The 144,179-nt window shown below is 37.7% G+C and overlaps 3 protein-coding genes across 4 annotated transcripts in view; 2 read left to right on the top strand and 1 right to left on the bottom strand.

Annotated features, from left to right (window-relative positions):
* The first annotated feature begins 19,172 nt into the window (after positions 1–19,172).
* Positions 19,173–94,343, top strand: SLC30A9 (solute carrier family 30 member 9). Its single transcript, XM_061191341.1, has 18 exons — positions 19,173–19,422; positions 29,355–29,507; positions 43,585–43,647; positions 45,651–45,750; positions 47,384–47,476; positions 47,847–47,929; positions 54,292–54,350; positions 57,650–57,717; positions 60,058–60,160; positions 68,702–68,757; positions 71,092–71,227; positions 72,875–72,914; positions 74,077–74,148; positions 74,747–74,854; positions 77,135–77,300; positions 81,801–81,930; positions 83,825–83,938; positions 91,048–94,343. The coding sequence occupies exons 1-18, from the start codon at positions 19,311–19,313 to the stop codon at positions 91,090–91,092; spliced, it is 1,701 nt and encodes a 566-aa protein (XP_061047324.1). The 5' UTR covers positions 19,173–19,310; the 3' UTR covers positions 91,093–94,343.
* On the top strand, positions 39,043–39,422 carry LOC133092114 (transcription initiation factor TFIID subunit 13-like). Its single transcript, XM_061191340.1, has one exon. The coding sequence runs from the start codon at positions 39,048–39,050 to the stop codon at positions 39,420–39,422; it is 375 nt and encodes a 124-aa protein (XP_061047323.1). The 5' UTR covers positions 39,043–39,047.
* A 27,110-nt stretch (positions 94,344–121,453) lies between the features above and the next one.
* BEND4 (BEN domain containing 4) overlaps positions 121,454–144,179 on the bottom strand; it is a 26,341-nt gene continuing 3,615 nt past the window's right edge. The window contains exons 2-5 of one of the 2 annotated variants that reach the window (XM_061191342.1): positions 139,557–140,120; positions 130,101–130,192; positions 125,265–125,505; positions 121,454–121,671 (exon numbers count right to left, since the gene is read on the bottom strand). In XM_061191342.1, coding sequence (XP_061047325.1) covers positions 121,454–121,671; positions 125,265–125,505; positions 130,101–130,192; positions 139,557–140,120 — 1,115 coding nt within the window. The remainder of the gene's footprint in view (positions 121,672–125,264; positions 125,506–130,100; positions 130,193–139,556; positions 140,121–144,179) is intronic. The other variant, XM_061191343.1, reaches the window with a different exon arrangement.

Consider the following 144,179-nt stretch of genomic DNA (forward strand, 5'->3'; position numbering starts at 1 on the left):
TACCCCTTTGTCTGAAAGGCTAAACTTCCCTTTAGGGCTTACTGTATTATTAGACTTATTTTGAACTGAAGTTTTTAATATGAACTTTATATTTTCCTTTCCTGAGGATGATCCTCAATTTCAAAATAAAAGCAGAACATTTCTTACAAAAATATTGGAACAGTTTTTAGAAAAATAATTTGGGCCCTGATATTTTTAGTTATATGGATATATTGCTGGGAATAAAATATTCTTTCAAAGTGAGTAATTAAACATTTACCCTTATAATTAGAATCTACCAGAGGACTTTTTCTCTTTCTTTTTTTTTCTTAACAGAAAGAATATTAACTTACTGTGGTAAAAATCAAAGAATCTATAAGTTTTATTACAACTCCATTTGAGCTTTTATGTTCATTATACTTGCTCTAAAGTGGTTTTGTGCAGCTATAATTAACTATACATATTTATATAGTACTGATATGCTTTTTTAAATATTTATTTATTTGTTTATTTATTTATTTGGCTGCACTGGGTCTTAATTGCAGCATGCAAGATCTTTGTTGCGGCATGCAAGATCTTCGCTGCCGCATACAGGCTGTTAGCTGCGGTATGCAGGATCTAGTTCCCTGACCAGGGATCGAACCCTGGCCCCCTGCGTTGGGAGTACGGAGGCTTAACCACTGTACCACCAGGGAAGTCCCTGAAATGCTTTTGATAACATCCATATCTTTTAACCTTTCTATAATAAAATGCACAAGCAACTTTGAAGTTAGTTTATAAAATCATTCCTACTCTATTTTCTATATACTGGTAGTTATCAGATTCTCAAATTTTAAAACGTTAGAATCTTATTTTAATTACAGTACAAGCAAAGTGCCCCTTGGTGGCAAGTTTTTGGAAAAATAATTCTATTGGCTCTCATTTTGCCTGTAATAAAAAGCCATGGGGAAGGGGTGGAGGGAGAGAAACATTGCTTGATTCTTGATTTTATTTCCAGTGGTTTTTACATTAAACACCCAATCAAGGATATAAAGGCCTTCTTACTAATGATTTCTACCTTTTAATGTTAAAAAAAAGTTTTTAGACCATTTTCATTGGTTAATAATCACTATTAGTTTCCAAGGTGCCTAAGTGAGCTAATGAATTTTTCCATTATATTTATGAAACAAGTAGACTTTTTATCTCTGTTTTATGACTGAGAAACCGAATTTCCACAGACAGGTCAGCGGGAATTCCTGACTGATAATTTGTGAAGGAAATCATTAGAGCCCTCATTCAGCCCACGTTCACTGAGTGAGTGCGCATTTTTATAGTCTAAATAAACAGTCTTATGACAGCTTATGGATGTTCTTTGGGATACCATCATAATTTGGGTATCATAAGATTAGTTCTTTCTTTTTAAAAATTTTGTAGAATAGGGACTTCCCTGGTGGTCCAGTGGGTAAGATTCTGCGCTCCCAATGCAGGGGGCCCAGGTTCGATCCCTGGTCAGGGAACTAGATCCCGCAGGCATGCTGCAACTAAAAGGAGTCCACATGCCACAATTAAGAAGTCAGCATGCTGCAACTAAAGATCCTGCATGCCGCAACTAAACCCAGCGCAGCCAAAGTAAATAAATATATATTTTTAAATAAAACAAAAATTTATAGAATAAATGATTCGATAATTAGGAGATGCCTCCATACATGTGCTGTTTGTCTAACCTTAAGGAGGTCATCTTGGACGCTCTTACGTGTCTTCAAAGTTTTAAGCAAGGATAAGAGGAGGTAGATGCTCTTCTCCTATAAGTGAACTGTTTTTGGTTGTCATAGGATTCTCTTATAAATGGATCTCCTAACTACCATGCCAAGAAAAAAGTATTGCATATTAATTACACCAAATACCCATTTTTTTTTAACCTTGAAATAATACGTATCACTCACAGACATCAGTAGAACTTAACACTGGTTAGTTATTTTAGTGTCATTTCCGTATAATCTTTTAGTTAAGACTGTGTAGCCCATCCCCTATATTTTCACTGTTTATTCTTACCATTAAGTGGAATATAAAAAAGCCCTTTGAAAAATGCAAAATTAATTTGGGTTGTAATGAACCACTTAGTAAATCTGGTTGTAAATCACAGTGCAAAGTCACATAGAGTCTTTTGAGGATTTTTTGTTTGGTTTTGGTTTTTATTGTTGCTATTGATGTTGATCAAGGCTCTTAAAAAGAAACAGATGGCCAGGATCCCAGGTTTTCAACTCAGTATTTACTGTTACCCAAGGAAAATAAACTGAAGGGATAATGCCACAAACACCAGTGTATTTAGGTTTCCTAACGAGAATAGGCATTGGCCTGTGACAGGACTGTCAGGAACAGTGGGAAGACTGAACTGAGACAGAAAGTTCCCCTAAAGACATTCAAGTTCAAGGTAAGAAAATGTTCTAAGCACTGCCAGTCTCACACTGTGGACCCAATCTAGCTATGGGCCACCAGCTTGTGGTCTCTTCCTGGGCCAGTTCACACTGTTAATAGTAACGGGTTCTGTACCAGACCCTTTTGACTTCCGAGCCTGGTGAGTTGGGCTGGATTACGTTAACCCCAAGAACTCATTCCTTTTGCTGACGAAAACAGGCTTAAAGATCTTCTCTATCTCTTTCCTTTGTGCTCCATCCTTGTCACAGGCCTTGTCCCAACTCAGATGCCTTTTGTGAGAGAAAATACCTAGGTTTGAACCCTATAATGCTTCAATCTTCTTCATACTCTTTTGCCAATAATTCTCAATTTTGACCAGAGAGGGGAGGGGAAGGGAAAGGAGAGTAGGCACCTCTTAAGTAAGGAGAGATCCTCAGGCCCCTGTGGCCTAAGGCTTAGTTGAGTGACTCCATGACACCTTTCCTCTCTATACTCTGAGGTAGAGAAAGACAAATCCAGAAGAAAGAACTTCTCTCTAAGCCTAGAGCTCAGCTTAGGTGAAAAGCCCACCAGCACACTTGGAAGGCCAATGGGCGAAACATCATTCCACAGGCAGTCCTACTTTCTCCCTCTTCCTCACCGTATCCTTGTCTTTATTTCCTTTTTCTCCAAGCACCTTGACATCATTTGAACCTTTCTTTTGGCAGTGTCCTCAACACTTGCCCCATGGTCCTGCTGCATCCACCTGGCAAAACCTTAACCTCTAATCTAAAATAATACCTAATACCTCCCCAGCTTCTCTTTCACAGCACACTATTTTTCCTTTACACTTTTTATTAGTGTTGTTCAAATCTCGTATATTCTTTCTTATTTCTCATCTGCTTTTACTATTATTCAGAAAGGTATGTCAGAGTCTCTCACTATGATAACAGATTTGTCAGTTTCTCCTGGTAATCCTCTCAATTTTTGCCTTGTATATTTTAAGGCTATATTATTAGGTGTAGGCAACTTTAGAATTTTATCTTCCAGTTGAACATTTTATATCATGGCCCTCTAACTCTAGAAAACAACTTTTGCTGTAAAATCTGTTTTGTTTGATTTTAATCAAGTACACCAGGTTTCTTTTGCTTAGTTTTTGCCTGATGTGTCTTTTCCCACTCCTGTTCTTTATGCTTTAGATGTGTCTCTTATAAACAGTTATTCTGGATTGTTCTATTGTCAGCTCAGTCAAGCTGGGAACTACATTTTCCCAGAATTTCCTTTTCTGGGTTAGACTTGGCTCCCAAAAGGAATTTGTGTGCGAATTGACAGGTAGATGTGAAGGAGTGGCCTTTGCTTTGAAGGTTTGTAGACAGGGTGATGAGTAACTGCAACAGATGCCCAGCAGGGTCCAGTGTGTTTTTCTCTTTGTGCGTCTTACAGCTCTTCCTCCTGAAGGCTGCTTCAGGTCGGCCTCCACTGCTTGGCTGCGGACCGAGAGAAGGTAGACTCACAGGGGCAATAACTTCCCATTGAACTCTCCACAAATTCCTATTCGATATCCACTTCGCGATAGATGGGATATACTAGTCAGTATCTTTGATTATCTATCTCCCCTTTCTGGATATTGAGGTCTCCACCTCCTCCCACAATTGTATAAAATCTACTTTCAATATAAATTCCTTGTCTCATAACACAAAGTTCTGCTTCCCTGACTGAAACTTGACTAGCAATAATATGTAGCTAAACTTTTATAAATGGTTCGATAACTTTGTTTTTTAACTGCATAGTTTAGTCCACTTATAATTACTGTTATTACTGACATATGTGGGTTTATTTCTAGAGTCTTATTTTGTGCTATTTGTTCTGCCTTTTCTGTTTCTTTTTGCCTCCTTTCTTGCTTGTGTCTTTGTTTGTGTGGTTTTTTCCCTTAGATTTTTTTTTTTCAACCTATTTTTCCCACTCTACCATTTTGGAATTTATACACACTTGCTGCCTTTTTTTTTTCCCCATTAAACTTTAGAAATTCGAGCATGCAACAGCGTTTTGGGTTAAAAGGATTTAAATTTGCTTCTGCCAGGTGCCTTGGGGCATAACACACTGGGACCACTTTAAACTCAATTCTTAGCTCTAGATTTTTTTTCCCCACACAGGAAGTGTAAATTTAGGGCACAAATGTTATGAATACTGGCTTGTGGTTATGAATTCTTAGGGAAAATTTTTCTTCCTTCCACCTGGCACCAAGGTAGAAAAAGGCAACTTTCCTAGCTGTCTCTAGACTTCAAATGCAGTTGTTTGGTATGCAAACTTCTGTTAGATTCCCCTCCTTGGGTGGGGCCTCTTCTTTACCTCCTGCCTTCAGTGTCCTGTTCTGGATCCCACCCCTTACCCTAAGTTTACCAGGAGCTGGAATAGATTACCTGTGTGTATTCACTCATTCTGAAAATTCTTTACATTTTGCCATTTTGGGGTTGCTAAATTTTAAGGGGTGTGGGGGGGGAATTTTTTTTTCCTGTTTAACATGATTTTTTTAGGTTGATTTGAGAACTAGTCAGCATTAACAAGAGAAAAATGAAAAAAAGGTTCCTTTGGTGGTGTTGCATTCTGCAAAATCTGAAGGACCCAAAGCCTCCTTCCCAGATAGATGGAAACTAAAGGCTCCTTTATTGCCAGTCCAAGATAATGGGAGGCAGGAGATAGCGAAAGATCTGGGAGAAGGGATGAATAGAGAGGGAAAGTGATGGTGGAGAGGTAGAATCTGTGCTATGATAGCATAAAAGACTCCATGGGAAAAGTAAATAAAGGCTTTGCCACATACTCTGGGCTCTTTTTTATTCAGGATGTCTCTGGTTTTCTTTTTGGTGATGGATTCAGGTGACATACTAGCTCACATGTTAAAACATAATCAAGGAGTTACAAATACATACAACATCAGGAGTAATGTCAAAAAGTCCACACATGGTGGTTCCAATCTTTACAGACATTCTTTTAATTTCCTTGGGCCTCAATTTCCTCATTTGTAGAATATGGCCAGTAGAGAATTATTTTGAGGATTGTTTGAGGTGAACATATTTGTACACTGTGAAGTTTTGTACAAATAGCTACATTTTATATTATGCTTCTCATTTTACCTTAGGAGATTCTGGGACTCCTGGAATTTAAAGAACTTCCTTCAAAATCCTACTTGATGAGTCAGTGTTGATTAAAATTTATGTTGCCATGTTTTAAGTCAGCACCTTTCAGGGCAAAAAAGAAACTCTGGACCCTTTAAGAGAATGTTGTTCTTTTTCCCTTATTAAAGTACAAAGCATTATGTTGACAGGTGGATTTTTTTTTTTTTAAACTCTCACAATTCCAGGGACATAAAAGTTTATGCAAGGGACAGAAAGCAAAAGTGCTATTACTTGGCAAAGTCAGATCAGCCTCTGTAATTGTAAGAGTTCTCTCCAGAAGTACTTCTTCAAAATCAGTAAATGATTGAAAGTCCTCTCCAAAACATGCTCTTTCTAAACGATCCCAAATGAATTCTTAAGAAGGATGCAAAAACAGTCTAAGAAATGCTCGAAACTAAATTTATCTGTTAATGTGCAGAGAATGATGCCCAGAATTACAATTCTATTTTCTTTAGATATGGGTATGACCTGAGACACATAGGAAGTAGCAGAGATAAGATCACTGGAAAGCAGTAGAGCACGGCCAGGATCTAGGGCTCTGAGACTGGACAGACCTGGTTTCAGTCACTTCTTAGCTGTGTGATCTCTGTTTCTCCTGTAAAATGGGGATAATAATATCCTATCCATTGTGAAATGATAAAATGGGCTCAAGCATATAGAGTGTTTAGCATAGTGCTTCACATAAAGGGCTCAAAACATTTTGGCTGTCATCATCGTCATCTATAATTTAGGACAATTCGGTGGAGTGCTATATTGAATAAATTGAATAGTTATTAACATAATTTCCCACTTATTTATATCCCAAATAGAAAATAACTATAATTATTTTCCAGGTACTGTTTAGTAATAATGGATGTTTGTAACAATGACCACCTCCCATTTTCTCCCCTACCCAGGTACTGTAAAATTTTGAATTGTCACTAAATTTTGGAGATTACATGATATTGTGATATAATGGTAAGAGAACAGAATAAAGCTCAGAACCCAGGTTTCAGTACTAACTACTTCATACAGATCTATGACCTTGGGTAATCCATTTAACCACTTTCCACATATGTTCCTCTTTTGAAGAACAGAGAGTAATATAGGATCCAGATCACTAATGTATGTATGACAGGACTGGATTTTCTTCCCTACCACTTCCTTCCATTTTTCTAGAATGTTGAATTCTAAAGCCTACATTAATAGAAGGGTTAAGGTTTTTTGTTTTTTGTGTTTTTGTTGTTAGTTTATTTTCCCAAATAAAGTTCATCATTTTTTTTTCTTCTGTAGAAGAGTGTTTTTAAAATGTTACCTAAGGCAGTGAAGGAGAACAAGTATCAGTGCAATGAGGAAAGATCTCATTGCAGTAGATATTTTATCTGGGAATCAGACCCCCGTGAGGACTACCCCCCCACCTCAAGCATACTCAAGTTTTGAAACCTGATCACTATCAAAAGCAGAACCACTTGGGGCAGAGAAAGATTGACAACGTCCTTTGAAGGCAAGACCCAGGAAAAGCTGGAGCTGAGACTTTAAGGAAAGAGTGAATGTATCAAAAGGACTAAGAGGGACTTCCCTGGTGGCGCAGTGGTTAAGAATCCGCCTGCCAATGCAGGGGACTCGGGTTCGAGCCCTGGTCTGGGAAGATCCCACATGTCACAGAGCAACTAAGCCCGTGCACCACAACTACTGAGTCTGTCCTCTAGAGCCCACGAGCCACAACTACTGAGCCCGCGTGCCACAACTACTGAAGGCCGCGCGCCTAGAGCCCGTGCTCTGCAACAAGAGAAGACACCACCATGAGAAGCCCACGCACCGCAACAAAGAGTAGCCCCCGCTCGCCGCAACTAGAGAAAGCCCGCGTGCAGCAACAAAGATCCAACACAGCCAAGAGACTGCGTGTGTGTATGGAGCGGCACTGTCCAATAGGAATATAATGCAAGGCACACATGCAAGCCACATATATAATTTAAAATGTTCTAGTAGTTGGGAATTCCGTGGTGGTCCCGTGGCTGAGACTTCCTGCTCCCAATGCAGGGGGCCTGGGTTCGATCCCTGGTCAGGGAACTAGATCCCACATACATGCCACAACTAAGAGTTCGCATGCCACAACTAAAGATCCTGCATGCCACGATGAAGATCCCACATGCCACAACTAAGACGGGGCGCAGCCTAAATAAATAAATATTTTAAAAATAATAATAAAAATAAAATGTTCTAGTAGCATATTAAAACAGTAAAAAGAAACAGGTGAAATTAATTTTTGTAATATGTTTTATTTAACCCACTATATCTAAAACATTATCAACAGTTATTAATTATTAATAATTTTACATTCTTTTTTTCATATTAAGCCTTCAATATATATTTTATTCTTACAGCACATCTCAATTCAGACTAGCCATATATCAAAGGCTCACTCTCCACATACGACTACTGGTAAGTGTATTCAACAACACAGATATGGAAGGTATGAAGGAGATTGTCAAAGATTCTCTGGTGACCTTGGTGTTACCACATGCTGTTCCCCCAGAGTCTGGGACTAAGACTCCATGGCTGTGAATGGAGCTTAGGGGCAAGTTGAACAGATTAAAACACTCCACTGGCTTGTGTACTTGTGGACTTTGTGTTGTTTGGATTGCATGGCCTGAAAATGAAGCTGCGATTGAACATCCTTTAGGATTTTGTGTGTATGTTAAATTGACCAACATTAAGACTGCTTTATTATAGAGTAAACCACCTTTCTCTTCCATTATATGGTGTATTAGTCTGCTCAGGATGCCATAACAAAATATCACAAACTAGGTGACTTAAACAACAGAAATTTATTTTCTCACAGTTCTGCAGGTTGGGAATTCCAAGGTCAAGGTGCCAGCAAAGTAGATTTCATTCTGAGGCCTCTTGGTAGCCACCATCTCACTGTATGGTCAGGTGGCCTTTCCTTGATGTGTGTACTTGGAGGGAGACAGAGAAGGCTATTTCTCTCTTCCTCCTCTTACAAAGCCACCTATTGGCTTAGGGCCCTACCCTTATAACCTCATTTAACCTTAATTCCCTCCTAAAGGTCCTGTCTCCAAATACAGTCACATTGGGGGTAGGACTTTAACATAAAAATTTGAACAAAATCCACCCCAGTTAGTTAAACAGAAAAGGATTTTTTTGAAAGGATATTGGGCAGCTAACAGCATTTTTTAAAAGGAGGGGAGACTCAGGCTTGGAAGCTCTATAACCAGGAACGATGCAGCTTCCTATTTCAGTTTCCATTGACACGGTCGTCACTATTGCTGGGACATGCCCCTGGACTTCTGTCCCTACTGCCTCTGAATTTGTGTATTTGTGCCTCACATCTCTTCCCTCGTCAAAACGTGTTCCATGAGATGCCATGCTCTTCCCATTATTTTCTTGCAAATTGAGGCCTCTCACAGATTTCTGATGGTTGGTTGGAGCCTCTGTCACATCTGTGGGCCCTAGCTGGAAAGGAGCCTGGGAAAGCAAGTGCCAGCCTTCCACCTTGGGGAGGTAAACCCACAAGGTGGGAGATTCTCCAGATATTGGAAGTGTGTTCAAAATATGCTGGGCAGCCACAAAATATAAATGTCCTTCACTGGCACTGAGTTCTATCATTCGAAAAAAAATTCCAGGTCAAGAGGCCTAAATTTAATTTTAAAAACTTTGTTTAATCCAGAATTTGTTTCCAATAGCAACTGTTAAACAATCTGTCTGCTTTCAAATTTACTTTTCTTTATTCCTGACCTTGCTTCTAAGCTTTATCAGTTGCATATTTTCTCATTTGACATGCTGGTAACTAACAGCCAAAACCCATTGCCTCAGTTTCATCATGGACTTGTATTCCTTGGCTGGCGGGTGGAGTGAGTAAACAACATGATGCTTCACTTATGGAAGAGGAATAAGAGTGTGAGCCCATTATCAAAAAAACAGCAGGGGTGTAAGATATTGGACCATCTCAGAGCATCTTGCCTATTACCATGAAATCCACAGTATCCAGCAGCAAGGTCGGTGAGCAGCCTGTTGCCCAGTTCAAATGGTATATTAGATTCTACGACTAGTCTTGACACCACATAACCACTTTTTCGATAACCTTTAATTTTTCTTTCCTTTTCTTTTTTTTTTTTTTGAAAGCAGGAATGACTCTGCTAAATTATTAGATATTTAAGTTTAGAATTCACTGTCATTTCTGCACAATTCAGTTGCTGAAATAACATGTAGCAGATGCTACAGTGCAAATTAATGAATAATTATTTTTTGTACTATGGCCTCTGACTGTAACATCTGTCACAACCATGTGGGTTTAGTAATTATTCTTTTGACATTTTCTCAATTTTTTTTTGGCGGAGCTGAGCGGCATGCGGGATCTTAGTTCCCGGACGGGGGATCGAACCGGCACCCCCTGCCGTGGAAGCACGGAGTCTTAACCACTGGACTGCCAAGGAAGTCCTCTAAAATGTTTTTAGCTTTTAAAAAAAAAAAAAAACACATTTTTTTTTAATGTTTTGCTGCAGTCTTTAAATTTTGCTTTTGTTTGTTTAATTCTTTTCTATTTATTAAATTCTTCCATTTGTCCTAATTCTTTAGAAAGTGTAGTGGCTCTTTATGGTCTACTTCTGTTTAAGTATAAAGAGGAATGTGAAATTCTTCAATTGATTTTTTTCTTATTGTAAATAAGCCAAAGTCAGGGTCAAGCTTATTTACCATTTCGTGGGCACAGTTTAGGCTTCAGCTCTCAAGGGCATATTTTCAGCTTGTTACAAGCCATGCTTTGGCTTCCCTTCTTCAAAGTCGGCTCTTTCTTGGGCTTCCCTGGTGGCGCAGTGGTTGAGAATCTGCCTGCCAATGTAGGCGACACGGGTTCGAGCCCTGGTCTGGGAAGATCCCACATGCCGCGGAGCAACTGGGCCCATGAGCCACAATTACTGAGCCTGCGCGTCTGGAGCCTGTGCTCCGCAACAAGAGAGGCCGCGATAGTGAGAGGCCCGTGCACCGCGATGAAGAGTGGCCCCCACTTGCTACAACTAGAGAAAGCCCTAGCACAGAAACGAAGACCCAACACAGCCATAAATAAATAAAATTTAAAAAAAAAAAGTGCTAACTGCTAAAAGGAAAAAATAAAAAGGGCTGAAAACTTGCCAGTATTAAAAAAAAAAAAAAAAAAAAAAAAAGTCGGCTCTTTCTTAACCAGGAAACAGGGCAGGGACAGGATTCTTTTCTTCCCATTTCAGTTTCTCTATAACTGCTGTGTCCAGAAGTAAATATGGCATAGCCAAAATTAATACCAGAATTGACTCAATCCAACCTCTTTTAAAAAAAAAGGCTAAAAATAAAGGCCTGGATATTTTTAGAAAGATCAAATAATCAGTGTCAAATTTCACAGAAATCTGATATATATAGATTGATGTCACACAAAAGTATTTCCAGCAAGCTACTGAAAGACAAAAGAACAAATGTTGGAGGTGTTAGGAGATAGTGGAGTGAAGTTGATGGGAACAAAGCAGCTGTAATGAAGCATGTCCACGCTGCTGAAATATTTGGAGGATGGGTTCACAAGAGGCTGAGAATGAAACAGACCAAGAATCTAGTCCCGTGTATCTTTTTACCTTCCCATCCCCACTTGCATAGATATTGGAAGCAAGAAGATGAGGAGTACTCCCTTTCCTCTCTCCCTAATTCCCACCAGTGATGCTGAAATGGGGAAGTGGCTTCAGACATGGACAGAGCTGGTGGATGGGAAAACCTGTCAGTATCAAGATGCATATGTGAGGATTTAGGAGTTAAAAAAATACACACACAGGGGCTTCCCTGGTGGCACAGTAGTTAAGAATCCGCCTGCCAATGCACGGGACTGGGGTTTGAGCCCTGGTCTGGGAAGATCTCACGTGCCGTGGAGCAACTAAGCCCATGAGCCACAACTACTGAGCCCACGTGCCACAACTACTGAAGCCTGCGCGCCTAGAGCCCGTGCTCCGCAACAAGAGAAGCCACCGCAATGAGAAACCCATGCACCGCAACGAAGAGTAGCCCCCGCTTGCCACAACTAGAGAAAGCCCGCATGCAGCAACGAAGACCCAACACAGCCAAAAATAAATAAATAAAAATAAATAAATTAAAAAAAAGAAAAAGGACATCTTTATAGAAAAAAAAATACACAAACACACACACATGCACATTTGGTAGAAGCTGGTGGGCATTGCCTTTAATATGTAATTTTGAATTGTGACTCAGAAGTAGAGTTTTTCAACAGCAGCTCTGTTGACATTTCGAGGAGTCTAATTCTTTGTTGTGACAGGCTACCCTGCTTATTGTAGGATGTTTAAAAGCATCTTTGACCTCTACCCACTAGATGCCAGTAGTTACCAGTTGTAACAACCAAAATGTCTCTAGACATTGCCAAAAGTTGCCACTGGTTGAGAATGACTGCTGCAAAGCCAGCATGATGTGGTTAGACGGGAGAACACGGGCCTGAGCTGGGGCGGGCAGGCTGGTAAGGCTGGAGGGGCAGAATTGTGAAAGATGGGAGGAGGTGGTGGATGAGGAAATTGAGTGGAATGCTGGGGACGGAGCAAGTAGTTTCCTAAAAGAGAGGGAAAATATCCTAGAGGCTGAGAGAGCCTTTTAGGAATGTAACCAAAAGTCATGTAACATTTAAGGGGAAAGCCTGCTTGCTCTTCTGATGGTGGGGTCAGGAGGTCAAGAAGGCTAAAGGGCAATACCTTAAGTATTGCCTAACTGTGGTAAGGTTGCTGTCCCCTTTCTGTAGGTCAGTGTGGCTTATCTTGCTCACTGTCAGGATGAATGGGGATCCCAACAGGCCCCACTGAGGAGAAACTCGATCCCAAGAGCCCTCTATTCTTTGGTAGCTCCTTGCAAGACTTGCTGTATCTGTCAGCTCACTCCCAGCTGGCAGCGGTGAGCTACATTCATCTGAAACATACATACCTCTTGCCCCATGTTGTGTTCCATGGCAAGTCTGCAGGCCTCAATCTCATTTACTCTCGGTGATTCCAACTCTGAGGTCTGTAGGATCAGACGGGATCCATAGTCTACATATCACAGAAATTCTTTCTAGTCGCTGTACCATCTCTCTTCAATGCTCAAAAGTTTCCTCCAAATTCATAGCATTGGGACAGGTCAGTAAGCTTGGTGGCTAAGCAAACATCCAAATGGCGATGGAGATATGTCTCCTCTTCTTGAAGACACCCAAGAAGACATCTTATTCTTGCATGGAAGTGGCAAAGAGTGAACCTAAGTTTAATGGTAGTGGAGTACTCTATGGTTATTTCACAAATAATTGAGAAAAAAAAACCCCACAAGTAACTTCATAGAATAATGCTGGGGGAAAACCCATCAACCTCTGTCCCTCCACCACCTTCACTGAAGTGTATAACACAGATTTGGAGTCGGAGGGCCTGAGTCTGACTCCAGGTTGTAGCACATCCTTGCTGAGTGATCTTGGGAAAATCAATCACCTTTTCTGAAAAATGGAGATGAAAGTTAGCAAACTGGTCAGAAACGATGTCAATTCCACATTTCACTTCCTGTGCTTCGGCAGGAGAGGTTTGCCTATACACACAACGTGTGTCTGTGCAGACCCCCATTGCTTCTGACCTTGGTTGTATAGCAGGCAATGACACCCTTGGTGTGGTCATTTTCTTTATGAAGTGTTCAGATAGGCAAACTCCCTCCTTTCTCAACTTCACAGGGAAAAACATCATGACACCAACAAATATATCCGTGTTCAAAATTAAATTTGTGTTCTTGGTAAGCCTCAGGATAAAGCCACTGACTTTATCTTGTAATGGATTATCTAAGTTTTCCAGATGAACAGTTAAGTTGGTCTCATGATCAGAATCATTATTTTCCCAACGCTATAGACAGGATGAAACCAAGGAATAGTCAGCTCATCTATAGAAGCTGTAAGATGTGGAATTTCTGTAAGATGTGGAACTTCTTCAGAGTTAATGGAAAATGTTGCAGGAGTTGTGGTTAATGATAATAATCAAATGACACTTCCCATTTTCCTACTTCTATTTCCATCTATCTGACTTGTATTAGTATTCCCTATATTTAGGCATCTATTTATATCAAAAATTCTCATGAAACAAATTAATATCATGTTGCTCACACAAAAAAATGGGATATAAAAGCTGGGGAAATGCTCTCTCTTGACCTACTGTTCAGAAAACAGCAAAAGACCTTATATTTTCTTCCAAAGGACAAAACCCACTGGCTTAGAAAGTAAAGTTTGGTAGTTAAGAGAGATGTGCGTTCGTTTCCTCATCCATAACTTGCTAAGGTGTTATGAATGAGATAATGCAAATAGAGGGTGTGGCAATTAGTAAATGATCAATATTGCTACTACTACTATCACTATTTGAAATTATATGTGTTTATTTTTAAATTTTCTGTCTCCTCCAATAGAAAGTGAGCTCCATGATGCTTACCTGTTTAGTACATATAGGCACCTGCTGAATGTGTCTCAATTTGAGCATTAAAGTAAAGGAAGGATGAGATTTCTCAAAGAATTTAGGGTCAGTGGAAATTCCCCTAAGGAACTCTAAAACTGATACTGTTACTGAAACCATGCAACTCAGATTGGGACTTGAACCCACGGGCAGGGACTCAAACCCAGCCAAAACCCAGATTGGGACTTGAACCCATGATCTTTTAACTGAGATCGCATACCTGGTCTCAGGACTTAATGATGCTCAGGTTCGTGATGTCTCATCGCAGGAAGAATTCAGTGAGAGACAAAGCGATAGGTAAGAAGTGAATTTATTTAGAGAGAAACACACTCCACAGACAGAGTGTTGTCCATCTCAGAAGGTGAGAAAGGCACCAGGGTATGGGGTTGTCAGTTTTTATAAGGGTGGGTAATTTCATAGGCTAATGAGTGGGAGGAGTATTCCAGCTATTTTGGGGAAGGGGTGGGGATTTCCAGGAATTGGGCCACCGCCTACTTTTTGACCTTTATGGTTGGCCTTGGAACTGTCATGGCGCCTGTGGGTGTGTTACAATGAGCATCTGTATACTGAGGCTCAAGGTCTAGTGGAAATCAACTTGTCTGCCATCTTGGACCTATTTGGTTCTAATCACTTTATGTCGTGTCGTCTGGCTATGTCATTCTTTTAAAAGTTGTGCCCTGCCCCCTTCCCTCCTGTTTCATTACCTGAAAACTGGGTTTGCTTCTTGGTGGGTGTCCATCCAAGAGACACAACCAAGCCAAAGAGGGGGAGAAGGAAGGATTTATTACTTGCAGCAAGTAAGGAGAACACTGAGGATCCTTTCCAAAGCAGTGTCTCCCTGAACAGCAAAATTGGGGAATTTTTTAGCTAAGGGTACATGCATGTTCATGAAGGGGCTTGAGCAGAGGAGAATTCAGTATAGAATTGGGGCAAAGGTTGACAGAGTCCAAACTTTAGTTGATTGAAGTCACGAGGGTCAGGAAAGTTCATCATCATTCCATCCTCCACCTAGGTGGAGGCCTTAGTGCCTACAGAACTCAAAGATAAGTATCAGATTGTTATATATATCCCTTGAGGAGAAACTAGGACTCTGTTTTATCACTGGACTATTGTTTTTTGACTGCTTTTCTTTTGTTTCTGCATTCCCTTGAGATCATTAATTACTAAGACCTATTCAAGGGCAAACATTGTGACCAGGCTTAGAGCACACCATGGCTTAGGCCAAAAATGTCATCTCTTATGTCAAGAAAGCCATTCCTGGTTCTCTTTTTCCAGGGGCTCCCCAACCCTAACTGCTTACAACATTGCCTCAATTTTCAGCACTTGGGGAAGTTTTGGAGCCTATCCAGCAAGACAAATATATGGTGACAATATAGGTGTAAATACCAAGACAAGTGCAGAAGTATTTTAATACAAGTCCATGGAGAACTTATTATGTGATACAGCATTGTGAGGGTTAAAAAAGGTAACACAGCATGGTTCACTTTATTCTTGAAACTTTTGGCAAGTCAAGTCTTCTAGAGGTTTATTAAAATTAATACAGTGTCTAAGTCAAGTTATACAATGCTATATTACTATGGCATATTGCCCAGCTATATCAGGGGAAAGGAGGGTAGGAAAAAACTAGCACATGGTGAAATTGTGCTATGCACCAGCATTATGTTCTTCACATTACACAGCTGTTATTAAAATTATTTTAACAACCCTGCAAAAAAATGTATTTAAAAAATGTTTCTTATCACAAAAGGAATGAATATTCCTCTAAGAATTATTAGAAAATACATATAAACAAAAATTAAAATCCTATTGTACGTAAAAGTAAATCCTATGAAGTTTTGACCAGTCTTGATTAAAATGATAGTTGAAACTAGGGGCCAACTTTAAGAATCCAAAGCATTTAAGTTAGCAATATAGTAAAGGCTAATGCAACATATAGTTACCATAAAATTAGAGTTAAGCCTTTATGTATTTTATATCATACAGCTGGATTTCTGCTAAAATCTATTTATAAGGAAAGGATAAGAACTTTCCAGTAATATTCAGATTTTTCAGTAATCTTGAGGTTATAAATATTTAAGGAACAGCATTTTTAAAAAATAAATTTATTTATTTATTTATTTATGGCTGCGTTGGGTCTTTAATGCTGTGCACAGGCTTTCTCTAGTTGTGCCGAGCGGGGGCTACTCTTCGTTGTGGTGCTCAAGCTTTTCATTGCGGTGGCTTCTCTTGTGGCGGAGCACGTGGCACAGTGGACTCAGTAGTTGTGGCACGCGGGCTGTAGAGCGCAGGCTCAGTGGTTGTGGCGCACGGGCTTAGTTGCTCCGTGGCATGTGGGATCTTCCCGGACCAGGGCTCGAACCGGTGTCCCCTACATTGGCAGGTGGATTCTTAACCACTGCGCCACCTGGGAAGTCCCAGGAACAGCATTTTTTAATGTTTAACCACTTAATGTTTTAATCTATGTTTGTCATAGGAAGTTAAATTGCTTTCCATTCTTGTGATAATTTAATCACTATGACCTCACTAATCTGGTTGTACTTTCTCAATCAGCATAAAAGACTGTGTTGATTCTCTTAAAATTGGGAACATACTAATTTATTTCCCGTTGAATTAGTTATTTTGTAGTGAAACTGAGCAGGACCCTGTGGGGCCTTTCCATGTCCCCGTTTCTTACTTATAGGAAAAAGGCTACAGCCCCTCCCAGACCCTCTCCGAGTTCCGAAGGGCAGATTCAAACAGTTACTAATTAGGGAAGTGAGGGAATGCAGAAACAAAGGAGGAGCAGTCAAGAAACAATAGTGCAACAATAAAGCAGGGTCCTGGTTCCTCCTCAGTAGATATACATAACAATATATCTCTGAGTTCTTCTACAGGAACTAAGGCTCCCCACCCAGGCGGAGTATGGTAACTTCAGGTTGAGCACAAGCCATGTGGACCCCAGACTGGTTGGAACCAGAAGGTTGATGATTGAGATTCTTGGAATCTCAATCTCAACCTGCTACCTCTCTACCAACCAGAGGAAGGTCACACACCCTGCAGACCTTCATCTGAATTTTGCCCGTAGAAACTCTTCCTTGAAAACCTCCAGGGAGTTTGGCCTTTGCTTGGCCCTGCAATAAACCTTTCTCTGCTCCAGACTCCTACGTCTTGGTTTGCTTGGCCTCTTTGTGCATTGGACACACGAACTTGGGTTCGACAACAGTAATACTACAGTTAAATGACTCATTAATTTTAAAACAAACCACCATGCATTCCATTCGATTAATTTATTTGTGTCAGGCACTGTTTTAGCCCCTGTAAAACAGTAGTGTGCAAAACACAAGATTCCAGCATCATGATGCTTATTTTTTATTCTGAGAGACAGAAAATAAAAAAATAAATACATATATAATTTCAAATATCTATAGACATTTTGAAGAAGAGTATACAGGGCAACAGGGTAGAGAATAAACAGGCCTATTATAGCGTCGGGGAGGAAGAAATTTTCCTCTACCCTTCTAAGTTCTAGTGTTACCGAGTCCAAGCTCGCTCTCTGCTCGCCGCACGACAGGCCAATAAATCAGAGACGAGGTGTTGAGGCAAGGAACACGACTTTATTCGGAAAGCTGGCAGACGGAGAAGATGGCAGACTAGTGTCTCAAAATAACCACCTTATGGCATCTGGATGTCAGTTTCTTTTATAGAGTCAGAGAGGGAAGTAAAGTAAAAAGGCAGAATAGAGAGGGAGAGGTGGGAAGGAAGTAAAAAGGGCCATCAGTCTTGCAAAACGTCTCCTGGAATGGCCAGCCTCGGGGAAGGGATGTGTTAATTTCTTCTTTCTTGCAGCCATTCACAGGTGGGTAAGGTTCCCTGAGGCAGGCCATCATGTACGATTTTAATAACAAAAGCAACGAAAAGCAAAGGCTAAAGTCAAAGAAACAGATCCAACATGGAGTCAAAATCGGCTCTTCCCTGTTACACTAGCTGGTCTAAGAATTAAATTAATATGAGACAGATTAACAGGAGAAAATCAAACAAAAGTTTAATAACATGTATACATGGGAGAGACCCAGGAAAACTGACTAACTCTCCAAAACGGCCAAAACCCTCACCTTGAATACCATCTTCAGCTAAAGAAAGAAGAGGATGTTGGGAGTAGTAGTTCGGGACTTCCAGGGGGAGGAAGGCAACTGGCAAGGAGACAAAAAAGCAAATGTTTGGTAAACAAATGTTTGCTGGGCCCACAGAGACAATAGGCCAGAGAGGAATTTTAACAAGCCGACTTTGCTAGGTTCCTCCCTGTCTACATACCTAGTTTGTACTACAGTTATCTATGGTGATAGCTGCCTTCTTGGAACAGGTTCTCTATCTATATTCTTTTAGGCAGTGGAAAGGTCAAAGGTGATGAGTCTTTTGGGCCTTAAAAAAAAAAATCAGCCTAAATTAATTCTCTTGCCAAAGAAACCCATTTTGTGGCAAATTTTGCTCCCCTACAATAGCTAGGGTGGTCAAGGCAGGCCTCATTCCAGTTTGAGCTAAGACCTGAATGAGCATGTCAGATAAACAACACAGTTAATGCTTGGTGAATATTGTTCTCGTCTCTTTCTCCCTGGGGCCAGACTGACTCCTGTTTGCATGTCTGCACATCTGCTTTTACCCAGACAAATCCTGAACGTATAAGTCTTAGTATTGTATATTACAGACAGGAATCCGAGGTTCAGACGTTACTAGGGCAAGTTAACTGATTCTGTGGGTACTTGCCTTCACGGTAATGGCTACACAACGCTGTTGTGATGTACTGTGTTCCAGGTTCCGAGGGCACTGAGGACAAATTAGCCTAGGCTTGGGCTTATCCAGAAAGGCTCTGGAGAGGGAGAGGCTCAGAAGGCCACTGTCCTTCCTTCCCACCTTACCTCCCATTTCCAACACCATGGCCCAGGATCTGAGCCCAGAAAAAAGAAAAATAGGCAGAGCCCTCAACGGCTGTCACTTCTCCCAAGGCTTCCCTGGCGGTTAAGAAGCAAACAATTAACTTGTAGATATCCAAGCAAGGTGCAAAAGCAGTAGCGCGTTAAGAGAAGGGGAACACGCCAAATTTTCTGCGCAGCCACGCCCTCCCAAGCTGGTCAGGGGCAAGGTCTCGCGATTCGCGCTCCGCGTGTACGTCATTTCCGCTGTCTCCGCGGCCAGGTCTTTAAATAATGTTACCATTTCCGAGGTCGCTAAGGCCGCCTGCGGCGGCGCAGGCGTCCGTGTTCGGAAGTGTCCGGTCTATGGAGTCAGTTGGTTTCGGCGGCGGCGCGGAGGTAGCAGGCGGTGTCCGAGTGGGGGCCTTTGCCCCGCCAGGATGTTACTGGGCTTGGCCGCCGCCGCCGCGGCCCACAGATGTAGCTGGTCCTCCCTGTGCCGGCTTCGTCTGCGCTGCAGGGCGGTAGCCTGCGGCTCCAGCGACCTCCAGGGTGAGTGTCCTGCGCCGGCCTCTGACTCCGCGGAAGCCTGACTGGAAGACAAGGCCGGGCTCGGCGCCGGGCCCCTCGCCTCGGGAGTATGCCGCCTTGCCCTGTTTCCCAACCCCAGAACCCTCTTGTCGGGCCTCCGCCTTTGCAGTTCAGCCTGCCCAGCCGGCGGGGGCCCCTACAGGCCTCCCTGATCCTGGTCTCGCCTACGGTCCTAGCACGGCCCCCGCGGGCATTTGGGGGCAATTCTCGGGCCGGGTCGCATCCATGAAACGGACCACTTCGTTTCAGATAAAACGTTACGTGAGCGTCGCAGTGCCCGGCGGTGACCGCCCGCTTCCCCCCGCAGGCAGTGCGAAATTGCTGACTCCACAAAGTTCCAGGGTCTTTTGAGCTCACCGCCTTACCTTTTTTGAGCACTTTGACGAATAGATTTTCTTACCCTGTTCCTTTTCTCGTACTCCCAACCTGTGTTATTAAATTTTCTAAGGAGGAATTTGGGGGTTGCTACGCAACATTTACGAGTCATCCTTTAAGATGGGGGTATGACCATCCTACAATTATTGAATGAGCCCAGTTCGGTTGAACAATCTTTTTGGTGAAAAAGTGTCTACTGGAGCTGTAACCCAGAAAAAAGTGGTTATCGGGAGGTTTTATCCCTCTTTTTCAACAGTCTTCTGACTCAAATTTAAATTGACAGTTTACAAAATAACCTTGAACTTGCAAGTTTTAATCAGGCTTACCTCCGTTTTTGCCGTCATTGGCATGCCATAGGTTGCTTGACACTTGCGAACTGTTAGGAACAATGAGGGAAGAGATAGAACCAAATCCACGCCTGATATAATCCCCCAGAGTCTTGGGGATGAAAAGAGTATTTACAGAAACATTTACCCAAAATTTATGTTTGAAAAAACTTGTAGCATGTTTGTGACCTTGCAGTAGAAGTTGGAAGTCGTAGTCATTCAAGTTTATAAGTAACATAAGCTAAAATAATGCCTATGCTGTGCAATTATTTTAGAATATGGTCCTATCTTTTATATGCAATAAATGTAAAAACTGGCTCTTAAAATTTGGCAAGGGTTAATTTTAACAGCACTGTTCTTGGGGCTTTTTGGTAGTGATAAAAACGTGTAACTGTGGAGTTTTCCTATAATGGAAATGTACCTGATTCTGTTGTGAACAAAATGATTCATCTGATTGTACTGTACTCCAAAATCCCCAACTAAACTTTCTGGCCTAGTTGCTTTTATTGACCAAGCAGTTTTGGCATTTTACACTTAAATTACATGGAGTGGCTGTTGAATTTAGTCTAAACTGACCTTTAAGAGTGGGTAAAAAGAAGTTGAAATAGTGTAATTTGTAATCCATTATTCTCTGTCGCTGTCAAGTCGAAAATTATGTGCTCTTTGTCTCATCCCTCTGTGAACTACAGATAATAATCACCTATCTCACCAGTCGGAATGACTGAAAAGTTGTTTGCAGTGTTTATTACCAAAAAATTAAAATGTGCTTTCATGCTTAAAAACAGTAGATGTAAAAAATAACCTTGTTTGTGCAAATTTAGTTTCAAAAATACTGAAACAGTTTTTAAAAGGGCAACTATAATTATGATAAAGCTTAAAAAATTTATTTAGAAAAAGTACTAATTTAGAAAAAGAGTACTAAGTACTCTTTAGTACTTAGTACTAAAGAGTACTGAGTACTAACTAAAAAGAGTACTAAGTTGGATGCACGTATGAAGAAAATATTTGCAGAACTTTTGGGAAAAAATTCTAAAAAATATTTTTCTTTGTCAAGAAGTAAAGTTTAGTTTATGCTTCTAAAACTGCTGTGTGGCTGGGAAAAACTTATAAAGAATAAGTTGAGGAGGAAATCTTGAAGGAAACAACTGCTTCATTTGCATACTTAAAAATGAGAAATGTCTGTGGGTCAAACTAACACTGAAAACATTTAAAGGCAAAAAGGAAGACAATATTCTAGAGCAGCTCTGTCCAAAAGAAATATAATGTGAACCATGTATGTAATTTTGATTTGTCTGATAGCCATAATTTAAAAAATTAAAAACAGATGAAGTTAATTTTATTAATATATTTTATCCAGTATATTCAAAATATTTCAACACGTAATCAATATAAAAATTATTGAGATATTTTACATTATCTTTTCTTACCGTCTCTGGAGTCCAGTTTACACTTACAGCACATCTTAGTTCAGACTCCACATTTCAAGTGCTCAGTCAACAGTGACTACTGTATTGCACAGTGCACTTATAAAGTTAGTATCTCTAATTTATAAAGAGTTTTTACAAACCAACGTACATTCCAGTAGAAAAATGGGCAAAGGAAATAAATGCTTTCATAAAGCCATTCGAGTAGCCAATAAAAATGCAAAAATGTTCCATACTTACTAATAAGCATAGAAATATAAGTCTAAAGGATTTACTACTCATTGTCTCATATTAGCTAAGTTTTTCATAGTGATTCTTCATATTGGGGGTGCAGGAAAGCAGGAACTCTCTTACTGCTGATTGGGACATATAGTTAGTTGAACAGTGTTTTGGAGGTCAGTTATTCTTTATGTTAAAAATAACTTTAGGACTTCCCTGGTGGTTCAGTGGTTAAGAATCCGCTTGCCAACGCAGGGGACACGGGTTAGAGACCTGGTCCGGGAAGATCCCACATGCCACGGAGCAACTAAGCCCGTGTGCCACAACTACTGAGCCTGCGCTGTAGAGCCCGCGAGCCACAAGTACTGAAGCCCGCGCGCCTAGAGCCCGGGCTCTGCAACAAGAGAAGCCACGCACCGCAACAAAGAGTAGCTCCCACTCGCTGCAACTAGAGAAAGCCCGCGTGCAGCAATGAAGACCCAACGCAGCCAAAAGATAAATAAATAATAAATAAATAAAACCTTACTTTAAAAAAAAAGAACTTTAAAGGTATATCCCTTCTCACCCAACAATTCTATTTAAAGGGATTTGCTTTCAAGAAATAATCAGATACATATTAAAGTCTGTGCACAAGTGTATTATTAATAGTAGTAAATAGGTAACGTTTACAGTTAAGAGTTGGAAGCGTTATGGTACAATTATTTTATTTTTATAAATTTATTTATTTTTGGCTGTGTTGGGTCTTCGTTGCTGCGCGCAGGCTTTCTCGTTGCAGTGAGTGGGGGCTCCTCTTTGTTGCGGTGTGCTGGCTTCTCATTGCGGTGGCTTCTCATGTGGAGCATGGGCTCTAGGCACACGGGCTCTAGACCGCAGGTTCAGTAGTTGTGGCGCCCGGGCTTAGTTGCTCTGCGGCATGTGGGATCTTCCCAGACCAGGGCTCGAACCCGTGTCCCCTGCATTGGCAGGCGGGTGCTTAACCACTGCACCACCAGGGAAGCCCTGGTACAGTTATTAAGGGCTAGTGATAGATGCAAACTTTTTTTTTAAAAATCATAATTTAGAAGAATATTTAGTGACATGGGAAAATGCTCTTGAAACTAGAAAAAATGTAGTAAGAATATATACTATGATATTACCAGTGACTTTCTCTAGAAAATTTTTTTTTATTAACTTTAGTGTTTTTCAAATGATCTACACAAACATATACTTTTAAATAATAAAAATATTACTTAGTTTCTCTAGTAAATACACCCTTTTTAAAAAAAGTTCTTTTGGCTTCGCATAAGCACTTATTTTATTTTTTCATGTATTTATGTCTTGCCTCATTTGACAATGATTTGAGATGGGAGGATGCTCCTTTAAGGACTACGTGCCAAATCAACAGATACGTGCTTTTGCTTAAGTCTGAGATTAATAAAAGTATAGTTTTAAAATAAAAATATAGAAATTGACCTTTGTATTTTTTAATTTCTGTCTGCAATCTGCTAGTATTACCATACGAAAAGTAGAGTGGGAATTTAACCCCTTAAATAACTAATAGGAACATTGACAGTTATAAAAGACCATTTTGGCAGGCTGACAGCATGATTCTGTGTACTTCAGGTTAATAATAGGGTTACCTGTAAAATGAGGTTAACCACGGTATGCGCTTCGTAGGGTTTTTGTGAGTGAGGATCATTCAGGAAAGAGGTACCAGGCATTGTAGTTGCTGGTGGTGCAGTACTGAACAAGACAGACACAGTTTCCACCTTTTCTGGAAATGAGGAATGAGAAAACATATCTAAATGCTATAAAGGAAATAAGCAGAGTGATGGGCTAGAAGGTAGCCAGCAGGGGCCATTTCATTAGCTATGCTGGCCTGGGACTCCAGCTTTTCTGAGGAGGTGGTGACTGAGCCAAGGCATGAAAAGTGAAAATGAGCAAAGCCAGGTGAACATCTGGGGCAAAGAGCAATCCAGGCAGAGCAAATAGAGACCCTAGAGACTAGACTTGTGTTCAGGAGCAGGAGGAAACGTGCTGTGGCTGGAGTATGGTTGGAAGGGGAGGGGTGTGTGAAATGAGATTTGGGAGGTATCATAGCCTTTTGGGTTGTAAGTTTAAAAAAAAAGGAAGTGTTTTAAAAATATCATTCTGACTACTGTGTAGAGAATGGATTGGAAAGGGAAGAGTGTAAATAAGGAGATCACTGGGGGCTATTAATTAGAGTTACCTGCGCAAACAGGATTGTGGTTGGGCCATGGTAGTTAGCAGTGGAGATGGAGAGATGTAGATGGCTTTGAGGTATGTTTTGGGATATAAATTATAGTGTGATAATACAGGTAAAGCATTTCGTACAGTGGCACTTGGCAAATCCTTAATGTATTCGATATTTTTTTTCCCCTTTTCCTAAGCAAATATTTACAAGAATTAAGCAAGGCAGTAGAGTTGGTGTGCCAAGATGCAGTGCAGGAAGTTGTATATTCTTTACATACTCCAAAAAAAAAAAAAAAAAGGATTCCCTATTGCTTACTCTGTTCTGGTGAAAAATCACATCGGCAATAGTGCTGAAGGTTGAGCCACCTGGTGTAGGTCACCCTTTTGCTTGCCAGATGATTAGACATAAGAGGGATTTTCGGGCATTTTTTGTTAGCTGAAAGCATAAAAGTAAACTAAAGATAGTCAGTGTGTTACTATTAGCAGTATAATATTTGAAGTAATTTAACAATGGATGTATTTTTAATTTAAAATTTTAGGCATTTGGGGAAAATACAGAAAAGTATAAGGTATAGAGTAAAAATTATGCATAATCCAGATATTTCACCAGTAGCATTTTTGAATAGTTGAAATCAAGCTGTATTATTTTGTCTCCTGCTTTTTTTAATGCAACATCATGATTCAGTTATACATACACACACGTATATTCTTTTTCAGAATGTACATTTTTCAGAATATACATATATATATTCTTTTTTAGATTCTTTTCTATGGTAGGTTATTACAAGATATTGAATGTAGTTCCCTGTGCTATACAGTAGGTCCTTGTTGTTTATCTGTTTTATATATAGTAGTGTATATATGTTAATCTCAAGGTCCTAATTTATCCTTCCCTTCTTTTCCCCTTTGGTAACCATAAGTATGTTTTCTATATCTGTGAGTCTGTTTCTGTTTTGTAAATAAGTTTATTTGTATCATTTTTTATATTCCACATATAAGTGATATCATATGATATTTGTCTTTCTCTGTCTGACTTACTTCACTTAGTATGATAATCTCTAGGTCCATCCATCTGCAATGGTCTCTCTTTCTTTTTTTTGTTTTTTAAAAAAATATTTATTTATTTGGCTGTGCTGGATATTAGTTGCGTGCTGCAGGGTCTTCATTGCTGCGTGCGGGATTTTTAGTTGCGGCATGCCGGATCTAGTTCCCTGACCAGGGGTCGAATCTGGGCCCCCTGCATTGGGAGCACGGAGTCTTAACCACTGGACCACCAGGGAAGTCCCTGCAATGGTCTCTTAAGAAAAGAGACTGATCTCTGGAAGACTTAGGTGCAAGTTTGTCTCTGGTCCTGAAGCAAAACATTTCAAACCATTAAGAAATCTTTTTGTTTGTTTTTAGTTATTATTATTGCAGAAGCAACATGCACAGTAGACAGAATTGTCAGTTTGCATGGGAGAAAAAGAGTTTTTTGTATTGTTGTAGTATGAAAAGGCTAAATTTCCTCCAAAAGCCAGAGTTAAGTGGTAGGTGACAAACAAGATTGGAGAGAGAGGACAAAGGGTGATCAGTAGCAATGTTATTAGGAGTTGCAGAGGCAGTAACAGTAAAATAAAAGCAGAGAAAAGTGATTGTTTCGACTAGACTGATAAGATACCAGGAGCTCTGGAGTCTCCATGAACAGCCTTGTATATGCAGCAAGGAGAAGTTCCTTGTCCAGGCCCATAGAGTAGTGAGCACCAAACTAAAGACTAGTCTGTACCATAACATAGCTTATTTTAGAAGTCACCTTGAAGAAAGGGTATCAGTGGTGGTTAATTTTTTTTACTGTCTTTCTGCTTCCTAGAATTAATTAACAAATTCAGTAATTTATTCAACAAATGGTTGAGTTTCTACTGCCATGTGTTAGGTATTCTGTTTGTTTTATTGAATCAAATGTGGTCCTGTGTATTTTTTAGAATATAAAATGTTAAAGGTAGAAACATATTCTGCAATTTCTGTGTAATTTTCAATCTTGTATTCATGGCCAATGTGTACTTTTTTTTTTTTTCTCCAATGTGTACTTGTAAAGCTGATACCTAAAATTCTACTAAAGTTAAAAATTAATTACTTTTTGAAACGGTGAGCAAGGAAGCTATCAAGATTACTAAGATAGTGTCAAAGGACACAGGAGTTGGGAATCCCCTGGCGGTCCAGTGGTTAGGACTCTGCGCTTTCACTGTTGAAGTTAAGGGTTCAATCCCTGGTCAGGGAACTAAGATCCCACAAGCCATGGGGAGAGGCCAAAAAAAGAAAAGGACACAGGAGTCAATTTGAAGAGACCCCCTACTGGCCCAAAATGGGATGGACAGTTTGGACATAAGTTAGGATAATGACTAAAATGGATTGATATACATCAAATAATGTTTAAATCTGTGGAATCATAATGATACATATACATGCAAATTATTGTGTCACTATTGTAGGATGGTAGGTAGTGAACTCATTATTTTGAGAACTGGTAAATAAAGGGAAAAAATTAAGCATTCAGCCTGACTTTCCTATATGAACTATACTGCTGGATAACCAAATACATGAAGGGAATTTTCTCTTTGTAGAAGTATTGTGACTAAAAAATGAAGTGATAAAACTATAATATCACCATTTTGTAACCACCTAAGGAATAAATGATTCTATGCATTGAACAACAGCAGACACTATCACAAATAGGGACAACCAAATATTATGTGGCTCCTGGTTAAAGAACACATCACCACTTAATCAAGTAGTGTTGTCCTAATAAAAAGGAACCTGAATTTGGATAAAGCCTTTATATACATTGATTTATAGAACACATAGAAGTACAGGTTAAACAACACCATGGGAATTAAATCAGTAAAATTCGGACTGGAAAACAACCAGGACAAAAATTTAGTACGAACAGCTGGTTTCTTCAATATAAAAATTGCTCTAAAACACATATCCTGTAGAAAAGAGACTTAAAAGACATCTCAGTCAATTGCAGCATGTGGACCAAATTAGGATCTGTTCACATACACAAAAATTATGACTTGTAACAGTGGAAATTGGAAATTGAGGATATTTGATGATATTAAGGATTTTTTTTTTTTACTTGCAATGGTGGTATGGCTATGTTTTAAAAAGTTCTTATCTCTTAGAATGCATACTGAAATATTTATGAATGAAATTACTTTATGTCTGAGATTTACATCAAATTAATATGTAGGTGGGGAGATGCTGGTGCAGGCAGAGATGAAACAAGGTTGGCCATGAGTTGATAATTGTTGAAGTAATGAGTATGTGTACGTTTATTGTACTGTTTTTTTCTACCTTTGCATATATTTGAAATTTTCTGTAATAACATGTTTTAAAAATTAAGGAGAACCTTGAAAAAGATCTAGGATCAAGTCATGAAAACATTGTCCTCTTCTGAGGAAGGATTTTCAGACTGTAGTAATCCCTCTTTAAACACCTTAGCACAGTCTCTATAGAAGTGTTTCATCAGTGGGTAAAAAAAATGTTGGTGTCATAGTGTTTTTGTTAGGTAATAATCACAAAAGATATTTTGAATAGGGCTGACAAGTCGGAACACCAGTGGCTGTGGTGAAGAAGATGCTTTCCTGGAGGGTGGGTTTCTTAGAATTTGCTTTAACCCTTTCTTCACTAATTAATTTTGCTGGTAGGCTACATATTTTAACATGCAAGAAGATACATTGTTATATTGACTTTACTCAGCCTTTAATAAGTAGAGGCAAATGATCAAAAAAACATACTGGGGGACTTCCCTGGTGGTGCAGTGGTTTAAGAATCTGCCTGCCAATCAGGGGACACGGATTTGATCCCTGGTCCTGGAAGATCCCACATGCCATGGAGCAAGTAAGCCTGTGCACTGCAACTACTGAGCCTGCGCTCTAGAGCCTGCGAGCCACAGCTGCTGAGCCCATGTGCCACAACTACTGAAGCCCACGTGCCTAGAGCTCGTGCTCCTCAACAAGAGAAGCCACCGCAATGAAAAGCCCACGCACCGCAACAAAGAGTAGCCCCCGCTCGCTGCAACTAGAGAAAGCCTGCACGCAGCAAGGAAGACCCAACACAGCCAAAAATAAATAAATAAATTTATTAATTAAAAACAACAACAACAACAAAAACATACTGGGCCTTCAACAAATATTTGCCAAATAAGTGAAAGAGTAAGTTGACATCAGAAAGTTTTTGAAGAAAACAAGTTCTAAGCCTGAAATTTGAGTGAATACTTATGCTGCCTTATGTCCCTCATGCTTTTCAGATTATCTTCAGTGTTCACAATAATTGATGTTCCTGATGAATTCTCTGAGCCATTAAAAAATTTATTTTTCTTGATTTTGGAAGGAAATCTACACATGCACATGAATTAACATTTTGGGAAGATCATTATTAAGCAGTTAGAAAAGTTTCAACTCTTAAGTGCTTAACCCTCCACTCTTGGAGAAACTTGACTGTTTCTAATGATATAATTTCATTACTTCACCTAAAACTTTAGAAAATATATAAATTATACCTAAACAAGATTTTCGAGTTTTAAGTACTCAGCGTATAAAAATAAAAGCAAGAGGGTCACATGAGAGTAGAGACAGATAGATTTACTTTTCTACCACTTGGACGCAAATGTGGAATATATTTTCCTTCTGTATTTCAGCCCTCTAAAGCTCACAGTCAACCCAGATGCAACAGCTAAAGTGCTTTGTAATTAGTCTTCTATTCTTCCCTCAATTAGAATTCCCATATACTGAGAAATCTCACCAAATGTTGATCTAATTATCTGATTTAAAAACATCAGTGACAGTATGAATGACTGATTAATATAATTCACATATTGATTGTGAAATGAAAGATGACTCAATCTCCAGCTAGCAGAAGGAAGATGCAGGGTAGTTTTGAGTAGGACACACTCCTGACCTTCCCCCTTTCAGAGTTCTTATTCTGAAAAGTACATTATGCCATTTTTTTAATCATGCAACCAGCATACAAAATAAAGAATATCTTTTATATGCCAGAGACCTTTCAGAACAGCTGAATAATACAAATATTTTGATTTTATATAATTTTAAAAGTTTCCATGTAAATAAATTTGCAAATTAGGGGAAAAAAAGGAATATTTTCTTTTCCTTTACAAAATATAGACCCTGTATACCTAGGGCTCAATGAAACACCTCCACGGAAAGGGTGGCTTAGCATTGTGCATTTGGATATTTAACAGGATGAAAGTTTTTACTGTTATTCTGTAAAATTATTCTCTTATCATAGGAGGTATGTTTTATTGGGTATAAAAATCCTTATTATTAGTTTGTTTGAAATTAAAAAATTTTTTTTCTTTTAGAATGGCAGAATTTAGTGACGTTTGGAAGCTTTTCAAATATTGTTCCCTGTTGCACACTGAATCAAGTAAAGTTGTATTCCACAAATGTTCAGAAAGAAGGACAGGGATCACAAACTCACAAAATGGAAAAAGTACCATCATTTGATGAAGCAGGTATGTATAAATCTTTTAAAATAGTTTTTTTCTGTATACCGGGATAGTTTGCATAAGATTATTTGTTCCTTGAATGTTTGATAGAACTTACATGTAAAACCATCTGGACTAGTGTTTTCTTGGTGAGGAGTCATTAAACTACTAACTTAATTTCTTTTAATTTTTCTATTTCATTTTGACTCTATTTTGGTAAGTTCTGTTTTTTTCTAGGAATTTATCCACTTCAACTAAATTTTTAATTTATTGACATAAAGTTCATGGTACTCTCTGTATACTTTTAGCAGCATATGTAGTTACACCCTTTTTTCCATTCCTAGTGGTGTTTGTCTTATTTTCTTGATTAATTTTGCCAAAGCTTTGTCTATTTTATTATTTTTCCAAGTAATTTTTTTTACTTTATATCATATGTTTGTCTCTTATTTCATTAATTTCTACTCTTACCTTAAATATATCTCCTTTCTGCTTCCTTTGTATTTACTCTGTTATTCATTTTTTAACTATCAGTTAGCTATTTTGCTCATTAATTTTGAACCTTTCTTTTCTAAAGTAGGAATTTAAGCCATAGTAACTCTGATGGTAGATTTGACATTCTTTCTTTTAGTTTTACCTAAAATTTTGCATTGTGTGTTTTGAAGCTATGTTGTTAGATGCATACACATGTAGAATTGTTACATAACACTGATGAATTAGACCTTTTATTGTTATGTAACAACTCTTTTTTTTTTTTTTAGTGACATCTCCACCAGATTTCATTGGTATTTGCCTGGTATAATTTTTCCTGTCCTTTGGGTTTAACCTTTTTTGTCCTAATTTGATAATCTTTGTCTTTTAACTGAAAGTTTAGTCTGTTTACATTTACTGTAATCATTGATATGTTTGGATATATTTCTGCCATTGTATCATGTGCTTCCCTGTGCGTTTTTTTTTTTTTTAATTCCTTTTTTGCCATCTAAAAAAACCTTTTTTTTTCTCATTCCATTATCCCCTCTCCCTCATACACAGAAACAACACACACTTGCTTGGGAGTTATATACTTTATGTCTGTACTAAAGTCTAAAGGTAATTGAAAAGTTTACTTTCCTTCTGAAAAGTACAAAGAACTTAGAATGTTTTAACTCTGGTCACCCCCTCCAAACTTACATGTGATTTGTTTGCTAGTATTTTGTGTCTATTCTGCTCTCTTTTCCTTCTATAAAATAAACATTGCTATTTGTTTAAATTTATCTAAAATCTTTGTTAACCATCTTTTCTTATTTCTCTGCTCTTTCTGTCTGATGTAGAATACATCCTATAGAAATTCCTTTAGGTGAGGATCTTTCATGGTAAAGGCACATTTTAATATCTTATTCCATTGTCTTTTGGCTTTCACTGTTGCTATTGAGAAGTCAGATATCATGCCTTTGTTTCCATGTCTCTTCTGTTTGTCTACTTTTTAAATTTGATTAACTTTATTTTGAAAGTCTTTTTCTTTGGTGTAAACTGCAGTTTTACTATGAAGTGACTAGGTGTGTATTTCTTTATATTTACCCTGCCTGAGATTTGTTGGGCTTCCTGGATCTGAGAATTGGCATTTTTCTATCAATACAATTCTGGAATTCTACAATTCTCTGTCACTATCCCTTGAAGTATGTATTACCCCCTCTCATTTCTCTTTTATCTCCTTTTGGAACTCTAGTTAGAAATATTTTGGATCTTCTTGCTTTATTTTCCCTGTCTCTAAACCTCTCTGACATACTTTGTATTTCTTTATCTTTCTGGCCTGGATCCTGGATTATTTCCTTAGGTCTACCTAGTTCACTAATTCCCTCTTCAGTTGCCTCTAATCTGCTGGTTGGTACATCTGTTGTGTTTTTAATTTTAATGGATATATTTTTCATTTCTAGAAATTATTTCTATTTTTCATCTTGCTTGGTTGGTCTCTTGTTCCTTGCTTATGTTTTCAAACTTCTCTATTATTAGGCATATTAAACATAGCTATTTTATAATCTGTGACTGAAAATTCTGCTATCTGAAATCTTTTGGTTCTTACTGTATTATCTTTTTCCTCTGTTTCTTGCTCTCATTCATGATGCCCTATCTGTTTTTAAACTGAGAAGTGTTCATTTTCCATATAGTTTTATATCTTGGAACTATTTGATGTCTCTGATTGAGGATGTGTTCCTGCATAGAGAGTTTGCGTTTGCCTCTGTTAGCTGCTGGGGACACAACTTGGGACCACATTAAATTAAAGTCAGCTTAAGATTTTTGGACCACGTTGGTAGCATGAATTCAGACTATAAACTTGTGTGAGCTGCCTTATCCTTAGGATTTTCAGGGGAGTTTTTTTCTTCTCCACTATGTGACACCAGAGTAGGTGCAGGCTTGCTTCCTTGCTATCACCTTCTCTGTGTGTTTTTGCTAGGTCACAGTAATGCCAAGTGTCTAGCTTTTTTTCTGGGTATCTCCTGTTAGACTCTCCATCTTTAGCAGAACCTAGTTTTATTCTTTGTTCTCCCGTGCCCCTTGCAGCTGTGGAAGTAGAAGCTCAAAGAATGTAAGCTTCAACAGAAATCATCGGGAAAAAACTGGCTTTGGTCTGCTGTCTTATTCTACAGAGGTCCTGCTTTCCCTTCATTTTTGCCCTCTTCACATCATTTTGCTAGCTTAGCAATGCATTTGAAAAGTTTTTTTTCTAGTCTGCTGTGCAGCATTAAAAAGAAGTCCTTTATTTATTCATTTATTCATTAATTTATTCAAGGAATATTTATTGAGCACTTTTTATATGGCAGCAAATGAGAATGACTCTCTGAGTTTATATTCTCTTTATTACTAAAATAGAAAATTAAGCAAAAAAAGTATAGTAAGTACTGTGATAGAAGAAATACTGTGTGCTGGAGGGACACCTAACTGAGTCTTGAGTGGTTGAGGAAGGTTTCCATAGGAAATGATATCTAATTAGTGACCTGAAAGTAGGCATTGGTGTGATGAATGGTGGAGAAAAAAGGTAACACTGCAAGTAACTTAGTGTGACTAGACTAGTGAGTAGAGGACCTCGTGGTGGGGTTGGTAGTTTTGAAAGTACAAGGGATGAAACTCAAGAGGTAAACAGTAGTCAGATTAGGGTTTTGTTCAGGAGTTTGGGCTGTTTTGTAGGCAGTGGGAATCTATTGGAGTATTTTAAGTAGAGGAAGTACTTAATCAGACTTAAGATTTTAGAAAGATAACTAGATGCAGACTGGAAAACAGATTGCAAAGGAGGGAGACTGAAAACAGTAATACAAATGAGGCTGTAGTCTAGGTTAATGTCAATGATTTTTTTAAGGGAATAGGTGAACACAAGAGATTTAGGAGCTGAATAATTAAGACCTGTTGATTGAATTTGGGGGACTGAAATAGAGGGTCAAGTAAAGGACAGTGCATGGTTACTGGATTGGATTGGGTGATTGTGTCGGTGATTTCATTGATTTCTAAAATTAGGGGACTTCTCTGGTGGCGCAATGGTTAAGAATCTGCCTGCCAATGCAGGGGACGTGGGTTTGATCCCTGGTCTGGGAAGATCCCACATGCCGCAGGGCAACTAAGCCTGTGCGTCACAACTACTGAGCCTGTGTTCTAGAGCCTGTGACCCACAACTACTGAGCCTGCGTACTGCAACTACTGAAGCCCGTGCGCCTAGAGCCTGTGCTCCGCAACAAGAGAAGCCACCGCAATGAGAAGCCCACGCACCGCAACGAAGAGTAGCCCCCGCTCGCCGCAACTAGAGAAAGCCCGCGTGCAGCAACGAAGACCCTACACAGCCAAAAGTAAATAAATAAAATAATTAATCTATAAAAAAATAAAATTAGGAATACCAAAGCTGGAGTATATATTAATGAGAAGGTGAGGATTCAGTCTTGGACATCTGAATCATAGGTGCCTCTGGGGCATCTTAACAGATGACTAGTAGGCAGTTGGTTATACTACTTTTCTACTGTGAGACATGATCTCTTGGCTGGATTACTGCAGTAGCCTCTCCCGGGGCTCCTTGCTTCCACTCTTACTTTCTCATTATATTTCAGCCAAACCAGTCTCCTTTTGGTTCTTAGAAAATACCAAACTTATTCTTGTTTTAGGGTGTTTGCTCTAGTTGCTTTTTCTTTCCAAGATGCCCTTCTTCATGTGGCTGACCCTTTTGGTCATTTACATCTTTTTTTTTTTTAATATAAATTTATTTATTTATTTATTTATTTTTTGGCTGCATTGGGTCTTTGTTGCTGCGCGCGGGCTTTCTCTGGTTGTGGTGAGTGGGGGCTACTCTTCATTGTGGTACGTGGGCTTCTCATTGAGGTGGCTTCTTGTTGTGGAGCATGGGCTTGAGGCTCGCGGCTTCAGTAGTTGCAGCACTCAGGCTCAGTAGTTGTGGCTCGTGGGCTCTAGAGCACAGGCTCAGTAGTTGTGGCGCACAGGCTTAGTTGCTCTGCAGCATGTGGGCTCTTCCTGGACCAGGGAACCCATGTCCCCTGCATTGGCAGGCGGATTCTAAACCACTGCGCCACCAGGGAAGTCCTGGTCATTTACACCTTAAATGACATGTCAGCTCTGCACACCCAGTCAGTCTTTAATATTACACTCATTTTAATTCTCTGTGTAGCTAACACTTATTACTGACTGTTACTTTCAGTATCTGCTTTATTTTTCTCCCCGTTTCCAAGCCTCGTGATAGCAGGAACTTCAGTGCCTAGAGCAGTGGTTTGCACATAGTAGGGGTTTAATATTTTGTAAATAAGTGAATGCATAGAGTTCTAACCTGGGGATAGAGATTTAGGAGTTATTAGCTACACCCAGGTGGTAACTGAAGTCATGAGTGTGTTTGAGACATTATAGGGAGAGAGTTTAGATTGGGGAGATAAGAGCTAGTACAAAATCCCCAGTGAGTAAGGGACAGGTGGAAGAGGAGGAGCTTGCAAAGAATACTTGAGGAGGTGCAGTCTGGAGAGGTAAGAGAAGAGCCAAGGAGAGTATGGTGTTAGGAGAAGAGAGTATTTGAAGAAGAATAATAAACATTTCAAGACTATCTTTCCTATAGTCGGATGTCTTTCACCGGGAAGATTTTACAGATTCCTTGAGAAACCTGTGTTTATGTTTATGATGCCTGCTTTTCATCCTTTTCGCTAAGCCTCATCTTCTCTTGGGCTTACTATGCAGTTTTAGCCAGTTTCTTCTCTTTTCCTTGTGGTGATGGAGAACTGCTGGGGTAAATACAGATTGAGAGTTTGATATTAGAGGATGAAGGAATGGAGAGTGTCATGAGTCCCTAAGTTCCAGAAATAAGCATATTTATTAGAACGTTGAAATGGGAGAAGAAACAGGTGATGAAATAATATAATTAAAGGTAAAACATGTTATAATGCTCTTCTGAGGTGAACATCGACTCAGGCAAAAATATTTAATATTGGTTCCACTATACAAAAGGCTTGAAATTGAAATCTGTGACTAGATTTCTTTTTTCTCTGCTGACTGAAATTAAGATGTTAGTTTATTTTATTATATTAGGAGTACAGTGTTTATTGATGGTTTTATTTTGGGCTCAAGTTTTCAGAATTTGCTTAGGCCAAATTAGACCTTGTTAGCCATCAGATAGACAGCAAGTAATTGCTTGATTGAAAGATAATTTGTATATTTAAGTGTTTGAGATTGACTTCTAAATAATTCAGATCACATGATAAAGTCAGAAACAGCTCATTAAGAGGCAGAGACTTGCTAAGGAATCCTTAAGTTTTTAAGGAGCATTCAGATGTTTTAAATTTTAGTAAAATCAGTTTTAATTTTGCTAATGACAGCAGATGTGTGGCAAACAGCCAGGGCTTGAGCTTAAAACAAATTTCTAGAGATATTCATGGATAGAATGTCTGGTTACTTATGGAAATCATAAAGATTCTACTCCAGTGATCCAGTGTAAGTTTATTAAGATGGTGGTGTACAAAAAAAGTATTCATACATGTGTTTGAGCCATTTACTAGCATTTCTTGTTTGTGATTCTTTTTTGCTGCACTGGGTGGCTTGTGGGATCTCAGTTTCCCAAACCAGGGACTGAACCTGGGCCATAGCAGTGAAAGCCCAGAATCCTAACCACTAGGCTACCAGAAACCTCCCTGTGATTCGTAACACTATATAATTAGCAATGTCTAGACAGTTTGTGGTGAGAAGAATATCCAGAAGTATCAGTTTTAGAGCAACTTATTTTATGTGATTTGTTTGAATGACTTTGATCATTGTAGAAAGGAGGGTTGTCTGTGAAACTTTAGACAGTAGATTTCAGTTGTTCAGACACTAGGTGAGTGTTGAAAGCTTATTATTCTACCACCCTGTCCCTTCACTTTTCTCTGCCCAGGGCTCTATTCCCCAAAACAAAATTTTTAAGTAATTGATATATAGATTCTATAGATAAAGATGCTTTAGAATTAGTTTGCTGTGTAGGTAGACAAAAATAAAATATCAGTTATTTAACTGATCAATGTCAAATGTTATAAGCCATAGTTATTAATTAATTAAATAGAAGTGTTTTTAAGCCTTTTTTTTTTTTTTTTTTTTTACTAATATGCCATCATAACCTACTTAGGATCTGATGAATAGTTAAAATAAAGCCTTTTTGGATTTTCTGTACGTTTTAGTTATCAAAACATACCATGTTGGAAGCAACCTAAGTGTCCATCGACAGATGAATGGATAAAGAAGATGTGGCACATATATACAATGGAATATTACTCAGCCATAAAAAGAAACGAAATTGAGTTATTTGTAGTGAGGTGGATGGACCTAGAGTCTGTCATACAGAGTGAAGTAAGTCATAAAGAGAAAAACAAAACCGTATGTTAACACATATATATGGAATCTGAAAAAAAAAAAAATGGTTCTAATGAACCTAGGGGCAGGACAGGAATAGAGGCACAGACAAGGGCAGGACAGGAATAGAGACACAGACGTAGAGAATGGACTTGAGGACACAGGGAGGGGGAACGGTAAGCTGGGACGAAGTGAAAGAGTAGCATTTACATATATACACTACCACATGTAAAATAGATAGCTAGTGGGAAGCAGCTGCATAGCACAGGGAGATCAGCTTGGTGCTCTGTGACCACCTAGAGGGGTGGGATAGGGAGGGTGGGAGGGAGACGCAAGAGGGAGGGGATATGGGGATATAAGTATACATATAGCTGATTCACTTTGTTATACAGCAGAAACTAACACAACATTGTGAAGCAATCATACTCCAATAAAGATGTTAAAAAAAAAAAAGAAAAAAAAGTACCATGTTAAGTCATTTCACCAGTGGCTTTTGCTGAAAAGTAAGAGATATACTAAGAATTACATGTAAGAATTTTTTGCTTTTATTTCAGAGAGTTTTGCTTTTGTTAATGCCTATTCTGTTGACATTTAATTTATACATAAGAGCATTAAAAGAAAGGAAATCAGTGGATAGGGAGAAATTCTGATCAAGATAGCAATAGCGTTGTTGAATGAATGCTCTGAGGTAACTGTTCTGCTTCTCACTTATTGGAGTGATAGACAAAATATACAAAGAGAAAACTGAAGGAGTAGTTGGACTCAAAAAAAGGTATGTTATGTCCAAGAAGTGGAACAGAACATGCCAGGCTCTGGGTTTGTAAGCAGGCACTGGCAGCCAGGAGTTTGGCTTGTTTGGGGTAATGGATCTATAAGTGCTCCATGCATACCCGGGTATTGGAGTCAGACTCACTGCATGAACTTAGCCACCCACCCTCAAACAGGAGGCTGAAACTAGCCTCTTCCATTTGTTACCTGAGGTTCTGTCTTGTAGGAGGCTGTTGGGTAGGGAGGCAAGAGGAAGAACGTGAACTGAAACCTGCTGTTTGCTGGCTTGGAGACTGAACTGAGGGGTCGGAATTTCAAACTGGCAGTGTGAGGTCTGGTTCAGGACAGAAGGGTCAGATTGAGTTCTGGGCACTAGAGCATGAGGAGAAGAGTGAAAGGATATATCCTTCAGAATAAGTTTGCAAATTCTAAAATTTAAAAGTGCACGAAGGATCATATTGCAATATATAAATGAATCGAATCAGTATGTTATATACCTTAAACTTACAAAACATTATGTGTCAGTTATATCTCAGTAAATCCTAATGCTAAGAAAGCCAGCAAAATCAACAATCAAATATGAATTAACTCCAGATGATGTTAAAATAACAGCCTGAATTGCTTTATTTATTTATTTTTATTAATTAATTTATTTATTTTTGGCTGTGTTGGGTCTTTGTTGCTGTGTGCGGGCTTTCTCTAGTTGTGGTGAGAGGGGGCTACTCTTCGTTGCGGTGGCCGGGCTTCTTATTGTGGTGGCTTCTTTTTTTTTTTTTGTGGTGGCTTCTCTTGTTGCGGAGCAGGGGCTCTAGGCGCGCGGGCTTCAGTAGTTGTGGCTCGCGAGCTCAGTAGTTGTGGCTTGCAGGCTCTAGAGCGAAGGCTCAGTAGTTGTGGCGCACGGGCTTAGTTGCTCCGCGGCATACGGAATCTTCCCGGACCAGGGCTCAGACCCATGTCCCCTGCATCGGCAGGCGGATTCTTAACCACTGCACCACCAGGGAAGTCCCCTGAATTGCTTTAAATAAGTTTAATATCTTCAAAAGAGTAAATGAAGTACTCATATTTTGAAACACAAACTGGCAGAAATAAAAGCAGAACAAGGAAATCTGGGAAAGAGCCAACTATAGAGCTTACAAATGAAAGTGTAATCACTGAAGTAAGAATTTAATAAATAGCCATAGTCAAGTAGAGAATTAGTAAATTGAAATTCACCCTGAATGAGCATAGGAAAGCAAAAAGATTTTCCAAGAAAATGAAAAAGCTTTAAAAAGGCATGAAGCTCTAGCCTATATTTAATAGGCGTTTCAGAGAGAGAGAGAGAGAGAGAGAGAGAGAGAGAGAGAATAGAGAAATGGTGGAGAAATTATATATAAAGAGATAATGAATGAGAATTTTTCAGAATTTGAGAAAAGCAAGGATCTTCAGATCAAAAATACACTTTTAGTACTAAACAGGGTAAATGAAAAGAAACCCATAGATTTCAAAACTGAAACAAGAAACAACCCAACTTAAAAGTTTCCAAAGAGAAAGTCAGCCTGCTATCAGTACAATTGTTGCTCTCTTGAAGTAGACTTTTTATCTGCAACAATATGCAGAAAATAAGGGAGGAGTGATTTGGAGTAATAGCCAGGAAAGGGTAAGAAGAAAAATAAATGTTACCCTAGAATTTTATACTTGTCTAAATAATCATTCTAGAGGGAAGGCAAAAATAAAAACATTTCACATATATAAAGATGACTATCATTTACTACTAACCTACCCACATTAAGAAAAAACTATTCAAATATGTATTTCTATAAGATGCAGAGTAAACTCAGGGAAAGAAGCGTTGGGATATAAAAGGGACAGTGAGAAGCAAGAAATGGATAAAATGTGTTGGTAAAGTTAATTATTGATAGTAAAAATAATAAACATTTTATATTAAATGCTAAAATTTTAGTCAAGAGTAATAAGATAGGGCTGGCTGCTGGGATGGCAGATGAAGAAGAAGACCCCACCTTTGAGGAAGAAAATGAAGAAATTGGAGGAGGTGCAGAAGGTGGACAGGGTAAAAGAAAGAGACTTTTTTCTAAAGAATTACGGTATATGATGTATGGGTTTGGGGATGACCAGAATCCTTATACTGAGTCAGTAGATATTCTTGAAGACCTTGTCATAGAGTTCATCACTGAAATGACTCACAAGGCAATGTCAATTGGAAGACAAGGTCGGGTACAAGTTGAAGATATCGTCTTCTTGATTCGAAAGGACCCAAGAAAGTTTGCTAGGGTTAAAGACTTGCTTACTATGAATGAAGAATTGAAACGAGCTAGAAGAGCATTTGATGAAGCAAACTATGGATCTTGACACCTTTTGTACTTTCTGAAGCTTCATTATTTTCTGGGGGAACCATATTTAATAACTATATTTTCCACAGTAAGGTTCTGATATCTAGCTATGTCAATGAAAGATAGAGAACCACAAAGTTTTCAGTCTTTATTTTCATGTCTTCCATTTTAGAGTGTTATTTGAGCCTTTAATTGCCTGCCATTATATTACCATACTTTGAATTACTTACTGGATTTTAATGACCACATGTACGTCAAAGTACCTTGCAGACCATTCAGTTCCTTCTGATTTTTTGCCATTGTAGGCTGTACTGTGGCTGTTTAATATGTGAAATCTAAATGGTACCTTTGATAGCTAAGACATGTGTTTCATGTTTCTAAAGTTTTTAGATTACAGTAGTCTAAGTTATTAAAAGATAGTGAACTGGTTTGTGTTTCTTTTAAGGAGAAAATGATAGAAAATACAGCCTTTTTAAAGAGTGTTTGTCTTAAGATAATTTGTTTTAATACTCTTCTTTAGATAACGAGTGATTTTTTTGATTTTAATTTTTTTATTTTTTTGAGAAACTAAAAGTTTCCTATGAATGCTTCTGTGTTGGAAGACCTATTTGATTTAAAATCTTTGGGGCTTATACTGTTTGTCAGGTTTTAAGAGAGCTCATTTTCCCAGGTCAAATTAAAGCTTCTAAATGTAAGTGTTTTCAGTAGCAGGAATGGAATTGCTGAAAAAGCTGATGGTAAGATAAGCATTTGGGGTAGTGTTTTATTAACATATTTGTTAGTACTTGTTCATTGTGGAAATGTGTACTTGACTAAGACCATGTGTGGCTATGGAAACCACTTTTGTAGTTCAGCATATACAGGTTTTGTGTGTATTTAGCTTACTGTATTATTCTTACACTTAGCGTAAAGTAAGGATTTAAAATTGCATTTAAGGGGATCATTGGATATTACTGTTTGTGAAACTGAATGTTTTGTGTGCCGCTTATAAACATTATCTGTGAATCAGTACTTAGGAAAATTTTACTTAACCTATCAATATAAGGAATAAAGTATGAAAAATTAAAAAGATTTTAAAAAAAAAGAGTAATAAGATAGAAGAAGTTTTCAGTGGTTAAAGGTTTTTTTCTTGTTCAGAGGAAGGTAGAGATGGGGAATGACTTAACAGATGGTTAGAAAGATTTATAGGAAAGTATGTATGTTAAATTTCTAAATGGAATCATGAAAACAATAGAACTATAATCTTATAAATTCGAAGCCAGCATGGGCGTGGGGTGAGAGGAGGATATAGAAAACTTTATGAATCTAACAGATGGCAGGATAGGCAAAAGAAAAATAAAAACAAAGGAAAAAAAGGATGGTAAACTGAAGTCAGACAATAAGGTGGCAGAAGTCTAAATCAGGTAACCAAGTAGTCAGTCAGGTTTCATGATGTTGCCTATCATTTGTATATACTCATATTCTAAATATGTAGAAATGGTTCATTTCCATTTATTTCATCATTTCCACCTCTATATAAAATAAAATCAATATTTCCTTGATTCCATTCTCTTTTCCAGCTCTTACTGAAAGTCCAGATATTGCTTTCACTTCCTCATCTCCCATTCTCACCTCAACCTGTTGCTCCGTCCCTACTCTTCCTGCTGAAACTGCTGTTGTCAAAAGGTTGCCAGTGATCTTCATGTTGCTGATCCAGTTTTCACTTCTATCCTCTTTTCCCAAAAATACACAAATATCTACTTATAAATCAAGTATTATTTTAAACATAGACGTAATGTAGGAGAGTGGTTAAGAGAGGAGACTAATCGAAATGACTTGGGTTTCAATCCTGACTGTACTTCCATGTTTAAAATACTAGCTGTGTGACTTTGAGGAAAGTTCCAAAACTTCCTGAATAAGATGAAGATAATAATAGTACTTACCTCAGAGCAGTTTTGTGAGGATTAAATGAAATAATGCATGTAAAACACATAGTGTACTGTATGTGACACATGGTAAATACTTAGTAAATGTTAGCTATTGTTAATAAGCTCCAAAATGTTATATTATTGAATGAAGATATAAATATAATAAGAGAAAAGGTTTTAAGGGTGAGATTTTTATTACAAAATATTTGATACATATAAAAGAATACATGCTATGTATATGTAAGTTAAAAGCATAATAAAATCAACGCCTGGGAATTTACCACCTAACCTGAGAACCTTGCATTCTTTTTTTTTTTTAAACTTTTAATTTTATTTATTTATTTATTGTTTATTTGGCTGTGTTGGGTCTTCGTTGCTGCATGTGGGCTTTCTCTAGTTTTGGCGAGTTGGGGCTACTCTTCGTTGTGGTGCACGGGCTTCTCATTGCCGTGACTTCTCTTGTTGAGGAGCACGGGCTCTAGGTGCGCAGGCTTCAGTAGTTGTGGCTCGCGGGCTCTAAAGTGCAGGCTCAGTAGTTGTGGCGCACGGGCTTAGCTGCTCCGCGGCATGTGGGATCTTCCCGGACCAGGGCTCGAACCCATGTCCCCTGCATTGGCAGGAGGATTCTTAACAACTGCGCCACCAGGGAAGCCCCTATTGTATGTATTCTTTTGTGATTTACTTTTTTCATTAAAATTGTTTGCTATGATTTAGCTTAATGGTGTATGTGTCTAGTTCATTAATTTTTGTGGAGATAATTATAGCATGTACTTTTGGGGGTGGTTGTGTGAATTGAGTTGATGCATGTAAAGTGCTTAGGATAGTGCTTGCTCAAAGAAAGATAGCCATTATGTTTATTCTTCTTCACTGCTGTATGAATTTTTTTTTTTTAATTGGAGTGTAGTTGCTTTACACTGCTATGTCAGTTTCTGCTGTATAGCAAAGTGAATCAGCCATACGTATACATATATCCCCTCTTTTTTGGGTTTCTTTCCCATTTAGGTCACCACAGAGCACCGAGTAGAGTTCCCTGTGCTGTACAGTAGGTTCTCATTAGTTACCTATTTTATACATAGTAGTGTATATATGTCAATCCCAATCTCCCAATTCATCCCCCAACCCCCATGAAATGTTGTTGTATGAATATAACATGGTTTGTTTATCTGTTCTCATGCTGATGGACATTTGGGTTGTTTCCAGTTTGAAACAACAGAACGCAGTACTGCTTTGAACGAGTGTTCATATACCTCTCTCCTTGTACCCTTGTACAAGTTTCTATGTGCCAAGTATATTGACCTAGCAGTAGAATTGCTAGGTAATGGGTTATGCTTGTGTTCAACTTTATTAGATAGTGCCAACTTGTTTACCAAGGTAATTGTGCCTGTTTATATTTCTACCAGCAGTGTATGAGTTCCCGTTGCTCCATACCCTTGCCAACATTAGGTATTATCATATTTTTTTATTTTTTGTAATCTGATGGCTGTAAAACAGCATCTTGTGATTTCATTTGGATTCTGTTAATAATGAGGCTATCATCTCTTCATATGTTTATTGGTTATTTGTATTTCCTTTCCTGTGCAAGTTTGTTCTTGTCTTCTGCCCTTATTTTTTCTAATGGGTTGTCTTTTTGTTAATAGATCCGGAGGAATTGTTAAATATTCTTGATAGTTATCCTTTGTTGGTTATATTTGCTGGATATATCTTCTCCTAATTAAGTCATTAATTTGCCTGGAATTGGTTGTTTATGGTGTGAGGTAGATTCCAGTTTTCTTTCATTAAATTTTTTGGAGGGGAGGGAGTTGTACAGTTGGTCCAGTAACCACTTAATCGTCATCCTTTCTTCATTGAATAGTATCTATAGAACAGTTTTGGGTGGAAGAATCGACAGCACGTGCCCTTGTTTTAAAGCGATGCATCTAAATTTTCACCATTGAATGCAATGTTTGTTATAGGTTTGCTTTACCCTTTAAGGAAATTCCTTTTTGTCCTAATTTTCTTAAAAAGGTTTGAAACTTGCATGGGTGCTGAATTTTATTTAATGCTCTTTGTTTAGCTCCTGAAATGATTCTATAGTTTTTCTCCTTCAATCTGTTAATGAGGGGAATTAATAGCTTTTCTAATGTTTAACTACTCTTTCATTCCTAGGATAAATCCAACTTGGTCTGTGATAATATTATCTTTTTTATACATTGCCAGATTGTCAGCTAATATTAAGTTTATAGGTTTGTATGAAAACAACTGCTTAATATAACTTTTTAAAAATGAACTTTACAGCAGAGAATATTGGTGCAGAACTGAAAGCTCCACTTATTAAGCAAGAACCTCTCCAAGTAAGAGGTAAATATATTTTCTATTTTTTATTATAATGGTGTTTTGAATTAAATATATAAAGTTAGTTTATATAGAGCTCTTTATAGTTATAAGGGTATATTCATTTTTCTTTAAATATATTGACCATAAAGATTTATTCTATTTATAAACTAATTTTCTATTGAAGTTTACTTTGCATTTTGGTCATAAATTTTATGGAAGTTCTTTTTTCAAAAGCCCAAAGAAAGGAGTAATGGCAAATAAAAATCATCAATTGCTTTGTCATTTTTAGAAAAGTAATGTGATTAATAAAGAACAAGAGGCCTACACCTACAGCTTGTTCAAATCCAGGTAGAGTTTGGACATTCTTGTCTGATTTCCTTTTCTGGGAGTGATTGAGTGATGAAGGAATTCTTGTTTGCAGCTCTCTTCTTTATAACACGCTATGGCTCCCATCTCCAAAGTAGCATGTTTCACGGAGGTACTAATTCTGTGATTAGGAGCACCATGGCTTTGGTGTCAGACAAAAGTGGATTCAATTTGTAACTTCAGGACATACTAGCTGTATGGCTTTGGGCAGTTTACTTTATTTCTCTGAGCCTTAGTTTCCTCCCTATAAAATCGTGCTAAAAATGGGACTTCTTTTCTAGGATAACTTTGGAGATGATAGTGTACAGTCACAATTAAGAATACTTAATGTTGTCTTATCATCAGTAATCTGGGCTAGGACAGGCCAACAGGGATTTCTAGCTACTTTGAAGAAATTATTAAAAAGTAATGTAAAAAAAAAAACTAATCTTTTTGAAGAGCGATGTAATTCTCCTCTCTGATCCAGAGAAGTTTATTTGGATTTAGAATTTTAGGATTTTTAGAGTAAGGTAGTTTAGAGAAACTCATGCAAAGAGAAACCTGAACTTCTTTATATACTTTTTTTCAAATAAGGTTTTGGTTTTTATATTGAACTTTATTTTTGAAATGTTCTTGTTAACTATTATTTGTACATTTGATTTTAATAGTTCGTGTGTTATTTTAAGAGTCTTTTTACCTACTGTAGTGATGGATAATTTTAGTCTTAATTTATTCTTTCAACTTGTAAGTACAATAGAAAACTCAATAGTTACTAGACATTAGAATAGAATATGAAGTGACTAGGTGACAATTTTCAGAGATTTGCTTATGTTATTTATCTATGTTTTGTGACCAAAAGTCTCACTGTATAAAAATGAACAGACCAATGTTGACTGTAATTTTTAATTCATAGACTATAATTGATGCCAAATTGGTGTTTTATTTTATTATTGATGTCTCTGGCTTTTTTATGAACAGGTTGATACTTGATAATAGGAAAAATTTAGAAGGGAGTATTTTACCTATAGTCTATAATTAACTTCCTATAATTTTTAACTGATAAAAATGTTCATTATAGTTACTTCATCTCTGTTACATTATGTGAGATTGTCCAATGACTTTCAGACTTTTTTGACTGCAACCCACTTAATAAATACTAATGATCTAGTATATATATATATAGATTTTTATGTGTAACTGAAACAAAAGTTTTCACAAAAAGTGCTTATTCTTCATTATGTGCAGTACTCTTTGATTACTTTCTATTTTCATTTTTTATAAAATGCTGGTTTCACCAGTGTTTGTAAAACACCGAACCAGCGTCTAATTTTTTATTGAAACTTCAGTTCATTTTCATTTAGACCCTAAGCAATTTAAATTGTACTAGTACGATTTAAACAGACCAGTAATACCTATACAAGGTATCCTTTAGACAAAGGGCTGACATTTTGTCATCAGTTACTGATGAACTATGGAGATAAAGCTGGGTGGTTACAAGTGTAATTCTGTCCTATTCTGTACTTGGAGTAAACTTTTTTTTTCTGACGCCATTCAGTGCATCAGGAAAAACAGTTTTCTTTGGAATTCATTAGTGAATCCACTTAAAACTCAGCATATGTTCATCTTCAAATGTGACTTCCAATGTGCATATTTAGCATGTTTTCCTATATTTTTGGTTTTAGTCAAAGCCGTCCTTAAAAAGAGGGAATATGGACCAAAGTACACTCAGAATAATTTCATCACTGGAGTCAGAGCAATGAATGAGTTCTGCCTCAAATCCAGGTACAGTAACTTTTTAAAAATGGGGTAGTTTGCTCTATCTAATCTAAATAACCAGTTGTTTCCTAGAATTTGTTACCCACTACCATCCATGTGGAAACTTTACCATGGCTCCTTCCTAAATTGAAGAAGTATTTTTATTCAGTTAAAAAAAATGTTAAAATTGTTAGCTTACTAAACTGACGGCTGCTCCAGCACGAGCAGTTCCAGTGTTTCTTGGCTCCTTTAACTCAAAAAGGTAGGTTCTTCAATATCTTTGTGTCACACAAGAACCTTAGGAGTTTTATTGTTATGTTAATATGTAGCAAAATTATCAATAAGATTATTTGCATATTTGTATAACTTTAAAATTTTGGTTTTTTTGGTAAAGCAGTTTTATTATGTTTATGTTCACACTCCAGCTGTGATTCATGTTGAGTATAAATTATTTTCCTTCTTTCTGGTATCTTGTAATTAAAGAGATTTAGTGAGGTATTTTTCACAGATTTAAACTTTTCCCCCTCTTTTGTGTGTTTACCTAGAAAAACCATATTTATGTGGAAGATTTCTTGGCAATTTTGACATCAGATGATCTAGCCTCCCCCACCACACCCCCAGCCCATGGTCATATCTTCTATGGTCATAACTTCCATAACTATTGAAACAACAACCAATTATAATAATGATATAAAACTATATTCTGTTTCACATTCAAAAATTTTGTGAGTTAAGTAGGTTAGGTATTGCTATCTCCACATTATAGGCCAGGGAACATAATAAAGAGTGATGACCTAGCTTATTTAGTGAGTCAATGACAGAGAGGGAACCAGAATATATATCTTTTGTTACTTGGTCCAGACTTTATTTTAATTGATGTGTGATAGTTGATTGTTGAACTTATTTTATTTTATTTTTACTTTTTATTTATTTATTTTTTGACTGCGCCACACAGCTTGCAGGATCTTATCCCTGACCAGGGATTGAGCCCAGGCCATGGCAGTGAGAGCCTGGAATACTAACCATTAGGCCACCAGGAAACGCCCCAGATTTTTATTTATAGGTCTTTTCGTTGCTATTACAAACTTTCCTTAGGAAGACCAATGATCAAATTTAGTATGACTATTTAGCAGTGACTTGATGAATGTATAAACCTTTCAGAATTTAAGAGAAAGGAAAATAATTAAATAGCATGAAATTGACACATATTCTTTATAACTTGGTATCTATGAATGATATTACCACTTAGTATTAATCTGGATGTAAACAAATGACTGTAAATTTTAAATTTAAATTCTTAAATAGAGGGATAATACTCTAATCCATGTTCTTTCCACTTTTCACTTTCTTTCTTCATACATCAGACATTGCAATGGTGTGTCCCTAGCAGATAAAATGCAAGCACTAACAAAGGAATTGAATCTCTACATATTATGTTATGGTATCTATATTGAGCATCAAGAATACTTCTTAGTGTTTCAACTGTCTCTAAGTCACTTTTGTGTACAAAATGTCATCTTTAAACTGCTTTTTACAGGCTATACAGATTTAGCTATTAAAATGAGGATCAGTGTAGTGGCTTTTATCTGCCCTTAATCCTTTTAAGTACATGAACCATATGAACCTTGTCTGAATAAATTCAACATGTTTCTTTCTTCAGTGATCTAGAACAACTTCGAAAAATCAGACGACGAAGTCCTCATGAAGATACCGAGTCCTTTACTGTATACTTGAGATCAGATGTGGAGACAAAGTAAGAACATAGGTCTTTTAGAATAAAAATACAAGCTGAATTTGGGATTAATAAAAATGTATTTTAGACAGACTCAGAATTTTTAAAATGACATGTTTTAAAAGCAGAATATTTTTACATTTCTAAATTTGTCTGAGAGTTACTAGTATGTACTAGTTAGCAAAAAAAAGTCATAATTTATGAGAAAATTTGCTGTTGAATTTACTCTTATTGTTTAGATTTAATTTAGAAAAATTTAAGTGCTTTATATTTTTCCTAAAGGACCTTATGCTTTGTTGTTAAATTCTCATATAGTTTTAGTTATCTAGATTTAAATATGATTATAATAAAGTCATTAAAATTGTCATTGTTGGTGGTCGTGTGTACACAGATCTTTGGAAGTTTGGGGAAGCCCTGAAGCTCTTGCCAGAGAGAAAAAACTTCGTAAGGAAGCAGAAATAGAATATAGAGAAAGTAAGTATATTAAATTTACAGCTGAGTTAACTGAAAAGCAACTTGTAAGTAAGACCTGTGCCTGTAATAACTATGCCCTCCCTAGTGGTTGCCCACCTCTTGGCTTTGGCTTTGTTACTTCTAGCAAATACCAGTTTTCATTTTGGGATTCAATTATTTTATAAAAACGGTATTATTTCTTTTCTCCTCTATAGCTTTTTAAAGATCATGAGAGCAAGCAAAGCTAGTTTGTGGTTTCTATAAGATATATGAATATTAAAACTTACAGTCTGATTTGAAGATTGTACCTGTTTAAAGGTAAATCCTAGTTTCTAAGGGGTTTTGGCCTCTCAGAAGAAGCAAACAACTGTTGAGCATCTTTATATTCACAGATATGCTAAGTAGAGCTGCACTTAAATCCACAGGAATGAAATGTTTAGTTTCTTTTTTTTAAATTTGTTTTTCAGTGAGGTAACATTGGTTTATAACATATATTTCATGTGTACAACATTATATTTCTACTTCTGTTTACCCTACAGTGTGATCACCACCAAAAAATTTAGTTTCCATCTGTTACTGTACAGTTGATCCATTTTACCCATTTCACCCTCAAGTAACCACTACTGTTTTCTGTATCTACATTTTTGGTTTGCTTTGGATTGTTCATTTATTTCATTTGTTTGTTTGTTTGTTTTTTATATTCCACATATGAGTGAAATCATATGGTATTTATATCTCTCCATCTGACTTGTCTCACTTAGCAGATGGCAAGAGTTCACCTTTTTTATGACTGAGTAGTATTCCATTGAGTAAAAATACCACATCTTTATCCATTCATCTGTTGTTGGGCACTTAGGTTGTTTCCATATCTTGGCTATTGAAAATAATGCTGCAATGAACATAGAGGTGTGTATATCTTTTCTAATTAGTGTTTTCATATTCTTTGGATTAAATACCCAAAAATGGGATAGCTAGATCATATGGTAATTTTATTCTTAATTTTTTGAGGAATCTCCGTACTGTTTTTCTTAGTAGGCTGCACTAATTTGCATTCCCATCAACAATGCATATGGTTTTCCTTTTCTCCACATCCTCACCAACACTTGTTTTTTCTTGCCTTTTTGATACTAGCCATTTGAACAGGCGTGAGGTGATGTCTTATTGTGTTTTGATTTGCATTTCCCTAATAGTTAGTGATGTTGAACATCTTTTCATATTCTATTGGCCATCTGTATGAAAAAATGTCTTTGGAAAAATGCCTATTCAGCTCCTCTGCATTTTTAAATTGTTTTTTTGTTGTTGTTGTTTAATTGGGTTGTCTATATTTTTTGGATATTAACCCCTTATCAGATATTTCATTTCTTTTCCCTTACCTGAGGAGATATAGCTAGAAATATAGAGTGAAGACCGATGTCAGAGTGTACTGTTTATGTTTTCTTCTAGGAGTTTTATGGTTTCAAGCCTTACATTGAGGTCTTTAATCCATTTTGTGTTGATTTTTGTTTAGGGTGTGAGCTAATGGCCTAGTTTCATCTTTTTGCATGTAGCTGTCCCATTGTCCCAATTTTCCCAACTAATGAGTTGAAGAGACTGTCCTTCTTCCATTGTATGAAATTTGCTCCTTTGTCATAAATTAATTGTCCATATATGTGTGGGTTTGTTTCTGGGCTCTAAATTCTGTTCCACTGATGTATGTCTCTGTTTTTCTGCCAATACCATGCTGTTTTGATCACTGTGGCTTTGTAATTTAGTTTGAAATCAGGGCATGTGATACCTCCAGCTTTATTTTTATTCTTTTCTCAGTATTGCTTTGGCTATTTGGGGTTTTTTGTGGTTTCATAAAACTTTTAGAATTTTTTGGTTCTATTTCTGTGTGAAAAATGCCCTTGGGGTTTTGATAGGGATGTGTTGAGTCTGTAGCTGAAATGTTTTTTTTTTTTAATTGGGGTATAGTTGTTTTACAATGTTGTGTTAGTTTCTGCTGTACAGCAAAGTGAAGTAGAGTTCCCTGTGCTATACAGCAGGTTCTCATTAGTTATTTTATACATATTAGTGTATATATGTCAATCCCAATCTCCCAATTCATCCCATCCCTCCTTTCCCCCCTTGGTGTCCATACATTTGTTCTCTATGTGTGTCTATATTTCTGCCTTGCAAACAGGTTCATCTCTACCATTTTTCTAGATTCTACATATATGCATTCATATACAATATTTGTTTTTCTCTTTCTGACTTACTTCACTCTGTATGACAGTCTCTAGGTCCATTCACATCTCTACAAATGACCCAGTTTTGTTCCTTTTTATGGCTGAGTAATATTCCATTGTATATATGTACCACATCTTCTTTATCCATTCGTCTGTCAACGGGCATTTAGGTTGTTTCCATGACCTGGCTATTGTAAATAGTGCCGCAATGAACATTGGGGTGCATGTGTCTTTTTTTTTTTTTTTAATAAATTTATTTATTTGTTTTTGGCTCCTTTGGGTCTTGGTTGTGGTGCACGGGCTTCATTGCAGTGGCTTCTCTTGTTGCCGAGCACGGGCTCTAGGCACGTGGGCTCTAGAGCACAGGCTCAGTAGTTGTGGCACACGGGCTTAGTTGCTCCGCGGCGTGTGGGATCTTCCCGGACCAGGGCTCGAACCCGTGTCCCCTGCATTGGCAGGCGGATTCTTAACCACTGCGCCACCAGGGAAGCCTGCATGTGTCTTTTTGAGTTATGGTTTTCTCTGGTTATATGCCCAAGAGTTAGATTGATGGGTCATATGGTAATTCTATTTTTAGTTTTTTTAAGGAACCTCCATACTGTTCTCCATAGCGGTTGTATCAATTTACATTCCCACCAACAGTGCAAGAGGGTTCCCTTTTCTCCGCACCCTCTCCTGTAGCTGAAATGTTTACTTTTTTTTTTTTTTTTTGGCTGCACTGCACGGCTTATGGGATCTTAGTTCCCTGACCAGGGATTGAACCCGTGTCCTCTATAGTGGAAGCGCAGAGTCCTAACCACTGGACCACCAGGGAATTCCATGAAATGTTTACTTTTGATGAAAGAAATACATGTGGGGGTCAGGGAGCCCCAGAATTGTGGTATCACTATTCAGTTAATGGCTTCCATTGGGTTTCTTTATAGGCAATACAGGTGCTAATATAGGATATGATGAAATCTTCTTTGGGTAGGGCATAATCCATTGGGGAATTAGATACTTGTACTACAGTTACACTTCTTTTACTCTGTGGAACTGAATGGTAACGTGGCAGGATTAAAGTAGAGATAGACATGCTAGTATCTGCAAAAATAAGACTTTTTTTTTTTTTTTGGTCAGGCTTTATTTAGGAGGATTCTGACTTCTTTAACTATATTTCTAAGTTCTGCATAGGACCAAGGCTTAAAGGTGACAATATTTCCTTCTCCTCATGAGTTGGTGAAGTTTCTAGGTGGAAATTGTGAGACAGTTGTGGTCAGTAGCACAGGAAGAAAAGGGGTTGGGAGAGTTTTTTGAGTGTGTGGGTGCTCAGTGTCAAGAGGGACAGCAGTGGGTAGGAAGGAGGTCAGGAGATTGGGAAGAACGTGGAGAAGACATGCAAGGAAGGAAAGAACAAAGTAGGCAAAGTCGTGGTGCTCAACTTCACTTTGGCCAGTGGAAACATCTCAAATTGGCTCCGAAGTCCTTTTGTCATAATCCAGGTACTGTTGTAGCATCCTTGCTTTTAGTTACAATAAGATGTTTCAGGTTTATTTAGTATATTTCCTGCCCCAGATTGGGAATCAGCCATTTCTAGTAGGAGATCCTTTCCTTTTAATAGGAAATAAAATTGAGAGACCTGTGGGCATTAGAGATACTCATTCTTAACAGGTTGATGTATTTTTAAGGTCTTTTCAGTGGACAGAGCTAGGAAATACTTTTTGTTTCTTAAGAAAAAATACATAGGTTATTCTGATAAACACTGTTTCTTTTCTTTTTGTATCTCTTACACTGAAAATCTTATTTCTTAATTCATTAACATAATTAATTACATTTTTGGTTTGTTCTTATATGTGTATACACACATATAGAGAGAATACAGTGTAGTTTAAAACTAACAGGGTCGATATTGCTATCAAGGTGTTTTAAGATTTCTGTTTTTCTTTTTGTCATTATTATATATCCCACTAGGGATATATAGTCAAATGTCTATGCTTTAAAGTCACTTTTAATTTCTCATTGTATGGATAAACCATCTAACAGATGTAAAATTAGCTTCATTTGTTTCATTTTGCTTTCGATTTTGAGAAATTATTTTTATTTTATAATTTTGTAAAACATTTACACGATTCCAAAGTGATCTTTACCAGACAAAACACTTTAGAGAAGTTTAGCTCCCATCCCTGTCTTCTCTACCCTACTCCCTCTCTCTAGCATAGGTAACTGTTTAAAAAATTAGTTTGGGGTCTTTCCTGGTGGCATAGTGGTTAAGAATCCGCCTGCCAATGCAGGGGACACTTGTTCGAGTCCTGGTCCGGGAAGATCCCACATGCCACGGAGCAACTAAGCCCATGCACCACAGCTACTGAGCCTGCGCTCTAGAGCCCACGAGCCACAGCTACTGAAGCCCGCGCGCCTAGAGCGTGTGCTCCACAACAAGAAAAGCCACCGCAGTGAGAAGCCTGCACACCGCATCGAAGAGTAGCCCCCGCTCGCTGCAACTAGAGAAAACCCGTGCACAGCAACAAAGACCCAACAGCAGCCAAAAATAAACAAAATAAAATAAATTAATTAAAAAAAAATTTAGTTTGGGGGTTATTTTTTCCATTAAAAAAAAGGCAATAAAATAGCATACATACTGGTAATTTAGACTCCCCTTTTCATAAATAAGGCATACTATGCATACTTTCTGTGCTTGCTTTTGTTTTTTTTTTTTTTTTTTTACCTGATAATATGTCCTGGAGAATATTCCATAGCAGGAAATAGAGACATTTCTTCATTTCTTTTATAATACTCCATTTTGGGGGGTACACCATAGTTTATTCAGTTATTTCCTCCTAGGTCATTTCCAGTTTTTTGCTAGTAAAATAATGATACCATGAATAGCCTTGTACATATATTAAAGGAGATATTTAAAGTACAGAATTTGAGAAAGCATAGTAATAGAAAAATATTTTTTCCTGTATTTTTAAACTTTGAGCTAACAATGAAGAATTGGTTCTTATATTTTTTAGTTAATACTGAGAAGAGAATCTTAGCAAACTGCCTTTATCTCATTGCAAAAATACAACATAAAATTTATCATTTTAACTGTTTTTATGTGTATAGTTCAGAAGTGCTAAGTATATTCACATTGTTATGAAACATTTCCAGAAAATGTTCTTCTGGAACCTTTTTCATCTTGCAAAACTGAAACTGTACATGTTAAACAATTCCCTTCTCCCTCTCCCTCGAAGCCCTAGTAACTACTATTCTTTTTTCTGCTTCTGTGAATTTGACTACTGTAGATACCTCACATAAATGGAATCATACAGTATTTGTCTTTTTGACTAAGTTATTTCACTTAGCATAATGTCCTCAAGGTTCATCCATGTGACAGGATTTCCTTCCTCATAAAGTTTAAATAGTATTCCATTGTATGCATATACCACATTTTGTTTATCCATTTATTCGTCCATGGATGTTTTGGTTGCTTTCACTTCTTGCCCATTGTGAATGGTGCTGCTGTGTGCTGCTGTGAATTTGGGTGTGAAAATACCTCTTTGAGACTGTGCTTTCATTTTTTTTACGTCTATACCCAGAAGTGGGATTGCTAGATCATATGGTAGTTTTTAATTTTTTTGAAGAACCTCCATGTTTTCCATGGCAGTTGCAATATTTTATTATCCTACCAACATACTCAGGATTTCCACTTTCTCTACATCCTTGCCTATACTTGTTACTATTATTATTATTTTTTTGGCTGCGCTGTGTGGCGTGCGGGATCTTAGTTCCCTGACCAGTGATCAAACCTGTGCTCCCTGCATTGGGAGTGTGGAGTCTTAACCACTGGACCACCAGGGAAGTCCCTATACTTGTTATTTTTTGTTGTTGTTTTTGTTTTTTTTGATAGTAGCCATTCTGATGGGTGTGAAGTGATACCTCATTGTGGTTTTGATTTGCATTTCTCTGATGATTAGTGATACGAGCATCTTTTCATATGCCTGTTGGCCATCTGTATATCATCTTTGGAGAAAAGTATTCAAATCCTTTGCCTATTTTTTAATCAAGTTGCAAATTCACATTTCTTCTAATAACATATTTTTGTTGGTAGCTAGTAGAAGATGATTTAACGTAGTCTTAGAATAATTGTGTTAATCTAAAATGTGACTGATAAGAATATGTATGACCTAAATGTATTGTGTAATTCTTTTCTTATAGGGCTATTTAGAAACCAAAAAATATTGAGAGAATATAGAGAGTTTCTGGGCAATACCAAGGTAAGGATATCTTTCTGTTAATGTTATGTGTGTATGTGTTGCACAGAAAATCCTAGTATCAGTCCATGGTGAAAATCTAGCATGTCTGTGATCCTATACCAAGATTTTCTTAAGTAGATTGTAATCTACTGAATTATAATCTCTTTGCTTCTGTCTGTTTTTCTTAAAATTAAAAAAATTGGGACATAAGTTCTCTTTAAATTCATAACTGTGTTATAAACCATAAGCATATAGGTATAGATGATTTATTTTGTTAGATTTTTAGCAAGATTTAGCTCTTGTATACACCTTTAATTTCCTTTATTCTTTTTCCTTCTACTCTTAACCTTGTTTAACATTCAAAGTGCTAATCCTCTGCTTGTACCCAAGAAGCTCAGCCCTTAGAGGAGAAAATTGCACAGCCATTTTGATGATTTTTTTTCTTTATTATATGAGTGTACAAAATCAGTGGACACTCAATATTTGTCAGTCTTACTAAACTTCCATAGTACGTTCACTCTCCCATTCTGTGAGGTACTTATTGCATACCTTTTCCTCTCTTCCCAAACTTCCTGCAGACTCACTTTCCCTCTTCAGCTGATGACCTTGTTTTATATTTCATTGAAAAAATAGATCTAATCTGATAGAAGTACCTTATCTTTCCATTAGCAGATTTACTACCTTATTGACAAGTGTGCCAGAATAACTCTGTTTTCCTTCCTATCAGAAGGAAATTAATATTGGGACCAGTATAGAAAGTTTACCTTTACTGTCCCACTTCTTTATTTTATTTTTTTTAAACTAGATTGCCTGTTTATTATTAAAGGATATATAATTCAGGAACAGCCAGATGGAAGAGGTGCAGGAGGCAAGGCATGTGGGAAGGGGCTCAGAACTTCCATGCTCTCTGGGCAGCCACTCTCCCTGAATCTCCACACATTCACCAAACCCCGTCCTTTCAGGGTTTTATGGAGGCTTCATAACATAAGCATGATTGATTAAACCACTGGCCATTGGAGGCTGAACTCAGTCTCCAGCCTCTTTCCCAGCACTGGAGGTTGGAAAGTTATAACCCTCTAATTACATGGTTGGCTCCTCTGGTGACCAGCCCCAAATCTTACTTTCTTTTTTTTTTTTTTTTTTTAAACTAATTTTTATTGGAGTATAGTTGCTTTACAATGTTGTGTTAGTTTCTGCTGTACAGCAAGGTGAATCAGCTATACGTAGACATACATCCCCTCTTTTTTGGATTTCCTTCCCATTTAGGTCACCACAGAGCACTGAGTAGAGTTCTCTGTGCTATACAGTAGGTTCTCACTAGTTATCTATTGATATTTTATACATAGTAGTGTATATATGTCAATCACAATCTTCCAATTCATCCCCCCCACCCCCCTTCCCTGCTTGGTGTCCATACGTTTGTTCTCTACGTCTGTGTCTCTATTTTTGCTTTGCAAATAAGTTCATCTGTATCATTTTCCTAGATTCCACATATAAGCGATACTATACAATATTTGTTTTTCTCTTTCTGACTTACTTCACCCTGTATGACAGTCTGGGCCCATCCACGTCTCTGCAAATGGCACGATTTCATTCCTTTTTATGGCTGAGTAATATTCCATTCTATATATATACCACATCTTTTTTATCCATTCCTCTGTTGATAGACGTTTAGGTTGCTTCCATGTCCTGGCTATTGTAAATAGTGCTGCAATGAACATTGGGGTGCATGTATCTTTTTGAATTACGGTTCTCTCTGCGTTTATGCCCAGGAGTGGGATTGCTGGGTATATGGTAGTTCTATTTTTAATTTTTAAAAATTTTTTATTTATTTATTTATTTATGGCTGCATTGGGTCCTTGTTGCTGTGCACGGGCTTTCTTTAGTTTCGGGGGCTACTCTTCGTTTTGGTGCACGGGCTTCTCATTGCAGTGGCTTCTCTTGTTGTGGAACACGGGCGATGTGCGGGCTTCAGTAGTTGCGGCACGTGGGGTCAGGAGTTGTGGTTCGTGGGCTCTAGAGCGCAGGCTCAGTACTTGTGGTGCATAGGCTTAGTTGCTCCGCGGCATGCGGGATCTTCCCAGATCAGGACTCGAACCCTTGTCCCCTGCATTGGCAGGTGGATTCTTAACCACTGTGCAAACAGGGAAGTCACCAGCCTTGTTTTTGTCCATTCTTCACACGAAACTTACTTCTGTTTCAGAATCTTTGAGTGTGTTGTATACTCTGCCTAAACCATTTTTCTTCCAAATTTTTCATGGTTGCCTCCTTCTCATCATTGAACTTCTTTCCCTCACTATTCTAACTAAAATAACCCTCTCCATCATACCCCCCCAACACTATTCTCTCAGTCTCTGTTTTAGTTTCTTTATTATATTTATCACTATCAGATATGATGGACTTATTCTCTATCTTCCTATACTAGGCAGTGAGATCTATGAAGGCAGGGACTCTGTTTTGTTTACTGTTGTGCCCCAGCATCTAGAACTGTGCCAGGCATATAGTACTTGTACAATAAATATTTCTTGAATAAATTACATAAGGCAGAATATATGACGTGCTTCAATAGAAACGTAAAGTACAATAATAAATGTGTAGTAGAGTGAGTGTTGTCTGTGGGGGACCAAGGAAGGCTTTACGTAGAAAGGTGACACTTGGCCAGATATACAAGAAGATGAGTAAAGCTTGCCCAGGTTGCGGTGGAAGATGATAGCATTCCAAGGAGAGGAAAGAGCAGGAGGAGAAACACAGAAAGTATAAATTCAAGGAATAGCAGAACATTTGACTGAAGAAAAATATTTTCTCTGAATATGTTCTTGTTTGATTTCCTTTTGTTTTGGTGTGTTTTGAAATTAAACACATTGTTATCACTTGATGTCTTTGGTCTTTAGAGAACAGTCATGAGTTAAATTAGAGCAACAAACTTGTTGGCTTTGGCTGTTCCTTGTACTATAAGTTAAGAAGTTGCTCAAGAAATGGGAAAATTTTAGGGTATTTCAGTGCAGTACATTTTTATCACTTTACTTCTGGTTTTTATGTAACCAACTCGGAATTTTTCCTGAAGTAGCCAGGAAATGAATTACAAGGAAATAAACAATTAATGTTCTGCAAAAGGGCCCACATGTACTTTCAATTTCCGTCTTCTCACATCTTAAACAGGAAATTCTAGAGAAAAAGAATTAAATAAGTAAATCTAGTTGTTTAGAGGCGTTGATAACGGAGGTATTTTCTGGTGTGTCAAGAGTCACTTATTAGCGTCATAATGCTTCTCTGGGAAATGTTAGAGATTTTTTGTTTTTGTTTTTGTTTTTGTCTTATAGCCACGCTCTAGACCGACATCAGTTTTTTTTAAGGGGCCAGGAAAGGTGGTGATGGTTGCCATTTGCATGTAAGTACTGAAATATAAGCCTTTTAAAATAGAAATATTTTTAATGTATATATCCTTGAATGTATAAATTTATTACTTGGTATCTAGATAAAGATAAAGGTGCTATCTGAAAATTTTTCTCTCGTTTTCACTGGCATTTATAGAAGTCTTTTTTAAAAAGTTAAATTGGCCAAGGTTACTTTTAGAGTAACTAAAGCAACCTGGGTTATAACTACTGGAGAGTACCTGCGCTTTTATTTTTCTCCCACTTAACCTTGGTAGAACATAATTAATGCTTTTGCCTCTTTCTTTTTTCCTCTTTCTTCTTTTTTTTTTTTTAACTTTTTATTTTATATTGGAGTATAGGCAGTTAACAATATTGTGATAGTTTCAGGTGCACAGCAAAGCGACTCAGCCATACATATACATGTATCCATTCTCCCCCCAAACTCCCCTCCCATCCCGGCTGCCAGATAACACTGAGCAGAGTTCCCTGTGCTATACAGTAGGTTATTCATTTTAAATATAGCAGTGTGTACTTCTCCTTCTTCTTGATTCCTAATTATTTTGCCTACCTTTTATCTATTTTAATGAATAATCTAATTTAGGATGTTTAAGAGCATTAATTCCATAATTCATTAGTTTGTTCTTTTATTTCTAAAATACATGTGTTACATGTGTCAGGAATTTTGATATGGTCTGGAAATGTAAAGGTAAAATACATAATTCTTACCTTCAAGGATTGGAGGGACACTAGACTAGAAGAAGTCATTTGTAATAATACAGAAAAGATAGTGGTAGTAGGGATGGAGAGTCACGGTTAGTTTCAAAAAGTATTTAGGTGGTCTGGTTAGCGATGGTGCCCAGGTTTCTGGTTTGGACAATTGGATAGATATTGCACCATCACTGAGAGAAGGAACGCTGGAAGGAGGGGGCAGGGTGGGAGCAAAGGAAATAATGAGTTCCTTTTTGAGTTTGAGTTATTTATAGGGCACCCAAGGGGAGTTGGTCAGCAGAATTAATTCTTTTCATCAATAAAACAGGATTAACAATGAAAGCTTTTTATATTGGAGGAATGTATGTAATGTATATAAACTGCTTATTAGCATAGTACCTGTTACATAATAGGTACTTAATAATTATTATTGTTAGTATATATGACTCTGAAGCTCAGGAGGGAGATCTGGATTAGAGATATAGAATCAAGAGTTATTAGTATATAGATGATAATTAAAGCCATAGGAGTAGTTAAGATCACCTGGAGAATGTGTATGTAGTGTATGAGGAAGGAAAAGCTCTTCAGAAAAAACCTTGAAGAACGCTAACATTTAAGAAACGGGTAGAAGAAAAAGAGCCTGCAGAAGAGACGAAGGAAGAGTAAAGAGAAAGGTAGGAAGAAAACCAGGAGTATTGTGGAAATCAAGGAAGACAGTGTTTTCAGAAAATAGTGGCAAATGCTTCTGTGAGATTAAGGAGAATATTAAAATGTTTTCAGGAATTTAATAGCAAGAAACAGTTGATGTACTGATAAAAACAATCTTACGAGGTGTTAGCGGCAGAAGCCACTGTTTAATGGATTGAAGACTGAGTGCAAAGTGAGGAAAACTGAGACAGCAAGAGTGGATATAATTCTTTCAAGAAATTATTTGAAATGGAGGAGAGGAGAAAAGGGTAGCTGGAAGGGGATGTACAGTTTCCTTATTTATAAAATGAGGATGTAGTAACTACTACAATGTTAGCATTTGTATAATAGAGTTATAATAAAACATGGTAAGTGACTATAGTATAGTGCCTGAGATAAATTATACTAGTTATTACTGTTGGAATCTGAGCACAGCTGGCTTCCTCAGAGCTAACCATGTTTATTTTAGCATGTATGGCCTTCTCGTATGACACAGACTATTTGGTCTAGTTTTGTCTTCACCTCTGGCATCTGCCTAATTAAATAAACGGACCTTCACCAACGTCTTCCCTTTGACACTGGCCTACTGAACAATACCAAGTGCACATAAGACACATAATTTCCTTTCTGGTTCCATTTTGTTCATATGTAGAACACCCTCTTTTCTCATCTTTCCAAAACGTACTTAAGTAATTTGCTTGCATGTATCATGCCTCTTTCATTTAAATATTTAATGAAACCATAATCTGTGTTCTTCAAATTTGTACTCCTGTTGCCTAAAACATAGTAAATCTTAAAGGCTAGGGATTCTTTCTAATTTACTTTGAACAGAATCTAGTGTGTGTGTGTGTGTGTGTGTGTGTGTGTGTGTGTGTGTGTGTGTGTGTATAAATTAAGTAAGCTTTTGATGGGGATTTTTATTTAAACCTATGCTAAATTATTTTCTCTTTCTCTCCTAGCAATGGATTAAACTGTTTCTTCAAATTTCTTGCCTGGATTTATACGGGTTCAGCAAGTATGTTCTCAGAAGCTATACACTCTTTATCTGATACTTGTAATCAGGTAAGGGGTAAAAGTTTCTTTCTTATTAAAGTAATATTTTTTTTGAGGCTTTAGTCTAAAAGTTGACATATTTAAAAACGGAATGATTCCTATAGTTGGGTTGTAGAAGAAAATGAAAGTTGTTTTACTTTTGAATGATGATGTACATATAGATATGACATAGTATTTGAAAGCAGGTTGTTACTCTTTAAAAACTTTTAATAATCAAATATGAAGTGTAAGATTGTCAGTCACAGAGGCTATTGTAGAAGAGATTCTTATATTAGGTAGAAATGTGGTCTGTGAATATGAGTTCTTATAACTGTAAGAGCCGGTGGATTTAAGTGTTTGAATAAAGATATAAAGTAGTCACATGTGATTGATGAATTATAATGATTTTCACCTTAGACTAGTATTTTGATTTTGAATACTACAAATCTAAGCCTTTTTTAAGAACACAACATTTCTACTCGTATATCATTTCACATTTTAAAGAATGTGGCCTGTTTCGGAGAAAACCTTTTTAGTATTTATTTATTTATTTATACTCCTGTTATGTAAGAACAGATTTGGGAGAACTTACAATAAAAGACACAGGTATAATAAAAATATTTAAGGCAAAGTTAAAAATAATAATAAAATGGTAAGAAGCAGGGAGAGCAATCTTACTAAAATTAAACCTGAGAACTCATGTAACTCACTGTCAAATGGATTAAAACGTTTTATAAAAGTAAGGAAAGAATACAGACATTTGCTATTAGTACTAACAATCATTCTCTTGAATTAAATTTTTATACTCAGTAAATATTTAATAACTACTATTATATAATATTTTGCCTGTTGAGTGGGGGGAGAGGAGGGTGGGAGAGATATGACACACAGTACCTATTTTGTTGAAAGCTTATGTGAACGTAAGAAAATTAAAATGTGAAAATATTTGTACATTTGGCCAAGGAGATACGTACATATTAATTTTAGTATTAGTCGTTATTTAAAACATTGAAGACAATTTTTTTTTAATTAATTTATTTTATTTTTGGCTGCGTTGGGTCTTTGTTGCTGCCCATGGGCTTTCTCTAGTTGTGGAGAGCGGGGGCTACTCTTCGCTGCGGTGCACAGGCTTCTCATTTGCAGTGGCTTCTCTTTTGGCACTAGGTGCGCAGGCTTCAGTAGTTGTGGCAGACGGGCTTAGTTGCTCCGCGGCATGTGGGATCTTCCTGGACCAGGGCTTGTACCCGTGTCGCCTGCATTGGCAGGCGGATTCTTAACCACTGCGCCACCAGGGAAGCCCTGAAGACAATTTTTAAGTGTCTATACTCTGAAACACTATTTAGGGATTTAAAAGCATGTGGTAGAAAGCTATGTACTGATCTGGAATAATAACCATGATATGAGTAAAAAAATCAAGTTGCAAAACATTATGTACAGAACTTATGTTTCTAGCCATGATGGACTAATGGGGATTGGACTTAGTCTTTTGCTATAAACAGCTAAAAAACTAGACAAAATATATTAAACAGTATTTTCAAACATTGGACAATAGCAATGCAAGACCATGATCCCTGAGGAAGGGGAACAGGTGAATTGAACTCTGATTTCTCTGGTGTTTTGCTTGGAGGTGCATTTGGGATAGTGGAACAGGGTGGGAGACCCATCATTGAGTTGAGAAGGTAGAAATTAGGGTTAATGAGTCTGAAGTGGCTAGAAATTACAAGGCTACAGAAGTCTACATAGGGTTTTCCTTGAGTTGAATCTTTGCTGAGTGTTAGATTACACATGTGTAGGGTAAAGCTCCATGAGACCGGGCAAAGAACCAGCAGGGAGCGTTAAGCTGAGTAATTCCTCGAGTTCACAAAGGGCTTGGATTAATTAAGTTCTGACGTTCTGAGATAGAGAGTCCTGATTGATTACCCAGGCCAATAGAAGGCTCAGACCTTAGTAGTAGGGCTAAATTATCTTAGTTGTAAAGACTATTCTAGAACAGGGGTCCCCAACCTCTGGGCCGTGGACCAGTACCGATCCTCGGCCTGTTAGGAACCGGTCCACACAGCAGGAGGTGAGCAGCGAGCGAGCAAAGCTTCACCTGCCGCTCCCCATCGCTCGCATCACCGCCTGAACCATCTCCACCCCACCCTCTACCGCCCCATCCGTGGAAAAATTGTCTTCCATGAAACTGGTCCCTGGTGCCAAAAAGGTTGGCAACTGCTGTTCTAGAACCTTTCTAACAAAGCTCTAAAGGATCACACTGATTTACAAGTAACTTAATTACCTGTGAGAACAAAGCCCCACATGCTATTATAAGGAAGACAAAATCCAGACACACAGTATAACATTCACAATGTCAGCATCTAATAAAAAATTTATTAGACAACCATGAAGCAGAAAATCTGACTCAACCAGGAGAAAAATTCGTCAATAGAAAGACTCAATTGACATATGATAGAATTAGCAGAAAAGGATAAGTGGCTATTGTAACTACGTTCATGTATTGAAAAGAAAATATGAACATCATGAAAAGAGAAATGGAAATACGAAGAAGAACCAAATGGAACTTTTAGAGCTGAAAAATATATCTGATGTGAAAAATCCACTATATAGAATTAACAGCAGATTAGACGTCGTGGAAAAAATGATCAGTGAGTTCAAATATGTGACAGTAGAAAACATTCATACTAAAACTAGAGTGAAAAGAGACTAAAAAAGATGAAGGGAGCCTTAGACCTGTGGGACATTATCAAGAGAATTCTATCAAACATTTAAGGAAAAAATAATACCAGTAGTACACAGACTTTCAAATATACAGTAGAAGGAAACACTTTTCAACTCCTCTAGTAAGGCTAGCATAACCCTGATACCAAAAGCTTAAAGTTATTCCAAGAAAAAAAAATACAAACCAGTATCTCTCATGAACATAGATGCAAAAATCCTTAAGATATAATCAAATTGAATCTAGCAATACACAAAAATGATAATACATCATAATCAAGTGAGTATTATTCCAAGAAGCAAGGTTAGTTTAACATTCAAAATCAGTAGAAGGTTAATATACAAAAATCAGTTGCAGGGGCTTCCCTCGTGGCACAGTGGTTAAGAATCCGCCTGCCAATGCAGGAGACATGAGTCCCAGCCCTGGTCCGGGAAGAGCCCACATGCCACGGAGCAACTAAGCCCGTGCGCCACAACTACTGAGCCTGCACTCTAGAGCCCGCGAGCCACAGCTACTGAGGCCCGCTCGCCTAGAGCCTGTGCTCCGCAACAAGAGAAGCCACCACGATGAGAAGCCGGTGCACCGCAATGAAGAGTAGCCCCCGCTCGCTGCAACTAGAGAAAGCCGCGCACAGCAACAAAGACCCAACGCAGCCAAAAATAAATAAATAAATTTATTTTAAAAAAAAATCAATTGCATTTCTATCAGGAAACAAATGGAGAATGAAATTTTTAATAAATCCATTTACAATATTAAATACTTAGGAGTAAATTTAACAAAAAATGTGTAAGACTTTAATACTGAAATCTTAAAATGTAACTAGGGGAAATTAAAGATGACCTAAGGAAATGGAGAGAGATACCATGATCATGGATTTGATAACTGCGTTAATATGTCAAATTTTCCTAAATTAATCTATAGATTTCATATAATCCAGCAGATTCTTTTGTAGAAATTGACAAACTGATTAAATTCTAAAATTTATATGGAGGGACTTCCCTGGCGGTCCAGTGGTTAAGACTCCACTCTTCCACTGCAGAGGGTGTGGGTTTGATCCCTGGTTGGGGAACTAAAATCCTGCATGCCGCATGGCGTGGCCAAAAAAATAATAATAATAAAGAAATAAAATTTATATGGAAATGTAAAGAACCTGGAATATTCAAAGCAATCTAAAAAAAAAATGAAAGAAATTTGGAGGACTTTAAGACTTATTTCAGAGCACAGTAATTAAGACAGTTCAGTATTGGCACAAGGACTGACAGCCCAGTGGAACAGAATAGAGGGTCCAGCAACAGACCCTCAGTTACATAGTCAGTTGATTTTTGACAAAGGCACCAAAAGCAATTCAGTGAAGAAAAGAAACTCTTCAACAAACGGTATGAGAAAGATTGGATATCCACATGGATAAAAAAAACGAAGGACCTTGATTCCCACTCATGCCGTGTACAAATTTAAGGTGGGTCATAGACCCAGATGTACAAGCTAAAACTATGAAAATACTAGAAGGAAACGTAGGAGAATTATCTTCTAAGCCTTTGGGTAGGCAGAGGTTTCTTAAACAGAACACAGAAACAAAACCATAAAATAAAAAAATTTACAAATTAAACTTCATCAAAATTAAATACTCTTATTAAAGGACACTTTTTTTTTTTTGGCTGCATTGGGTCTTTGTTGGTGCACATGGGCTTCCTCTAGTTGCAGCGAGCAGGGACTACTTTTTGTTCCGATGCACGGGCTTCTCATTGCAGTGGCTTCTCTTGTTGCGGAGCACAGGCTCTAGGTGTGCAGGCTTCAGTAGTTGCAGCATGCAAGCTCAGTTGTTGCGGCACGCAGGCCCTAGAGCGCGTGGGCTTCAGTAGTTGCAGTGCATGGGCCCAGTAGTTGGGGCACATGGGCTCAGTAGTTGTCACTCGCGGGCTCTAGCGCACAGGCCCAGTAGTTGTGGCGCATGAGCTTAGTTGCTCCACGGCATGTGGGATCTTCCCGGACCAGGGATTGAACCTGTGTCCCCTGCATTGGCAGGTGGACTCTTATTTATTTATTTAATTAGTTTATTTATGGCTGTGTTGGGTCTTTGTTGCTGTGCACGGGCTTTCTTTAGTTGTGGCGAACGGGGGCTACTCTTCGTCGTAGTGCCAGGGCTTCTCATTGCCGTGGCTTCTCTTGTGGCGGAGCACGGGCTCTAAGCACATGGGCTTCAGTAGTTGTGGCACACGGGCTCAGTAGTTGTGGCTCACAGGCTCTAGAGTGCAGGCTCTAGTAGTTGTGGCGCGTGGGCTTAGTTGCTCCGCAGCATGTGGGATCTTCTCAGACCAGGGCTCGAACCCGTGTCCCCTGCATTGGCAGACGGATTTTTTTTTTTAAACATCTTTATTGGAGTATAATTGCTTTACAATGGTGTGTGAGTTTCTGCTTTATAACAAAGTGAATCAGTTATACATATACATATGTTCCCATATTTCTTCCCTCTTCTATCTCCCTCCCTCCCACCCTCCCTATCCCACCCCTCTAGGTGGTCACAAAGCACCAAGCTGATCTCCCTGTGCTATGTGGCTGCTTCCCACTAGCTATCTATTTTACATTTGGTAGTGTATATATGTCCATGCCACTCTCTCACCCTGTCACATCTTACCCCTCCCCCTCCCCATATCCTCAAGTCCATTCTCTAGTAGGTCTGTGTCTTTATTCCCGTCTTGCCACTAGGTTCTTCATGACCTTTTTTTTTTTTCCTTAGATTCCATATATATGTGTTAGCATACTGTATTTGTTTTTCTCTTTCTGACTTACTTCACTCTGTATGACAGACTCTAACTCCATCCACCTCACTACAAATACCTCCATTTCATTTCTTTTTATGGCTGAGTAATATTCCATTGTATATATGTGCCACATCTTCTTTATCCATTCATCCGATGATGGACACTTAGGTTGCTTCCATGTCCTGGCTATTGTAAACAGAGCTGCAATGAACATTTTGGTACATGACTCTTTTTGAATTATGGTTTTCTCAGGGTATATGGCAGACAGATTCTTAACCACTGTGCCACCAGGGAAGTCCCTGAAGGATACTTTTAAGGCAATAAATAAGCAAGCTGCTCATAGGGAGAAAATATTCACAAAGCATATAATCTGACAAAGGACTGGTATCCAGGATAAATAAAGAACTTGTATAACTCAATATTAAAAAGACAGTCCAATTTTTTTAAGAAGCTGAAGACTTGAAAAGGTACTTCACAATGATACCTGAATGTGGTTGATGGACACACAAAAAGGTGCTCAACACTATTAATCATCAGGAAATGTATATTGTAACCCCAACAAGACATCTCTATACATCCACTATTATGGCTAAAATTTAAGAGCCTGACAATCAAATATTGATGAAGATGTAAAGCACCCAGACTTTTTAGACATTGCTGGTGGAGTATAAAATGTTACAGCCACTCTTAAATTTGTCAGTTTCTTGTAAACATATGCCTACTGTTTGACTTAGCAATTCCACTCCTAAGTATTTACCCAAGAGTAATGGGAACAAATGTCCACATAGACTTGTATAAGAATGTTTCTAGCATCATAAAGGTGCTATAATGGGCAAAAAACTGGAATCAGCCCAAATGTCCATCAACAATGGGATAAACAAGTTGTTGTATAGTCATACAATAGAATATTATCTAGAAATAAAAAGAAATACTTATCCGTAAGTAGCATATATGCATCTCTAACAGTATGTTGAATAAAAGAAGGCAAATACAAAAGAGTAGTTACTGTGTGATTCCATTTATATTAAGTTCTAGAATAGAACTTCGGCTTTAATCTTTGGGGGAGAACAGTAATTAAGACAGTGCGGTACTGGCACAAGGACTGACAGACCAGTGGAACAGAATAGAGGGTCCAGCAACAGACCCCTTATTTTTATAAGAAGAACTAATAAATAATGGCCCATATTCAACTTATGAAACATTTGATATCTCACACTTCATTGCACAGCCAACCTGACTATTAAGTATTTTAAAAATAATTGAACACTCATTGACTATTATGTAAATATTATAAACACAGATACATATATATAGTGTGAATTGATAATGACTATTTCAGTTTTAATATACAGGTTTTAAAATGATATGTTCTTAATTTACTCTCATTCTCTTAGTTTAATTCACTGAAAAGCCATCATCTATGTTTTAGGTAGTTTTGACTCTCTTTTCCTTTGGAATCCAGTAGGAAAAAACTTGTAATATTCTGTGTATTTAGGATTGGATTTCCGATATCAAAACTTAAAAGTCAGTATATATTTGTTTTAGCCTTTTTTTTTTGGCCACGCCGCAAGGCATGTATCTTAGTTCTCCGACCAGGGATCGAACCCGCGCCCCCTGCATTGGAAGTGCGGAGTCTTAACCACTGGACCGCCAGGGAAGTCCCTGAATGGACTAGCCATTTGCAAGGTGGTATAATCCCCATATATTTTACAAGAGGGAATGTTTCTATAAATGCCCGGTAACCTACAGAGAAACTTCATCCATGAAGAATTTGGTAATCTTGAAGCCTTACCTATTTGATTATTTGATACCATACTGAAAAAATGCAAAAACCTCAGCTTAGTCGAAAAAAATCACATAGGATATTCACTCAGGCTTTGTATTTTTATTAAATAATTCTAATAAGGTAATCTTTTTCAGATTTCTAAATTTACATCAAATTAAGAGAAAGGATACTAAGTGCAAGCATAATATTGAGCGGTACCAGTGGATAACTCTTTTTAACAAAAGATACAATCAGAAAAACAAACAGAAATAAAAGAAAGGAAGAAAAGATGAAGGCAAGGGAGGAAGGAAGGAGAGAAAGGTAGTAACCCGGATTAAAGACTTGCATTTTTGTTATATTTACTTTAGACTTTTTTTCCCTAGAGAAATAAAATTTTAGTTATAACTAGTCTTTTTATTTCTTCCTTCCACACCCCAGATGGTCACTGCTATATATACATTGATGTGTATACTTCATGCGCATGGTTTTGCAGTTTTACTAGAAATGTAAATGTATCATGTCCATATACAGTTTGTACTCACTTTTACTGTCTTTGGGACTTCCCTGGCGGTCCAGTGTTTGAGACTTCGCCTTCCAATGCAGGTGGTGCGGGTTCGGTCTCTGGTCGGGAAACTAAGATCCCACATGCCTTGCAGCCAAAAAACCAAAACATAAAACAGAAGCAATAGTGTAACAAATTCAATAAAGACTTAAAAAAAAAATGGTCCACATCAAAAAAAACAAAACAAAAAACTTTCACTGTCTTTTATTTGTGCAGCTATACAAGTTATTCTTCCTGTAAAAAATCAGATATTACAGACCACCCTAAACCTACTTCTCTCCTCAGAGGTATAAACAGAGTTAAATGTGAGTTCTTTCACACCTTTTCCTGTGCTTTACATTATATGTCGTTTACAAAAACTACAAAACATAAGTTCTTTTGTATTGTACATACCGTTCCTAAACTTGCTTTTTTCCCGTCCACTGAATGGTATGTCTAGGAGCTTCCACCATGTCAGTACAGAGAGCTCTATCCCCTTTTACACTGTTGTAGAAGTAATATATGGTTTGGTTATACCATGATTTATTTTGCCACTCCCCACTGAAGGAGTTTTAGGTTGCTTTCACATTTTACGTCATTATTCAGTGTTGTTTTGAACCCCTTTCGGTTCATCTTTATTTCTCTATGGTAAGTACTGGAAGCAAGAATTGCTGGGCTATTGGACATACACATGTTAAGTACTTCTTTGTCATTGTCAGGTTGTGCCCTCCAGACTGGCTTATTATATTCCCTATCTTGCTAATGATTATTTTCCTTCTTTTCTCCATAGGCCTTACTAGCATTGGGCATCAGTAAGTCTGTTCAAACACCAGATCCTACTCATCCGTAAGGACGTTGTCTTTATTTTGTTTTCATTTGTTTTGTCAGCAAGTCGTTGAATTATAGAAATCTCTTGCAGTTTATAGACCTGCAGTTTTGTGTGAAAGATTTGGTCATTTCTTCTGCTGTTGTATCTAAAATGCAGGACTCAACCTCTGTGTCAAAGTAAATTCAAGATATAATTTGAAAATGGGGTTCAAATTATTTTTATGCTTTGTAACATAGGAAAGAGATCTTGTCCTCTTTGTATTTGATAGTTAATAACAAAGCACATGTTTTGATCTTAGAGTTCTGTTTTATTTGGTCAAAGGAGATATATATATTTCACATTTGGACTAATAGGCCACTCAATCTAAAATTTTAGTGATAATTTCTGTTAAATTCATGCTTAATGTATTTTAATCCCCCTGTTGTGATTTGGAAATAGGATTCTATTAATATTTCAAAATTACTTATTTGTAAAATGAGTATGCTCTTTAGGATACATTATTTTGAATTATATTAGTTATTTGATACAAAGACTTTTTTTCTGTTGCTTCTACTAACATAACCAGGTAAAATTTTTGAATTCCACATGTATTATTTTTTTTTAACAAGCTTCAGTAGTAGAATTTGAGCAGTCAGGTTTGCCTTAAGGCAAAAAAAAATACACTTTTATTTCCATAAAGGAATCTGTCTCTGTGCTTTATATAAATGCCTTTCTTTACTTGAAAGCCAGGCACTCCTGTTTTGTTATAAATAATAGCATATTATTGACTATCCTATAACTATCAGTAAGCTTGTACAGAGAACAGCTAGCTTTCTAGTCTGCTAATTACACATGATTATAGTATTTTACTATGTCAAGAAAAAAAATTTTTCCTGACCAGTTTTATATGCCAGAAATTTAAAAACAGGGTAAAATTTAAAAGTTTTAGGTTGTAAAGATTTCTTCTTGAGATATTTTCAACAGTCTACTTTAGTGCTGCCCAATAGAATTTTCTACAATAATAGAAATAGTTATTTATATCTGTTCAGTGTGATAGTCACTAGCTGCATGTGGCTGTTGAGCACTTGAAATGTGGCTAGTGTGACTGAAGAACTGTATTAAAATTTTATCTAGTTTTAATTAATTTAAATTTAAATAATCTTATGTAGCTAGCGACTTACATTGGACAGCGCAGATCTACATAGTTAAAAATTTTAATAAGAATCTCCAAATTCCTTGAAAACACATAAAATGAAAGTAATGCCATTTAATTTAGGTCTTAATTTACCTTAAATAAATAAATAAATATATCTCCTTTCTTACTTTGGGGGGGATCTTTAGAAGAATATAAATTGTTCTAAATCAAGCTGATAGAACACCATCACATCTATAAACTGATAATTTCCTATGGCAAGATTACATATTTGCAAAAAGAATTCAAAAAGCAATTTTAATTCAGAGCTCTTGTTTAAATTTGCATCTGCTAGAAGGGTGCCATAGAGTTTGGGTTTGGGAGTAAATTTCCCAGGCAATATTTTTATTAATGAATGATTCTTTTCCTCTTGTGGTATCCCATATTTTTAAATTTCTTATTACTCAGTATTTTTTTGGTACATACAGTAATACAGAATAATGCACACATTGACCAAAAGACTTTAAAAAAAACCTGAGATTTAACAAAAAAAATTACCATAAAAACACCCAGAAAACTGAAGCTCTTAGTCTTTTAATGACAGTAATTAGTGGCACTTCCCTGGCGGTCCAGTGGTTAAGACTCCGCACTTCCACTGCAAGGGGTGTGGGTTCGATCCCTGGTCCGGGAACTAAGGTCCCACATGCTGCTCCGTGCAGCCAAAAAAAAAAGATAGTAGTTAGTTACTGTGTGTTACACTATACAGAACCAGCAAAAAGTATCTAGCATCAAATTATAAGTAATATAAATTATAGGAAATATAAATTATAGAAGACAAATATTCAATTAGAAGCTGCATTACAAGGAAATATAAATGTTACCATCTTCATTAAACATCTGAATGCATTTAAAAAATAAATTTTACCTGTATTTGTGGTACATAAGAGTAAAGTTGCTCTAGTAAATCAAAGCAAATTATATGAAAGAGGGATTAGAAAATACCTGAATAAATCATATTCACTCTCTTTTTATATAGTTTCAAAGATCTTGCAGTTTTTTCCACTTTATATATTGATTTTCTGATTAGATTTGAGTTTGGCACTTACATTTTACTTAAATATAAAATCATAACATCATGATGTTGTAAGAAGTTTTTTTTTTTCCATTGACCTATTAAACATATTTTGAGAGGAAATCATTTGTATTTCTTGTAAACTATATTATCTTTTTTATTTTTCAGGTATGGATTTTCAAATATGCGCTATATTGCTTCACTAATCAGTGGTGTTGGTATTTTCATGATGGGTGCAGGATTATCTTGGTACCATGGAGTCATGGGATTGCTTAATCCTCAACCAATAGAATCTCTTCTATGGGTAATCTTCTCCCCTCCTCCCCTCTCAGTTTTGAAGTAATATGAAACAGTGATTAAGTACAGTAGAATGCCTTTGTCATATTGATGTTAAAGAATGGGACTAAATATACCTTCTTGACTGTAATATAGGGTTATGTGTCTGTAGTTGTGTTTTTTAGAATGTGACTGGACATGACCTCTAAATCCGTATGATTCAATGATGTTGAGCAAGAGTATCTCTGTAGGTACAGTTGTTAAACACTTCGTCCTTGGTTAAAATTTTGGGCAATTCTGTTAATTTCTGCTGTTACTTTTGAAAAGCAAAAAGACCTCTGTTCACTTTTAGTCCCAAGAATAAATGTCCTATCAGTAGTTAAAATAACCATTCCTTTGTAACAGTCATATGTTAGAATTTTATTTAAAGTTAAACCTTCTCCTTTCCCTCATTCTGGTAGGAAGCCTACATTGAGAGAATGGGAGTGTGGTTCCCTTCTGTATTTTTTCACTTAAGGGCTTCTCTTCTTCTCTCCTACTCCATAGGTTGCCTCTGGCAGCACTGAAGGTAGAGATAGGGGGCAGAAAGGTACTACTTTACTGGCACCAACGTCACTTTGCACTGGTTTCCACTGGCCTCTGTAGATACTTAAAGCTGTCTTCTTTTCCTCTCATGGGAACTTCTTGGAGATTACTCTGCTTGGCAGCTCTGATTGTAGCTCCCTTGACAAGTGCAAATTGGGCATGTGGCACCCCATCAGCTTCTGTATCTCACGGTGTAGTTCCAGACTATTTTTGCTGATGTTGCCAGTAAGATTCAGTGGAAAGAGCCTAGAATTGAGTTAGGAAAACCTGTATTCTAGTTCTTATTCCGATACCATTTCTATTTACTCAAGCAAACCACACAGCCTTGGAAGTCTCAGTTTCCTTAACAGAATTAGAAGAGTGTTGGACTGGGTTCGAAATTTTTAAACCTCTGTTTCAGGGAAGCCTAGGGTTCTGAAAAGGTAATATTGAAAATTCTACAGACGTTTGATTTGAATTTCATTTAAAATTTTTAAAAATTTGTGTTAATTCTTTCTATATATCTTGGATTAAAGCTATTCTTGGTATCTTTATCTAATTCAAGAGTGTCTGGGATTGTAAGGAAAGTGGTGTTATCTTCCTCCCCCAAATTGTTTACCTCTTATAACTGCTTATCTTTCTGAATGAGGGCTGAGGAAGGATTCTCTTGGTGCTGGGCAAACAAACAAAATCGAACGTTACTGGCTATGGTTGTGTATCTTACTGCATCTCGTATCCACAACCCTAGATTTCAAATGCTTGTGTTCATTTTGAAGTTCAAATTTTTTTTTTTTTACTAATTAAGTAATTCTTTTATATCATGAATTTAACTTTAGTCATGGTATAACATTCTATGCTGGGGGTTGTGTGTGTGTGTATTACTTTTTCAAGTATTAAAAAATGAGATGGCCATCAAATTTTTAACTTTTAATTGTTTCTTCTTATGAAGATACCATCTATTTCATTGTCCTCATTTGAACTGTTTCCCATCAAAATCCTTATCTGGCTAGAATTTGAATTTATGTTTCCATCTTAAACATTAAGTTTATGCATGAACTGTTGTAGTTCTTTAGTGAGATATCAACTTATGCTTTATTTTTGTATTTCCTAGGCATATTGTATTTTAGCAGGATCATTAGTATCTGAAGGAGGTATGTATTGTCACAGAATCTTTTTATTCTTAATTTAGTAATATATATTCAGCAGTCTATTTTTATAGATTGCTAAGTTCTCTTGATTAAAGAAAGCTGTGGAAATAGGAATATAAGTTTTATCTTCTTTGAGGGAAGAAATTTTTTGTATAATGTACTATGGTTGTTCCTATAGGATGGGACAAGTTTGGAAAAGCTTTTTATTTTGTTCTTGAGTATCATATCATTTGAAATGGAGTATAAAAACATAACTAACCATATACTGAGTTTTTTTTTTTTTTTGGAAAGTAAAAAACATTTTTATTTTTTTATACAGCAGGTTCTTATTAGTTATCTATTTTATACATATTAGTGTATATATGTCAATCCCAATCTCCCAATTCATCACACCACCACCCCACCCCCTGCTTCCCCGCCTTGGTGTCCATACGTTTGTTCTCTACATCTGTCTCTCTGTTTCTGCCTTGCAAACCTGTTCATCTGTACCATTTTTCTAGATTCCACATGTATGCCTTAATAAACAATATTTTTCTCTTTCTGACTTAACTTCACTCTGTATGACAGTCTCTAGGTCCATGGAGTATAAAAACATAACTAACTATATACTGAGTTTTTAAAAATCAGGTTTTAGTAACATTTATCAGGGAGGACTGTCTTTTTGCAGTACAAATATTTTAATGTTTCTGAAAGTTTCAGCTATAGCAGTATTATGACAGAGAAGTGCTAATATCATGTATGAAACTGCCTAATTCACTGCTGTACTCATAGTATGTTTACTTCTAAAACATTGTCATTTTCTATGCATCATCCTTTCATCTTTGGCAGTCTTGTAAAATGGTGATAGCACCACCTGCCTCAAAAGGTTGGGAGGATCAGTGTGATTATGCTTAGTGTGGAGCCTGCCAGCTAGTAGCTGTCTAATAAATTAAGACTGTTGTGGTGGTAATGATATTTAAATTATTGTGGTTTAGAAATATGGGATTCATTATATCATAATGATTAATTGGGGTCTTGATAATGACTGGTTTAATATAGAACTTTTCCTTATTGACAGCCCTTAGCATTAAAGTGTTGTGCCTATTTATTTATCTTTTGAGATTCCATCTTTAAAGTTTGGAGGCATGAAGTTTCTTCCTTGCTGATATGAATGCTTTTCTTTCAGCAACACTTCTTGTTGCTGTAAATGAGCTTCGTAGGAGCGCTCGGGCCAAAGGAATGTCACTTTACAAGTATGGTATGTATTTTAGAAACCTAGGTGTATTATTTCATCTTCTTTATTTCCTTAAAATTGCCTAGTGCTATTATTGCTTTGTTCCATATAGATGTGTACAAAATATATCTCAGTGTCTTCCCTATGTGGCTCTTACTTATATATCAGCTCTTTTAAAAAGAGAAATGTAGTGTAATTTGAACAGCAGTACTTTATATTTGGATTTAACTTATGTGAACTACAGTGTTTCTGTGTATGCTTACATAACTTGAGAAAGTAATTTGACTTTAAATATCAGTTATTGTTAACATTTAAACCAAGAAATTATATTTATATTGAACAGGGTTTTAAAAATCAGGATCTCATACATTTTTTAATCTTAATTTTTTTTTTTTTTTTGGCTGCACTGCACGGCTTGAGGCATCTCAGTTCCCTGACCGGGGATTGAACCCTAGTCACAGCAGTGAGAGCCTGTAATCCTAACCACTAGGCCACTAGGGAACTCCTTCTTAATTTTAATTTTAATTAAATTAAATTAATGGATACTTATTAAAATGTTATCTGATAGTATCAAATTAAGATTTCAAAAGTTTCTTTTCTTGTCTCTACCCCAATGATTAAGTAATGGAAAGTCGTGATCCTAGTACAAATGTTATATTATTGGAGGATACTGCAGCAGTGTTGGGAGTGACAATAGCAGCCACTTGTATGGGCCTTACTTCTATAACAGGTAAATATTTCTCAAATTACAGGTGCTTTATTTGTGCTACTAAAATAATTCTCTAATATGTGGGAATTTTCCTTTATATCATTGAATAATTTTAAACCAATAGATTGTTAAATGTGAATTTCATACTAACCATTTGTTTGTGTATGACAAATAAGATGGTAAAAGTGTTCAGATTTTTGAATTAGAAATTTCTCTTAGTTAGAAATAAAGAAGGCTGCTAATAGAGCGTTTCTGTAATGCTCTAAGCCTTTCTAGCTGTGACTTAATAAGTAGCACAACTACTCAGAGCTTTAAGTTCTTTACCTATAAAGATATTAATAATATTTGTCCTAGTGACCTTACAGGTTTAAGATAATATATGAGAGAGAACTTTAATAAACTCTGAAGTTCAAAATAAATATACATTGTAGCTCTTGTCTTTTTCTACTATTAGTACCAATAATAACTGCTGTTGCTTTCCTGTTTCCTTGATTCTTTAGTTGCTTCCATCCTCATTTTGGTAGCTAGATAAATGTTTTGAAGGCCAATACAGCACAGGAGGATAAGAAGACAAAAACCATTTTATTTTTATTTTCTAAAACAAAGAAACCATTTAGTATGAAAAGACTCAATTTCTGAGGTTGGAATTCTCTTGAAATGGTACTACCATTCTTACCTGTTTGTCCTAGCGTATTTTAAATAATTTTAGGTGATGAACTTCCACAGTTCTGCAGTATTTCTTAAAATAGCCTGAAATATGAATAGGTCTTTCTCATTTTGAATGTATATTTTAAGACTAAACCAGCATTCTCTGATGTGCACTGTGATCCAAAATATTTCTAATTGTTTTGATCGTTTTTCTGGTTGACCTTACCATTTTAGACATTTTTTTAGACCTAAATTATTACTTAGCAAAATTTTAGGCTTAAGGAAAGTGTGACTTGATAGGTAAGTTGACTTTTAATAGATTATTTATTTTACATAGTATTATAAACCAGTCAAATCAAACTTATAAAAAGTTTTGTTTCAAGAAAGTTTCACATTAATTTTTATTTAATTATTTAAATTGTCATTTAAATTAAATAACATGCCAAGAAATAAATAAAATATTTTCCAGCTAATAATTCTGTGATTTCTGTAGGATTATTAATAGACGTATATTTTAAAATAAAAATAATTAATTAAATTTGGATTTCTAAAGAGCAATATTTGATTTTGAACTCTATAATTACAAACTTCCTAGTGGATTATGTTTTACAAGTGGATATATTTTTACACTTTAGTAATACAAAATAAGTCATTCAGTTTTTAGTGTTATATTTTGACTAAATGTTAATAAAACTAATGTAAATTGAGATTTTTTTAGTAAAACAAATGTGTATTTTATCAAGCATTAAGAGAGTTAAATTTAATATTGACATTTGATCTTTGGAATAAAAAGAGTTTTCATTATAAAAGCCTTGTGTGTAAAATTTATTATAAAGATTTAAAGTATAATATTTATTTATGTCTGTTATATAAATCTTAACCTATGCATTCATAGATAATAAATCAACTCTTCTCATTGGTTCTGGAAGAGAATAAAGCCCTAATAACCTAAGGCAAACTTTAGAATCAGAATCATCTGGCAGGATTGGGAAGGCACAGAATGCTAGACCCACACCCACCCCCACCCCCAACCCCAGATTTCTGATGTAGAAGGTCTTGAGCGAGGCCCGAGAATTTGCATTACTGCCGTGTTCTTGAGTGATGCTGATGCTACTGGTCAAAGGACTGCACTTTGAGAACCACTGCTCTGAGGTAGCCATTAGAGGCAAGGAATTAACTTCCTTTTTTTTTTTTTTGAATCTAGAATAGTACTAGCTATGTATCATTCTTGGTTGAATGAGATAAGAGTGCCTCATATAATTTTTTGTATGGCTTAGTTCTTTCACAGAATCTTCGTAAGAATAAGACACAAAAATGGTTATTTCTTTTAGCTTTTGATTTTACAATTATTTTGTCAACTTGGGATAGGAAAAGTGCTACTGATATATCAAAAAGAAATAGACTCTTTATTGTATTATTAGTATGTCTCTAATTTGAAAATGCTCTGAACCCTCACCCATGTGACCAGGTGCAAGAAACAGATCATAAGTAATTAAACTGCATAGAATAGTAAAACTATTAGGAGAAAGTCATTAAAGAATTAGAAATGAATTTCCAGTCCCTTGATTTACTAATTCTGGTTCTTCGCTCACTAAAGCTCATTGACATAATAGAAGATGTTAATTTACTGACTTCTTTTGTGCTTTTATTTAGGCAATCCACTGTATGACAGCCTAGGTTCTTTGGGTGTGGGCACCTTATTAGGTGTGGTCTCAGCATTCCTCATCTACACTAACACAGAAGCACTCTTAGGGCGATCCATCCAACCAGAACAAGTACAACGGCTTACTGAACTCCTGGAGAACGACCCATCAGTAAGGTCAGCTTATTCCAGTGATGCTGTTAAGGTTTACAAAAACGTATTAAGAAATAGAAATGCTTGTTTTGTAAATACTTCCAGAAGAGGTTTTGAATTCCTAGCCTTTAGAACTTTTTAATCTTATTACTTTGCAGTATTGCAACCTTACAAGAAAGCAAGTGAAAGCATGTAAGAAACTCCCTAAGTTTCCTTTTAAATTCTGTATCTTTAATTTTTAGAATAAGAAACAGTTAGATGATGTAATGGGAACAGACGTTTGCAAAGTATTTGCCTCTTTAATGTGGAACCACTTATATGAAACCTTCATATTTATATTTGCCTTATATTTGTATTATAATTACAAATTGAATATATTAAACTTAAGATTTTTATTCATGGGGATATGATTACCAAATTGAATGTAATTTATACTTTTTTGAAAATGGACTTCTTGTTTTAGATTATATTAAATGTTTTTTCCATATAATCTTTGTCTTTAAATGATATAAAAATAAAGAATTGAAGACTTAGGAGATAATCAGAAGAGATGCAGAGTTCTAATAGGACTTTTTAGTGAACTTCAGCAGCAGCGTAGTTTCAGAATGAAGGGGAAGGAACAGTCCTTTAAAATCCTGCTTTTGGGGACTTCCCTGGCAGTCCAGTGGTTAAGACTTCACCCTGGTTGGGGAGCTAAGATCCCACATGCCTCGCGGCCAAAAAACCAAAACATAAAACAGAGCAGTATTGTAACAAATTCAATAAAGACATTAAAAATGGTCCACATCCAAAAAAAAAAAAAAATCCTGATTTTCTACTACTTACCTACATACGCATATATTAAACTTTAAAATAAGAATGTATTTTTCCTAATTAAAATCTTTAAGTTAAATCTTTTAAGAATGACCCTAGGACTTCCCTGGTGGCACAGTCGTTAAGAATCTGCCTGCCAATGCAGGGAACATGGGTTTGAGCCCTGGTCCAGGAAGAGCCCACATGCCGCGGAGCAGCTAAGCCCGTGAGCCACAACTACTGAGCCCACATGCCACAACTACTGAAGCCCATGCACCTAGAGCCCGTGCTCTGCAACAAGAGAAGCCACCGCAATGGGAAGCACGCACACTGCAACAAAGAGTAGCCCCCGCTCACCACAACTAGAGAAAGTCTGTGTGCAGCAAGGAAGACCCAACACAGCCAAAAATAAATAAATAAACTAATTAATTTAAAAAAAAAAAAAAAAAAAGAATGACCTCTATATCTTCGTCAGTAGAACAAATGAGTATGTGAGTAGTAGATTTATATTCTAAGCTCTATATGTTTACTCTTAAGAAGTAGTTACCTACCGGATCAAGATTAGAAGTTGAGCATTCTTAGAATCAGTATTAGGCTTAGTAACTTAATGTGAGATACTCCATATTAATATCCTTCCCTTGGGATGTCTTTGTCTGATTTTGTTATCAAGGTAATACTGACCTTATAGAATGAATTGGGAAATGTTTCCTCCTCTTCTGTTTCTTTAGAAGAGTTTATAAAGAATTGTTATTATTTCTTCTTTAAATGTTTGGTAGAATTCAGCAGTGATGCCATCTGGGCATGGGCTTTTGTGCGTGGTTAGTTTTTTGATTATTCATTCTATCTCTTGTTATTAGTTTATTCAGATTATCTATTTCTTCTTGTGTCAGTTTCAGTAGTTTGTGTCTTTCTAGAAATTTGTCCATTACTTCTAAGTTATCTAATTTGTTGGTGTACAGCTGTTCCTAGTATTCCTTTGTAATCCTTTTTATTCCTTTAGGTTTGGTAGTAATGTCTCCTCTTTCATTTCTGATTGTGGTAATTTGAGTGTTCTTTCTTTTTTCTCTTGGTCAGTCCAGCTAAAGATTTGTCAATTTTCTTGGTCTTTTCAGAGAACTAGCTTTTGGTTTAATTGATTTTCTTTGTTTTTCTCTTCTCTGTTTCATGAGTTCCTGCTCTAATCTGTATTATTTCCTTCCTTCTGCTTGCTTTAGGTTTAGTTTGCTCTTTTTCCAGTGTCTTAAGATGGTAGGTTAAGTTTTTTATTTGATATCCATCTTCTTTTTTAATACAGGCTTTTACATTTACAAATATCCTTCTAAGCCCTGCTTTCACTGCATCCTGTAAATTTTAGTATGTTGTGTCTTCATTTTCATTCACTTCAAAATATTTTTTAATTTCACTTTAGATTTCTTCTTTGGCCATTGGTTAATTAGGGGTGTGTTGTTTAATTTCCACATATTTGTGAGTTTCTCAAATGTCTTTGTTACTTCTTATTTCATTCCATTGTGGTTGCCGAACATTCTTTTTATTATTTCTGTCATTTTAAATTTACTGAGGTTTGTTTTATGGCCTAGCATATGATCTATCTTGGATAATGTTCCATGTGTACTTGAGAATAATGTATATTCTTCTGTGTCTTTTGTGTCTGTTAGATTTTATAGTGCTCACGTTTTCTAGTTCTTGTTGATCTTCTTGCCTAGTTGTTCTATCCATTATTGAAAGTAGGATGTTGAAGTCTCCTGCTGTTATTGTTGAATTGCCTATTTCTCCTTTCATTTCTGTCAGTTTTTGCTTCATGTATTTTGGTACCCATTTGCTAGGTATATGTGTGTTTATAATTTTGCATATATTGTTTATAATTAAAGTCTAAAAAAAGAACTGTAAATGGAAAGACTCACTGTGGCAAATTTGAAATTTTCTGGAATAGTGACGATCTGTAGATTAAATTGTTGGAAAAAATAAATGTTAGTATTCCAGAAAGTTCATACAGTTTTTTAATCAGTGTATCAGTTATCTATATTGCTCTGTGACAAATTACCCCAAAACTTCGTGATTTAAAACAACATTTATTACCTCACAGCCTCTGTGGGTCAGGAATCTGGGCACGGTTTACCTAGGTCTCTACCTTAGGGTTTCTTATAGACTGCAGTCAAGGTGTTGGCTGGGACTATAGTCATCTCCTGGGGAAGGATCAGCTTCTAAGCTTTCTCATGTAATTATCAACAGGATTTAGTTCCTTGCCATGTGGGACTGTCCAACATGGTAGCTTGCTTAATCAAAGTATGCAGATTGAGAAGACAATAGATATTGAGTGTGAACACGATAAAAGTCACAGGTTCGTCATCTAATCTTGGAAATGACATCTCATCATTTTGCCATGTTCTGTTGGTTAGGAGCAAATCGCTAAGTCTAGCCCGCAGTTGAAGGAGAGAGGGTTGCACAAGGGCCTGAACACAGAAGGGGGTTGGGGGGGGATCATTGGGAACCATGATAGAAGCTGCCTATCACAGTTTTCTGTCTGCAGTTAGTTATGTGTAAGAACATAAGGAAGAAGTATATCAGAACATTTTTATTAAGTGCTAATTGTTAGTCAAATAATGAGTATTTAAAATCTTTTGTTAAGACTGAGTTAGATATGCTTTTTTTTAAATGAGTAAGTTATATAACCTCTTACCAATCTGAACAAGTTCTATTTCAATCTGGGCATACATAACTTTATAAATATAAAATCATTAATTCTTATTTTCATCCATACTTCTTTATTCATATAGATAAAGAATTTTAGACTCAGTATTTAGTAACTTGCTTAAGATCTCTCAGAAATTAGAGTCAGATGTTTTAAGAGTACTTGGAGTCTCACTTAGGCTTGTTTTCCTGGTAGGATATCTCTATGTCCTCAGAATTCAGAGTGTTTTTAATTTTCTTATGTATCCTCTAAAGAAAAGATACTATAATGGTTACTCTAGAAAGAAAGGAATTTCTCAGTACTTTTCTGGAGAAAATTGATCCCTGAGGATTAGGGCAGGAGGTATTGAAAAGCAATTATGCTTGAGCATCTGCTTCCTTTTCTGGAAGGCAGAATGGTATAATGGAAAGACCACTAGGTTTGGGTATCTAAAGATCTGGGGGTGAGTCCTGGCTCTCCTGTTGCCTAGATGAGTTACCTTAGGCAGGTCACTTATGCCCCTCTGGGACTGTTTTATCTGTAAAGTGAAGATGCCATCTTAATCTACTTCATGAATGTCATTGATTAAATGCCTGCTGTGTAATTGGTAGCATATTAAACATTTTATATATGTTGGTGCATTATTCCCCACATCAGTCCCATTAGGTAGGTATTATTAACCTCATGCTAATGGAGTACTTCACAGAGTTGTATGAAGACTTTTAAAGAAGCTATTGAAAAGAAAAAAGGATTATAAGATAAAATGACAACATTGTAGAAAAGCAATTTAGAGTTGATTTTTTAATCCACAAACTATGTAGTTCATATATATACAAATTACCATAAAATAGTATTTATTGTTTACACCTTCGTATGGCATTATGCAAAAAGAGCTAAATGGACATTTGTTTGGAAAATGATAGGTGGTGCTTAATGGCGAACACTCTGAAAGCCATCTTAGTCCATTTTTCATCACTGGTAGTAAAAAACAAGAATTCTAGACTTTTTGCCATTAAAATGTATGTCTGTGTATATAAATTTGTGTGTATTGTTATTGGTTGCAGGGCAATTCATGACGTTAAAGCCACAGATCTAGGATTAGGGAAAGTAAGATTTAAGGCAGAAGTAGATTTTGATGGACGAGTTGTTACGAGATCATATTTGGAAAAACAAGATTTTGACCAAATGCTACAAGTAAGTTAAAGTATTTATTGATTTCTTCTTATATAGCCAAGGGTTATAAAAATTACTTCCTAAGTAAATAAAATAAAACTTTTTCTTTTATAAGTCTTAAAGTCACTTCAGGTTTCAACTGGTTCAGAGGAGACAGTAGAAGAGGTAACTTATTATTAAAGTGCTTGTTGTGTGCCACGCGTTTTATATATGTTACTTTATTTACTGTCAACAACCTGTGAGGTAAAGAAATAATATTTTCATTTTTATATATAGACAAATTCAGACACAGAAAGATTAAGTAACTTGCCTAAAATTGCAGAGCCATCATATGGAATCAGATGTGAATTCAGATCTCTGTGACTCCAGAATCCATGCTTTTTTTATTAAGAGTACTTTAAAAGAAAATTTATACAGGATAATATAATGAACAGAGCAGAGGCTACCACTTGCCTTTGTCGAATATTAACATTTTACTGTACTGTACTTGCTTAAGATCTTAAAAAAAGAAAGAAATCATTACAAAAATATTACAGCCCTTGTTTCTCCTTCTAGATCCCATTATCTTTCCTCCATCCCCAGAACTCACAATTATCTTGAATTTAGTACCTGTCATTTCCATTCAGTTTTTTATACTTTTCAACATATTTTTCTTAGCGTAATATTTAACAACATTTTAGATGTTTAAAAATTGGTATAAATTGTATCATATCATATGGTTTCCTCTATAATTTGCTAAACATCATGTTTTTGAGATTCCTCCTCCGTGTTAATATATATACCTCTAGTTAATTTACTTGCTATTTAATAGTCTATCTTACTAATACGCTGCAGTTTGCTTATCCAGTCCCCACTTCACGGACAATTATATTGTTTCAAGTATTAAACTATTGGAAACAGTGCCACAGTGGCATTCTTATACATGTTTCCTTGTTTGCATGTGCAAGAATTTCTTGAGGGCATTACATAGCTAGATTTAAACTATAGGTGGGCCATTGAATGAACATGTCTTCTACTTCCTTAGATATTGGCAAATTGTTCTCCAAAGTGTGTCAATTTAACTTCCACAATCAATGTATCAAAGTTTCTATTGCTTCACATTTTCGCTAGATTGTATTGACAGAGTTTTGAAATTTTTATCATTATGATAGATATGAAATAGTATCCTGTTGATTTAATTTATATTTCCCTGGTAGTAGTGAGGTTAATAAACATAGAAATTTATTGACCATTGGGATTTCCTGTACTTGCTTCTTTGTTCGTTTAATTTCTGTTATTCTGACAGATTTGTATATGTTTTATTTTTAATATGCTGGATACTAATCCTTCCTCAGTTGTGTATATGCAGATAACTTTCTAGTTTATAATTTATCATTCCACTTTGTTGTTGTACAGAAGACTTAATGTAGTTTTTAATTTTATGTCAAATTTGTAATCTTTTTCTCTATGCTTTTTATTATCTTTCTTGAGAAACCCTTCTGTAGCCCATTATCATAAAAATATTCTGTTTTTATTCTAAAAATTTTAAGGTTTTTTTTTTTTTTTTTTTTTTTTTTAAGGTTTGTTTTTTACCCTTAGGTTTTCAATCCACTTAGAAATTACTTGTTTAATGGTCTGAGGTAGGGATTTAGTATTTTTTTCCTATAAAAAAATAATTTCCCCAGCACTATTTATTGATTAGTCTGTTCTTTTCCCACTGATTTTGCAGTGCTACCTCTGATCTATCATTGTACTCAATTTTTTCTCAAATTGAGGTTTTTTTTGAAATATGTAGTCCATTGCCTATGGCTTGAAAGTGTTTCATTTTTCATTAAACTTAACGGTGTTGGTTATAATTTTTAAAAGAAATTATCAATGTACCACTATGACTTTTTTAAGAATCTGTTTTATTTTTCTGCTATCGTTTTCTTTATAGGAAATTCAAGAAGTGAAGACTCCTGAAGAACTAGAGACCTTTATGCTTAAACATGGAGAAAATATTATTGATACTTTAGGAGCTGAAGTAGATAGACTTGAGAAGGAACTGAAAGTAAGATATATTCATAATAATAATATAATACAGTGTCAGCTACTTTTTGAGTACTTATCTATGTCAGGCACTATGCTAATTGCATCACTTGTATACTTTTATTTTCTCAGTAACCCCATGATGTATCAGTAGTTATGGGCGAGAAAATGATTGGGTTAGAGAAGTTGGATGATATACTCAAGGTAGTATAGGACTGGGGATTTGAACCTTTGCTGTTCAATTTCAAATTCCATACTTTTTAAAAAAAATTTATTATTATTTATTTATTATTTATTTTTGGCTGTGTTGGGTCTTAGTTTCTGTGCGAGGGCTTTCTCTAGTTGCGGCAAGAGGGGGCCACTCTTCATCGCGATGCGTGGGCCTCTCACTGTCGCGGCCTCTCTTGTTGCGGAGCACAGGCTCCAGACGCGCAGGCTCAGTAGTTGTGGCTCACGGGCCTAGTTGCTCCACGGCATGTGGGATCTTCCCAGACCAGGGCTCGAACCCGTGTCCCCTGCATTGGCAGGCAGATTCTCAACCACTGCGCCACAGGGAAGCCCTCAAATTCCATACTTTTAACCACTATTCTATACTGCTTGCTTAGTTTCTAAAATAATCAATGGTTTTTTTCTTGTTTGTTTGTCTTTAAATAAGAAGTGTTTCTAACATTTCTAGAGAAAAGTAAAAGGGAAACTTTAGACTCTGTTCTAAAGTTAAAAAAAGAGTGTGACCTTAAACATATACATACATACTGCTTTAGCCTGTCTGACATTATTTTATATTTTCTGTTTGTTTCTGTTCAGTTGGAGATCATTACAACCTGTTGGTTTTTTACTGAAATATTACCTAACCAGACTGCCTTTAAAAAATTCTCAGTGCTCTCAAATTGTCATTTATTGACATTTGAATTCTAATTGTTTGCAATGAAGAAAACTTGTAAATGATCTTCAACGTTTATAACTTGTTGAAGGCAATGTATTTTCTTTAGCTGATGTTGATTTTTGTTTAGTTTTGTTAAAAATTGAGGAGAAACAAAGACAAAAATCGAAGGGAAACATTTCTATCACTATTTTACTATCTTTTAGAATCTAGATATGTGATCAGATTAATAGAAGCAGTTCAAAAAAGGTGATTTTGTTAATGTTAATATTATAGTTCATGAGCTTATCAGGCATGATTTTCAGAATTTCTAGAGGAACAATTCTCGAATATTTTGATATTAGGATTCTTAAAAATTATTGAGGACTCAAAGAGTTTTTTTTTTAGTTATATTTATATTTACCAAATTATTAATTAAAATTGAGAAATTTAAAAATATTTATTCATTTAGAAAACGTAATAAATGTATTTCATGTTAATATAAGTAACAGTTTGAAGGAAAATAACTATAGTTTCCAAAATGAAATAAATAGAAGAGTGGTATTGTTTTACATTTTTACAAAAATCTAAGACAGCTAGATTCCCATTTGTGCTTCTGCATTCAGTCTATTACCATACGTTATTTTGGTTGAAGAATATGAAGAAAAAGGAGGAGCCTTTTTAAGTATTCTTTTAGTCTTTCCAGATAATTGTGATATTCTCTTTTAATATTACACCAAAACCTGACAACCGGTAACCTCTTAAAGCATAGTTGTGGTGTGAAATCTGAAACCATATCGATGAACTTTTCATATACTGTTTGTGAAGTTAAGGGGCACAGTCCAGAAGACCACCTTCATTTCTAACACCAGTTGCAAAGTTCAAGTGGTTCCTAAGACCACCCTCAGGTTTGATAATTCACTAGGAGGACTCACAGAACTCACTGAATGGTTTATTACAAAGAAAGGATACAGATTAAAACTAGCCAGAGGAAGAGGTGCATAGGGCAGAGTTCCAAACCTGGAGTTTCACTTGTCCTCTCCCCGTGGAGTCATGGACGGTGTTATTTTCCTGACAGTGCTGTGTGACAGTTTGCATGGAGTATTGCCAACCACAGAAGCTCAACTGAGCCTTGGTGTCCAGAAATGTTCTTGGGGCTCTGTAGTTGACTGCTTGAGTGGATGACCTTTCATCTCCAGCCCCTCTCAGGAAGAGCCGACACCTTTAGCTTCCACCCGCTTCTGGAGGTAGAGCACATACTGTGTGGACAAAGATAAACAAAGACCTAATTATCAGGCAGAATATTCCAAGGACCTAGAGATTACCTCCCAATAGCCAAGAGCAAAGGCCAGACCTCTCTCTGAGTATGATTAGCACTCTCCTATACACTATTATATTAAAATCTATTGGTCTGTCTTTATACTCTGATTGAATCTTTTTTTTTTTAACATCTTTATTGTCTGATTGAATCTTTTTAACCCATGCTTGATTCTTTAACATTATGAATTGGTCATTTGGAAAATACTGGCTCACTGAATTTATGCACATCATGCAAATGTTGATACATTTCTAAGTATTGGGAAGCTGTCAGGCTCATGGTGGTGGATATGAGTTTTTCAACATTCTAATTTTGACTTGAAAGCTTGCATTTTATTATTAGCAACAAATACTGTTGTTTTCCTTGAAGTAGTAGACTCATTTTGTTTATTTCTTAAGAAGATGCCTGCCGAATACTCAAATTTGAATAACCATAGTTTGTTAGTTATTCTTTCAAGTAAAAAGGGTGTTCAGATAAAAACCGTCTGATTGAGCTCATTCAAGCAATCACAGGGGTACTTTTCCTTGTGACAGCATCAGACTTCAGCGTGAAGCACAGCTTCCCATTTTGTCACCGAATATTTTTTTAAAGTGTATTCAAGGGTTGAGGTTTAATAAATCAATACTTTTTACTACTTCATGAAGGACATTTTAAAGTGAAACTGGCTTTTTTTTTTAAAAAAAAAACTGGGTGGCAATAAAGGAACACAATGACTACCAGTATGGTTTGGTGCAAGGCGCCTTGAGTTGTGTGAAGGTGCCAGCAGTTTTATCCATGCCATCAGAGGAAATGTCAGCATAGTAAAAAAGGCAAAAAACATCTTACTGTAATTATGAAAATAGTTTTGACCTCGGAGTCCCCCCTGAAAATGTCTCAGCAACCCAGTAATCCTTGAACCACGCTTTGAATACCATTGTTCTGAATAAAATGTGAGGTGATTATTTTTTTGCAGGGTGATTGGAGAATGAATAAATGTTGCATTTCCATTCTATCTGTTTTTATTTCCCTGGCAAGGAAAATAATGGACTTTTAAAACTAACTATTTTGGCTTTACTCTTTAATAGAAACAATGTCAGAAGCCGATTTAAGAATAATTAACAAGTTGGCCATTCTTAATTGTATTTACTCTTATCACAATCAGATATGCTTATTATTATTTTTTAAGCTAATTTTGTGCTTTAATTAGAAGCTATTAAATCATTAATAGACTGAATTATCTCATGTTTTTGAATTATATAAGTCTTTCAAACCAAGAAGCCATATTTTGCCTACACTTTCAGGTGGAAACATCCCTAAGGTGGTAATAAGGTATAACTAATCTCAAGTGAAAAGAAAGTTCTTCATAGTTAAGGTACCAGACCAAGAGAATGCATGAAAATAAGATGATTTTCTTTTGAAAACAAAAACTTTGTACATTGGTATTTTCGCTTCTTTTTAGTATCTAAGCATAGTTGCCTTCTAAGTTTAAATTTTAATAATTATTGAATTACTTTGGAAGGTCACACTCAGTGATAAAATTCTGCAGCATTATAGCCATCTCTTTGAGTAAATACCATTGATCTAAGTATTAGAACAGGTGATATTTTTGGCTTGAAGTCTGTAACTTACATAGTGCTATGTTAAGATGTTAAAAATAATAGAGGCTAATTTATAAAGTCCCATATTATAATGTGAAATACATATTGTTCTTATTTTGAAATTGTTTGAATTGTTAACGTAGATTTTTGTTGTTGTTGTTCTACCTCTATATTCAATCAGTAGATAGACCCTATATGTCCTATATCTCCATGAAGTTTTTTTGTTTGGGGGGAAGTAATTCTATCGGAAATTAATTCAGTGGGAAGATGCCATAGCAAATTTCTAATAAATTCCAGTTAAATGCTCTGCCCTTTACTATGTCTTTTGCATCTCTAATTACATCCTCCTGTAGTATTTTCCTTACTTGAGTCTACAGCATTGTAAAATAAATTATGTAATTTGGTTTTTATCTCTGCATAATATGAGTGTTGGGAAAAAGTCTGTGATGTGTAAAATATTCCAATTCGCATTGAACAGTGCCTGGGACATAATATACCAATAAGTATTTGGTGAAAAAAATGAATGAAAATTATAAGTTGGACACCAATTATTGATTTTCAGTTCTATTTAACAATTATATATTCATGAATATATGAATATATTAATTTCTACTATGCACATGATATCTTGTTACGCACTAAACATTAAATTTTAAGGATATTAATCCTATTTCTTTTCTCATTCATTCAGCAAACACATTGTGTGTGTCTGCTTTGTAATGGGCACATACATTTTAGGAATTTGGTTAATTTTCTCTCTGAAAACTTGATTTTAAAAAGCAGAGTAAATTAACTTTTTAGTTTCTTTTTCTTAAGATCAGATTTTTATTACACATTTGTTGTATAGTGCTTTTTAGATTGAATAATTTTAAACTTTCCATGAACAGCTAAAAATTTTCAAGTCGTATTGGGATGAGTAAGGGTTGATTGGAATGGGACAATAAAATTCAATTTCATTTCTGTTTGAGGAAGTCTTTTTTATTCCATATTGAATTTAAGAAATTCTAGACAGAGGGCATAGTTTAAGATAAAGAAAACATTGAGAACAAAAGTATCATCCGCCACCCCCTTGTGGGGTCCCTGGTCACTCTTACCTTAGGACCCAAGAGGAAAGCACCCCTAGGTACAGCTGAACAGCACTAGTTGTAAGAAAAATCCCAGTGCACACTGAACAGAATGAGTGCTCTAGCTGGAGCTACACTCCAGTATTATACCAGGTTTTTGTCTTTATAATTAAATTCGTTTAATATGAATAATTTGCAAATGTTCCTGGGATATTATTTTTTAAGCTAGGAGTTATTAATCCTGACTGATTATTAGAATCACTTAGAAGAGCTATTTTCCCCTTGTTGATTTATTTATACGGTTTTTATCAAATAATACACACAGTTTACAAAATCAGACAGGACTGAAAAGCTTATACAGAAGTGTCACCTGCCTTGCCTTCCTCAATCGTTAGTTCTACATTTTAGAGATAACCATGTTTAATACTTTTAGTATTTCTTTTACATTTACTGCCGTATTTCTACGTAAGAGTCTTACATTGCTCCTCCTGACTTAAACATTATTTCCTCTTAGGTAGATATAGATTTAGTTATTTTATAAGTCTCTTCTGTCCTACAGTCTCACAATATCATTATAGTCACTTTATTAAACTTTTAATTTCCCCCCCCCCCACATTGTGTTAGATGTCCTTCCTTTATGTATCCATAGGGGAAAAATCCCCTCAAATCTTTACTTTGCTCTGTAGTAGCAGACTATTATAATCGCCTGCTTACTTACCTGTATTTCCTCACTAGAGATAAGTTCATTCAAGGCAAGTGCTGTTTATTTCCTGTTCATTGTTGTATACTTCAGTGCTTGGTACAGTGTAGGCATATAATAAAGATATTTTTGGGGACTTCCCTGGTGGTCCATTGGCTAAGACTCTGCACTCCCAATGCAGGGGGCCCAGGTTCGATCCCTGGTCAGGGAACTAGATCCCACATGCTGCAACTAAAGATCCCACACGTGGCAACAAAGATCCCACATGCTGCAACTAAGACCTGGAGCAGCCAAATAAATATTTAAAAAAATATATGTTTTTCGTTGTTACTGAAATTCCTTAAGATTTTTCACAATCTGGCTTCTGCCTGTCTTTCCAACCTCATTGCTTTTTGCAGCTTCTGTGCTAACTATACCATACTGCTAGTGCATACTTTCCAGGCTCTCTTGACTTTGCTCATGCTGTTTCTTTTGTCTAGTCCCTTTTCATCATCTATCTGGAAAATTCACCGTATTCAAACCTTGTTTAGATACTATATTCTCCGTGAATTCTTTCTGGATCTCATGAGCAAAAGTAATAGATCTCATGTTTTTGTTTCCAGAGTTATTATTTAGTACATTAAAATAGTTAGGAGCCTTGGGGTCTGGAGTCAGGCCTGGAATCTATCCTGGCTCCATCACTTACTAGCTGTGTGACTTTGGACAGATTAGTTAATTTCTTTAACCTTCATTTTTCCCATATGTAAAATGGAAATAATTGGGTTATTATGAGGATTTTAAACACACACTTTCCGTGAAGCCCCTTACTTATTATTAGCATAGTACTTGACACAAGAGTAACTGCTCAATATATGTTAACTGGTTATTATTATTAGCTATAATGCTTTTTTTTTTTGGCTGTGCCAGGTCTTAGTTGCAGCAGGCAGCCTCCTTAGTTGCAGCTCATGGGTTCCTTAGTTGTGGCATGCAAACTCTTAGTTGCGGCATGCATGTGGGATGTAGTTCCCTGACCAGGGATCAAACCCAGGCCCCCTGCAGTGGGAGCGTGGATTCTTAACTACTGGACCATCAGGGAAGTCCCTATTAGCTATAATGCTTTTGCTCGTAGAGGCTATTCATACACTTTTCTCTCTGGCTAAACTGAGTCCCTCAGGGTAAGGAGCAGAGTCTTATTTAATAATCATAGCTCTACTTTCTAGCACAGTGCTTAGATCAAGACTATATGGATTGTTACTAGAACACATAAAATAAGTTAATATCAGTTTAGTCTTTCGATTATTATTGCTTTGCAGTGATTTTCACCACAAATGAGCATATTTCCAGTGCTTTGCAGTGCTTGGCACATACTAGATTCTTAATCCATTATTGTATTAATGAACATATGGACAAAACTCAGGGAGGCTGGACTACTTACTATATATTTTATAGTGTATAATTGGTCTATTCATCTATTGATCTTATGTTTTTCCCTCTGTAAATATTTCTCTTGCTAGTATGCTACAATGAAATAGTTTGACCAAATGTTTTCATTGGCTTTAGTGATAAAAGGAATAAAAGGAAACAGAAAATTGTCTTTTGCTATTAATAATGTAGCGTGATTTTTTTCCTTCCAGAAACGAAATCCTGAAGTTCGACATGTAGATCTGGAGATATTATAGACTTGATGGAATGAATCACCTTGGAGGGAGCCTTGGAAACAAGTTTGCCAAGACTACTTTCCCACACTGAAGGAGTCAATGCCATTCAGAAGCCGTTTTGGTTTTTTTTTTTAAGATGGAGGAAATATTTATGTAAAGAGCAATTCAACAGTCCACAGAACTAAGACAACATCTTACTTCTAAGAGACATATTACAAGTTGAATCAATTTGGAAATCATGTTTTTATGTTTCAGCAGGAAACATTTTAGTTACTTAAATTGTTCATAATTTCTCATTTTAGCCTGTCAGTGTGTATTGTACCTTGCAATCATGTTTCCTTTCTTCACATTGGTAAAAAATAAGCAGCATCTGTAAGATTATGATTTTTAACTTTGTTGCCAGTGAAGATTTCACTCCATCAAAACCTGTCAATCTTGAACATTCTGGCTAAATCTTGGTTTGTGGTCTTTAAAACAGTCACTCCATTTCAAAGTCTGTCTTTCCTTATAGAATGTAGAAATTATTTTAACGTACCTTGTGTTTTTTGCCCTGAGCACTAAGAGGAACGCTTTCCTAACCTAGTTATCCATAAATGTTCATTCCAGAAAGGACTTCATTACTGAATTGAAGGAAGAGATTTCAGTACACTCTTTTAGGTCATGCTACTTGCCATTTTGTAAAATTTCTTTTCTCTTCTTTGCTTTTTTTTCCTTATTTAGTTTAATTTTCCTAGTGGTAGGAAATATAAAATAGCCCTAGATATTTCCATGGGCCAGTGTGATGACTGGTTTTTTGTTTCTGTTTTTTAACTGGCTTCAGTCCCATAATGTGTATTTACTAGGAGATAATGCATTTATAAGCATTTTAACATGATGTAAAGTGGACTAGAAATATTTATAATTTCACAGACAGGACAGCATTTTATTTTTTATTTATTTTAAAAGAGGCACTACTTAACTTGTGTAAATCTGAACTGTGGGATAGTTCTTGCTTTGAGAGATAGAGAAGTAAACCTCTTATGCGGAAACTTGTGGCCATGACTTTTGTATAATATCATAGACAGTAGCGTGTCTGTAACATGAGTTTCTTGCAGTTACAAATGGGCATTTAGCATAATGTATGATTATAACATGTGCTAAGTAGCTTTCTAATGATCATAAGGTATCAAGATGAAAAAACATGCAATTCAGTAATTGAAAATTTAGTGCAAAACTACAGCTGTGTCTCCATTCATCAAAAGAATTCATATGCACTTTAAATTGTTCAGGTACCAGTGAGCATTGTCCATGCAAGAGTGGTAGCTGCGTGAATAATCTCTGCTGGATAAGTGAGTGCTTAAGGCCCTAGGTCAGTGTCTAAAAACTTACTTAGATTGAAGTTTATGAATTATAGCAAGTTATAATGCTGGAAACAAAAAATAAACATTTGATTAAAGGGTTTGTAATAGTAATTTTTTGATTCAGAACTGTCATTTACTGGAAAAGTGTGAAAATTTACATTGGTGTACACTTTTTACCATTACAAAACATCTTGTGTGCTGTACATTTTAAGTGAAATAACATTCCAATTTTATTTTTTAAGATACGAAATTGTTTTATACATATATATGTATATACACGCACACAATTTGTTCTTATGGTTTCAAATTCTTCACTCCTACTTTTTAAAAAACTTTTTTACCCGTTATAATTAACTCTATACTTTCTGTGTCTTCCTCCTTCCCCTTTCCCACCTGCCATTTTGTTTATTCCATGTCAGTGTGCCATGTGGGAAGGTACCAAATTATGTCCAATTTCCTCCTAGTAAAATTACTCTAAAAATTTTCACATAGTTAGACAAGAATATTAACTCATTTAAAAAAAAACTCAAAAGCTGATGTGCAGTAGTTATTCCAAATGGTAGATTTTTTTAAAGGACTCCCTGAAAGAGGCCAACTCCTGATATTTCTTTGGGTTTTCTAACCTTATTTTGATTGAAGTCATACCTGTTCTTAAATAATAATTGAAGGCTTATGTTTCTGTCCTTTCACTGCAGTTCTGTTCTGCACTGATACCTTAAAGTTTGTTTAAGTGAAATTTGACATAAAGAAGTACAGCCTATCTAGGAATTTAATGTATGACATCACTGGTCCCTTTTTTTTTTTTTTCCTTCCTTTTAAACTAGAGTCAAATTTGAATTTTGAAACCAGGGAATTTGGTCCCCTTCATTTAAAAATAAGATAATATCTAGTTGTTCAGGTTTCTTATTTTTGTTTTTTTCCAAATTAATACTTCTTACTTTGTCTTACCCTTATGCATAGTGTTTGAATATTTAAGCATATAAATCTTAATATTTTTAAGGAAAATAGCTTCTGTAGTAGAATAATTGCAAAAGTAATGTTGGACAGAGAAGAGGTCAGTCAAGGCCATGACTCCTGTTTGTATTAAGCTGAAATCTGGAAACCAGCAAAGGTGAAGTATATTTGTTTTCAGCTCTGGCTGTAAGTAACAGGCCCCAAACTGTGGAAACTGGCACATTTTTTAGACCATGGCAGATGGGGGATGAGGGGTGGAGATCTGTTTTTAAGTGGACCGTGTTGGTGGCCAGTAAGTAGTATTCAGTTCCAAAGAGGGAGATTCCTGAACATATACTGAGGAAACTGTAAGATAGAATCAGATTGGAAAATTTTCAGGTTTTTTCAAAAACAAAGTTAATATCTGCATACATCCTCCTACACACCAAATAACCCAGAACAACAAAAGGGCATTAGACTTGAATTTTGGGTATATGATTTTAGTGTTACCTTAATTATCCTGTACTTTGGATAATGGTTTTTGCTAAAATTATACCATCTAAAGGAAACGGCTTAAGTTTTAAATCTGATAACTTTGAGGTAGAATGCTAGGAACTATAGAAAATTGTACAGGCATTTGGAATTTATACTATTTTTCTTAGATTGCATTTGTCATGCTTTGGCATTTCTTTTAAATGTGATGACCCCCAATTTGCCAAACTGTCAGAAGTCAGTGAAGCAAAGAATTGAAGATAAAATGTTGATTCAAAGATTGTCCCCCCTAAATCCCTCATCCTGGTCTCTGAAATGGAAGTTTGGAAGGCATTTATATAGAAGATTGGTCTGGCAGCCTTTATATTTGCATTTAAGTTTACTAGCATCCCTAGAGTTGGTTTCATGGAAAAGAAAATTTTTGTTTCTATTACATTGTATTTCATCTGTCTGATTTCTGTGGCAGGTTAAGATTTTCCTGGTTCATCAGGGTGCATTTTTCCTTAATAAATGCTGTATGTAAATAAGAGCAGTTCACTTCTTAGTTTGGGATTTTCCCCGGTGATAAATGTTTGTTAAATACTTCTTTACCTCATCTGCTAACCTTTAAAAATCATGCCTTTGTTTTTGAACAGAATTTATTATTCCTTGAGTATGCTTGTTAGTTTGTGGGTGTCCTCATTTTACAAAACCAAGATATAAAAACTCTTAATTGTTTTATGATCCATTTTTAGTATAGAGAGAACTATTATTATTTTTTTTCTGAAACATTTATATTAACATATTTCCATACAAATAACCCAAAGAAACTTTAGTATTAGTTGTTTTTTTTTTTTGCTTGTTTTTTTATACAGCAGGTTCTTATTAGTCATCAATTTTATACACATCAGTGTATACATGTCAATCCCAATCGCCCAATTCAGCACACCACCACCCCCACCCCACCGTGGTTTCCCCCCCTTGGTGTCCATACGTTTGTTCTCTACATCTGTGTCTCAACTTCTGCCCTGCAAACCGGTTCATCTGTACCATTTTTCTAGGTTCCACATACATGCGTTAATATACAATATTTGTTTTTGAGAGAACTGTTATAAATATACCATTAGGATGTCATGTAGTTGGTAAAGTGCAAATTCAAAAAATTATATCCCTTAGTGACACATAGTATATGATTACATTTTGACAAAATAAGATTATTTAAACATGTTAGTTGAATTATTTCTTTAGAGATTGTGTCTATATAGTATATTTAGGGGAAAAAATATAAAAATTAAAAACACCAAAAGGTAGAACCTAGAGCCAGCCTGCAGTGGGATCCAGGTTGAATTCTATACTAATCCTGTAGGAATTGCAACTGTGTTTTCTTTTTCACAAGAAACTAAACCAAAGTAATTATTCAAAGTAATTTGGTATTTTGAGAGGGCATATTTCCCACCCCAAAATCAAAATGTATTGAAAATAGAAGCACTGTAGTTTAGAATTTGTGTAGCAAAATATAGAATTGTGTCTGTGTCTTTAAGGGCTTGTAGAGGTTTTAAAATAGACTTAAAAGTAAAAAAAAAAAAAATGTATATAATAGCTATCAACAGGATAATTTGAAGTGTTTATGCCAGGTACCATTTTATATGTACAAGCATTCCTCACAAATACTGCAGGCTCGGTCCCAGACCACTGCAATAAAGCAAATATCAAAACAAAGCAAGTCACACAAAGTTTTTGGTTTTCCAGTGCATATAAAAGTTATGTTTACACAGTACTGTATGTAGTCTATTAAGTGTGTAATAGCATTATGCCTAAAAGCACAACGTACATACCTTAATTTAAAAGTACTTTATTGCTAAAAAATGCTAACCATCATCTGGGCCTTTTGAGGGGCTTTTTGCTGGTGGAGCGTCTTGTCTCCACGTTGATGGCTGTTGAAGGCTGAGGTCGCTGTGGCAATTTCTTAGGATAATGAAGTTTACCGCATCATGTGACTTCCTTTCGTGAACGGTTTCTCTGTAGCGTGCAGTGCCATTTGATAGCATTTTGCCCACAGCAGAACTTTCAAAATTGGGGTCAATCCTCTCAAACCCGGCCCTGCCTTATCAACTAAGTTTACATAGTATTTTCAATCCTTTGTTGTCATTTCAATAACCTTCACAGCATCTTCACCAGGAGTCAATTCCATCTCGAGAAGCCACTTTCTCTGCTCATTCATAAGCAACTTCTCATCTGTTAAAGTTTTACCATGAGACTGCAGCAATTCAGTCACATCTTTAGGCTCCACTTTGAATTCCAGTTTTCTTGCTGTTTCCACCACACCCGCAGTGACTTCCTCCACTGAAGTCTTGAATCCCTCAAAGTCATCTACGAGGGTTGGAATCAGCTTCTTCCAAAGTGCTGTTAATATTGATAATTTGTCTTCTTCCCGTGAGCCACTAATGTTCTTTTTTTTTCTTTAATTTATTTTTGGCTGCGTTGGGTCTTTGTTGCCGCACGCGGGTTTCTCTAGTTGCGGCGAGCGGGGGCTACTCTTCGTTGCGGTGCACGGGCTTCTCATTGTAGTGGCTTCTCTTGTTGCAGAGCACGGACTCTAGGTGCGTGCGGGCTTCAGTAGTTGCAGCACGCAGGCTCAGTAGTTGTGGCACATGGGCTTAGTTGCTCCGCGGCATGTGGGATCTTCCCGGGCGGGGGCTCAAACCCGTGTCCCCTGCATTGGCAGGCGGATTCTTAACCAATGCACCACCAGGGAAGTCCAAACCACTAATGTTCTTAATGGTATCTAGAATGGTGAATCCTTTCCAGAAGGTTTTCAATTGACTGTACCCAGATGCATCAGAGGAATCACTGTGGCTTTACGAAATGTATTTCTTAAATAAGATTTGAAAATTGAAATTACTCCTTGATTCATGGACTGCAGAATGGATATTGTATTAGCGGCATGAAAACATTAATCTCGTGGTACATCTCCATCAGAGCTCTTGGGTGACTAGGTGCATTGTCAGTAAGCAGTAATATTTTGCAAGGAACCTTTTTTTTGAGCTGTGGGTCTCAACAGTTGGTTTAAAATATTCAGTAAATCTTGTAAACAGATATGCTGTCATCTAGGGCTTTGTTCTTCCATTTATAGAGCATAAGGAGAGCAGATTGAGCCTAACTTTTAAGGACCCTAGGACTTTTGGAATGGTAAGTGGGCGTTGGCTTCAACTTAAAGTCATCAGCTGCATTAGCCTCTAACAAATGAGTCAGTCTGTCCTTTGAAGCTTAAAAAAAAAAAAAAAAATTTATTTTGGCTGTGCTGGGTCTCAGCTGCGGCGTGCGGGATCTTTGTTGCGGCATGAACTCGGGCCCCCTGCATTGGGAGCGTGGAGTCTTACCCGCTGGACCACCAGGGAAGTCCCTCTTTTGAAGCTTTAAAGCCAGGCACTGACTTCTCTCTAGCTATGAAAGTCCTACATGGCATCTTGCTTAGTGGAGCCACCTTCATTTATTATCTCAGTTAGATCTTCTGGATAACTTGCTGCAGCTTCTACATCAGCACTTGCTGCTTCACCTTGCAGTTTATGTTGTGGAGATGGCTTCTTACCTTAAACCTCATGAACCAGCCTCTGCCGGCTTCAGACTCTCTTCTTCTGCAGCTGCCTCGCCTCTCTCAGCCTTCACAGAACTGAAGAGAGTTAGGGCCTTGCTCTGGATTAGGCTTTGGCCTAAGGGGATGTTGTGGCTCGTTTGTCTTCTATCCAGACCACTACAACTTTCTCCATATCAGCCATAAGACCGTTTTGCTTTCTTATCATTCATGTTTTCATTGGAGTACCACTTTTAATTTCCTTCAAGAGCTTTTCCTTTGCATCTACGACCTGGCTGTTTGGTGCAAGAGGCCTCGCGTTTGTCCGGTTTTGGCTTTTGAGACACCTTCCTCACTAAGCTTAATCATTTCTAGCTTTTGATCTAAAGTGAGAGATGTGCACCTCTTCCTTTCACTTGAATGCTTGAGGCCATTGTAGGCTTATTCAGTGGCCTAATTTCTACACTGTTGTGTCTGGAGACGGAGACCTAAGGGGCGGCAGATGGGGGAATGGCTGGTTAGAGCAGTCAGAACACACAAACATTGATCCACTGTTTGCCATCTTGCATGGGCACAGCGTGCCTCATGCCTCAAAACAGTTAAACCGGTAACCTCAAAGATCACTGATCACAGATCACCGTGACAAATATAATAATAATGAAAAAGTCTGAGATACGCAAGAATTACCAAAATGACAGAGACACAAAGTGAGTGAATGCTGTTGGAACAATGGTGCTGATAGACTTGCTCGGTGCAGGGTTGCCACAAACCCTCAATCTGTAAGAAACGCAATATCTGTGAAGGCAATAAAGCAAAGCACAATAAAACAAGGTATGCCTGTTCTAACCCATTTAATCCTTACAAAGAGCCAGTGAAGAGGGAATCATTACTCATTTCTTTGCAGATGAGGAAACTGAGATACAGTAGTTACATGTGTCTGAGGAAACTCAGCTGATAAGGGGCAGAGTCAGGATTTGAACTCACATAGTCTGGTTCTCTACAAGTCACTGCTAAGCAGAAGAGCCCAAGAAAACTAACACTGTATAGAAAGTGGAGACAAAATTTTCATTTTGGTATAAAATGAGAAAATGAATTAATATTCAGTAGATAGAACAACTAGCTGGATCTAACTTGAACTGCCTGGAACAGGGGAGTTGGTGGGGTTGGGTGAGGGGTGGGACACTGACATTGTGTGGATGCTGAGGAATTGTGTGTCACCTCGAGATTTATTTTCAAGCATTACTTCAAGGCCACCTTAGAGACATATCCAGAAAACGGTATTTAGTTCACTTGTCAGTCATTGATTTGAACCATGCAGGAAAGAAATTTAGGGAAAGTTATAGAAATTAGCATTAACCAAAATTTAAAAAAAAATTTTTTTTAACATATTTGAATAGACAAAACATATGACCCCAAATTAAGAATGTTCAAACAGATATATAGGGTGGCAGAAAAACAGAAACATAGATCAATGGAACAAGATAGAAAGCCCAGAGATAAACCCACGCACCTATGGTCAACTAATCTATGACAAAGGAGGCCAGGATATACAATGGAGAAAAGACAGTCTCTTCAATAAGTGATGCTGGGAAAACTGGACAGCTACATGTAAAAGAATGAAATTAGAACACTCCCTAACACCGTACACAAAAATAAACTCAAAATGGATTAGAGACCTAAATGTAAGACCAGACACTATAAAACTCTTAGAGGACAACATAGGAAGAACACACTTTGACATAAATCACAGCAAGATCTTTTTTGATCCACCTCCTAGAGTAATGGAAAGAAAAACAAAAATAAACAAATGGGACCTAATGAAACTTAAAAGCTATTGCACAGCAAAGGAAACCATAAACAAGACGAAAAGACAACCCTCAAAATGGGAGAAAATATTTGCAAATGAATCAACGGACAAAGGATTAATCTCCAAAATATATAAACAGCTCATGCAGCTCAATATTAAAAAAACAAACAACCCAATCCAAAAATCAGCAGAAGACCTAAATAGACATTTCTCCAAAGAAGACATACAGATGGCCAAGAAGCACATGAAAAGCTGCTCAACATCACTAATTATTAGAGAAATGCAAATCAAAACTACAATGAGGTATCACCGCACACCAGTTAGAATGGGCATCATCAGAAAATCTACAAGCAACAAATGCTGGAGAGGGTGTGGAGAAAAGGGAACCCTCTTGCACTGTTGGTGGGAATGTAAATTGATACAGCCACTATGGAGAACAGTATGGAGGGTCCTTAAAAAACTAACAATAGAATTACCATATGACCCAGCAATCCCACTACTGGGCATATACCCAGAGAAAACCATAATTCAAACCGACACATGCACCCCAATGTTCATTGCAGCACTATTTACAATAGCCAGGTCATGGAAGCAACCTAAATGCCCATCGACAGATGAATGGATAAAGAAGATGTGGTACATATATACAATGGAATATTAACCATAAAAAGGAATGAAATTGGGTCATTTGTAGAGACGTGGATGGATCTAGAGACTGTCATACGAGTGAAGTAAGTCAGAAAGAGGAAAACAAATATCGTATATTAACGCATATATGTGGAACCTAGAAAAATGGTACAGATGAACCGGTTTGCAGGACAGAAATTGAGACACAGATGTAGAGAACAAACGTATGGACACCAAGGGGGGAAAGAAGCGGGGGGTGGTGGTGGTGTGATGAATTGGGAGATTGGGATTGACATGTATACACTGATGTGTATAAAATGGATGACTAATAAGAACCTGCCGTATAAAAAAATAAATAAAATTAAATTAAAAAAACACAAAAAATACCAGATATATAGGGAATATTCTCTTTCCCAACTCTGACCCCTAGCTACCCATTCTTTTCCCAGAGGCAGCTAATGTTACAGTCTTGTGATGTATCCTTATCGATACTTGATGTATACATGCACACACACACATATATACAAGTTTATAGTATATATTTCCTCTTCTACACAGATGGTAAAACACTTACACGTTAATGAATCTTATAATTTAAAAAGTATGCAGCCAATGGGGCTTCCCTGGTGGTCCAGTGGTTAAGACTCTGCACTCCCAATGCAGGGGGCCTGGGTTCCATCCCTGGTCGGGGAACTAGATCCCGAGTGCCGAAACTAAGAGCCTGCATACGGCAATGAAGATCCCAAGTGCCACAACTAAGACCCAGTGCAGCCAAATAAATAAATAAATAAATATTTTTAAAAAAGTTAAAATTATGTGATAAAAAAAAAAGTATGCAGCCAATTTTCAAAGTTTTGTGTTCGCTGAAAATTATTTTATCAAGAGGATGTAACACAATATAGTGCTGTGCTTTACCATATGGTGGCCATTTGTGACTCTTTACATTTAAATTAATTAAATAAAATAAAAAATTCAGTTCCCCAGCTGCATTAGCCACATTTTCATGTGTTCAATAGCTACGTGTGGTTAGTGGCTACCATGTTGTACAATGCAGATATAGACCATTTCCATTATCACAGAAGGTTCTTTCAGACAGTACTAAAGATATATAATTAGATATTGGGCTATAACTTAAGGCTACCAACTAGTTAGCATTGCTTTGAACAAGTAAATTTCTCATCTTCAAAATAGTTTGAACTTCATCTCTCATTCAAATGCACAGTCAACATTCTGAACATTAGAGAAGAAAACCCTAAAAAAGTGTCCCTCACCACCCTTCATAAAATAGCAAACCCTCTCCATTTCTCTCCATTTCCTATACAATGGACATTCAACCCCTTAGCAAGAACTACTGGCTCTGCCTCCAAAATATATTTGGAATCCATTTCTCCTCATTTCAGTTATTATCTTAATGTTAGCCATCATCATATCGTGCTTGAATTTTCAAAATAGCCTCTTAAGTGATTTCCCCCTAATAGCTCACACATTCTATTTCAACACAGCAGCTTGTGATTTTTTGAAAACATGTCAGGTCATGCCCCTTCTCTTCTCAAAGCCCTCCCTATGGTTTCTCATCTCATACAGAATAACATCATCTGTTCTGAGGAAGCTTACAAGTTCTCCATGATGAGTTTCTCCACTATCTCTTGGACCCCATTTTCTACTATTCTCTCCCTCACTTTTCCAGCCAGACTGGCCTCCTTTCTGCTTTTCATACATCCTAAGCATGCTCTCAACCCACAGCCTTTGTACTGTCTGAAATACTCTTCCCGCCACACACCTGCACAGCATGCTGCTTTACTTCTTCAAATATCTGTTTAAATGACACCTTATCAGTGAGCTCTTTCCTCACCACCCTTTATAAAATTGCAAACCCTCTCCATTTCTCTCCTTACCCCTCTAATATTTCATTGCTTTGTTTTTGACTATAGCATTTATTACCTGCATACTATAATTTTATTCTTGTTTATTGTCTATCTCCACTAGAATGTAACATCCATTAGAGCTGGATCTCCAGAAACTAGAATGGCATCTGACACATAGCAGGCATTCGATAAATGTATGTTGATAAGTGAATGTTTATGTATGATGCTGTCTCTAGAAGTATAAAGATAAAAAAGACGTAGACTTGGGATTTCCCTGGCGGTTCAGTGGTGAGGACTCCGTTCTTTCACTGCCAAGGGCATGGGTTCAATCCCTGGTTGGGGAACTAAGATCCTGCACACCACACAGCAGGGCCAAAAAAAAAGACATAGACACTCACAGTCTAGTTAATTGACAAAGAAGAAGCCCATGCAAATAATTACAATACAGTGTAATAATGTGCTTATCCAAAAACATTTAAGTGGAGTAATATTAATCTTCATCAAAACTAGGTTTGTGAGGTAGGCATGCTGATATGTTGTTCATGGGAGTGTGAAATGGGGCCTCCTCTCTGGAGGGTACTTTTCTAGTAGGTATCAAGAGTGGAAAATATTCATACCTTTTGACCCAGTCATTTCACTTGTAGGAATGCAATCTAAGGAAATGGCACTGCTCTAGTATAAAAAAATTTGAAAAAAATTAGGTAAATGGTTAAACAAAGTATGGCATATTTGTAAGGTAGACAGACCATAATGCAGTCTTTGGAATCATTTTTGGCAGAATACTTAATAAGATGACAAAATGCTTATGATAGAGAAAAACCTAAGAATACACACCTATCACTTTAAGTTGTTACTGTTAAAGGTTGGGATTGGGGTGGGAGACGTCCTTTACTTTTCATTATTCATACAAAAATATTTTATGATCAAGAATTAGTTTTGCCAACTTTAGAAATGCTTAAGAATAATTTTTTAGTGGAAAAATAAAAATAGGACCCGAGTATATTAAGAATAATTTCAATTTTATGTACATAGAAAAAGGTCTAAAAGGAAATACACACACTAAATAGTAACAATGCTCATACATGATTTTTTTTTGTTGTTATTTAGAGATTTCCTATGATGAACTTGTCTTTTTAAATTTTTAAAAAATTTTTGGCTGTGTTGGGTCTTTGTTGCTGCACTCAGCCTTTCTCTAGTTGTGGGGAGCAGGGGCTACTCTTTGTTGTGGTGCGTGGGCTTCTCATTGTAGTGGCTTCTCTTGTTGCAGAGCACGGACTCTAGGCGCACAGGCTCAGTAGTTGTGGCGCACGGGCTTCATTACTCAGTGGCATGTGGGATCTTCCCGGACCAGGGTTCGAACCCGTGTCTTCTGCATTGGCAGGCGGATTCTTAACCACTGCGCCACCAGGGAAGCCCTGTAAGTTTGGGTTTTGCTTGTTTTGTTTGTTTTGTTTTTTAGATTCCACATATAAATGATATCATATATCATATTTGTCTTTCTCTGTCTGACTTATTTCACTGTGCATGACACCCTCCAGGTCCATCCATGTTGCTGCAAACGGCAAGATTTCCTTTTTTATGGCAGAATAACATTCCATTGTGTGTGTATATACATACATACATATATACACATTTTCTTTTTTTTCTTATTGAGGTAACATTTATCATTATGTAAGTTTCATGTGTACATTATATTTCTACAACATGCTCACCACCAAAAATTTATTTTCCGTCACCATACAGTTGATCCCCTTTACCGATTTCACCCTCCACACCCTTCTTCTCTGGTAGCCACTACTCTGTTCTCTGCATCTATGTGTTTGTTTTTGTTTGGTTTGTATACCACATTTTCTTTATCCATTTATCCACTGATGAATGCTTAGGTTGTTTCCATATCTGGGCTATTGTAAATAATGATGCAATGAGCATCATTAGTGTTTTTGTTTTCTTCAAATAAATACCCAGAAGTGGAATTGCAGGATCATATGATAGGTCTACTTTTAATTTTTGAGGAACCTCCATACTGTTTTCCACAGTGGCTGCACCAATTTACATTCCCACCAGCAGTGCACAAGGGTTCCTTTTTCTCCACATCCACACCAATGCCTATTATTTCTTACCTTTTTGACAATACCCATTCTAACAGGTGTGAGGTGGCATCTCACGGTTTTGAGTTGCATTTCCCTGATGATTAGTGAAGTTGAGCACTTTTTCATGTTCCCTGTTGACCATTTGTATGTCTTCTTTGGAAAAATGTCTATTTAGATCCTCTGCTCATTTTTTATCAAGATTTTTTTCTTTTGCTATTGAATTGTATGTGTTCTTTATATATATTCTGGATATTAACCCCTTATCAGATACGTGATTTGCAAATATTTCTCCCATTTGGTAGGTTGCCTTTCCATTTTGTTCATGGTTTTCTTTGTTATGCAGAAGGATTTTAGTTCGATGTAGTCTCACTTGTTTATTTTTGCTTTTGTTGTCTTTGCTTTTGGTGTCAAATCCAAAAAAATCATTGCCAAGACTGAAGTCAAGGAGCTTACTGCCTATGTTTTCTTCTAGGAGTTTTAGGGTTTACTTACTTAATTTTTTGAAATTCATCTGTGGTCCACTAAATTCAGCTGAATTCCTCTTGAAGATTTACATTCCTAAAACTTAACTGCAGAATTAACTTTCTCCTTAATAAAGATAGTCATCACTGACTATTCTATCAGAAAAGAGTTTCCTTATCTTCATTAGTTATTTTCATTGGCATTGTAAATTTTGTTGTCTCTTCATAGGATCAGCTAGAGCTGTGTTTCTCAAATTTTAACCTGCATACAAATCACCTGTGAATCTTGTTAAAATGCAGATTTTTTGATTCAGTAGGTATCAATTAATTCTAAAGTAATTAATGCTAAAGCTGCTGGCCCATGGACCACACTTTGACTATCAAAGGCTAAGATTATTTTCAGATGTTGTATATTAAGCCTGCTGGCACAGTAATATCTCATCTTTTACAATAAATGTATCTCTAAAGACATTTGATAGTTACTGTGGTTGTAAAATTGAAACACTTTTTAAAGAGAGATCACTATGAATTCTCATAAAGAATGCATTCTTACATAATTAATTATTGGGAGTAAATCCTGAATTGTATCCAAAGTATGATCGTAAAATAATGTCAACAGTATTTTTAATAAACATTAAAGCTCAACTAAGTGTTCCTTTAAAAATAATCCCTTGTGTAAGCTATTGTCTTAGTCTAACAATGCTGCCATCTTTAGGATATGTTTGGAACACCTGCTTGGGAGTTAACTATAGTATTTGTAACTCATTTGTAAAAATAGGTCTGATGAAGTGATGGATATCTTCATCTTTTGAGGATAAATGGAATTTTTTGGGAAGCAGTCAAAACTAGCTGGATCCAAGACTGATGAATATGGTGGATGGGTATGCCGGTTATTATTATTTTGGGTTAAAAATAAGGACCACTGTAATGAAATCTATTTTGTGTTTGCAGCTTATCATTTCATTCTGTAGGAGGAGCCCTACAAACAACATGAATATTGTTTTAATGAGTTCATGTCCTTTCAAGGCAATTACTAATTTGAAGAATAATAAGTATCTGAAGATACTTATATCTGAAGATATAAATTCTGGTTTCTTGGTTAAAGAAATCAGTCTCATTATCAGAGTTTCAAAATACGTGAGGCAAAACTGATAGAACTGAAAGAGAAATAGATCCACACAACGCCTCTCTCACAATAATCAATAAAAGTAGACTGAAAAATCAGTAAGCATACAGAAGATGTGAACGACACTATCAACTAACTTGACCTATTTGATATTTATAGTACATTCCATCCCAAAACAGAAATGAACATTCTTTTGAAGGTCACTTGGAATATTTACCAATAAAGACCATGTGCTTCGCCATAAAACATGTGTCAATAAAGTTAAAAGGATTTAAATCATACAAAGTATGTTCTTTGACCAAAATGGAATTGAGTTTAAAAACCCATAAAATGTAGAATTAAAATATATGACAGCAATAGCGCAAAGGAAGTGCATTGTTGTAAGATTCTTACACTGTTAATGAAGTGGTATGTCTTTATTTCAAGGCAGACCACGATGTTAAAGATGTATATTGTAAGTCATGGAGCAACTGCTAAAACACGCACACGCGCACACACACACACACACACAAAGAGGTATAGCTAATAAGCCAACAGTGGAGATAAAATGGAATCATAATAAATAATAAATCCAAAACAAGTCAATAAACAAGGAACAAAGAAAAGATGAGACAAATAGAAAACAAATAGCAAGATGTTAGCTTCAATTCTTATGTTAACTCAAAGAGGTAGATATTTTACAGATAAGGAAACTGAGACTTGGAGAGATTTAAGTAATTTGCCTAAGGTGACACAGCCAGTATGTATTGGGGCTGGGATTTCAATTCAGGTCCCCTGTCTTCCAAGGTCTCTGCACTCTATCTAATGCCAAGGTACTGTAGTAGTGTGTGTGTGTATGCATTCTAGCTACCTGTGTGTAGAATAATTTGGAGAACTAAACCCCTATGTCTTCTAAGAGTTGTGAATATGATTGACATTTACATTTCCGCATGCCTGTATAACTAAAATATGTTCTTGCTTTTTGAATTACAGTGAAGCTACATTGAATTATTTCTTGAGGGTTTTCCCATCTGTCTTCACTCTCCATCACAGGTCAGGATATGCCTAGATTCTCTGCAATTGAGGGAGTGGGATGAGATGGTGTCAGTGCTGCCACAGTGAGGACAACCTAAGTCATTTCCCACAAACCTCTTCAAATCTTTTAAAAGCTTCTTGCTGTGTTCATTATCTATGTATATATCCATATATGAGCACAGTATACTAACACGGTAAAATATTTTGACACTCCATACAATATGCCAGGTTCTGTGGTAGGCAAAAGATATAAAAAGGTGAAAGAATTAATTATGTCCCCTGATATCATAGAGTTAAAAGTCTCATGAGGCATACAAACTTTATACAAAGAATCATACAAATATATATAATACTGTCCTAAGTGCTATGAGCGCAGCAGGGTACCATGATAGTTAACAGGATGACCTATTTGCAGGTCCTCAATGGAAATAGTCATTTTTTTAACATCTTTATTGGAGTATAATTGCTTTACAGTCATTTTCTTCTTATTACAAACATATTGAAGACTTTGAAACTATTACAAAGCCACCAAGCTAGAAGTTGACTATAAGTAAGGTAAGTTAGTAATAAAAAAATTCTTTCAACTTTAGCATGCTTGGAGCCACGTGATATATTTCTAACAGAGTCTCTTGAGTATGAAGGGCTGTCACCGGCAATTATTTTGAAAGTTATTCATCCTTTTCTTTCCCATTTGTGAAAAGAATGATTTTTTAAAAAATATTATTTATTTATTTGGCTGCGCTGGGTCTTAGTTGTGGCATGCGAACTCTTAGTTGCAGCATGTGGGATCTAATTCCCTGACCAGGGATTGAACCTGGGCCCCCTGTAGTGGGAGCGTGGAGTCTTAGCCACTGGACCACCAGCAAAGTCCCAGAATGATGGTTTTTTAAGAGTAAAGATTTAACTAGGAATTTTTCATTACAATACAGGCTTTAATCATAGGACTTTAGAAGAAAACTCTTCACTTCCAGCAGTCCGTTTAAAAAATGGCTGTGGATGATTTTAAAAGAGCAGTAAAATAAGTTGTAACCAATGTAACCTATAGCGTGTAAGGGGCTCACCCAGATCCTTCTGTGTTCATCCTGAGCTGTGTCCTGGGAGAAGCTGAGCCAGGCATGGTTCTGGGAAGAGCCCGCCTCCCTGTCTCAACAAGCCCAGATCTTGCAGCGGCTATTTCTGATTCTCTCCAGCCAGAGCCCACTGGCTGGAGCCCAGTGACCGGCTGCAGCCGGTATGAAAGCTGCCGCCCAGTGTCATTCTGAAAAGACCACAATACTCTTTCCTCTACATCCCATCTTTTCCTGGTGACAGGGAACCGAAGACCCAAGGGCAGGTCCAGGACTGACCACTTGCATTGTGCCTAGCACACACTAAAGACTCAATAAATGCTTAAAAAAAAAAAAAAAAAAGAAAGAAGAAGAAATATAAAATAAAATTGGGTGTTTGATTACAGATAGCTCAAAAGGGAGACGGAAATAAAATCAGTTTTTGTTCATTGTTAGATAAGAATTGAGCAGGAAGAGACAAGAAACAATCATTTTAAAGGTACTTTACAAAAACACTGGATCATTATCTGATGACTTGCTTGTAAAAGTTGCTTTATTTTAGGAACAAATTTAAGTGACCAGATTTTAAACATTCTGCAAGTATTTTCCTGGTTAGACACTTAGTACCTAGGCGATAGAAACATCTGCTCGCTGAACAGGTATCACTGCAGAGTAAAGGCACTCAAACAATTGCATTTGCTCTTCTGATTAGAGCGAAGGGGAGGGAGGGGAGGCAGGAACATGAAGGGAATGATGTGGGTGGCTGTGTCTGCAGTGCGTGCCTGCCTGCAGTATAAACGGGCAGGCTTGTCTGCTCAACAAAATGGGAAGGATTGTTTCTAGCACAGAATAATTGTCCTTAAAAAATGTTTCCTTCTAAATATTTTTATTAGTATACCTTAAAGCTTTTAGTATTAAAGAACCCACCAGATTAAGACTTGGCATAATTTTGAGAAGGTATATGCATTAGTTTTTAGGGTATTTGGGGGAGAAAAGCTGATTTGTTTCAATAATGATTGTAGCACAGTCCTTTTTGAATAGCGGTATTTCATTTCTGGAACAGGTTCATCCATTTGTCTTTCTGATACCCTCTTTCTAGATTAATAATTTGGGCATTTCATTTTAATATTTTATTTTTATTTCTTATTTTTATTTTTATTTTTGTGGACTGGTGAAATCAGATTTAATTTTTGGTATTTTAGAGCAACATATTTTACTCCAAAGCCTTTCTATGTAGACAACAAGTACTATAAGAAGAAACAAAAAAAAAAACTGTAAGGTAAGCTTTCAGGGAAAAAGTGATTCTGAGCTGAGAGAAGGTTCTAGATTAGGAGTTCTTAACATGGGACCATGGGTAAAATTTAGGGAATTCAAGAATCCCTTGGAATTTCCTGGAAAATCCTGAGTGTATCTAGGGAGAGAGTCCTGTGTTTTTATAAGATTTTCAGAGTGGTATTGACCCAAAAGAGTTAGCATCTTGTAGTGTGAGTGTGAGTCAAGATAGCCTAAGTTATGCTGCAGTAACAAAATAACCTTGAGACCTTGGTAGCTTAAAACCCCCGTGGTTTCTCACTACCTAAAATTACTACCCCTCCAACTCGGGTCAGACAACAGATATTTGTTCAGAGCTAATTCTGCTCAAAGGCTCCTAACTAGGGCCCCAGAGAGAGAGGGATCAGGTCCCCTGGACATTACATGTCTTTACCTCTGGACAAGTTCCTCACTTTCCCTTATCCACCAGATGTTTTCTTTATTTAAATTTTTATTGGAGTATAGTTAATTTAAAAAGTTGTGTTAGTTTCTGCTGTACAGCAAAGTGAATCAGTTATACGTATACATAGATCCACTCTTTTTTAGATTCTTTTCCCATATAGGTCATTACAGAGTACTGAGTAGAGTTCCCTGTGCTATACGGTAGGTCCTTATTCGTTATCTATTTTATATATAGTCATGTGTATATGTCAATCCCAATCTCCCAAGTTATCCCCCTCCCTCCCCCTTTCCCTCCCCCCCCCCCGCCCCGGTAACCATAAGTTTGTTTTCTACATCTGTGACTCCATTTCTGTTTTGTAAATAAGTTTATCTGCACCAATTTTTTTTTAGATTTCACATACAAGCGATATCATATGATATTTGTCTTTTACTGTCATCCGCCAGATTTTTATCCTCATTGCAGACGAAGAGGGGATAGAACCCTGGAAGGGAAGTGTTGGGGAGGGGTGGGTGGAGTAGGTGGCAGGGAGGTGTGAAGGAGATTTCTTATTTCTGGGCTTAGCGTTTCAACATGACAATTTACGTTCTAGGAAGCACTCTAATATACTTATCATCCATATTTCATCCATTTCCAGGTAAAAATAGCACATCATAATACAGCGCTGTTACAGTAAACGTTCAAAGATAAATGCAAAATCAAGAACAGAAAAAGATGGTTGGTGGTGGTAGAGAACAAGCAGACAGAAAAGCTGAGCTAAGGGAAGCTGCAGTTGAGATATAACTTAACATCAGGCTTCCTGGCAGCCAAAGAAAAAAGGGAAACACCAACAAGAAATTTGGACAAGTAGCTGTAAAAATCTTACGGTTCTAGGGGACTGTATTGTTTTGATATTCATTTAGGCACTGCTAGTAAATAGCTGCATGAACTTGAACAAGTTACTAGAGTGTTCTAGGCTTTACTTTCCTATAAGTGACAGTAATTGCCTGCTGAATTAGACAATATCTAAATTTCCTTTACCCATAACTTCTCAGTTATTGACACTTCAAATAAATGTCTTCCTTTATACTTTTCATCAGGATTATACACTTCTTCATTAAACACGTGTTTATAGTTTTCTGTAGATTCATGAAGATTTTCCCCTTTAAGTATCCTTAAAGAGAAATGTGACAGAATTCCCTAATCTTTACTAATTTTAAACCTAACATATATTTCACATGTCACATGCCTAGTTTTGACTTTGACATTCTTCTGCAGTCACAGAAAAAACAGCATATACAAAAATACACCAGAAATGAAAGGGTAATTATTTAGTACAGAGTGTTAATAGAAAACACAACACACGCCACAAACACAATTATTATGTTTTTAAAATTGAATTGAAAATGCTTCTATGTTGCCAGAAAAGAGAAAGAATCATAGTCGTTGGTACCAAAAAAGAGAAAGACTAGAAGACATTTCCATACCCCTGTTCCTCACATCTTGACAGGGCCTGAATTTCTTCCTAGAATCTGGCAGAGAGTGAAGAATGTTTTAAATCTCACTTATTGCTGGGAAGTGGACCTTAGCTTTTAAAAACTGTCTATATTTATATGTTTTCTGGTTTCTCTGCTTCTATCCAACCACACAGCTTACTGTTCATTATATTTCATTTTCATTAGTAGTATTCTTAAATATTCTTGTGCCTTGATGAATTTTTATTTTTCAGGAGTAAAGAAGGTAAAAAAAAAAAAAAATCAGGATTAATCTGGTCCATAACATTTTTTTTTTCGGCTGGGCTGTGCAACTTGTGGGATCTTAGTTCCCCGAGCAGGGATTGAACCCGGGCCCCCGAGAGTGAAAGCCTGGAATTCTAACCATTGTAGTCCATAACATTTTTGTTAGATGAGAATAAAGATAAACATCTTAAAGCTGTATTTCAAAACCATGTTTTAACCTCATTTATTAAAATTTGACAATGCATAAGTACAAGGTCCACAAGATATTCTATTTTGATGTAACTCATCCCACCTTATCTATCTATCATCTATCTATCTACGTCTCCATTCATTCATAGAAGCAAGCATATTTCTTAAACATCAGGATCAATGAATACAGAGGACTACTGACAGAGGCATTGAGACTGTGTCTCTATGGATCTTTAGGACTGAATCAGAACCAAGACTCACCTGGGACCCAGAAACTGCACCAATATTCATCTGGGAATTTTTTCAGGATTTTGAGCAGCAGTCTTCTCAGGCCACATTGAGGAATGAATTATAGTTGGATCAGCCAAAGCTGGGTAGACTTAAGAAGTAGTTACTGTTTCATCAGCCTCATTGTTGCAACTTTTTTCCTCAGCCTTGCAAATCTTCAAAGATCAGTTTTATTGGAGTCAGTGAAACACGGGCTTCTCGCCTGGAGCGGGCCGCCTGGATTAGCATCTGGCCTTTAGCGCTTCACCACCACTAGCTCTGTGACCTTGGGCACATGTCTCTAAGCATCAGTTTACTCATCTGTAGAGCGGGGATAATATTAGAGTCTACCTCATAGGCTGTAAGAAGATTCACTGCGATAATGATAGTAAAGCATTCAACTACTGACTTAAGAAATGTTAACTATTCAAATTATTAAAAATTAAAAGGTCATTTATGTAAAGAAGTCGACTCTCAGGATTTCAGTGAAGGGGAACCAAAGAGATCTTTGAACTATCTAACTCATCCCCATGATCAATTGTGATTAACTTCTTCCCTTTACTCTGTCTCCACCTTGCTCTACGTCCCAGGGGGCTGACCTGTGTGGACATCAAGGTGGTTTCCAGTTGCTCTCAGCTAGAGGGGAGCATCGTAAGGAGACAGAAGTGAGGAGAGAAGTAAGGGTACTGATTCTCCTGGCTCCCTCCCTGCAGGCTCTGCCGACTCTAACCATGTTTCCTCACATGGAGATCACATTTCCTAGCAGGGAGCCCTCATTCCAGTACACCCACTGGCTCACCTCACCTCTTCAGGCCGACGACAGTGCCCTGCCAGTGCAAGGTCTGGACACTACGCTCCCCATTGTAGTTTCAGGCTACCCTGCTCACACCTTTGGACTAAGTGCTTTTTTTTTTTTTTTTTTAATTAATTTATTTATTTAATTTATGGCTGTGTTGGGTCTTCGTTTCTGTGCGAGGGCTTTCTCCAGTTGCGGCAAGCGGGGGCCACTCTTCATCGCGGTGCGCGGGCCTCTCACTATCGCGGCCTCTCTTGTTGCGGAGCACAGGCTCCAGACGCACAGGCTCAGTAGTTGTGGCTCACGGGCCTAGCTGCTCCGCGGCATGTGGGATCTTCCCAGACCAGGGCTCGAACCCGTGTCCCCTGCATTGGCAGGCAGATTCTCAACCACTGCGCCACCAGGGAAGCCCAGGACTAAGTGTTTTTATCCAGCTCTTCTCAAATCAACCGTGCCATCTGTTTCCTGACAGACTGGTTGAAACACCAGGTATGTATCACTAGGATGGTGTCTATGTGAGGCCTGAGTAACAGCTTTAAGGGGAGGGGGGGAAAAGGAAAAGAGAAAAAGAGAATGATTCAACCAGGATTTGGGAGCACACCAAATTATATATGAATAATTCTTTCCCTGAATTGGCATGTACTTTGGCTGATATGGTCAAATTGAATTATTTTGGTATGATAGAGACAGACTCAGTGACCTTTATTTTCTCTCATTCTATGCCTGATTCAGCTTTGTAAATACAGCTTTATGGGGGGAACAAGTTGCTCACTGGAACTTGGGATTTTCTCATAATTCATAATAGGTCTTGGTCATTTTTCTCCAACTAGTTATTCAGCCACTGGCTGTATTTATTTGGTTCTTGGGACACGGTACCTGATACAGGGCCAGGCACATCAGGCTCTCAGTAAATATATTGCATGAATGTATAATCAACTTTAAAGGGTTCATCCATGTTGTAGTATGTATTAGTTATTTCATTCCTTTTTTATGACTGAACAACACTCCATTGTGTGGATATACCACATTTTGTCCATTCATCAATTAATGGACATTTGGATCGATGCCACTTTTTGGTATCATAGGGCTCCTGTGAACATTTGTGTACAAGTTTTTGTGTAGACATGTTTCCAATTCTCTTGGGTGTATACCCATGAGTGGAATTGCTGGGTCAAATGATAACCTATATTTAACTTTTTAAGGAATTGCCAAACTGTTTTTCAAAGCGACTGCACCATTTTACATTCCTACCAGCAATGTATGAAGGTTTCAATCTCTCCGTATCCTAGCTAGTATTTGTTATTGTGTATCTTTTTCATTGGTATTTCACTGTGGTTTAATTTGCATTTCCCTAATAACTGGTGATGTTGAGCATCTTTTCATGTGCCTATTGGCCATTTGTATCTTCCTTGGAGAATGTATATTCAGAACCCTTGCCCACTTTTAATTAGGCTATTTGTGTTTATTGTTGAATTGTAAGAGATCTATATATTCTGGCTACAAGTTTCTTATCAGATATATAATTTTCAAGTTTCTTATCAGATATATAATATTTTCTCCCATTCTGTGGGTTATCTTTCTGTTCTTCATGTTGTTCTTGGAAGCACAAATGTTTTTCATTTTGAAGTACAATTTATCTTTTCTTTTTTTTGTCACTTATGCTTCCCGGTGTCATACTGAAAAAACCATGGCTTAACCCAAGACGATTCACTCCTGTGTCTTCTTCTAAGAGTTTTATAATTTTAGCTCTTCCATTTAGGTCTATGACCTATTTTCAATTATTTTTTGCACATGGTATAAAAGTAGGGGTCCAACTTCATTCTTTTGGATGTGGATATCCTGTTGTCTCAGGATCATTTGTTGAAATGACTATTCTTTCCCCATTGAATTATCTTGGCACCCTTGTTAAAAATCGATTGACCGCAAATGTAAGGATTTTTGTTGGCTATCTGGATTCCTTGCATTTCCATCAGAACTTTAGGATAAGCTTGTCAATTTCTGCAGAGAAGTCACCTGAGATTTGGATAGAAATTGCAATGGACCAGTAGATCAATTTGGGGAGTATTGCCATCTTAACAATATCGATTCTTCCACTCCATTATCATGGGATATCTTCCCATTATTTAGATCTTTTAAAATTTCTTCCAATAATGTGTTGTAGTTTGCAGTGTACAAGTCTGGCATTTGTTTTTTTAAAATTTATTCCTAAGTATTTTATTCTTTCTGATGTTATTGAAAATAAAATTGTTTTTTTAAATTTCATTTTCAGAGTGTTTATTGCTAGTGTATAGAAATACATTTGATTTTCGTATATCGATCTTGTATCCTGCAACCTTGCTGAATTTGTTCCTAATACTTTTTTGATCTGTAGCTTTTACTCTGTGTGACCTGCTACAAAATATTTAAAAAAGGAAGTTACTTAATAATCCTCTTTTAATGCTTTAGAATAATAAAATAATTTAAATTTCATTTTAATTGATATCCCAATTCAAACTCAAATTATCTGGACTAAATTATTATTTTTTCATCCAAAACTACTGTTCAGAACATTGCATCTTGTAGTGCAAAAATAAAACATCTCTTTTCCCTAAAGTGAAAAATGTGTTTTGTCTTAGTTTTTACTTAGTCTAACTTATAAATGACACTTATTCAATTTCGCTGTTCAGTAATGGTTGATACATCAGGTTTATATTTTACGTAATAACTAAAAGTGGGAAGCCACCACTATGCCACCTTATTTAGCCATAGCTACTTTGCTTTTGTAGTCAGGTCACTGTTCAAAAACCATAAACAAGCAGCGTCTGTTTATTGTTAAAGGTCAAGAGTAGCAGCTGTAGGGTTCCTCCTCTCCCTGATAGAATGGAACTATAGAAGCATGTATGTTTAAAATGTGAATGTACAAAATACTGTACAGAAATCTTGGATTACACGTCACTCCTGGATCATCATTGGTTGTCCCTTTCATTCACTAGATCAAGTGAATTTTTGGATGAGTTCTGGTCAGTTCCCTGACATAACTATCTTTTCTGTTTAAACAAACAAACAAACAAACCAGAAGATCGTCTTGAATTGGAGAAAGATGCAAAAAGCAAGTTAAAACACTTAACAGAGACTTGACATTTATTGTGCAATTTTATCTCCAACAGAACATGTGGCATTCTAGAGGTATATGAGGTAATAAAATCAATACTCCAGTTAGAACACCTGAAATAATTGGCTCTAGTAACAAATGTTTCTTATAATTAAAAATATTGAATGTTTAAAAAACTCTTATAACATTTTAAGTTCCTAAAAGAAAAGTGCCTAACACTTAAAAAACAACTTACTCTTCTATATAAATTGTTCACAAAAAATCTTGCTATTCTATATTACACTACGCATTTATAGTTTTATTAACATACCTCTGGTGGGTTTTAACTCTACACAGTACAATCAAATAGAAATTATTCATAGAGAATCAACAAGACTTCAACAATAAAAATATTAGAATCAATGGATTTGTCACAGTTTCTCCACAAGTGTTCATCATAGAAAATAGAGTAAAGGCAAGTTGGCCCCAGCGTTAGGCTGCTACATGAAGTTCCAGAGAGGAGAGACACACAAAGGCAATGCTTAAATGGGGCAGGGTCGGACTAGACCAGTGACCTTGAAGGTTTCAGGACCCCTCTCATGGACTGGCATACCCTATTCCTTAGAAACAAAGCCAGGCCCTGATGGCCATGGCAAGCTCTTGAACTTAAACACAGCCAGAGATGTTAAAAGCCACAACTACAGGAAAGAACAGATTACTGTATTTTCCTACAAAAACTTCACGACAGTTCCCACAGCGACATCATAGATTGAAACCCTCTCTTCCAAACCAGACGCATCAATTCTAAGGCTATGAATACAACAAATGTGAAAAGTGAATGGACATTGGCTAACTGATGTCCAGTGTCATTTCTACCATCTAGCCGTTTCCAAAGACCATCACTTCACTGAGTTCAAAGTTTTGCTTTTATATCCCTGCGTTTTTGTACTGGGAACCTATGACAGAAATGTGAACAAATTTTAATTTATTCACTACTTCAATTAAACAACAAATCCATTCTGAAGTGTTTAAGGGCTTTGAGAACCTTAACTACTAGGGAAAACTGAACTAGTCATTCTGCTTACTAAACCCAAAGATTTCCTCTTATTAGCTGAGTACCTTGGGCAGTGTCCTTATCAATAAAATGGGGTGGTAACAATAACACCCTAGAGGGTGGTTGTGAGGATTAAAATGAGAGGATGCATTAAAGTGCTTACCAAAGTACCTGGCGCACAAGGGCTCAATGTATATAAGCTATAGCTATTGTTATTGTTAGTGGTTTTGAATGGGCCTAAACAGTTTTCCAATGTGCACAAGACCCATCAGGCTACTTGTAGTGGGACAATTATTCTGAGAATGAACAGGCTTTTGAATAAGTCATCTTACCAGATGAATTTTCACTGTAATTTGGGGAACTGTGATTCAGTGAAAACCTAGCCTGTATATTAGCCAGCTATGGATGGTCATGAGGAAATTTAATCTGGTTACTTTTACCACAAAGATTTGGTAATTTAGTGCTTTCAAGAGCCAAGCTTGCCGAGCTGGTCATTAGATGAGTGAAGTCCAGACCTCTCAATGTTTCTTACAATTGAATGTACTGTGGAGGGTAAAAGTGGTCTCTAACGTGTAAACATATCCGTTATAGTTTTGAATTTTAATTAGGAGGCAAGTATTGGTGAGTTATTATTTTTGCACTCTATGTTGTCTGGTATCAATTCTTCACTCTCCTCTAAATAATAACACAAATAGAAGAACTGATGCCACTGGCTGATAATGTAAGTAACTGCGGAGGGCCATCAACTGGGTGACATTTTTCTACATTATTCAAGTGAAGTGGTTATTTTTATCCAGTACTTACACGACTGAAAGAAGCCATCACTATGTTTACAAAAATATATCATAATGATACATACTGCTGTTTAGACACATTTACACTAGAGTTCTGACTCAAGCATCCTATTTGACATGTTTTGCCAAGCAGTTTTGGCAAGTGTCACCACATTAAACACGCACCAGCAAGACTTGCACCGTGTGTGCGAAATCACTTCCTATTACATTTCTAAAAACTGGTACATAAGAGCTGTCAAAAATTACAAACATCTGTACTGTGAAATGAGAAAAGTTTAAATCTTTTTTAAAACGAAGTTATCCAATAATGAGACTTTTTAAAATGATAGACATCTAAGAAAAACTAAGGAGGTAGTCAGTGGGTATTAGGTTTAGGTTCTAGAGTACACGCTGAATGACAGAATTCACATGAGGGCAACATACGTTTGCTTTCCTGAAAACAGTGCATGCTTCATCCTACCTGATGCTCCATCCATTTTCTGATAGCAACAGGAGGTCAAGCCATTAAAGGTGGCAGGAAAATGTAGACGTCACGAACTTGTAGATTCCCAAGTTTGTATTATTGTCTAGATTTTTGGCAAACATCTGATATTACAAGAATATACTGGACTTAACCATTCTATCGATATCTGACGCACGGAGGAGCTGGATCAAATAAGATATTGAGTAATTTATATCGCCTTATAATCCCGGTGAACAAATCTCTCAGGTCAATGTGTTTATGACTGATGAAGGGCTAAGAAAGATCCAGAATATAAAATGACCCACTTGCTCTACAGCTATGAAGTAGCCACATGTATAACATATCATCTCCCAATTCCCCTACCAAAGGAGATGACGACTATTTCCAGCAAATGCTCTACTACTACCCTCTCCATTCCTAGTGAAGCCTTATGAAACATAAATGGTGACAGTAACCTCAGTGCTGTGGTGGAAATTCTCAACCAAGGGAGTGGTGCCTGGGTTCAGGGCTGAATATTTTCAATTAACAGTTTTTCTCCAAAGCATTTAATACTGAGGTTAAACCATGAGATGGTGAACGGTGGACCTTCAGAAGAGACCGTGAGAAATGGGACCCTAGTAACTGCTCGCAGAATATGACGCATCCCCCCACCCCATCTCCCGGTTCCTGGCCTACATCCTCCAAACAGATCACTGAAGGGTTATGCTGGGCCAAGCGGAACTGCACTTGGGGTTCCATTCACTGGGAAAGCAGGCATGCTCTTTGTGATGTGATTTTAATTTGGGAAAACTCAGGACGCATCCAGACACTGTCACTGAGAGCAGGTATGGTTCCCTTGATAGATGGGATTATGAACCATGCCCAGTCACTGACGAAAAATACCAAATTTGGTCTGTGGTGTCAGGCCGGACCTATGACCTTTTCTCTCACCAACGTGGTGGAGCACAGCCGCATCCTGAGCTGCTTTAATTCGATCTCTGTTACTCCAGTGCTAAAATGACTCAAGGAAGCCGCTACAAGCTGACATGAGTACGAGTGTCTCCTCAGGAGAGCAATTTGTCCAACTGCCAGACAAAGATGTAGAAGATCAAACCAAGAAAATACACAGGTCTCCAAAGAGATCAACGGAAAGGCTGACAGAGCAGTGACAGCATCCAATCTTCTCACTGGTGAGCTTTTAACCTTGCTACAGAGGCTGCAATGGCCTTACCAAAAAAATAAGTGAGCGATCCTTGCAAACCCTGATTTGAAAATCAGGTGACCGTGCAGGCAACCACCACGAGCCAGGTGACATACCAGCCTTAAAGGGGAAGCGCAAATAGCAGCGTGTGACATGGACTAAGGAGAGGACAAAGCGGAACAGCCAAGCAGGTACTGTGTCACAGCCCAGGGGCCATTAGTGCCCGGGTCAGGCGGTGGGCTCGGCTAAAGGAACACAGCAACTACATCAACGGTGAAGAGTGTAATGGAACGTCTGACTGGAGACAGGGGATCGTAGGTCCTAGACCCAGGAGAGGCGTTAGAACTGGCCATGTGATGCTAAGTCAGTCATCTTTCTGGGCCTTGACTGCTCACGTGCATAAGAGATGGCCAGTGTGCAGCTCTTAACATTTTAGAATTTGTGAAGTATTGGAAAACAGCTGATAGAGAGATAATTCACCTGAAAACAGGGGTGGGAGGAAGAGACCAGGTGTGCCTTCGAGCAAAGGCTGGTGCAACCACGGGCCTTGAGGGGCAGAGCCTCCTGACCCCAGGAGCCTTCTCAGGGGATGATAAGAGGAGTGGAGCAAGCACTTGTCGCAAGCATGCCAACCTGTAAGGCCATGGAGAGCGAATGCAGAAATGCTCCATCACCACCTTCAGTGAAGATCAGCACAACACACGGCTCCATGATGACGCGTAGATGTGAAGATGTGTGGAATTCGCAAGCTTTCACGGAAGCGATAAGAATTGGAAGTTCTTTTGTTTTTTTTTTTAAGGCAGTGGTCAAATATTGCTGCTATAGAAAAAAAAAGGACAGTGAACTCAGCAGTAAGGATAACTAAAGTCCAATGCAAAGAAAGGAAAAGTAAGATGGAAAGACAGGTGAGATTATGGTGGTATTTTTCTCCTGGCCAAGATTTCATGTCACCAAAGATTCTTATAAAATATTGACTTCCTAGACCTTGAAAACTCCTCAGGGAGTATCGTTCTTCCTCGGATAACCAAAGATACTAGTCTCATCGTTCCCAGAAGCACTGCATTTGCCCTTATCTTTTCCTTTAGCTGCAAATTTTAGCTAAGTTGCTCTAAAACAGGATTGAAATATTAGTTCTCCCATACCACTGAACAGATCTGACAAATGACCATCTCTATAAACAAACTTTTCAGTGGGCGAAACTAATAATCATAACAAAAGCTAAAGAAGGACCTATTGCTAGGGTCATGCACAGAGTTGATGCTAATTATAGAAGATAAAGGGTAATTTATTATTTTACTTTGTCAAAAAGTGGCAAAAAACCCTCTTTATGCATGGATGCTCATAAACTTCAAATGAATTTCCAACCCATTTTCAAAACCCTTAGTCATGTTTGTAGATGACATTAGCAGCCTTCACTAACAGCTGTCCATTTAGCCCTCAACTCTACAAAGAATGCAGACATCTGGATTAGGGTGATAAAGGAAGCCTCCCCTCCCACCCAAACCTGAAGCACTCAGAAATAGATTCTAGCATCTCTAGAGCATCTGCTGATAAGAAATGGTTCCAAAGACATTACTACTAACTTCACAGATGAAGCTCAACAAATTAAACCAGGGAAAGTGGGTGGGAGTGGTCACTGCTAACTCAGCCAGAGCCAGTAGTTCAGGGGAATACTGGCGGGAAGGAGGCACACAGCAGTTGGGATGAAACATTTCCATCGGTGACAACAAGAAACAAGATTTATGCAAATTCTAAAGATCAACTCAGCACAAAAAGACCCTCAAATTTCTGAGAAATTACAGACAAGCCCATTGCATAGTTGTCAGAATGGCCTTGAAGCTGTGTGTATACAATTTCAGAACATCTGGTCAATTCAGTGAATACCATCAGTCACGTCACTTGTTTGGTCCTCAGTGCACCAAACAACTAGCTGACTGAAATTCTCATTGTTCAACCCATCACTTTGGCATTGTGTCAACAAAGCCTGATTTAAGGCTATGGAAACTGCGGATCTGTGAACTTACAAAATCAAGCATTTGAAAATGGTTTTGAATCTTTGGATGTTTCTTGACTGATACAGTGAAAACTATTACTGTTTGTTAACTTCAGAGATCATATAGTGCCTTCCTGAACAACAGAGTAGAAATTATTTTTTGTGGTAAAAATAACAGCTGACTTCCAATTAATCATTGTCTACAGGTGGCTTCTGATCTCTGGTTTCTTTTTAGTAACAGGCTCTGTCAATGTAGACACAGCATGCAATGTCACCTATCTTACGTCTTTGCTGAGAAGTATAAATTCAAGTCTTTGGAAAACATAAAGACAACTTATTTGAATTAAGAGAATGCTTGTTCCCTGTCCCTTACGGTAATGCCATGTCTCTACCTTCTCCCATGGGCAGGAACACTAACCCAATCTCTGTGGGGACCAGCTCTGCTCAGGAAACAGCTGACTTGAAGATTTCAGACAGGTGACCAGGAGCTCACCTCTCTTTCTTCACCCTCACCGTCTAACTAGTCATCATTTAAAATCAATTGTCATTTTTTCTTTGTATAATGTAATATTCTGAAAATCTCTGTAGGCTCCATAGACTTCCCAAACAACCCTAAAATGGGTTTGTACTAGGAACTGTGGCAGTAGGTCAAGAGTTAAGGTTTAGGATATGTAAACCTTAACTCTGTTAGGATGTGACAGAGTGACATGCTTTGGATTCTAAAGTGATGGTAACAGAACATTCACAACTGGAACTCTTGAGAGGACCGGCTGCTAGTGTGGAAAGATTTTGTCCACTAATCACCAGACCCATCCTGGGAATTTTTACTGAAGACTTCATCCTGGGAAGCCTGGTGATCGATCCCTTCATAAAATGAGCCTCCGTTGTGCAGGAAAGTCCCCACTGCCCGCCCCTGCCGGGCGTGACCCACAGCGTCACTGAACACTTTGTTTATCTGCTCCTCCGAGGGCATCCACCAGTCGGGGTTGGAGGTACAGTGCATCCTAATGAATTCTGTGGGAATACACACAACAGTAAAAAAAACAGAGAGAAAAACAGCTGGTTTTTGCAGCGAATGATAGGAAGGCTGCTTAAACTTTAACAGAAGCTCTATAAGAAAAGCTTTATGGGACATCCAATGTAATGCCATGATGATGTCACTTATTAGACCCAACTTACGCCATACACATTTTCTACTCAGGTGCAAAAGTAAAAATTACATAAGTGAGAGTGACCCCTCTAAGGCACGATTGCTATGAAAGGTAAATTTGATTTGCGAGGTGTGGTATGCACCATGCTTGGTAAAAAAAGTTAAGAGTACATTTCAAAGCCCTGTTGTTAACATGCTCACATTTTTAGAACGTTAACTATCTCCAGAAGCACAGCAAATATCATTAGATGGTATTCTTTAACCAGCTAATGATTTGTAGATTAAGTGCAAAAAAATAAAATCTCAGTGAGTAAGAAATTGCCTAAGTTTTGGTTCAGAAGAGGTTTTCACATTCTTAAAATGTTACTATAGGCTATACTTTATTTCTCTAATTGTGATATCTATAAGTGTACTGACAAATATTTTTTAGATGACTTTTCCTCCAAATATTTAATATCACCAGAAAGCAATTAGCGTGCCTGGAAGAAAGAATATACAAAAAGTAGCTCAGACTCCAATGAAACAAACTCGGCCTCCCTTGGGTTGAGCTCATATTAACCCTTCCTCTATTTTCTCAGGGAGTCAGGGAACATGTATAGTTCCTACACAGCTATTTTAATATGGACATCTGTAAACTGAAATGAGCATTCTGGAAAAAGTTCTAAGTCAAACTGTGTTTTTTTTCACAGCTGAATGAAAGTTCAAGGTGACTGCCATTTACACACCGTTTCTTCGCCAGCACTGCTCCCTCTACAAGACAATGGTTCTGGTTGTAGGACTGGATTTGCCTGAAATTTATTTGTGAAATCCCGACCCTATTTGCCCATGGAAGCTGACGCTTTTAAGTACTTGGACCAGAAAAATCCCATGAACTGAACTGTGCCCATCTTAGCAGAGATGCAGGGGCATCCCCTTCAATTCCATGCCTGAGGTGAGAGACTCATTCACCTCGCCTAAGTCCCAGCCCTAGTGGCCTTCCTTGGGGAAACAACTGTGTTTATTCAGCTCCTCGCCCTGGAAAACTGTCAGGAACCAGATGACTTATGCTGGGGTACAGGCCTAGGAAACACCGAAGGATGCTTTTCAAACCTAGGTCATGGTCATTATAATGCTGAGCAGAGAGAAAGGAGGTATTCTGGGACCACGAGTGCTCAAATATCGAGTCCTCTCCCTATTATTTTCCTTGCATTCACATCTATTCATTAGGTCCGCAAATCATCTCCAGCCAGGCTATCAACCCCAGAATTCAGGTATTCTGTTTTCTATTCCTCTCTGTCTTCCTCAAGTTCCCTACCTCATGTGTTCAGTAAGTACTCAATAACTGTTTAAGTAGTTTATCTCTATCCAGATTCCCCACTCTCATATGAACACAAAGAAATGGAAGACTCAAAGCATCCACGAGAGGAAATCAAGGCTAATTGCTGAGGATGCTGCAGCCCTGCCACTCTAAGAATGTGCCGCTCTGTGACACCTCCCACCTCCTCCCCCTCCTCAGTACCCACTGCTGCAACAGGACTTTCCCTAACACTGTGCCAGAATACTACAAGCTAAAAGTAGAGCTCATTCTGTTACACGGATATGAAGCATCCTCACATCATTGACCCCCCTTCCTTCCGGGGTCAGACCACTCTGGGGACAGGCCAGCCTAGAATTTGATTTCATTCCCCGAAGCACCCTGCTTTCCATCCCTCAGGTGTCCAACTGTCTGAGGCTTCCTTGGCTATTCTAATCTTGCTGACCACAAGGATGTCCACCCTGGGAGTCAGCAAGCATAAACCTGCAGGAAGGGAATCCCATTTAGGTCACAGGAAGGCCCCAGGATTTCAGCCTTTGGGACAGACATAAATGCTCTAACCAGCTGCCCCTGACACAACTAGCAGTTCTTGCCTATGCATTCTCCACCCATGGGCGGGTGGAAGCCTGTGGGTCCTGCCCAGCTCTCCCTGCTGGAGAGTACACATTCTGGTCAGGCAGCCTGGGCTGCATCGGTGTCACAGTGGGTCCCGCAGCATTGACAGTAGTGCTTTGAGATGTATATTAACCCCTCAGTTTCACTGACTTGCTTGTTAAAATATAAATTGTTTAACAAGGATTTCTGGAACGGGATACCTTAGTGAGGCCCCTTATCCTGATTCCCTTGTAAGCCTTATCAGGGCAACTTCCAGAGTACTCGCGGAGCGGGCTCTCAGGACAGCCCCCAAGCTCACCACTGCCTCTGCTGCCTCCGTCTGCCCTGATGATGCTGGGGAATAAAGGAAACTATGGCTAGTTTGCTAAGACAGCCCCTGGAAATTTCCATCACCCAGTCACTCTGAGTAAGTAGAATTTTCAGACTGGCCAACAGGGGGTGCTCCAGCACACCTGTGCTGAGTTAATACTGGTGTTTTCATTCTAGGTGGTTTTCTCAAGTCTAGGCCACCAGCATCAATCACCTGGGGTGGTCGTGAGGTGCAGTAATGCGTGCCTCCCCTGTCTTCACCCCAGACCCGCTGAATCAGAAGTTCAGGGTGGGTCTGGGGATCTCCGCTACTAACAAGTACTACACAGGCACCTTAGGCACGCTGACAGTCACTGTGGGCATGCCCAGAGGGGTGTAGGAATGAGTGTCCCTTCTGATGACTAAGGCCTTATCAGTGATAAGGTTTTTCACTGTGATTTCTTCACCAGGAAATATTTCGATCCCTGTCCAGAGTAAATCATTATCGTCTTTCCAACCAATAAAATCACTCTTGAACTGTACAGGTTAATATTTGAGCTATTTGATATGGATTTTTCAGGTGTGAATGCGCTTTTGTTGGCACTATAATGTTTCCACTTGTCTGTGTTTATTTATTTGCACCCACTGAATCAACCGTATACACCTCCTTACCCTCTGCCTGGCCTATCCATAGTGTGGATCAGCTACAAAGTAATCAGCTCTTAATGCTGAGGAAGTGGTATTATCTGAGTAGTATTTTTTAATACAGAAACTTTAAAAAAACCGAACAGAATAAAATCTGAGTGGGCGAGAAATACTTTAGGCCTAAGGAAAATTAATCCTAAATACATTTAAGGAGTTGGGGCAAGTATTCTTGAGAAGGTAGCTAGATTGGGGGAGGGCGTCATAGGCTGCAAATGAAATTGGGATAATTTTTGAGGTTCCTCGGCTTCTTTTCCTCTGTGCTTTCCCCAGTGCTCCAGTTCTGCTGGAGGTTGCCTTCCCGGGCAGCAAAGAAAATCTGAACTTAAAGCGTGAAACATGAGGTGCTATGCAGTGCTTATGTGCCACTAAGTGCTAAAGCAAACGAAGAATTTTTAAAGAACTTCTTGATACCAAGGAGATGGGCCACATGAAGCCTACAACGTCTCAGCGGAAAAAAACCAAAATACAGTAAAGGCTGAACACTTGCACGGGGCAGCCACAGCCAATGCGGTGAAATGAGATCACAGATGGACACTGAGTGGAAAGATGCAGTACCTCGGAGGCATGTTACTTTAACTGGATCCAGAGGGCGTCTTTCAGGACCTGTCTCTCCTGACTGCACTGACCTTTTCCTTTTCCCAAGGCCGCATGAGTACTTAAGCTCATCGGTTGTGAAAACAAATCTGATGAGGTATCGAAGGAGCCGCCTCCCGTCTTTCTTTGAAGAATTTACAGCCTCGTCCCACTGTTTGCTCGTTATGTAGACAGGATAGTTGTTCAACAGCTGCTTGCTTCCCTGGAAAAGCGAAATATTTTCTCATTACCTACTTAGCCGGCCAGCCAGCCAGCAGCCCAGGCGATCTCCATTTCAAAGGCAAACGTGCTTTTTAACCAAGTGGCTATACTGACAATGAACCAGGTACGGAAGAGCACAAGTAATTGCGCACACTCAGAACGGGCACTTTTCAAATTACATTTGCATTTTCTATAACAAGAGCCAATGAGGTATAATGAACACCTTTGAAAGAGGAGCTATTTATAACTTGCATTTTAACAGGTAGGTTAAAATGTGTCAAGATCCAATGACAGGGAACACTATTTAAATATAACCTGTAACTTTCCTTTTCAATCTATTAAAATATGCAAAAATGACTTTGAAGAGTGTGATCAAACAGGTCTCTTCATCCTTTGGTTGGCGGTTAAGTACTTTTAGAAATGATGCTGGTGGGCTACTTCCATAAGGTATTTTTTTGTGTGTTTCATGCACCTAATATCTGACAGACATTGTATTTCAGTGGAAACAACATTAAAAAGTGAATTTTAAAGAGGGGGAATTGTAGAAACAGAAAAAAATAATCACTAATAATAATGCAAAACAAGTTTCCTCAAATTATAGCTTCTGCAAATGTCACTATGTCAACTCAAAATTTTTCTTACTTTTCACCTGCATAATTTATGTCTGCTATAAAATTCTCAGGCTAAATAGTTGCAGTGGGACTAATTACAGGAATTTCTGTAACATTTATAAGCCACGTTTAGTCAATTGCACCTACACAACCATTATTTTAGTTCTGGTTGTCCATAAAATTCTACAGTCCAGGACAAATTAATTAACCCATCATCTCAGTTTTAATGTACTTCTTCCCCAGTAATTAAGGTGTACAAAATAAAGAAGGGAAACTCACTCAGTTTTACAACTCTGCAAATTTACTACAGGTTATAAATCTGGCACTATTTGGAACTGATAGGTTTTAAAAAAGTGCTCTGTTCAGTTAAGCTCTGAGAAGGGCAAATGGTATAGGAGCCAACAGGAAAGAAAGAGGCAGCAGGTATGGCTATGAAACTGTGACTGAATTATACCCATGGAAACTCATCACCGCAGCATTCATACTCCCTTGAAATAGCAGGAGTGTGACTCTGTGTCCTTTTTAAGGGAAGCAGCTGAAGGAGGTGGTTTGTGGTTTGAATTTAGAGTCAGCCTGGGTTTGAACTAAATCTTGGTTCTGGGTTTTATTTGTTGTTTCTTGAGCAAATTACTTTAACTTGTTGGACCAAAGTTTCCCCATCTACAACATGGGAAGAACTAAATTATCACGGGTTTAAAATATGAGTACTCGGGAGCATAAACCAACCCTTGGCTCTGTGTACTATGTATGATCAAAAGATGGGCAGGAGCCCAGAGGTTCCAAAGGGTCCTTCAGCCCAGGCTGCTGTTTCATGGCAGGAGGGGAGAGATGGAGGGATGACTGGAGTGACGGGCAGTGCCGATGGAGAAGTGAGGATGAGAGATGTAAAACCAAGGTGGTCAGGCAACCAATCCACTGAGCCAGGGTACGGGGGACTGAGGAGTGAAGATAATTCCCAGGTGAAACGGGGGTGTCCTCCACAAAGATAAGGAACAGAAGGTTACGGCTGGGGGGAGGAGGAGGCAGATAGCAAGGAAGAACAGTGCCTGACATATACTAGGTGCAATGAACATCCATCGGGTGACTGATGCAGTAAATACTACCGCGGCTGGCACGGAGCAGACACTCAATACCGGTGGCTACAATGAAGAGCTCTTACTTTTCTTACTTTTCTTTAAACTTCTGTGGTACTGGGACATTGAAGAGCTTCTACTGTGTATAAATTGGCAAAGTTAAAGAACTTTAAGGAGAGCACTGAAGACAAGAGGCCATTAAAAAGGGCTACTGAGGACAGAGGCCTTCCACCATCCTTAATTTGAAATCATCCTCTTGGTCATTGTCTCTGTAAGTACGCTTGTCAGCCTTACAAAAGGAGACTGTGCAGCTAGTTTTCAAACCTTTTATTTATCTAACGCTGTATGTTTCAAAAACAGCTTTCCCTCGGGTGTGTGAGCTCATCTGGCAAGCCAGGATGCCCGTGGCTGCTTGGCCAAGAAGGTTAAATCCTCTCCCAAAGTCTCACAAGTCAAAAGGCACAGCTGGGAACCCCGTCCCCAAATTCAGAGCTGCCCCTAAAACAAGAGCTGAGGCTATTTCCAGATGGGAGGTACTTGAGATGAGAGAGCTGGCAATCCAGGGAAGGTGCCCTCTCCAAGCCTGAAAGCGTCCACTCCTACAGAAGAGCTCAAAAGCTCTTCCAAAATGTAGAAATACCATTTGGAGGTCATTTTCAAGAAAGAAAGAAAGGGAAGAAGGGAGAGAGGAAGGAAGGAGGGGAGGGAGGGAGGGAGGGAGGGAAGGAAGGAAGGGAGGGAGGGAGGGAGGGAGGGAGGAAGGAAGGGAGGGAGGGAGGAAGGAAGGAAGGGAGGAAGGAAGGAAGGGAGTAAGAGAGAAAGTCATTTATAGCCCCAAACAACTCAGACTGCTCTGTGTGTTGTGGATGAGGTTACCCATGCTGTTTCAGCTCAGCTAATAGAAATCAAATGTGATTGAATAATACGACTGAGAAGATGCTCATTTGCCTGAAATGACAATAAAAATAATATAGTAATAATGATGATGATGGGTAATAAAGGTTTAAATAGTCCTATGTGGAGGAAATGTAGATATTTCCCTTATTTTTATATTTTTATAGAATTCTCTTCATATTAGCCACCAAAAGGGTATTGGTGACCTATACCAACTCTGACCTATTGTCAAGTCACTATGAACAAACCAATTTGAACAGCACTTATTTAATGTCTTCATAGAGTCATATCCAGATGGAAGACGGAGGTGTATATTAACTTTTAAGTAAGTTCTGATTTAGTCTCATGAACAATGTGCTCTCTGAGCACAGAGGGGTGTGGCAATCAGGAAGAGTTTCTGGAAGAGGTGGGCTTTTCAGATGTGCTTTTTGTCTAACAGAAATGTCAAGTTAAAAAATGTGGACCCGGGACTTCCCTGGTGGCGCAGTGGGTAGGACGCCGAGCTCCCAATGCAGGAGGCCTGGGTTCGATCCCTGGTCAGGGAACTAGATCCCACATGCATGGTGCAACTAAGAGTGCCCATGCTCCAACTAAGGAGCCCACAAGCTACAACTAAGGAGCCCGCCTGCCGCAGCTAAGACCCGGCACGACCAAATAAAATAAATAAATTAAAAAAAAAAAAAAAAAGAAAAGAAACTGATTGGAAAGACTTTGGGTTTAAAAGAGGGGTCAGTTAAAAAAAAATTTAAAAAAATGTGGACCCTATTTTAGGGAGCAAAGGATTTTAAGCATGTGATATTTATTTTGGATCTGTATTTTAGAAAAACAACTTTCCAGTGTGGAGCACGGAGAAGAAAGAATCTACTGCAACAGCCCAGGTGAAATGTGATTGAGAGTGAACTAGAGAGAAGAGACTATTCAACGTGACTGTCAGGAATGAGGAAGAGGAAGAGTCTGTGATGCCTCGAAAGTTTCTGCCCAGGGTTGGTGCTGCTTTTATTGAAGAGGAAACAGGAGTGAGGGTGGGTATTCAGAGGAGGCATCGTGAGTTCCACTGGTCAGGCAGTAGGACACAATGGTCTGGAGTTGAGTCCTGGGGACTGGGGTCTAGATCTAGATTTGGGACTCGCTAACCCACACATGGTTGATGTTCAGAGACAACGTAACTGAGCAGAGAAAGGCAGTGGAAAGATGAAAGATCAAAGTCCAGAGAACAGTGGTTGGAAAACTCCTTAAAGCTTAATAAGAAAGGGACGGGGAACCACAAGAGAGTCCTGACACAAAGGCCCAGAGAAAGGGAGCACCTGGAGGAGGGGTGAGGCCCTGCGGATGACGAGGGCTGGAAAATGGGCCCCTGGACTGGACAACTGGGAGAGTAGCAGGGTGGGGGGCTCTTGCAGACCATTCGCTGAGTAGTGGAGGTGGAGCCGGATTACGGAGGCAGGGGAGAGCAAATGAGAACTGAGAGTGGAGCAATGAATATACACCAGTCTTTCAAGTGTTTAATCACGGAGAAGAATGAGGTCCCCATTCAGCAAATGCCTTCGATGACACGCACTGGGGATGCCAATGGGGACGAGACCTGGGCCCAACCTTCAAGGAGCGGGATGTGTCGTGGTGTAGGATGAAGGTGCCGATAGGATGCTTCGGGTGATGGAAGGGGAAAGAAAAGATAATCATTGAGGGACAGAGGGAGAATCAAAGGAGGGCTGATTTTCAGGGTGGGAAGACTTGGAACAAACACTGGCTCTGCCTGAGGGAACGACAGGTGGGCTCTCTGTGCCAAAAGAACGGGGGGGAGACTTGCCCACAGGATTTAAACTATTTCTTTTTCTCCCCCTCAGAGTACAGAGTTGAAGCTTCATGATGCATGATCTTTCTCCGCAGGATGTATACTCACCCATAAACCTCAGAGTCAAACATGTATGTTGCTAGCCAATCTGTTCTGGTGTACATAGACATGGGTAAACTACCAAGATGCTTCACCTTAAGGAAATTCCAAATGGAATGAGACCTACCTCGGCCGGCTGGTCGGCTGGCTGTGGGACCATGAGCTGGTTGTGGTGCTGAAGCACTGTCTTCAGGTAGTCTAAAACGGTCTGGCAGGGCACTGGGTAGAAGAAATTGCAACAATTGCATATTAGCTATTTCGTGCCGGGAAAATAAAAAGCTCTAAGGTTTAAAAAGATTTTTGATGCAAACTTCTAAAAAAAAAGACTCATTTTCTAAAGGAAATAGAATCTTCTCTCATTTGACATCCGTAGTTATTTCAGTTTGTAAATATAGAACAGATGCTACGGTTCGAGGAGAATTTTTAGGCTCAGCACAGCTCACTGAAAACTTTCAAGTCAAACCTACTCTAAGATGAATTTGGGTTAATAATAATGATATCACACTGAACAACTCACAGAAGAGACATGTCTTCTTTGACTCAAGTTGTAACATTAGCACCCGATGGTACTTCTTAAAATTAAAGTGCTGAAAACTAATGTTTCACTGGTTTTAGATCAATGATATAATGCTCATTTGTAGTGCCATTCATTCCCAGTTCTTCAGTAAAGCAGTAAGCCATGCACTTTAGACCTGCTTCCTGACACAGACACACCTGACCATGTAGTTTTTCCGGTAAGTGTCTCACTTCTCCCCTCTCCAGAAACTCACCTGATCTGGTCCAATTCAGATTCGGTTATTATGTATTTCATTAACTGTTGCACTATATTTTGTGAGGCACAGTCTTACAGAATCACTGAATAATCACAATAAAACTGAACAGATGTTAACCCAACATAGAGTCTGACTTTTTTTTATATCATTGCTTAAATAATTCTTATATTTTAAGATTTATATTAGAGCCCTTTCCAGAGTATTAACTAATTGCTTTTAAAGGTCTTGGTAACTTAGTAAATAACCTAACTGATACGAATTATTGCCATTATCTGTCTTGGCTGTGTGTTTTCTTAAGATGTTTTTGTCACATTGAAGAAAATAATAAATATTTAACCTAAACCCTAATTTTAAAGTATCACCACTGAGCTTTCTTCACTTCGTTTTTCTCAGCACTTTTTTTTTAAGAGAGCAAACTGAAATTATCTTTATCCCCTGTTAATAGCTCTGGGTTTCTCAGGTGACATCACATTGCAACATAAATCAAAAACTACATAAACATCCTTTTGAAGAATCTGAATGATAAGAAGTAGGTTAGGAAATTTTTCTTCTTGCCAAAAAATATTTTCTTAAATAACATCCTTATAGATTTGTGTCTTACAGACCTGTGTCATAGGTCACTCTTGTATAGTCATTTGAATATATTCTTCAAATTAAAGAAGCATTTTCGGGACAAGCACAAGATTGTGCCTTCAACAAAAAGAAGGCACGTGTGTATCAGTTTGAAGTAGGACTTTTATTAAACCAAAGTTTAATAAAACCTGTCAAGTACCTCTAATTTCATCATCCTATTAAAAGACTAACCCACTTTAGAGCCCACCCTGATGTAACTAAACCCTGTGTTTTATTTATAATTCTGCCAGACCTTGCCCAAGTTCCTTTTAAGGGGCGCACTTACTGGCCAACAGTTCTATGTTCCGACAGACACTTTCACCCTGGGTATGGCTGAGTAGAGACTCTGAGTCACTGAGAGCTAGAAAATCCACTTTCTAAACCACACCATTTCTGCTAGGGTATGCAATGTTCACCAAAAAGTTTGAGCAAGTTAACTGAATGACAAACAATAATTTCCCACATTACTAGAGTTCCACAAACAAACAGTCTAACCCACTTTGCTGATGCCACAGTGAGTGAGAATGAATCTTCTGGCAATGGGCACGGATTATAGGAAAAAAGCAGAAGACTTGAGAAGCTAACAGAGACAGGAAACAAGTTTGCTGTTGAGTTCTGGCTTTTCATTAACTGTGTGGCCTTTGGGACTCCATTTAACTTCTGTGTGTGAGTCCCTTCTACACATTGCTGAAAAGAAGGATCTCAGTAGCAGCAATGCAACTGTGTATATGTCACTGCTTTTCCAAGTGACATGTGAGAGGTATTATTCTGAATTTAGTTTGGAAGTTTTAGTAAAATTTGTAAATACTCACTGACTAAGATTTGAATGAAACTTCTTCTGATACTTTATCCATATTTTACGTATGTTTAGGGAAAAAATGTTTAAGTGAAGCACAAAAACGCTTACAAAACTGAATATTCAGTGTGACCTCAACCATGTTAAAAATAATTATGTGCACAGAGAAGAGATCGGAAAGAAATAAACCAAAGTGTTAATAATTAAAAATGATTATATTTTGGTAACAGAATTAGGGCAGTTATTATTACCTTTATCCTTTATCTTCCTTGTAAAAACCAGTTTAAAAAAATTTCTACAGTGGGCATGGATTACAACTACTTAAAAGTTGTTTGAAGAATGTCTACATGACTGTTATCTCCCCTTCCTTTGCTATATATGACCTTCAGTGTTGCCTGTATAGCCCTGGAAGGGCTTGAAGGACAGCTCTCCCATCTCTACGCCCCCAGTGTTTAGGCGGCAGTGCTAAGCCCTGAGCGAGGCCGGCTGATGCACACGCGCTGGAAGAAAGTGGAATTTCATGTGCTTTTACTGGCTGTAAGGCTCTCCTGAAGGCAAGTGGGTCCTGTGGGTGGTATCTGGGCACAAGGCTGAAGGCCAGGAAGACCGAAGACAAGGCTCACATTTAGCTACTGAATTGACTCTGCACAGTTGGCAGCTGTGCTGTCTGAGAGACTCTTAAGTAAGGGCCTTCCAAGGAGAACTGCTCTGATTCTGTTTTTGCCCATATTAAGGGTGCTTGGGTCTCGAGTACCTAATTTTCCTAGCAGATCATTGCAGTAACATCTTGATCAGTTTCTCTTCTTGTTCCTCAAGCATTATTTAATCTACTTTGCTATGTAATTGTTTTTTAAAGACTCAAAACATTTACCTCAAAGTATATCACACACAATTTTATAGGGAGATTGAAATTATTTACTGTCCTCTGACGACCATGCCATCTGTGTGCTTATATCATCAAGTGTCCTATTCATATCGTCTCCGTAAAGTGTAAGTTCCTCAACTGTAAATGTCTAGAAATAAACAATGAGCTTTAAGTGTTACTCAGCCTACAGATGCATGGTAATTCACTTGATTATCACAATGTCCTGTCTCTGTTTAATTTAATTGACATGTGTAGCTGCTACAACAGAACGTGCCTGACACTGGGCTGGGAATCGGGGTTATGAGGATGACTGTGACTTAGTCTCTGTCCTCAAGGACCTTACACAGCCTGCCTCTCCTCGTATCAAGACCCCAGGAGAGACAGACACACAAGGAGTAAAAACTGGCCCTGGTACAGACTTCAACAGAAGCAAGCATGATGTACTACAGCAAGTGGTTAATTCTGCCTGGGAACTGGGGGAGGGGTTTGTTATGGAGGAGTGTCACCTGACCTGGGTACTGATGGATGAGTAGGAGTTTCTCGAGTGGGGAAAAGGAGGGTATGTTGGAAGGACAGCAGGAGTTAAAGGAAGACCAGAAGCAAGTGCACGGCGGCTCAGGAATCACAAATTGTCCAGAGGGGTTGGAACACTCGGTGTATGGTGGGAACTGAGGAGCGAGTCTCCAAAAATGAACAGGAAGACTCGGGCAGTGAAGGATGTCACATGCCACACTGAGGGGGCTGGAATTTACTCCATGGGCCAATAGAGGCTTTTCAGCAGTGGGTGACATGGGCCTTTTCAGTTGGCACAGCCTGGCGTCTGGGGGAGTTGAGTGGCTATCGCAAGAGTCCATGTGGTGAGACAGGCCTGGATGAAAGCAGTGGGGAGAGAGAGGAGGACCCCACACCAGCGGGTATATATGAGGTGGAATCCAGAGGAGAGGAGGCTGACATCAAGGAGGGAGAGAGATGGTTATGGATGGAACTGAGGTTCCCAACCTGGGTAACTAACTGAATGCTGACCTCTTTACAAGGTAAGACTACCGCCAACAATCTGAGAAAACCACTTAAGATTTCTGTACGATCAGGCACAGGACCATGTCCCTCTCTGTTTCTTAAGGTTACTCTTTGTTGAGTGCTTCCTGGAACACCTAGCAGGCACTCGGTTGCTACTTAATGAACTTAATACTTCCAGCATTCCAGTATTATCAACCTCACCTTACAGAAAGGGGAAACCGAGGCTCAGAATGGTTAAGTAAGTTGCCTAAAACCACAGATAGCAAGCGGCAGGAGCAGAAATCCAAACCCAGGTTTGACTCCAGGGTCATTTTCTTCAGCCCACGCTGTTCTGGGTCCCTGAGTCTCACAGCTACCGCCAACAGTTGTGCTGACTTTTACCAAATTCTGAGTAAAAGAACTCAATCCTTTATTGCTCTCTGTTCCTATCACTTGCTCTAGTTTCTTACTCAGAACGTTCATTCTCCTTAGAACGCGCACATTAAGTATGATCGATATGTTTCTCGGGACCAGAAGTCGACCTGAGCCTTCTCCCAGGGGCGCTCCTGGGCACGTGGGCTGGACGGTGCCATGCGTACGGGACAGCACTAGCACTGCGACACTGCACTTACTCCAAGGGCTTTTTGTTCTCACAAAACTACTTATCCAAAAACCGACACTGATTTATCTTTTTAAAATCTTCGTACATAGAACATCCTTACTTAGGATCAGCGCTTCGTACGTAATCCAAGGTGAATTCTCTAGCTTGTAGCCTCCTGAGTTAGTACAGTTGATCCTCATTATTTGCAGGTTCTGGATCTGCAAACTTGCCTACTCGCTCAAATGTATTTGCAATGGTCAAATCTGTATTTGGGGTGCTCTTGCGGTCGCTGCAGACTTTGGCTGGTCACTGAGAAATCTGCATTTCTGGAATCACACACTCCTGGCTGAGGTTGAACAAGGTAACACTTGGCCTGCTCGTTTCAGCCCTCATACGATAACAAGGGTTCTTTTCATGTTCTGTTTAGTGCCATGGTTTTTGCATTTTTGTGCTTTTTCTGCTTGGTGATTTCGCTGTTTAAAAGGAGCCCCAAACGGAGAGTTGAAGTGGTGTCTAGTGTTCCTGAGCGCAAGGCTGGGATGTGCTTCAAGGGGAAAATGCGTGTTACATAAGCTTTGTTCAGGCTTGAGTCACAGCGTTGCTGGCTGTGAATTCAATGTTAACCAACTAATACTATATATTAAATAAGGGCTCGTTAAACAAAAACATACTTAAAACGAGGTTTTGTGATTGGCTGACGAAAATGTTGCGACCAGAGGCTCTCGGGAACCGAGGTCTGTATTTCCCCTCAGAGTAATGCCTTGCTGCTTCAGTGCTCAGAGTGACTTTACAGAATAGAACGACTGCGAATAATGAGAATCGACTACATTTTGAGGGTGGAAGAGGGTAATAAACTAGCTCTGGAGTCAAGAGGCTTCGATTCTAATCTGAGGTCTGCCACAGACTTTACCTGTCCAAGGTTGCAACCTCTTTGTCTGTAAAATGGGAATATTAATTTTTGTTGGGAGTTATGAAGATAAATTGAGATGATCATAAACGTACTTTTTAGAAAGTATAAAGTTCTTTACTAATATCAACAATAAGTATATCTTCTCTATATTTGGCACTTAGAAAACTTCAAGGTATTTTTAATGTGTCATAATTATTTTACTTTGGAAGTTATTATTTTTTAAATTTTATTGAAGTATAGTTGATTTACAGTGTTGTCTTAGTTTCAGGTGTACAGCACAGTGATTCAGTTTATATATATATATATATGTATATATATATATATATATATATATATATATATATATTCTTTTTCAGATTCTTTTCCCTTATAGCTTTATTACAAAATATTGAGTACAGTTCCCTGTGCTATACAGTAGGTCCTCGCTGATTATCTATTTTATATATAGTAGTGTGGAAGTGATTTTTTAATTACCATACAGTATTTTATATTTCTAACACCCACATTTTATCATATTTTTAAATCTCTGAACTTGGTGTTCAAAGATAATTATAATGTGCAATTACGATTTGCAGTGTTTTTTCTTCTTTCTTAGTGGAACATAAAGTATTGGTGTGTCTTACATTCAATGGGGGCTTAAATTAGATGAAATATGGTATTTTATATCCACCTTCCCTTATGAGTTCTCTTCACCCAGTGCTGACTGCAAGCTTTCTAAATAAATGTGACTACTCTAACCTGACATCTTCTCCATAGAGAAGTTTGCCCATCACCATTCTTCTTTTAATAACCTCTCAGCTCTTTGTATTCCTGATCCAAATGTCTTCCTTTCGTGACTTATTTTTCTTTTAACCTATTTTCACTTTCTTTTAAAAAATTTAAACTTTTAAATAGACTATTTTCTAGTGTGATAATCTAATGCAAAAGAAAATGTGCTAATGCTATTTCCTGGGATAAAATATTTAATTGCCTATATCTGCAGGTAACTCTGGAAAGTAAGACAGCACTTTCTAGAAGCCCCTTGCTTTGCATGTAGTTGATAATCAGTAAGACTTTGTTGAATGTTTCACAAATAATACAATAAACAAAGGCCCTCTCGGGTGGTGCCAGAAAGAATACCCCTCCCCAGTCTCTTTCCTTTCGGTGAGGGCTGTCACCTTCCTTTCCCCCTTTTACAGCTGCCCAAGTGAAAGCATTTTTTCCTGTAGACTAATAGGCTCATTTCTTTTGAACTCTCAGTTCAAGAACTGCTCCCAGGTATAAACGCTTTATTTCAGGGGGAAAGAAAAAAAAAAGAAAGAAAGAAACTGGAATCTCAGAGTTGCTCAACAGCCCGACTCTGGAGAGAGAGGGAAGTGCCTGAGGAACACTGCCCCGGAACCGACCCACTGCAGGTGCCCCCATCATCTTGTTCACCTTATTTCCTCTGCTAACTGCTGCATGCTCCTCTCCCCTTTGTACTCATCCATCCTGCTTGGCTGTAAGAAGAGGGATCCTACAACATACGGGCAGATTCTACAGGAAGAAAGCCCCAGGTCCTTCCATGGAAATGTACAGCCTCTAGGATAACAGAGGCCTACTGGGATCATTGGGAAGCACGGATACTGCTTAGGGAAAATCGATTCCAAATCTCACAGGAAAGTTACTGCTTGCAAAATATTCTTGTTACGTGCAAAACCAGAGTATTATTGCTGTACTTTTCCTCATATGGATAAAAGTAACAGATTCCCCCCGGCCCCGCCCACACCAAAGGCATAGCTTGTAGAATGCCAAAGTGGATTCTTGGGTGATCACCCACAGTCTGGTTTGTTGTTTAGCCAAAGATGGAGGCTGGGAGGTGAGGAGGGCAAGAGGGCAGTGATGTCTCTCTTTGATTCAAGTCTTTCATCTCGAGGGGCACTTTCAACCTGACGCCCAGTACTAAGGTATCCCTAGGTAATGAATCCATGAGTTAAGTAATCACAAACAGCTAATCTTTCCTGCATTTCACACTATTTTTGTTCTATTCATAATTGACAAACTGATTTTCATCTATATAGTTGAATTTCAGTATGGATTATTTAAAGCAATCATGGCTCTCCACGTAGAATTGGTTCAGGTTCATGGAGGGGACTCTTTACAGTAACAGTGGTGGAATGTTTACAGTTAACAGTGGTGATCATTAGCCTAATTTCAACAACTGTCATTCAATGTCTGACCGTCAAGAGGACTCAAGAAATTGCAGCATTTTCGTCTTTCTGGGAAGCAGAGAAGGACAATGATTAGTGCAGGCCAGCAATGAGTTATCCCTGACACAGACATTTCATCTGTACAGATTCAGGAAACAAGAGGTGGACTGAACCCCAAATTTGCTTGGTAAGTTTACCAAGGACAGACGGCTCACCAAATATTTACGATTAGGAATGAGGCAATAATACTCTGGACATTTGTGTCACCTGTCCTTGCACTCTGAAACTCTTCCCCACGGTTCTGAATGGCTGATGTAAGGATCTGCAGTTGGCTGATCTCCAGGACACTATGTTCTCCCCTAATGAAAGAGGAGGAGTGGGGAGTAAGATGCAACATACCCTTTTGGGGGTAAAACCAATAGTTAACATAATTTATGAAACTGTGAAAGTTGTAAAATCCCAGTGTGTTAGCTGCACCCGTATCTCTTTGACTTGGAGAAACCAGTAGCGCTCTGGTTCCACTGCATTCTTCTGGGTCCTGCCAGTCTCTCTGCTGCAGTCAGATCCTGCCCGGCAGGGAAAACGCCAAGACTCTGCATCTAACCCCAGGGCTCAAATGTAACAACAGAGAATGGATTTACTTCACCTCTTGCTTCTCTCCCACAACTGCACTCAATCTAATTCCAAAACATTCTGAGCCAAACCTCAGCTCTATTTGGGCAATTCTCTTAAAATGAAAGGACAGAAGGAAAATAAATTTCTGATTTGGCAATGCTAATAAGCAAATGGGTAACTTTCTTCAACACTTCCTTCTTTTTACATCAGCTGCCAAATTGGGTGGTGCAAAGACATCAAGTTAGGAAAAGAACATAATTTCTATTTATGGATCAGCCTTAAAATTTTTAAATATATTATGTATGCTTTATTTTGAACATATTAGTATGCAAGTATATGTATGTAAATAACCAATGAATGTGTACATTGGTAGATACACGCTCAAAAATTTTTATCAATGGGCTGCATGATTAAAAAGGTCTTAATGTCTTTTATAAGCCACAGACATGCAGGAATGACCTCAAAGATATAGGCAAAATCAGGAGCATTCCAAATAGGTTAAAAAATGGCTTTGCAACCCAGAGAAGATCTTGCCATAAAGATGACTTTACTACTCTGCAGATCTAGTGTCTCTGCGAGGTGGTAAAATGCCTCATGTTTAGCCAGGAGCACAGCTAGTTTGTGACCAGCCTAATAACTGGTCTGTCTTTGAGCTATTCCTTTTAGTTTACAGTTGCATATTAACTTTAAGGGGGAGTTTGCATGCTAAAAAGAGACCACGCCTGTTGAAACTTAACAAGAAAGGGGAGAAATTAGTGGAATAGAAGAGACCATTTGTTCTCTGAGCCCTGCCTCTGTAGATATCATTTCATTTAAATTTCTATCATGGACTAATAAAACACATATATCAAAGTCTTTAAAAATACAAAAGCCATTTTAAAGGAACAGGGTCACTTTTTGAAGAAAATTCAAGCTCACAGCACCTGGCCTATTTCAATCTCATTGCACTACATCTAGGAATCACTTTTGTATCAGTGGAGACATCTTTCAATAGGACCACAGTTTTCAGGCCTACACCCCAGAAGACTGTGGCTTAAACATAGGACAAGGCTAGGGGCTCATCTTGAAATTTCTGTTTGGCACTGGTAGGCTAAAACTGTGCATGCCTGTTTTTCCAACTTTTCTACATCGCCGGCCCAAACAACAACAAAAAGCCACACATACATGCACGCATGCATACATACATGCAGATGGGACACGGGAAAGGAATGAGTTGCAGGTGGCTTGCAAGTAACAGGGCAGGGTACCTGGGATGCTCTCTAACTTTCTTCTGAGCTCTTCATTTTCTTGTTGCAGTGAAATCACCTCCTGCTCCAGCTCTTGGCATCGAGGACAGTAGCCCTCCTCTTCCTCCTCTTCTTCCTCAGGCAGCGTAGAAGAGGATGGGTGACCGTGGGATTCGGATGTCGCTGGGGAGGTCCAGCCACCTAGTGTGTGCACGGGGGACGTTGCTAGAGGATCCACATCCGCCAGGTGGCCATACTCACTGACCGAGGAGGTGTTTGCAGTCGGAAAGCTCCCGGAGAGCAGGTAATTTTGCAGGGAGTCAGTGAAAACCCTCAAGAAGGCAGAAGTCTGTTGTTTCCTTTGCATATATTGCATCTCTATGTCTACATTGTCTGAGGTCTGACTGTGGACCCCTTTGCCAACAGGGCACTGCTCCTGTCTTTCAGTGTAACTTGAGCCTTCCTGCTTTACGCAAGAAATCATGGATTGAGAATGGCTGGAGTCCAGAAGCTTTCCTCCACAATTTAAGAGGCTAAGGACTCGGCTGCATTGTTGAGCAAAGGCGTCCAAGATCATACGACTCTCTGAAATACAAAAGAAGACACATCAGAGACTGACAACCAAGACAAGGGACAAGTAAGGTCCTCGATCTAGAGCTTAACATTAAAAAATGTCAAAAACATGGACTTCTACTCTCTGCTACACATGCAGGTGACATGGTGAATCCACTTCTAAGAGGACGCATAGCTTCCTGCTGCTCTGTGACTGGTGGGGTGCCTGATGAGCTATACCCCTAACTTGACTCTGGGAAATGGCTGGACTGCGAGACTGGGGCACCGGATAGAGGCTCCCTCTCCATGGCATTAACTGGCCTGCACAGGTCTGAACTAACACCTTTGGCTTCATTAATATCCTCACTCTAATGAATCGAGCCAGCCCTGCAGACTCAACTCCTCATTGACAGGAGGGCTTACAGCAATCATTACGTCTATTTCTGGAGTGCCCTCATGCCCTTGCTATTAATCAGCTGATACAATCCCTGCTGAGAGTACGTTGCTCCCAGATGCAAAATGGAGAAGAACTATAAGTCTTTTTGAAGAGCTCACTAAACGTCTAAGGTAAAACAAAGAGTGGGCCTACGAGGCAAACGATGAGGAGCCCCGAAGCAAGACTGTGTCATCCAACATCTGTGTTCACCATTCTTTTACTTTATCTGCTAACATAGATTTCTTGTCAAGGCCAATGTTTAGCTTGATCTATAGCAGCATCATCTGAAAAGCAATAGTGCCTCTTCTCAGGGCTTCTCCCACCAAATCTCTTAAATGGTATGTGCCGAGAGTGCCAGTTAGTTTCCACAAATGTATTCTAAAGCATATTAACTGTCAATCAGTGGAAAGCAAAAAGCAAACAGAAAACAATCGGTTCACTTCAAAAAGAAAGAAAGAAAAAACCCAACGTCGTGAAAATGTGATTTAATGTTGTCAGTCTAAGGGGCTTGAAAATTCACCCTAAATGTAAACGTCACAAGAACATTGTCTTCTTTCTGGACCACCACCCAGAACGCGCTATTTATATCAATAACTACCCACAGAGAGAGAGAGAACTTTGTTAGGGCTTATATAGAGCTATCAGGGTACCTCTCATTTCCTCTCCCACCCTACGCGGAATAATGGCAACAAACAAAATATTGTAGATTCTAGATGCCGATATCCGTTGTTTATGATAGAAATGTAACTAGTCACTTGCTGTCTCTGGAAATGTTGACTAGCTGTATTTTTTTCTGAGGGAAAAAAAAAAACCTTTAAAAGTGAAGAGTGGTGAGATGCTGGAGGGCTTCTATGGGGACAACAAACTAGAATGTTGTGATTAAGAAACTGATTTCTCTAGAAAACCCAGGATGATGACCAACGAAACCAACCTTCACAAACCTCCAGGTGGTACTTCATCCTCTACTTTGTTTTTTCTTACTGTTCTTCCTGAAGTAACTCAGATATCAGGGGAAGGGGGTACAAGTCTCCTATTTCACTTATTTAATAAGAATATACATAAAGCCCAGAGCATATAGGAAGCACCTCTCATATCTCCCAAATCTATAAAATGCTCCCATTCCTAAATCTCTCAGGAAAAATGACAAGTCAGAACACAGAGGCCAGTTCTTTTCAGTTCAGGAGAGATTTACAGACTGTATGTTCCATGAGTGGACTGGGGTTTGAGGGCCAGCACAGAATCTCAAGAAATATTTACTGAATACATGTGGGGACTCTTATAAATAAACAGAGTATCTTAGTTTACAGCATTTGTACCCTTACCCTGAATCCCACAAATATTAGGCACAGGCCTATTTTTTACACGATTATTTTGAGTACTAAAGAAAGAACTAGATGCCAGGTATAGTTTTAGGCTAGAGCTGATTGATGGGCTGGGAACTTGGCTGAAGTAGCAGCCAAGATAAAGTCAGCTTCCTGCCTTGGAGAAAAAGGGATGTGGATATGGGAAGGATATTTCGCACACCGAACACTGGAAGTGATGATGACTCTGCCCCCAGCCAGGTGGAAAGGAAGAACTGAGCTCATGATTTGAACCAAAACTTAATGGAGAAAGACTTCAAATAGTTGGGTATTATATCTTACTATGACCAAAACCGAATAAACAAGAAAGTAAACAGTTGAACCATACAAGTGGGGAGGTTTAAGATGCTGCATTCTCATTTCTTTACTCCTGGCTTTTTGTTCTTTTATTAGTAAAATCAAAGGACGATATTGATTGGGGATTCTCAATTCTAGCACACTAGCAGTTTTCATTCATTTAATCCTATAATCCCATTCTAGATCTAAAGTTGTATTTACTGTTTGCATTTTAATCAGAATAGTCCCAATTGATTTACAGCCTATACACCTATAACATAACCTTGATGAAAGGAACAAAATATGAAAGGAAAGGCTAAAACAGAATTGCCTAGAAAGAACTGCTCGAATGTATTTGTCCAATGTCCTAAGGAGCTCAGTTGTTTTAATCATATTGATAAATCACGTTAGGGTATAGATTTTAAGGGAAAAAAAATCTGATGTAGAGACAAGCATGATTTGTTTTCTTAACTGAAGGATAAACTCGTAATATGCTGAGAAAAAAATCATTATGTAATATACTACATTATGAAGATAATGTATTAAAGTGCACTCAGAATATCAGAGAATAGTTACAATCATAAAACTGTTCATGCCTGCGGTTTTTTCAAATGCTTCATTCTGAATTTGTTCTCAGAACTGATATATGTAAAAATGCCAACTGTAGCCCTAAAGCTGAATTCTCTTCTTTTCACTACCTTATATTTGAATGGTATTTTATGTCAATACATTGAAGAGTATGATGAAAAATATTACTATTATACTTGGTGGAAAATGGCAAATCTTTACACTTAACACATATTGCAGCCAGCAATGCTTCAGCTTTCCATACAGAATATAATTAGAACACAAGTACTGTGCGATGCCCATTATTGCTAAGAAATGGAGAAAAGTTCTGTTTTCATATGAACACGATTGAATGGCCACTGATCCACGATTCTTAACTGAGCAAAGTGTGAACATGTATTTTGAAATTTTTAAACTCTTTCCCCCCCCAGGCACAGAATGTTCCAGTCAAGTGATGGCAAGGAAGTACAAAGTCAACAGTTTATAGAGAGGCTTTAAAACAACCTAGTTTATCCCTAACTTCTTTAAAATTAAACACCGTAAAATGTTAATAAATCACAATCACAAAGCACTCTAAAATGACCACATCTCTCTAATTTATTTTGCTTTATTGTGCAATCTGTCGGGATCTAATATCATGTTGCAAATTGTGCCTAGTCTGATTCCAGAATCCGAACCCATGTTATTTTTGTAATTAAAAAATTCATTTCTAGAAATTCTTCAGAATTTAAGTGGTTTAATCCATCCTAAATCTGATAAGTGAAGAAGAGGGATGGGAACTCAGCAATGAAACACAGGCTCCCTACTTTAACATCCTTCTTTGTAAGTAAAGCCTTGAATGGAATTTGTCCATCACAGCAGATCCCCAAGAGTATTCTGTTTCTATGAAGGAGATCACAGTAGTCAAGATTAGTGGTAATCTTTTGATTTTAGCCCACAAAGGGTGAAATATATTAATATTAAAAATGCAGAAGCAGAAAAAAAATTTTTGTGACCTATACTACCATGTATCCATATATTACATCTATCAAAGGATTTGCAACTAGTTCAAAATAGATAATTTCCTTAAAACATTAATATAACTTCTTTTTATGAGAGGACTTCGTGGCATAGAAAATAGAAGTTAGAAAATGAAAGCATCTTTGGAAGCATCACCCCTGTCTTAAATCAATGAACTACTGTATGTCTTTGAAAAAAATGCCATCCAATTTTTTTTTCCTAATGGCAAATATCAACACAGCAAAACAGGATGCAATTTTTCTAAATAAATAAATCAATGATGTGTCAAAAATTAACAGATGAGTTAATATACTCGGTGCTATCAAAACCAGATGGTGCTTCCTAATATTCATCCTGCTCAGTCAATCCCTGAATATTTTCTGGACCATCGGTATATAAAATAGGATGCTGCTATTTGTGATGGCAAACAAAAGCAATCATGCCTGCCAAGCA

This window comes from Eubalaena glacialis, chromosome 5 (assembly GCF_028564815.1).
Source record: "Eubalaena glacialis isolate mEubGla1 chromosome 5, mEubGla1.1.hap2.+ XY, whole genome shotgun sequence".
NCBI classification, from domain to species: Eukaryota; Metazoa; Chordata; class Mammalia; order Artiodactyla; family Balaenidae; genus Eubalaena; species Eubalaena glacialis.

Excerpts from the sequence above, each read along its gene's own strand:
- SLC30A9 (XM_061191341.1), top strand. The coding sequence starts at position 19,311 with ATGTTACTGGGCTTGGCCGCCGCCGCCGCGGCCCACAGATGTAGCTGG. Across the intron at positions 71,228-72,874 it reads CAATAGAATCTCTTCTATGG|GCATATTGTATTTTAGCAGG; the intron begins GTAATCTTCTCC and ends TGTATTTCCTAG. Across the intron at positions 77,301-81,800 it reads GAGAACGACCCATCAGTAAG|GGCAATTCATGACGTTAAAG; the intron begins GTCAGCTTATTC and ends TATTGGTTGCAG.
- LOC133092114 (XM_061191340.1), top strand. The coding sequence starts at position 39,048 with ATGGCAGATGAAGAAGAAGACCCCACCTTTGAGGAAGAAAATGAAGAA.